General features: G+C 53.2%; 7 protein-coding genes, 1 long non-coding RNA gene and 1 pseudogene across 21 annotated transcripts in view; 4 read left to right on the top strand and 5 right to left on the bottom strand.

The window, feature by feature from the left end:
* Positions 1–12,755: 12,755 nt before the first annotated feature.
* On the top strand, positions 12,756–30,996 carry STX1B (syntaxin 1B). Its single transcript, XM_058286044.2, has 10 exons — positions 12,756–13,051; positions 20,829–20,903; positions 21,097–21,196; positions 21,294–21,368; positions 23,698–23,771; positions 24,189–24,297; positions 24,450–24,523; positions 27,168–27,305; positions 27,420–27,530; positions 27,786–30,996. The coding sequence occupies exons 1-10, from the start codon at positions 13,022–13,024 to the stop codon at positions 27,864–27,866; spliced, it is 867 nt and encodes a 288-aa protein (XP_058142027.1). The 5' UTR covers positions 12,756–13,021; the 3' UTR covers positions 27,867–30,996.
* A 101-nt stretch (positions 30,997–31,097) lies between these two features.
* On the bottom strand, positions 31,098–34,121 carry HSD3B7 (hydroxy-delta-5-steroid dehydrogenase, 3 beta- and steroid delta-isomerase 7). Of its 2 annotated transcripts, none has more exons than XM_058286041.2 (7): positions 34,004–34,121; positions 33,488–33,659; positions 33,089–33,244; positions 32,717–32,825; positions 32,545–32,644; positions 32,237–32,399; positions 31,098–31,792 (listed from the first exon to the last, which is right to left on the bottom strand). In XM_058286041.2, exons 2-7 carry the CDS (start codon positions 33,651–33,653, stop codon positions 31,377–31,379), a joined length of 1,110 nt encoding a protein of 369 aa, XP_058142024.1. In that variant the 5' UTR covers positions 33,654–33,659; positions 34,004–34,121; the 3' UTR covers positions 31,098–31,376. The 2 variants fall into 2 exon arrangements, with proteins under 2 accessions (XP_058142024.1, XP_058142026.1); XM_058286043.2 differs by having other exon boundaries at positions 33,994–34,097.
* A 531-nt stretch (positions 34,122–34,652) lies between these two features.
* On the bottom strand, positions 34,653–57,398 carry SETD1A (SET domain containing 1A, histone lysine methyltransferase). Of its 6 annotated transcripts, none has more exons than XM_058286036.1 (19): positions 56,748–57,398; positions 55,789–55,953; positions 55,472–55,567; positions 53,469–53,739; positions 52,226–52,347; positions 51,761–51,990; positions 50,614–51,463; positions 49,682–50,467; positions 49,037–49,213; positions 48,843–48,930; positions 47,950–48,107; positions 47,709–47,796; positions 44,604–44,951; positions 38,069–39,103; positions 37,641–37,813; positions 37,447–37,557; positions 37,114–37,233; positions 35,567–35,704; positions 34,653–35,490 (listed from the first exon to the last, which is right to left on the bottom strand). In XM_058286036.1, exons 2-19 carry the CDS (start codon positions 55,936–55,938, stop codon positions 35,317–35,319), a joined length of 5,115 nt encoding a protein of 1,704 aa, XP_058142019.1. In that variant the 5' UTR covers positions 55,939–55,953; positions 56,748–57,398; the 3' UTR covers positions 34,653–35,316. The 6 variants fall into 6 exon arrangements, with proteins under 6 accessions (XP_058142019.1, XP_058142018.1, XP_058142020.1 ...); XM_058286035.2 differs by having other exon boundaries at positions 56,709–57,378; XM_058286037.2 differs by lacking the exon at positions 56,748–57,398 and adding an exon at positions 56,540–56,703.
* A 2,793-nt stretch (positions 57,399–60,191) lies between these two features.
* Positions 60,192–85,242, bottom strand: FBXL19 (F-box and leucine rich repeat protein 19). Of its 5 annotated transcripts, none has more exons than XM_058286045.2 (12): positions 84,921–85,242; positions 83,463–83,663; positions 82,017–82,160; positions 81,808–81,894; positions 81,497–81,715; positions 80,962–80,994; positions 78,678–79,189; positions 71,384–71,547; positions 71,140–71,301; positions 66,101–66,319; positions 64,460–65,996; positions 60,192–60,294 (listed from the first exon to the last, which is right to left on the bottom strand). In XM_058286045.2, the coding sequence occupies exons 2-11, from the start codon at positions 83,637–83,639 to the stop codon at positions 65,818–65,820; spliced, it is 1,896 nt and encodes a 631-aa protein (XP_058142028.1). In that variant the 5' UTR covers positions 83,640–83,663; positions 84,921–85,242; the 3' UTR covers positions 60,192–60,294; positions 64,460–65,817. The 5 variants fall into 5 exon arrangements, with proteins under 5 accessions (XP_058142028.1, XP_071067297.1, XP_071067296.1 ...); XM_071211196.1 differs by having other exon boundaries at positions 80,833–80,994; XM_071211194.1 differs by lacking the exon at positions 60,192–60,294 and adding an exon at positions 63,612–64,242 and having other exon boundaries at positions 80,833–80,994; positions 84,921–85,047.
* A 635-nt stretch (positions 85,243–85,877) lies between these two features.
* LOC131275496 (uncharacterized) lies at positions 85,878–97,353 on the top strand. The gene is made up of 2 exons (XR_009182965.1): positions 85,878–89,417; positions 93,601–97,353. It is a non-coding gene; the product is annotated as an uncharacterized lncRNA (long non-coding RNA).
* Positions 97,354–99,285: 1,932 nt separating this feature from the next.
* On the bottom strand, positions 99,286–100,223 carry LOC101429366 (splicing factor, proline- and glutamine-rich pseudogene; annotated as a pseudogene).
* Positions 100,224–111,239: 11,016 nt separating this feature from the next.
* On the top strand, positions 111,240–116,749 carry LOC101428909 (cardiotrophin-2-like). The gene is made up of 4 exons (XM_004479457.3): positions 111,240–111,371; positions 112,043–112,073; positions 114,665–114,801; positions 116,291–116,749. The coding sequence occupies exons 1-4, from the start codon at positions 111,240–111,242 to the stop codon at positions 116,747–116,749; spliced, it is 759 nt and encodes a 252-aa protein (XP_004479514.3).
* Positions 116,750–117,511: 762 nt separating this feature from the next.
* CTF1 (cardiotrophin 1) lies at positions 117,512–121,038 on the bottom strand. 2 transcript variants are annotated; one of them, XM_004479399.2, is made up of 3 exons: positions 120,974–121,038; positions 120,045–120,160; positions 117,512–118,623 (listed from the first exon to the last, which is right to left on the bottom strand). In XM_004479399.2, exons 1-3 carry the CDS (start codon positions 120,996–120,998, stop codon positions 118,171–118,173), a joined length of 594 nt encoding a protein of 197 aa, XP_004479456.1. In that variant the 5' UTR covers positions 120,999–121,038; the 3' UTR covers positions 117,512–118,170. The 2 variants fall into 2 exon arrangements, with proteins under 2 accessions (XP_004479456.1, XP_004479455.1); XM_004479398.2 differs by having other exon boundaries at positions 120,045–120,163; positions 120,974–121,026.
* Positions 121,039–123,503: 2,465 nt separating this feature from the next.
* Positions 123,504–137,614, top strand: part of BCL7C (BAF chromatin remodeling complex subunit BCL7C) — a 52,187-nt gene continuing 38,076 nt past the window's right edge. For 2 of the 3 annotated variants that reach the window (XR_009182966.2, XM_058286047.2), the window contains exons 1-5: positions 123,504–123,753; positions 124,254–124,332; positions 124,680–124,788; positions 124,883–125,044; positions 126,443–126,528. Coding sequence is in view for 2 of the 3 variants with exons in the window: in XM_058286047.2 (XP_058142030.1) it covers positions 123,662–123,753; positions 124,254–124,332; positions 124,680–124,788; positions 124,883–125,044; positions 126,443–126,528 (528 nt within the window). In the remaining variant the exon portion in view is untranslated. Of the gene's footprint in view, positions 123,754–124,253; positions 124,333–124,679; positions 124,789–124,882; positions 125,045–126,442; positions 126,529–127,060; positions 127,257–137,614 lie in introns of those variants that run through there. The other variant, XM_058286048.2, reaches the window with a different exon arrangement.

Raw genomic sequence — 137,614 nt, forward strand, 5'->3', positions numbered from 1 at the left:
GAACACTGCAGTCCCGCGGCACTCACCACCTTCTGAGCAGCTGAGGCCTTTTCGGGGCAGCTCAGGCTAAGAAAAGCATCTGCGTTACCTTGAACCATCTGCTTCCCTGCCCCTTCCACCCCACCCCCCACCTTGTTCTCGGTTCTGCCCTCTGGAGCCCACCGAAAACTGCCCATTATCGCCATTACAATAGGCTGTGAGCTCTTGAGGTCGGATAATCACTGTCTTGTTCTTGACTGAATCCCCAGAACCTGGTTTAGTCCCTACACAAAATGAGTCCTCAATAAATACTTGTTGATAGAATTTTAGCCTTTCACGTATCTGATGATATATAGATTATGGTTCTCTGGTTTCCTCTTTTGGGCTTCAGACTCTTTCACAGTGACACTTCCCTCACCTTCTGGACATTCATTTGCATAACAAATATTTATTGGGCACATACTATATGCCAGGCACTACTCTTGGGACTGAGAATACATCAGGAACCAATAGACAAAATTCTATGCCACCAAGAAATGTACATTTCTATAGGACGAGTGCCTAAAGCCACTCAGTGAGTTTCAGCACAGCTGGGAGAGGATCTCGGGTCTCTTGGATCCCAGGGCTCTTCCCAGGGAGCTTACTTATATGAAGGTTGGAGCAAGGGAAGGAGTGGCCCTTCTCCAGTATGCCCCCATCAAGGACCTATATTTCTGTCACCAAGTTGCTATGGACTTCTGGCAAGTCACTTTTTGTCTCCAGGTCTTGATCCCCTACCTATACAGTGGGTTAGCAGTAAGGAAGATATCTCTGTGGGTATTCCCTGCTCTAAAGTTCAGTGATCACGAACTTGGAAACTATCAAATGCTATTGTGAGGGGCTTTGATCTTTCTCTAACCCCTAAAACCCAGCTCGTGTGGGTTTGGGAATGAGGAAGTGAGTATGGCACTGACCTAATTCACTCACAGAGATTAATTAGGTTTGGAGGGCCTGGAGATCATCAAGAATTTCTCTGCTCTTGGGTCTTCCAGATAAGACCCTGCTGCTTCAGTTGACTGCCACGTGCCTGTTGCCTCCGTGTATCGATCTACGCCCCCACCTGTCTCTATTTCTCTCTCTCATACTCTGTCTCTGAGTGGTCAGTGGAAGGGCTCCTGGACACCCAACTCCCAATCCTATGTGTGATCTTAAAGAATTCATTGTTCCTCTCTGGGACTCAATTTCCCCTTTTGACAACTTGGACTGATCATTTCTGCCTTACCTAAGGTAAGAATTGGGAAAAATAAATGAGGGGTTAGGAGGGATGAGAAACTGTTGAGGAATGCCCTCCTCTATGGGCTACTGCTGTGGGTTCCAGCCATCTCGGGGCCCACCAGTCCCCTCTGTCTCTCTCTGTTTCTCAGCCTCTTGATGACTTGTCTTCTTGGTCGCCAGCTGCGATCTGGAGTTGGTGGTGCCTCTGTTAAACTTCCCAGGATTATGAGAGTCGTGATTTAATTTCTGGTCTCTGGGCGGCATGGTGACATAAGGATGCAGGAGACTGGGCTCAAGGCCTCATAGGGTGGTGTGTGGAGGTGACAGGGGAGCAGAGGCCATCTGGGGAGGCTCCCCTTACATCCCTGTTGCTCTGGGGGTGGTGCTTTTCAGAGCTGAGGCCTGGTATTTATTTCATGGCCTTTGTTACGTCTCAAGGCCCTCTGAGCTGCCTTGAAGCTGGATATATGTTAAGTATATTGAGTCTGGGATGTGTAGGTATTGGGGGAGTATGTATGCTTCTTCCAGCCTGAATAAAGGTCCGGCCTTACCTGGTCATGAGGCTTGGTAACCAGTCCTGTCCCCTCCACCTTCAGGTCCAGTGCTCCAAACACGGGAGCCAGGTGACCCAGGTTCAAATCACAGATTATCCCTACTGACTCTATGGCCTTGCTGGGCAAGTTACTTGACCTCTCCATGCCTCAGTTTCCTCATATGGAAAATGAGCTGAACAATAGTACCTGCATCCTAGGGTTGTTGTAAGGACTGAGTGAGACCATGTATATGAAGTGGTTAGAACAGTGCCTCCTACAGAATGAATGCTATATAAATGTTGGCCGCTACTATGTCATGGTGATGAAAATAATCGTTACTCAGAGTTTCAGCAGCTCCAGGGTCTCCACTGGGGATTCTACTCTGCTGCTTGTCCAGTGTCTTTCCATCTCCCGAGTCCCACTCCACACCAGGTCAGAGGCTAGAGGCCTTGCCAGCTCCTGCACATTTCTCATTTCTCATACACCATGTATTTTGCCAATTATTTTTTTTTCTTCTTTAAAACAAATCTATTTTATTGATACATATTAATAAAGCATAAAATTACTCTAAAGTGTACAATCAATGGTATTTGATATAATCATAGTTGTGCATTCATCACTTCAATCATGAGAGCATTTTCAGATTTCAGTAATAATAAGTAATTCATGTTTTAAAGATTTATTATTCATTTATTCCTCCCCCCCCACCCGCCATTGTTTGTGCTTGCTGTCTGCTCTCTTGGGTCTTGTTCCCTGTGTGCTTGTCTTCCTTTTTTTTATTTTAAGATTTATTTTTATATATTTCTCTTTCCTCCCCCGCCCAGTTGTCTGTTCTCTGTGTCCATTTGCTGCATATTCTTTTTTGTCTGCTTCTGTTGTTGTCAGCGGCACGGGAATCTGTGTTTCTTTTGGTTGCGCCATCTTGTTGTGTGTGTGTGGGTGGCGCCATTCCTGGGCAGGCTGCACTTTCTTTCGTGCTGGGCAGCTCTCCTTATGGGGCACACTCCTTGTGCGTGGGGCTCCCCTACGCGGGGGACACCCCTGCCGTGGCAGGGCACTCCTTGTGCGCATCAGCACTGCGCATGGGCCAGCTCCACACGGGTCAAGGAGGCCCGGGGTATGAACCGTGGACCTCCCATGTGGTAGACGGACGCCCTAACCACTGGGCCAAGTCCACCTCCTGTCATCTTTTTTTTTAGGAGGCACCAGGAACCAAACCCAGGACCTCCCTTGTGGGAAGGAAATACCCAATAGTTTGAGCCACCTCTGCTCCTGCTTGTTTTGTCTTTCATTGTGTTGCCTTGTTGTGTCTTGTAGCAGTTTGATATGGTTATAAATTCCAAAAATAAATATTAAATTATGTTTGTAATCTGATCTGTATCTGGGCATGATTGACTTATGATTAGGGCGTGGCAAAAAACAGAGTTGGGGGCTTTTAATGTTGAAGTTTTGATGCTGGAGTTTGATGCTGAAGCTGGAGCACCAGGGAGAGAGACAGAGCCATTCACCTGATAGTCTACAGCTGACCCTGTGGAGAAAACATAGGCGCTGAGCGCAGAGGAACCCAGGAAGCCTAAACCCTGGCAGACATCAGTAGACATCTTGGTCTAACACATGAAAATGGTCTTTGGTGTGGAAGTTAACTTATGCTTTATGGCCTGGTATCTGTAAGCTCCTACCCCAAATCAATACCCTTTATAAAAACCAACCGATTTCTGGTATTTTGCATCAGCACCCCTTTGGCTGACTAATACATGTCCCTTCATTAAGTCATCTCGTTGCGTCATCTTGCCATACCAGCCTGTCACATCAGCTCACTGTCTTGCTCATCTTCTTTAGGAGGCACTGGGAACCAAGCCCGGGACCTCCCATGTGGTAGGCAGGCACCCAACTGCTTGAGTCACATCCACTCCCCCTAATTAATTCATTTTTTATATGGTCTGTCTTCACCGTCCCTCTTCCCACCAGAGCTAGAATGTCTAGAATGTAAATTTTCAGCTGCCATATTCACTGCTGTGTCCCCAGGACCTGCAATAGTACCTGACACAATAAATGTCCATGAATGAATGGAATTACTTCTTTTTTAATTTAATATTTGCTTATTATGTTCCAGGCACCAATAAAAGTACTTTATAGATATGAGCTCATTTCATCCTTATGGCAACTCTATGAGATAGGTACTAGAATTATCCTCATTTTACAGAGAGGAAATTGAGAAAAAGAGAGGTTAACTGACTTGCCCAAGGTTACACAGCTAGTAAATGACAGAACTAGGATTTGAACCCAGATAGTTGAGCTCTAATGTCTGTGCTGTGAACCACTGCATTATGAGCCAGGGGTAGCTTCCCATGCTCCACCCACCCCTGGGGTCCTGATGTCAGCGGCTAAAGCCCCACTTTGAATAAAAGTGGGAGGAGGTGGACTTTGCCTGCCAAACTGAGCCTTCTCCTGGCCTCTGTCACAGAATCTCTCTTCTGCATCTGCTGGGCTGGGCTAACTTCCCGGGAGGTTGTTTGTCCTCCTTTCCCTCCTGTTTGCCATGTCCCAGGAGCCAAAGGCATCCACTCAGGTCTCACCTAAAGGGATTCCGTTCACCCTGCAAGTATCTCCTGGGGCTGTTTCTGTGCCAGTCTCCAAGGGCCAAAAAGATGAAGCCCCTGTAGCTCTCATGAGCATGTTTCAGGCCTAACGGACTATTTAGAGCGCCATAGGAGGAACTCTCCCTTTTAAACTCTATACACATTCCTGTGGCTTTAACAAGCCATGCGCTGCCTCCCAAGTCCATGTCTCCAACCCAGATTTTGCTCCTAAGCTCCATAACTCTGAATCCACCCATCTCTCAGACATCGCACTTGGAAATCCCACAGGCATCTTGAACTCAACATGTCTCAAATGAGATGCACCGTCTCCATTGAGCATCTCCTAAACTAGCTTTTCCTACTTCTGTTTCCACCCCAGGTGGGTGACATTGGGTCATGCATGCCATACATTTGGCCTTGAATTTCTTTCAAAAGATGATAATTACACAATTTATCAGCATAAAGTCCATAAAAAAATTGGATGAAAATAGGGACAAAATCATTTATAATTTTTGGGGTAAGAAACGCCTTTCCAACTCCGACTCAAATTTCAGAAGCTATCAAAGAAGAAGTTTGATACATTTGTCTACACAGAAAAAAAATCTGCCGGGCAAAAAGACATCAAATCAAAAGACAAACAAATTGGGGAAAAATATTTGCAATTCTTATCATTTACAAAGGGCTAATCTTCCTACTATTTAAAGAGCTCCTATTGATAAGAAAAACCAACACCTCAAGAGAAAAACAGGCAAAGAACACAACATGCTGTTCACAGGAAAAGATATACATAAAAAGCTTAAACATACATACAGACATTTAACAAATGCTCACAAAATAAGAAAAAGGAAAATTAAGACAATACCTTAAATACCATTTGTATTGCATCAGCAAAAATCCATATGTCTGAAAAAGCACTCTTTTGGCAAGACCATGAGAAACAGGTACTCTCACCCATTTGCTGGTGGGAATGAAAAATTATATATTCCAGACAACATTTATCACAATTATAAATTCATATACTCATTGACCCAACAATCCCACTTTTGGAAATCTAGCTGAAATACATTCCTGCTCTATCAGTTAGATACTGCTGCAGAACAAATCACCCCAATATTACTGGCGTGAAGGGACAATTTTTTCTTTCTCCAGACTCTAAGGATGGCTGGGTGGTTTTTCTATTGATAATAGTTGGGTAGTCAACTCAGATCAGCTGGCAACTCTGCTGGGGCTGGAAGGCCCAAGATGGCTTTGCTCATACTTGCATGCCTAGGACCTCAACTGTGATGGCCATGTTGGCTGATATGTTGGCTGGGATGGTTGAGCCTCTCGCCCTGGGTTTTTTCACAGTATGGTGACCTGAGGGTTACAAGAGGGTGAGAGTGGATGCTGCAAGGCCTCTTGAGGCCCTACTCAGAAATTGTACAACATCATTTCTGTCATATTCCTTTGATCAAAGCAAATCAAAAGTCCATACCAAGGGAGCGAATATAGCTCAAGTGGTTGAGCACCTGCTTCCCATGTACAAAGTACCAGATTCAATCTCTGGTACCTTCTAAAGAAAAAAAAACATCCACACCAGCTTCAAAGCATGAGGGAATTGACATCACTTCTTGGTCAGAAGAGGTGCAAAAAATGTGTGACTATTTTTAATCCACTATATCTGTACACATATGACATGACACAGGCATCCAATGTTGTTCACTGAACATTGTTTGCAATAGCTCAGAAGCTTGTCCATCAGCAGGTATGCAGCTGTAAAAAAGGATGAGGAAACTTATTACATATGCATATGAAAGAGCTTCAAGATACATTGTTAGTTAACAATATCAAGGTGCAGAATGAGTATATTACGTTGTTGTATTAGAAAGGAAGTACATGTATGTGTATGTGTATACACATATGTATTTGCTTGTATCTTCACAAAGAAGTGCTGGAACGTTATATAAGACACCAATGAAAGTGGCTCCATGAGGGTGGTTGCTGGAAACAAAGTGGGTGAGTATAGTCGTGAGAGTAAGAATTTTCACTGTGAACTTTTTAATGTCATTTAGATTCATGAACTGTGTGAGAGTATTACCTATTCAAAACAATTCATATCAAAGAAAGAATGGTAAAAGAGCACCTTGGAATAACTTTAAGCAAAGGAATAACATGATCAAGCTTTCATCCTTATAAAGACCGTGTTGCACGCTGCCTCTGCCGCCACACCTAAGGGGCACCTTTCCCACTGCAGGCGTTGTACATGCGAATATGTATTATAACTATGATCTGTCAGGTGGAGATAGAGTGTTGTGAGGAAGAGACACCTTTTTCTAAATCGCACAAAGGTACAGTGAGGGTCGGCAGCAGCCCCGACTATGTGAAGGTTGATTGGAAGATCAGTTGGAATCACTCCAGACCCAAAGGAGTGAGGCCACAGAGGTGGGGACAGGACCTCCGTTGAAGAGGTGGAATCTGCCAGGCATGGTGGCAGTTGGGAATGGGTGGTGCAAGAGTAGGAAGGTCCTGGATCACTCCTGAGGCAGAATATGGAAGCAAGTTTGCTGGAATAAGAGAAATATCTTAAAATCAATTGCTTTTATATATCACAGCAAAAAATAAATAAAAACCATTAACAGAAATACCTAGTGCCTAAGAATAAATCTATAACAAATGTATTTATGCCCTTTGTGGGAGAAAAAATTAAAATGCTACTGAAGGACACTAAAAAAGTCTTAAATTAATGAGATAGATATACCATGTAAATGGATAGGGAGACAATATTCTAAGGAGGCCAGTTCTTTCAAAATGCATCTACGAAGGCTTGGAGCACCATGATCAGGTCTCTGCTTCCTGAAGTTGATTATGATTTTGGTGTAGAGAAGGGTTGGAATGAGCCTCCCAGGAGGCAAAGACCAGTGACCAGAAGAATATTTTGATAGTCAGGGATTTCTGCCTGGATTAAATCCCAGTTCCAGCCTTAATTAATTTACTTCAAGTCTTTGTGCTTCAGTTTCCTAATCTGTAAATGGAGATAATAAAAGCAGTAACCTTGGATGGTTGTGATGATCAAATGACTTAATACATATAAAACACTTGAAACAGACCTTGGAACATATAAGATCAGCTATTACTATCATTATCATTACTAAAGCTACAGCAATTCAATTTGGAAAACGAGGCACAGGGAAGTTAGGTAACTGGTTTCGTGACGACAGGGTTGATGCTTGTTTTGCACACCACTGTCTGTCTAACACCAGAGCGTAGTCCTGGCACACAGGGTGGGGCCTCAATAATTACTTCCCGGTAAACGGGATGGTTGGGTCTACTGGGTATTCGTTCTTTTGTTCTTGAGTACAGCAGGTGTGAAAGGCCCCATGGAAGTGCTTGAATTAGAAGGGGTCCTTGAACATAAGGAACTCAGACCCCAACAGGCTGATAAGCTATGTATAAATTTCCCCACCTGAAGCACTGAGATTTCCTTGAAGGACAGGTGCTCTTGGAAGTAACTCAAACCTACTGCAAAATAAACTTTTGTTGGGAAGCAGATGTGGCTCAAGCAGTTGGGCACCCGCCTACCACATGAGAGGTCCTGGGATTGGTCCCTGGTGCCTTCTAAAGAAGACGAGCAAGACAGCAAGCTGACACAACAGGCTGGCACAGTGAGCTGACAAAACAAGATGATGCAAAGAGGAAACACAATGAGAGACACAACAAGCAGGCAGCAGATGTGGCTCAAGCAATTGGGCATCTCCCTCCCACATGTGAAGTCCCAGGTTCAGTTCCCAGTGCCTCCTAAAAAGAAGATGAGCACACAATAAACAGATACAGAGAGCAGACAGCAAGCACAAACAACAGTGGTGGGAGGGGGGAGAAATGAATAAATAAAATAAATCCTAAAAAAAAAACACCTTTTTGTGTTAAATCACTGAGAATTTGGGAATGTTTGTTATGCAGCATAACCTAGCCTAGGCTACCAAAGATACTGTGGTTCCCAAACTTGACTGGGCAGAGGTAATTGCTAAAAGCTCAGATTCCTGGGCCCCAACCCAGAGCTACAGAATCAGAATTTCCAGGGGAGAGGCCTGGTAATCTGAATACTTAACAGACTTTCCATCCAACTGCAGGCGGGTCAAGAAAGACTAATCTTTGAAGGAAGTGTAAAATTTGGGATTGGGGATACGAAAGAGGAAGGTTTTTTTAAGGGGCAGGAACAACTTGAAGGCATGAAGGTGGGACAATGCAGGGAGGAATTGGGACTGGAATCAGAGGGGGCCTAAGGGAAGGTGGCAGGAGCTCAAGTGGAAAACCACCTTAGAAGTTTGGGCTGTAACCCGCGAGTGATGGGGAACCAGGGAAGGCTTTTGAGCAGAGGCTGGCCTGGTCGTATTTATGCTATAGAGAGACCATTCAGGCAAGGAGAGTGCTTAGGAGGCTGGCATGTGGCCCAGGGGACTCACCTTCTGGGGTTAGGACTTGAAGTGGGTGCAAGGAGCCCTCGTGGAAATATGTTCTTTGTCTTTATGCCTTGGTAAACGTACATGCCATTCATTCCGGTTTCGAGTGTACATCCACATTGTGCCTGGCCTCGTGTTGGTTCTGGGGAGAAGCAGACATGAGTAGGACGCAGTCTGGTCTTGTGGTCAAGCAGATGTGACTCACAGCTACTGGGAAGGCTGGAACTGGGCCTTGACAGGTGAGAAGAAGTTTGAATAGCAAAGAAAGGATACTCCAGGCAGAGGAAACCATGCAGTTGAAAGGTTCAGAGGCGTTTGGAGTCCCTCAACGGTTGGGGTGGATTCTTTGGTGTAGGAGGGGAGGGAGAGAAATGGTAGGAGAGATGAGGTGACAGTGTTGGGACTGAAATGTCAGAGCAGGCTTTTGAATGTAATCTGGGAGGCCAGCCGTGGCAGGGGAGGGTGGATGTTTGGGTGCAGGGGTTTGACATAATCAGATTTGTCTGGGGGCCATTATGACGGTGGGTGGAGAGGAAGGTGGAGATGAAGGAGAGAGGCCGCAGGTGGGAAGACCAGGGAGGAGGCTGTTCTAATGGAAGAGGCTGAAAGATATGATGAGAGCCTAGGCTAACGCAAGGTAGCGGGGATGGAGAGGACCCAGGAGGCAGCTCTGCCTTTGGAAGCTGAGGCAGCAGCTATAGCATTGTGGTTCCAAGAATGAGCTTTGCAATCCAGAGGTGAAAGTAGGAGCCCCAGCCCTTTCCATGACTACCCTTGCAATCGCTGATACATTATTTAACCATTCTAAGCCTCAGTTTCCTCAAATGCTCTTGGGATAAGAGCAGTGCAGCCCCAGGGAACTGTGAACGCAGAGAACATGGTGGCATTATTTTGATGAGAGAGGGAATCAAGGACAGCTTTCTGTCTCTGATGGAGCACATAGGAAGGAGTGCTTCGGGGGAGGTTGTGGCCACCCCTCATCGAGGTTCCATCTCAGCCTATTGTTGTTGTTTTTTTAAAGATTTATTTTTTATTTATTTCTCTCCCCTTCCCCCTCCTGCCCCCAGGAATGGTGCCGCACACACGGAGAGCTGACGCAGCAAGATGACGCAACAAAACGCGACACAGATTCTGGGTGCCGCTGAACAAGAATACACACCGACACAGAACACGCAGTGAATGGGCACAGAGAGCAGACAACTGGGGGGAAGCCCATTCCTGGGCAGGCTGTGCTTTTTTCGCGCAGGGCAGCTCTCCTTACAGGGTGTACTCCTTGCGCGTGGGGCTCCCCTACGCAGGGGACACCTGTGCGTGGCAGGGCACTCCTTGCGCGCATCAGCGCTGCGCATGGCCAGCTCCACATGGTCAAGGAGGCCCGGGGTTTGAACCACGGACCTCCCATGTGGTAGGTGAATGCCCTATCCATTGGGTCAAATCCGCTTCCCATCAGCCTATTGTTATAAAGAGCTATAGATCACTGGGTAATAGTTTCAGATCTACTCATGTCTCTGATAGCATCTTCTGCTTCTGCATGCTTGGTGCCAGTTCAGTGTGAAGGCACACTGTAGGTGCTGCCTTGGAGGAGAGCAGTCTGGCTTGCAGGTACAGATGTGGGCACGTAGAGGCAGCTGCACTCAGGTTGGTGAGAGGGTAAAGAAAGAACAGAAGATAGAATCTCAGGGAATCCTGACAATGAGGGGTTGTGGGAGGAAGAGGCCTGGAAGGAGACAGGGAAACAGCATCTGGAGGCTGAGTGGGGGAAGGCAGCTTTCAGGAGGGAAAGCCAAGGAGAGGAGGGTTACAGAAGAGAGAGATCATCATGTCAGATGCCACTGAAAGGTCATGGAGAATGAGGCCTGAAGTTCATGTCAAGTTTGACATTGAGGAGGTCACTGGGTGCTCGGTAAAAGCAGGATCAATATTTGCACCCCAGGGAAACGGACTTTGGCCCAGTGGTTAGGGCGTCCGTCTACCATATGGGAGGTCCGTGGTTCAAACCCCGGGCCTCCTTGACCCGTGTGGAGCTGGCCATGCGCAGTGCTGAGGCGCGCAAGGAGTGCCATGCCACGCAAGGGTGTCCCCCGCGTGGGGGAGCCCCACGCACAAGGAGTGCGCCCGTGAGGAAAGCCGCCCAGCGTGAAAAGAAAGAGCAGCCTGCCCAGGAATGGCGCCGCCCACACTTCCCGTGCCGCTGACGACAACAGAAGCGGACAAAGAAACAAGACGCAGCAAATAGACACCAAGAAAAGACAACCAGGGGAGGGGGGGAAATTAAATAAATAAATCTTTAAAAAAAAAAAAATATTTGCACCCCAGGGAAGCGGTCTTGGCTCAATGGATAGAGCATCCGTCTACCACATGGGAGGTCTAGGGTTCAAACCCCGGGCCTCCTTGACCCATGTGGAGCTGGCCCATGCGCAGTGCTGATGCGCACAAGGAGTGCCCTGCCACGCACGGGTGTCCCCCATGTAGAGGAGCCCCACGCGCAAGGATTGTGCCCCGTAAGGAGAGTCGCCCAGCGCGAAATGAAGTGCAGTCTGCCCAGGAGTGGTGCCGCACACACGGAGAGCTGATGCAGCAAGATGACGCAACAAAAAGACACAGATTCCCGTGCTGCTGACAAGAATAGAAGCGGACACAGAAGAACACACAGAGACACAGAGAACAGACACCTGGGGGGGGGAGAAATAAAAAAATAAATATTTGCACCCCAATGTTCACAGTGGCTTTATTCACCATTGAAAAGGTGGAAGCCCCCCCAGTGTCCGTCAGCAATGAATGGGAAAACACAATGGGGCATATCCATTCAATGGAATACTATTTGGTGGAAAAGAGGAATGGCGTTCTGATACAGGCCACAGAATGGATGAACCTTGAAGATATCACGTTGAGTGAAATAAACCAGGCACAAAAAGACAAATATTGTATGATCCCACTGATATGAAATCCTTAGAAAATGCAAATTCATAAAGCCAGAAATCAGAATACAGATTGGGGAGGGGGAATGGGAAGTTAATGCTTTAATGGACATAGAGTTTCTTGTTGGAGGTGATGGCATAGCTTCGGTAATGGGTGGTGGTGGGAGCCCAACACTGTGAACTAACACCACACAATCGTATACTCGAAAGTGGTTAAAAGGTGAAAGATGCTGTATATATGTACCACAACATTTTTTTTTCAAAAAGCAGGGTTAAGGCTCATTGTGGGCCAAACTCCATTGCAGGGATGGAAGAGGTGATACCATGCTCAGATGCCACGAAGGGGAGAAGAAGAGTGGGCAGGAAGTAGAGGGAAAGCAAGGTAATGTGGACCCACAGGGACCCCGGGTGCCCCTCTCAATAAGGACAAGTTCCTTTTTTAACAGTCAGAGCCATCATCTAAAGATGGGCCAGGAGGTCTTGAGAGGTAGTGAGCACCACGTCTCTGGAGGTAGACAAGCAGAGGTCTGAGACCCACCACTGCACGGGAACGGTCACCCTGGAGTGGGGAAGGCTGCGCCAAACCAACCCCCAGTCCTCGGCGGGCGCTCGGCTGTTTCTTTGCATCACGAAAGCCACAAGGGCCGGTCTTGCCATTTCTAGGGTCCAAAGAGCCTTCTGCACACACACACGCAGAGGCGGTCGCGCGCAGGCTCACGCGGGCACACACGGACACTAAACATCTCTCTCCATCTCCCCGTGCAAAGGGATCCAATCACCTCGCGCCGGGTTCCTGCCTTCATTCATTTCCTCACCCCCTCCTTCTGCCCTTCCCCTCTCCCCGCCCCCAGCATCTGTGTCTCCCTCCGCATCTCCCCGGTCCCGCATCTCCCTGCGTCTGCGGCTCTGCCCTGCCCACCCCCCTCCCCGCCTGTCCAGTCCCCCTCCCCGAGCGTCCCCCTCCCCCGGACTACAACCCCCAGGCGCCCCCAGCCCCGGGCGCTGCGCATGCCCCCTGCTCCCCGCCCCCTCCCGGTTCCCCCCTCCTTCCCTTCCTCCTTACCTCCCTCCGCCCCCCTCCCCCGCGCCTCGGCTCCCGCATCCCTCCATCCAACCCTGTGCCGCAGCCGCATCGACACCGCAGCCCCGGCAGAGCCCGGCCCGGCCCAGGCCCCTGGCCCTGCCCGGCTCCCCGCCCGCCGCCCCCGGCCCCGCCCCCGCCCGCCGGCCACCCCCTGCGGCTCCGGTGCCCCCCGGCGCCCCCAGACCCGGGCCCCCAGCACCCAGGCAGGAGGACGAGGAGGAGGAGGAGCCGTCGCAGGATGAAGGATCGGACCCAGGAGCTGCGGAGTGTGAGCTTGGGGGTGGGGAGAAATGGGGGGCGGGACCCCAATATTTGGGGAGCGCGTGGGGGTGGAGTGGGGGAGGCGCTGGGACGTGGGGGCGAATGACGAGACTGGAGGTTGGTGGCCGGGTGCCCCAATATCTCGAGGCACCTGATGTCTCCCGTGAAGCTGCATTTCGGGGAGAGTGGCTGGAAGGGCCATTAACAGCCAGGGGGGCAGGAGAGGCAGGGACCCCTGACACCCCACATTCCTGGAGGTCCTGGGGTCTAACCTGGGAATGGGGGGAGAGTGTCAGGAGAGGATTGGAAAGAACTGTCAGCCCCTGGGCAGATTTGCCGAATTAGAAGGCTGGGGGGCAGTTGCCCGGCCAGGCTGAGCTTAGCAGGACCCAGATTTGGGGATTGCTGGGGGGTAGGACCCAGGCTGCATCTGAGATGCCGACACCTGGCAGGGGATGGAGTGTGTGTGTGTCTGTGCACGCGGACGTGTGCTGCTCCCTGTGGGGAGGGGGCACCTCTCCGAGACAGGCAGGGAAGAAGTGGCCTCAGGAGGCAGCTGGAGGGCCAGCGCCAGGGAGGGGGTGACCCTATAGGCGGGAGATGGGGGTGCAGAGGAGACGGGGAAGAGGTGCCACGCGCAGGGCCACAGAATCGGGTTGTGTGACACGGTCTGTGTTCGTCTGGTAGAACTGGGGCATCCTGGACAGTCAGGGGGAGGCTGACACGGGCCCCGGGTTTGCAGGCCCAAGGAGGCCTGGCTCCCAGAGCCCGTCAGGGCAGTTTGCTGTGTGGGGTGACCGGGAGGAGGGTGGCACTGTATGTGCAGTGGAGACTGTGATTTGCAGGGGCTGGGGCCCGGGGGCTGGATGAGAGTGGTTTCTGAAGCAGGCAGGGGGTGGGGGGATTTGGAGAGACGCCCCGGGCCTCAGGAGACAGGCTGGCACGTGCCAGTGGCCAGGGGGGTTTGAGCTAATAGGAGTAGCTGCCCCGGCCAGTGTGCCGGGCTGCACGGGCTGGTTGTCACCCCAGGGCTTATCCCCCCATTGACAGATGGGGAAACCAAGGTTCAGAGATGGGAAGGGATTTGCCCAAGGTCGCCAAGCAAGTGGGTGGGGGTGGGGGTCCGAGTGGAATCTGGATTTGCCCACGGGACAAGTCAGCACGTGTCTCTGCTTTTCTGGCCTTCTAACCAGAGGTCCTGACACTGGGGGCGAAGAGCTCTGTCCCTGGAGAGCCCCCAGGATTTGGGGGTAGGGCACAGGTACAGAGAGAAGAAGGGAAGGCTAGGGGACAAGGGACTGCTGTCTTTGGGGAGAGACAGGTTGGCAAGTAGGAAGAAATGAGTTGGAGATCAAGAGGGAATTTTGAAGGTTGATTTTTTTTTTTAATTAAGTTTTACTGAATATCCTGTCAGGTGTCAGGAAAATGACGACAACAAGGGACACTCATGTACCAGACACTCTTCTAAGTGTTTTACACATATTAGCTCAGTTTGATTCTCACAGCAACCCTTTGAGTATATCCTAGAATATCCCTGCTCACTACGTCAGGAGACTGAGGGCCAGAGAGGTTAAGTAATTTAACCAAGGTCACAGAGCTAGTAAGAAAACAGGATTCAAACCCACGCTGGCTGGTTCCAGGATCGGTGCTTTTAATGCCCCTTTTCTCAAGGTGGGTTTCAAAGCAGGCCTCCATCCATAATCGCCTGGTGAGGTAGGTAGGGCTGAGAGACGACCTCATTTAAGAGCTGGGGAAACTGAGGCCCAGGGCTGCCTGTTAAAGAACTGTTAAAGAACTGCTAGTTTGGCCCAAGGTCACAAACTAGCAGGTGAGGAATCCAGACTTGCACCCAGAGCCCCTGCTGCCAAGACTATGCCATGACTCCCAAAAAACAAACAGACAAGGAAATGGGAAGTGAGCTGGGGTGAGGTGAAGGTGGAATGGCTGTTCTAATTAGAGGGAGAGGGAGGGAGGGGGCCGAGGCCGGGGTGGAGGGGAAGGCAGGGGTGGGGAGCCTGAGGGGGGCCAGGGAGCCTGCTGGCTGGAGGCTGCTGGGGGCGGCCAGGTCGGGAGGTGGAGGTGCTGCGGGGGGAGCAGGGGGCCGGGCGAATGCTGAGGGTTTGGCGTTAGTCACCACTAGCTGGATCGGCTCAGCTCGGCTCAGGGAGACTGGAGATTTGGGAGGGGGCGGGCGGGGCGGGAAGAAGCTGCCAGATGCCAGGAGTGCTGCCCGGGGTCTCCCCACCGGAGCAGAAAGCAGGGAGGCTTGGAAGCTGCGAGACTGGGTAGGGCGAGGGGGGCTTGGAGAGGGGCTCTGGGTGGTACCAGGAAGGCCAGTAGTGAGAGGGGGACCAGCCCAGGAGCCAAGGGCCTGCCCGTCTTTCCACCAGGACTTAGAGCCCCCAAGGGCTTCTCAGGTCTGTTTACTGCAAAGCTCTTGAGGGCACAGACTTGGGAGCCCGACTGCCTGGGTTCAAGTCCCTTTGATCCTTTCCGTGTGACCTTAGGCAAGTTGCTGAATCTCTCTGGTCCTCAGTGTCTTCATCTGTGAATTGGGAGGATTAAAATGAGTTCCTGTGTGGGAAGCGCCTAGAAGGGGGCCTGGCGCACGGCGACCTGCTGTGAGTTATGCCACAGACCGTGTGTTTATTTGTCAGCAGCCCCTGAGGTGGGCAGGACGTGACCCGGAGTAAATTGGGGGCCTGAGAGGTAAATCGACTTGCGTAGCTGTTTGTGGCAGAGGTGGCGGCGGCACTGAGAACTGAGCCGGGGCTTTGTCTCACCAGTTCACCAGGCAGCACCTCTGGCTGGGAACTGGGAGGTGCTGGACTAGATGTGGAAGCTGCGATGGGGAAGTTAAGCAGCTGAATGGGGGCCCCAGGGTGCAAGAGGAGAAGAGGGAGGGCAAATGAGGGAGGCAGGAAGACGAGGAGGGGGTCGTGCCATGTGCTGGAGGCTGGGGAGGTGGGAAGGCAAGTGAAGTGGGGACAGGGAGACTGGGAAGAGGGGAGAGGAGAAGTTGAAGTGGAGGCGAGCCGAGGCCCAGAGCGAGGGGGCTTTAGATTCGAGGCTTCTTCCTGCCATTGAAAACCACCGAGTTCCTCCCTGCTTCAGGGCCTTCACACTGGCCATCCCCTCTCCCCAGAATGCTGATCCCTCGGCCCTGGAACACTGTTCCTTCCCGGAAACCACCGTGCCCTCGGCCTGGAGCACCTCCCTCTCCCTGGAACTGCAGCTCCTGCTTGCCAGCCTTGTTCCCCCTGTATTCCCAGCACCCAGAAGAGAGCTTGGCCCAAAGTGTACATATTTGTTAGATGAATGAATGACTCAGTGGGGCCGATGCAGGATGAGGAGGGGGGAGGTGGGGGAAGGCAAGGAGGTGGAGACAGGTCAGGGCGGAAGGAGGAGGAGCCCAGCCAGGGAGACAGATGGACAGAAGGGAGGTGGGGGCAGGTTGCTGCCTCTGGACCAAAGGACACTTGCGCCCCTGCGTAGCACGTGTGAGCGCGTGCGCGCTAGTGTTTACACGTGCACGCGCGCACCTGCTGTGACTTTTCTGATGCCTAATTCCGGTTTCGTTCTGCCTCTGATTTGGTCACCGTCTCTGTGGTTTTGAAACCATCTCGCCATCTGGCTCTTCGGTCACTGACTGGCTGGCTCCACTGTCGCTCTCCTCCTTCCATCTCCGTGTCTGACACCCACGTGTGGCCCTCGAAGCCTCTGATCTGGAAGGCCTGGACTTTAGGGGGCCCTGAGAAGGCTAGACTGAAGCTGGAGCTTTGGATTCAATGTCCCCTCATTCCCATGGAGGCTCCAAAAGGTGCCCAGAGGCTTTGCACCGTCTCGTTCTATCCTCTCCAGTGTGTGAAAAATCAGCGGTGAAGAAAGGGCTTGAGTTCAAATCCAGACATCGTCACCCATCAGCTGTGTGATCTTGGGCAGATTACTGAATCTCTCTGTGCCTCAGTTTCCTCATCTGTCAAAGGGAAGAAAAATAGGACCTACTGCATGGGATGGTTGTGAGGATTACATGAGAAATGCCAAACCCAGGGCAATGAAATAGTGTTAGAGGTCTGTAAATTTTTATTTTATTTTATTTTAGTTTAGTTTGCAGGTGCCGGGGCCAGGGACTGAACCCTGAACCTCATAGGTGGGAAGCCAGTGCTCAATCACTGAGCTCCGTCAGCTCCCCTTGTAAATTATTAGTCTTTTTTTGGCACACGAGGAAAGTGAAGCTTGAATTGTCCACCTGTAACCTGAGGGCACCACAAAGTGGGCGAGGGCACATTTGATTATCGCTCCTGGGTCATCTTATTTGCCCACAGCCTGCTTTGTTTTAGGCTGGGCCTGACTTCGTCCAGAAATGGAAACTCTACTCATTACCACTCACGCACACCTCAGGGCCAGGAGGGCCCTTGGAGCACACATATACCAGCCCACCAATTCACAGGTGAAGGGACCGGGCCCAGAGAGGACTGAGATTTGCTTCAGGTCACACAGCAGGTCAAGAGGAGGCTGGAGCCCCTGGCTTCTGTGTGGGCTCTTTCGGCTGCCCTGGGGCAGATGCACATGGCACCTCTTACTGAGCTGCTGTCCTGGCCATAGGAGTTTGGCAGCGCTGAGGACACATCAGAGTGGGCTTGTGGGGGTCAGGTGGGAAACGAGGGACTATCACTTGTCAGGACGGAGGGGAAAGAACCTGTGCTCATGCACGATGGCCCTGGGTTCAAGGGCCACCTCCAGCCTGATTTGCCATGAAGCCTCAAGCAGGTCAACCTCTCTGAGCCGTTTCCTCATCTGTAATATGGGGATGGTGGGCAGGGGTGAGAGCGCTCCTTCTCTCCTAGGCAGCAATACGCCCTCTTCCTGCCTCGCCTCATTGCCTCTTCCTGACCACCGTTTGGAGTAGAAGCGTTATTGTTGCTCTGCCAACGCAGAGGCTGCGACTCAATGCAGTCGCCTGGCCTCCTTAGCTGCTGACCTGGGGCAGCTTGTCTAGCCTCTCTATGCCTCAGTTTCCCCATCTAGAAAAGGGGGTTTCTAATAATACCTCCCTCACGGGGTTGTTATCAAATGAAATGGGTGAAATCGAGGCAGAGCCCATGGGCTAATGTCCGACATGCTGAGAAGCGCCACGGCTGTTTGCCCTCACTGGAATCGCGTTGGCCAGTGGTCCTTACGGAGTTCTAATGGGGAGGAATGAAATAACAAGACTGTGAGATCTGGGCAAAAAGTGCGATCAAATGAGAACATTCTGTGAGGTTTTCAGGGCCCAGAGCCTCGCCCAGCTTGGGCCTTAGCAGAGGCAGGTCAGGGAGGGAGAATAACTGGTGGCAGCATCACTGCGGGAGAGTGACCTGGTCCCACCCTTAGAAGGGACTGGGGTGGGTTCTCTGGCCCTGGTTGGCCTGTTTGCCCTTGGGTAAGTCACTTTCTTTTCTCCCCTCTGACCTCCTGTCCCCTCATCTGCAAGATGGGGGACACTGATATTTGCTCAGCCCTCCTGGCAGGACTCTGGTGGTGAGAGCTCAAAAGGGATTATGGATGTAAAAGGGCTTTGTAAACTGTAAAGGATTATTTGTAATTATTATACCAGATAAATCACAGTTGGTCCTGTCTCACCCTTCCTCTCTCAGGGCCAAGTAAACAGACAGTCCAGGATGTCCCAAGGCAGAAACTAAGGGAGGGAACTGGCTCTGGGAATAGCAGGAGAGATAGAAATTAGACTTTAGGAAGGACTTCCTAAGCACAGGAAATGGAAAGAGAAAACAGGAAACTTCCCAGGCGCCTGCCGGCTGGGCTGAGGATGGGCTGGGCGCTTGGCGGCAGAGAAGGGCCCGAGGAACGGCTCTTGGCTCTAGGGAGAGGAGACCTCACTGGGCAGCTGGCCGGTGAGGACAGAGGAGGAGAACCTCCTGGGAGGCCGATGTCCTCCGAGATGAGCTCAGCACCCCACAGCCTCTCAGGGGGAAGCTCTGTCTGCGGTGGTCCCAGGTCAGGGGGAGGCTTAGAAGCCAGAACCCCTCCAAGGGTCTCCAGCTCCCCCCTGGTGCGCCCCCTTTCTCCTGACGGCAGCTGTGGGCAGATGGAGGAACTTCCTTTCCAGGCAGATGTTTGGGGGGTGCCTGGAGAAGAAGCGCCAGCGCTGAACACGTTTTCTGACATGGAGCGGGGCGCATCGTCTGCGGGGAGATTCCCCGGAGTTCCTGTTCCCGCTGGGATGGAGCGGGGCGCTGGGGCGCTTTCGGGGGAGCCTCGTTGGGGGTCCTGGGCGGGCTCCTCTGCTGGGGCTGGCTTCCCTGGGCTGCCTGTGTGCCGTCTGGGTCCCATCTGGCCCGTCTAGGCTCGAGCAGGCTGGGGCTGCCTGGATCCGCCGCCACGCGGTCTGGTTGTGTCTGAGGACTGGGCTGCCCGCTTCTGTCCGGGCCTGGCTGCGCTCTGCTGGAGCTGTCCAGGTCCCGGGACAGCGCCTCTCTATCCTGGCCGGGTAGACTGAGTCCTGTCTTGATCTCATTCCGGCTCTGGGAGTTAGACGGCTTCCGAGTTCTGCTAGGTTCTTTCCAGAAATCAGGGTGAGCACTTTAACTTTCTATCGGGGCTGAGTAGGGCTTCAAGCTTGGGGGGCTCAGACCTCGGTCCCGAGCAGAGAAGAGCCTGGAACTCAGAAGCCCTCCCTGCCTCCCTGCTTTGCCCAGCTCCGAAGGAGTGCGCAGGCCTGGGGTTTGGAGAGGCTGGGAGGACAGGTCCAGGGGCCCCTGGAGGTCCCTGGGGTGTGGCCGAACATCGTGCGGCCACACGTGCCAGCGCGTGGCTCAGCCATGGGTCTGTGTGCGGGTGAACAGCAGCGTGTCAGCGTACCTCCGCGTGGGTGCCAGGGGACCTATTTCGGTGTGCCTGCGCGTCAGCCCTTCTGTCTGTGCCACTGGTCTGTCTGGCGGTGGCGGTGGCGGTGTGGGTGGGTAAATCCCTTTGTGTCTCTGAGCCCCGGGGGTGGAGCGCTGAGCAGCTGCAGGTTGCAACTGGGAAATCCAAGCAAGTGAGAGTAGGTGGGTGTAAAGCTGGAAGGAGCTGGGAGAAGGGGGGTGAAGGCAAGGGGAAGGGTGGGAGAGGGGCAGAGAGGCTGAGAGGGGGCAAGAGGGCGCGGGGTGGGGGGGGGGAGCGAGGTGCCGGCAGTGAGGGAGGTCTCTCACCCAGCCCTCGCTGGGCCTGACTGTGCTTGCTCAACCTGGCGCCCGCCGCCACTGCCAGCCGTGACCTTGCCTAGGGGACGTGGCTGCTCTGGTCCGGTGGAGGCTGGAGGGGAGGAGCAGAAGAATGAGGCAGGGCCCAGGAGGGAGCAGCCAGGGGGATGGAGTGCGAGTGGTCCAGCCCCTGGGATTCCAACACTGACCCCTTCTCCAGGCCCAGAGCCAATGGCACAGTGCAGGCTGACACTTGGCTGGTTTTTAAAAGCAGTGAAATACTTCCGGGCTGGTTGCTCAGTAGCCCCTCCGAGGGTGACTGCAACGCCAGGGCCACATGCACCCCACAGACGCGCCTTTTGCGGGTTCCTTCCAAAGAGCACGCGGGGCTCTCAGCTACCCTGGCCTCCAGGACCCTCCACGAGGGAGCTGTGTTCCTGCGGACCGGTCGGGGCCCTTGCCATCACCCTGCCCAGGACCCCACCCGGGACCCCTTCTCTGAGCCTAGAGCCGGGAGCATATGTGCGTGTGTATGTGTGGAGGGGCGACGGCCTTGGGGGCCAGGGGCGCTGCCCACGGACTCGGCCTTTCTCTGCCTCCCAGGCGAAAGACAGTGACGATGAGGAGGAGGTGGTCCACGTGGATCGGGACCACTTCATGGATGAGTTTTTCGAACAGGTAACTGGGCCTCCCAAGGCCTCCAGACCTAGCACCTGGCCCCCCTGCCAACACCTTCCACCTTCCTAGCCCCCCACTCCTGCACCCTCCCCGGCCTTTCATCAACCTCTCTGGGCCAGGCCCATTTCCCTGACCCCCCGCCCCCACTGGCACCTGAGGGCTTGGCTGGACCTAGCTGGGTTTTCTGCCTCAGGTAGAGGAGATCCGGGGCTGCATTGAGAAGCTGTCAGAGGATGTGGAACAGGTGAAAAAACAGCACAGTGCCATCCTGGCCGCCCCCAACCCAGACGAGAGTGAGTGCCTGCTGCCGGCGGGCCGGGGGCAGGGGGAGAAGGGGCCTGGGGGCCCACCCGCGCTTCTCATCTGCCTGCCCCTCCACTCCTCCCCCAGAGACCAAACAGGAGCTGGAGGACCTCACCGCAGACATCAAGAAGACGGCTAACAAGGTTCGGTCCAAGTTGAAAGGTGAGGAATGCAGTACCCGGACTCAGGGGAGAGAGAACTGTGCCCTCCCTCGGACCAGAAAGTCCACCTCCTAAGGAAACATTGACAAACCGCCACAAGCCGGATTCCTCAAGAGTGAGAAAGCACAAAACTCTTTGTCCCAGATTCTTTGGAGAAAGATACATGGCAGGGAAAGGAGGGAGAGGAATGTGTCTGGCCAAAGGGGATCTGAGCCCTGCTTGGTTCCACGAACTTGAAGGCTCACCAGGAAAACCCGGTGTCTTCCAGAGTAGCTCTGGTCTCATTAAATCCTCGCTTCCCCAGAACAGTGGCCGGCATGGCGCTAAGCTCCCAGTAGGTGGACCCGGCAATTGTGTGTGCGTTGGTGTCCTTGGCTCAGGACAGATTGGCCTGTGTGGCTGACATCAGGGGCTGGCCAGCTTTCAGGAGGGCCTGGCCAACTCCTCATGCACTCACTCTAATTTAAGGACTTGGGGGCTGCTAATAACCACCCTCCCCCAAAGCTTTATGGGCTGAGAACCTCCTTGTCTGCTGGTGCCAGGGAAACAGACGTGTCCCTGGGATGCTAACTGGTATGCTCCCGGTGCTGCAGCATCAGGACCCATGTCCCCAGCACCCGCCATCTCCCAGGTCCTGGGAAGAGGGCCTCTGTCAGGCCTGGCCCAGCGTGATGGGGAGAAGGGCTCCACGCCCTCAGGGACTCAAAGGGAGCCTCGGGGTGGGCCCAGGTGCTGATGTGAAAAACAAAAGCCCTGGGCACTCAGGAGAGTGGCTGGAATGGGCATGCCTTCAGCTGGGAGCACACAGAGGGAGTTCAGCTTCCATCTCTGCTGTCACCCCATCCTGGATAAGTCCCCTTCCCTCTGCTTTCTCACCTGGACAGTAAGAAAAATGGAAGCCCTCTCAAAGCTGGGTTTGTGTGTGTGTTTTGGGGAGCAAAATCTTGTTTCAAATGGAATCTAAAAAGAACCCAATGTGTAAAATAGGTAAAAGTCAGGCTGCTTCAGCTGGCACCCGGCCCTCTCTCCCTGCCTTCCTCATTCCTTGCAGCAGCCTCTGAGGCTCCTTCTCAGTGAGCTCTTTGGGCCCCCCTAGCTCTGACCTTGAACCCTCTCTCTAAGACCTCAAGGAGGACTCTGTTTCTTAAGGGTTCAGGAAGAGTGGAGAAAGTAGCTGGGCCAAGTGACAGTGGCTTCGAGAAGCTGACCCTCTGGACCTCCAGAGGAGAGAGGAGTCTCCTCTCCATCTTCCTCTATCCTGTGGATGGAATGCTGTTAGGCATTGAGCATGACCTTGAGGGAGTTCTTTCACCCAGATGAACCCCAGTTTCTAGTCTGAAACATGGGCTGTTCCCACTGAATTCCCAGAATTGTTGTAAAAAGTCTGTGAGGTCACAGAAAAGACCTCTCCTTCTGGGGTTTGGTTCCAGCCCATCTGGCAGCAGCACCCCAGTCTTGGCCAGCCCATTCCCATATGCCGGGGCATGCGTTCCCATGCTTTCCCCCCCCACAGTGGCTGGGCCAGGCTATTGCCCAGTCACCAGGTCCACCATTGCTGGCAGGGGAGCCTCTGGGTGGCATCCTGCCCCGTGCCGCCCCCGCTGCCAGAACAGAGAAGTGATGTTCTCAAGGATGGCCCCGAGGCCGTGAGGTCTGAGAGGACCTGGTGATTCATCTCGGCTGCGTTTTCTGAGCACATTTCTCGAAAATCTGAATGGTAGTGTCAGCGGTGCGTAATCCAGAAGCTGGCATCTCAGTTCATCTGTGCGCTTCTCCAGAACATCCTTTAGAAGTGGGAATTCCCTGGGCAGGAGTCACCTTGCTGGGCGGGGGAAGAGCTTTTTTCTCCAGTGGGACATCCATCGGCTCGCGCTAGAATTTCCCAGAGCAAGAGGAGCAGTCCTGAGAACCGGAGCCTGGGGCAAGTGCCCGCCTTCCACCAGGGAGACCCCAGCGTGGACTGCTGCCCCTAGCTCGGAGGCTCTAGGAAGCTGGAGGGCCCCCGGCGTACAGCGGACCCTCCCGTGGACTGGGCCCACACCCCTCCATGGGATTGGAGTCCTTGATACAATTCCTAAAACTCAATCCTTTCGCCAGAATTAAATTATTCGTGACCAACCGACCCTCGATCTCTCCCTTCCTACTTGCCCTTCCGACCCCCTCAAACGTCTGTCCCTTTATTCGCTGGCCCCCCGGCCCCTGGATCCTCTCCTGCCCACCCTCGCCACGGGTGTGACATCTCTTCACCGACCAGGGCCTGCCTTGGGGTGTCGACCCCCGTCCCACATGCCCCGAGTCTCCCGCCAGTCACTGAGCTCTCTCTCCCGCAGCGATCGAGCAAAGCATCGAACAAGAGGAGGGGCTGAACCGTTCCTCCGCGGACCTGCGTATCCGCAAGACCCAGGTAGGAGGTGGCGTCCTGGCCAGGGGCGGGCCCGGGAAGGGGGCGGCGCTAGGGAGGAGCCACCGGGGTGTGGGCGTGGCCAGGGAGGAGCCCGGCGGGCGGGGGCGGGGCCGGGGAGGAGCCCGGGCTGGTGGGCGTGGCCAGGGGGCTCGGCCGGGGCGGATCCTAGGAGCAAGGGGAGTGGCCCAGGTTTAGTGCCCTAGCTGGGTGGCCAGCTGGTGTGGGCGTCCCGGGGGGAAAGGGGATGGGGGCGGTAAGTGGGGGGTGGGGGTGGGCGTGGGGTCGCGGCTGAACTGAAAGAGGCGCGGGAAGCTCAGTCCCTCCTCCCGCACTCGGGCCCTCTCCTGCCTCCTCACCCCCCTCGGTTCCCTGCTCCCTGACTCCCTGATGTGTCTGTGTCCCCCACCCCACCTCCAGCACTCCACACTCTCCCGGAAGTTCGTGGAGGTAATGACCGAATATAACGCCACCCAGTCCAAGTACCGGGACCGCTGCAAGGACCGGATCCAGCGGCAACTGGAGATCAGTGCGTGTGCTGGCCCAGCCCCCACCCCCACTTCCCCAGGCCAGCCCAAGTCCCCTTCCAGGTCCCCAGCCCTCCCTCTCTGCGGCATCTATCCGGCCACCTTGGGCCCTCAGACTGGACCAACCCTGAGCAGGAGTCCTTTCTCCCTGCAGCTGGAAGGACCACGACCAACGAAGAGCTGGAAGACATGCTGGAGAGCGGGAAGCTGGCCATCTTCACTGATGACGTGAGCAGGCCACGCGGGGCTGGGTCTCATGACGGAAAGCGCTGGCCTCTCCCAAGCTCAGCTCAACCTCCAGGCCCTAAGTTCCACTGCGGGGTGACAAGCAGAGGGAAGCCCGGACAGGGACCTGGGGCGGTTTCCTGGCCGGGAAGGCACCTCCAGGGAAAAGGCAAACCGACCCTGCGTGCCAAGCATTGTTCTAAGCGCTTTTCCTATGAACTCATTTCATCCTCCCCACAGCCCCACGAGGGAGCCCCATTTTACCAGACGGGGAGACATTCTGGGCTTGCCATGGGCCACTTCCAGCAGCACCTGTGTAGGCACAAAGATGTATCACATGCGCCCCTCCTGGGACAGCTGATGTGAAGATGTGAAAGCAAAACAAAACACCAAGCTGGAGTTTTGCTGCTGCTTTGCCCATGACCCTGCGTTGTCACTTTCTATCTGCCTGTGTGGGCTTTCCCTCACTGCAATTCATAGTCCTCTTTCTCTTTCGTTGACTTTTGTCCAGGCCTGTATCTGTTCTGTTTCTGGTGAAGGACTCTAGACTAGGTTTATTTATTTATTTTTTTAGAAAGAATTCATTTTATTTATTTATTTATTTTTTAAAATTTCTCTCCCCTTCCCCCCCCCAGTTGTCTGCTTTCTGTGTCCATTCGCTGTGTGTACTTCTGTAACCGCTTCTATTCTTGTCAGCGGCACGGGAATCTGTGTCTCTTTTTGTTGTGTCATCTTGCTGTGTCAGCTCTCTGTGTGTGCAGTGCCACCCTGGGCAGGCTGCACTTTCTTTGCACTGGGTGGCTCTCCTTCCAGGGTGCACTCCTTGTGCGTGGGGCTCCTCTATGCGGGGGACATCAGGCGTGGCAGAGCACTCCTTGTGTGCATCAGCACTGAGCATGGGCCAGCTCCACATGGGTCAGGAGGCATCAGCACTGAGCATGGGCCAGCTCATTACACAGGTCAGGAGGCCCTGGGTTTGAACCTTTGACCTCCCATGTGGTAGGTGGACGCTCTATCCATTAAGCCAAATCCGCTTCCCTCTAGACCAGGTTTAAAGTCTGCAGTGATTGCCCAACAGTTTTCAGCCAATTCTTACTTTGTTGACCTTGGAGCAAATTGAACCTGGAGGCCCTCCCCTCCCCCAACAGTTCTGCCCAGGCCATCTGTCTGAGGATGGAGGGCAGTCTAGGAGGCCGGTCCAGAATGGGCACTCGGATCCACAGGAGCTGACAGGAGGCTCAAGGCAAATTGGTCCACCATCCCCGGCAACAGAGGGGGCTCGGGCCTTGGCCCAGGGCTGTGCCAGCTGCATACGGAGTCCTGAGGGGTGGTGGAAGGGGTTGTTTTCATCGGTCTTGGCTGCAAAGCAAACACTATGCAATGGGGTGGCTTAAACAAGGGGAATTTATTGCTTCATGGTTTTGAGGCCAGAAGTCCCAAATCAAGGCATCCTCAGGGCCGAGCTTTCTTCTGAAGACTGGCATTTTGGGGCTGGCTGCTGGCGATCCTTGGTCCTTGGCTCCTCTCTCAACATAGCAAGGCACATGGCAGCCTCCCCAGGCTTCTCCCTCCTCTTCTGGGCTCCCTTGACTTTTGGCTTCTGGCTGCTCCTTCTGGCTTTCTCCCTCTGTCTGAATTTCATTCTAATAAAGGACTCCTGTGGCAGGATTAAGACACAGCCTGAGCGGCTCGGGCCCCCCCCTACCTCAACTGACGTAACCTCATCGGAAGGCGTGACTTCCAATGGGTGCACACCCACAGGGATGGCTAAGTTTAAGAACTTGTTTTTCTGGGGTACATAGCTCCGAGCCACCATAGTCACTAAAGTTAGAGTTAGGGAAGGCTTCCTGGGAGAGGTGTCACTGAACTGCACCTTGAAGGAAGAGGATTAATTTGGGCATGGGAACTCGGGGTGAAGGACACTTGAGGCAAAGGGAATGGACTGGTTAGAGACAGGGAGAGGGGACCACTCTCCAAACAGCCATCGGATGGTTGGGTCTCTTGTAGGATGTGTGCGAGAGGAGGCAGGAAAGGCAAACTGAGGTCAGATGATAAAAGGCCTAGACTTCTAAAGTGAGGGGGTTGCCTATGTGCAGTGGGGAGCCCTGGAGGGCTTTGGAGCAGGGGAGTGACCTGCCATGTCTGAACAGTGACTGGTTTGCACAGAGGAGGTGTGTCTGACTGTGGGTTGGAGCCTCTCCCCCACTGGATCCCGAGGGCCACCATGCATTTATTTGTCATTTGTGTCACATGGGGCTCCAGGTGGCTGGCTGGTGGGCCTGCCACCTTCTCCTCCGGGGGTCCATCGCTGCCTGCCATGCTCTTGTCTGCAGTGACCTGTTCCACCTCCATCTCCCTTCTCTACTATGCTGACCGAGCTCTCACATGCACGTATTAGCTCAGCTCTCACAGCAACCCCGTGAGGCGGGGGCTATCCCCATCCCAGCTTTCTTGGTGGGGAAACTGAGGCCTGGACCCGGAGAGGTGAAATAACTTGCCCAAGGTGACAGCTAGAAAATGACAAGCCAGATTTGAACTCAGACTCTAGGGCTACTGAGCCCCAGCTCTCGTGGAGGCACAGGAGAGTCTGTGGCTCTGTCACACACACACCGCCTACCCCCCCCCCCCCCGCCACTCTCCCCTCCAGATCAAAATGGACTCGCAGATGACGAAGCAGGCGCTGAACGAGATTGAGACGCGGCACAACGAGATCATCAAACTGGAAACCAGCATCCGCGAGCTGCATGACATGTTTGTGGACATGGCCATGCTCGTGGAGAGCCAGGTACTGGCCGTGCCACCCCGGGGGCCTCGTCGTGCACCTGCAGCTTCCCGGGGGGCCTGTCTCCAGGCCCAGCTCCCCTCCCTCCCCCTCCATGCTCATCTCCTCTGGCTGTAGGGTGAGATGATCGATCGCATCGAGTATAACGTGGAACATTCTGTGGACTACGTGGAGCGAGCTGTGTCAGACACCAAGAAAGCTGTGAAATATCAGAGCAAGGCCCGGAGGGTGAGCCTGGGGTCGGGGGGCGGCGGGGTGCCGGGTGGAGGGTGGCAGTGCCAGGAGCAGGGCTGGAGGGCGGGGCCCAGGCCAGGGCAGAGGTGAGTGAGGAAATTGGGGGGAGAGGCCTTATCTCTGGCTCTGACCTCTTCCTACTTCTGTTTTCTCTCCTTCTTCCTCACACCCTCCTCCCCTGTCTGTCTGTCTCTCCATCTTTCCTTCTCTCTCTGGCACTCTCCTTCCTGACCCCCTTCCTGCCCACAGAAGAAAATCATGATCATCATTTGCTGTGTGGTGCTGGGGGTGGTCTTGGCGTCGTCCATCGGGGGGACGCTGGGCTTGTAGGCCCCCCACTCCATCTCTCCCAGACCCCTCCCCACCACATCGGGAGCAATACCCCCCACCACCCCTCTCACTCCATCCCCTGCTCCAGGCTCAGCCCCGAGACAGCCCGCCCCGCCACCAGCCCCTGGCGTCCCCGGTCCGCACCCTGCCACGGACCGCCCCGCCCCTCGCCCGCACGTAGATAGCAGCAGGCGTGATTACACACGCACACCGACATGCATGCCGCCGGCACATGCTCGAGACGTGTGGACACCCCAGCGTGTGCGTGGATGTGCGTGGATGAGTGCAGGTGCACCGAGCCGCCCCTCCCGCCCTCCCCCCCACCCAGTCTGTGTGTGGCCCAAGGCTCCCCGCTTCACCCCGGTTGTTGCACAGACTGTGGCCGAGTATAACACAGCAGCCCACCAAGCCCTGCTCTGTCTTCTGTGACTGGGTGTGTGTGCGCGTGTGTCCCCATGGGTCCGCGGACACGCAGCGTGTGTGCCTGGGGTTTTGTGCTTGACTGTCTGAAGCTAATGGAACAGCAGTTCCTCCACCGACACCCCCACCCCCCCACCCCGCGTCCGCTACGAGGGGGGCAGGTTGGGTGTGGACGGATGTTCACACGCACCTTCTGAGAGGGGCTGGGCCGGTCCAGATGCACACCGCCCGTGGCGGACACCCACGCGGGCTGTGGCGCAGACCCGCCTGGCCCGGTCACCCCGGGGGCTGTTACCTGTCCTGGGGAGGGGATGTGTGTGTGCGCCGTGAGCCCAGGGGATTCAGCCAAGGCGGGTGGAAGCAAATGCATGAAAATGACCTAGCTGGGCCTGTGTAGACACGTGCGGGGTGAGGGACACGGGCATGTGTGTACGCGTGTGCGTCTCAAGGGTGTCCCTGAAGTGCTGACGGTTCCTCCCCCCCTAGAGCCCTCCACGTTGTGTGGATGCCTGTTTGGGTACCAAAATCTGTATTTCTGTGCTTTCTGGAGGATGTCTGCCTGGCCGGGGGATGGGGGCAGCTTTCTGCGTAGGGTGTCCCTGCCCCATGTCTTACACCGCCCCCCAGGTGTTTGTCTGGAAGGCTGTGATACTCCCCATCCCGCTTTGTGTTTCCATGGTTATCTGCCCCTCCCCGCTCCTCCCCCGCTGCCCGCCCGTCTGTGGCCAAGGCACGCGCTGTGATCCGTCAACATTGTGCAACCCCGGCCTCCTGTCCCTCCAGGCCGCAGGGCCTCTGGGCACACAGGCCCTGATCTTTATCTCCTCTGTCTCTGCCTGCGAGAGGCCAGCGTCCACAAAAGCTGGTGGGCTTCACACAGCGCCCACAGTCACCTCCCAGAGGGGCTTTTTGGGGGAGCCCATCCTGAGGCCGCGCCACGAGGGTTGTCCCCGATGGCACAGGAACTGGTCCTTCCTGCTTGCACAGCCCCCCTCCCCCCCTTGGAACTGAGGCGGCCAGCGTTGGTCTCCATGCTCCAGACTGACCCCGTGGGCTGCCCCTCAGGCAGCTTGGGCTTGGGCAGGTATACAGGGGTGGCCCTTGTGAGAGCAGAGCGGCCACCCAGGGCAGACAGTGGCTGGAGCCCTATCCCCTGGACAGCTCTCCTCCTGAAACGTCGGCAGAGGACGCTCCCCCGGCCGGGGTGCGACTGAGGGCCTGGCTTCCTGATGGTGCGGAAGGGGCTAGCTCGTGCCGTTCTGTGCAGCCCCAACGTGCACCCCTCACGTCCTCGCGGGCCTGCCGGGGGGCGTGGGCTTCATGGCACGTAGGTGGCGTGTGGGGTAGAGGACAACGGCGGAAGCCTCCACTCCCCCAGCCCAGGAGCTTGGGCTCACACGTGGGGACCTGAAAGTGCCCCGCCGGGGGTGGGATGTGTGTGCATGACGTGAAGGATTCGGGCTCATGTGTACAGGCCTCGTGTGTGTGTTTGTGACAATGCCGACGTGACCTTCCAGAACGCGACGTCCCTCCCACGCCTGTCCCAGCTCAGAGAGCCAGCCTCTTCCCCATCGTGGCCCGTGTGTGCGTCAGCGTGTCCCCGTGCTCCTGACCCCCGAGGTCGGCTGCCCTGAGGAGGGGAGCCTGCCAGTTCATTTCCGGAATGCCTCTCTGCTAGACTGGAAGTTTGCCCTGGTGTCTCTCGGCCAGCCCTCCTGGGGACATCAGAGGGGCCGTGTCGTCCCCCACCCTCTTCCTTCTTGCTGCCCGGCCGGGACCCCCCTTCAGCCCCACAGCCTTGGGGCCATGAGGGGCGGCCATGGCCCGTGTGAGGCTGCCGCCTCCTCGAGCCACGTCAGGCCCGTGGCTGCGCGTCTCTGGGCCTCGCTTGGGCTGGGAGGCCCTGAGGCCTGCTGCGCCCTCACTTGCTAGGAGTCCCACAGACCCCACCGTGTGTTTGCGTGTTGGCTGCTGCGTGTCTGGACGTGTGTCCTGGAGTGGTGTTTGGGGGGCTGGTGTCTTTGCATGTTCTCGGACAAGTGTGCGCTTCCCACCCTCCACGCACCTACAGCCGTTGAGCCCACGTGTGCCCCGAGGGTGGACCCGGGCCTGGCCAGGACTCACTGCCCTCCCCTCCCCCTTCTTCCTAGCCCTGCCTCTCATGAAGCACACTGCGTGTCCATCCCATGTGCCCGTGGGTCGATGCACGCTCCTGCCACGCCTCGAGCGTGTACACATGATGTGTTCTATGCATTCACCCTGCCCCCCCCAGCCCGCCCCGCAGAGGACAAGATGGGTGGCCCCCGGCTCCCTTCTCCCTGCTCCCCTGCCCGCTGTGCAGCCGTGTGCGTTGGCGTGTGTTTCCGTGTCGCTGGCGTGTCACGTGATGTAGCCGTGTTTGCTGACATGAGCCCCCTGCCCACTTCTCCGTTTCTCTGTTGGTTTCTAGAGCTCTCTTCCCCCTCACCTCCACGGAGGGGACAGGACTCCTGGGGCCTGGCTGGGGGTCCAGGGCCCGGCCACCCTCTCCTGTTAGCCCTCAGGGCCCCATTTCTCTCTTTTGGTAACCAAGTTGCAAATGGATAAAAACACAGGAAAATTCTGCCCCGCCCCCAGCCCTGCATGTCCTGTCCTCCGAGCCCCCCACCCCTGCTCTGGGCCGGGTTGGGCCCCGTGGGACGGGAGAAATAGCAACCAATTCAACAGCGGGCTTGCTGTGTGCTCACATCCTTCTGTCCCCACATGGGACGGGGCGCCGTGGACCGGGATGGTGCTGGGTAGGGGGAGCTGGACAGGCAGATGGACAAAGGCTTGGACAAGGTGTTTTAATCCAGGGCTCGGCCAAGTATAGCAGGAGTGGGGGCTTCTCCAGGCAGAGATCCAACAAAATCACAGCAGCTGCATTTGGGGGCTTGAGGGGGTGGGAGGTGAAATGCCTTGATTTCCTCAGCTTTCATGGAGGGGAATTAAAAGAGAAATGTCTAAAGGTGATACATTTTTTTTAAATAATAGGAATCTGAGTCCCTTAGGAGGGACAGAGGTGGAGGGAGGGGCCAGAGAGGCGCACCGTTTGGACCCCAGGCCTGAAGGTCACCGGGCTGTCCCCTCCACGGCCTGCACCCAGTGAATGGTGCGAGTCCGGCTCTCCTCCCACGAGAACAGGGGCTCGTAGCCAAAATGACGCCGGGCCTTGTCGGTGCTGACGGTGAACGTGGTGTTGGCCATGGCCAGCGTGTAGGGGTTGAGCAGGGGCGCGTAGGCCAGCAGCGGCCGCAGCAGCCACTGCAGCAGGACGTTGAAGGCCGCCAGGAGCACCAGCAGCCAGTAGGGCAGCAGCGGGCGGCTGCCCACCAGCCGCAGGCCGCAGGGGCCCAGGAACTCCATGTTGAAGTCCTCGTAGCTCTTGTAGGGGGACTCGTCATAGCAGAAGTACACCTGGCCGCCCATCAGTGCCGCCCGCTGCTCCAGCTCCCGGGCCACCAGCACGTGCATCCAGGCCACGTTGCCTGCCAGGAGGGCGGGGGGCAGGGTGGGAGTCATGCCCCTGAATGCCCTGGGGACCGTATAGATGCTGCTCTCTAAGGGGCCCACCCGTATACATGCCACCCATTCTTCAGGCCATGCTGCCCATGCAGTGACGAGCCCTAGTGAAAGCTGCCTCTTCCCTGACCCTGTCGCCACTTGCTCTCCTGGACCAACCCGTCACCTCCGGGCGAGATGCTGCTCCCTTAGCTGCCACCCTCTCCTCAGCCTATGATGCACATTGGCCTGCCCACCTGGCTTGGAAACTGTCCTCTGTAGCCTGTGTAGACAGGGCCCCTCGTCATCCTGGCCTCGGCTCTGGCCCTGCTAGAGACCATCCTTGCTAGCCACGGCCCCTCCCAGCACCACTTCTGGAATAAGCCTCCTGCCCTGTTTGTGGCCTCCCCCCAGCCTAGCCCAGGCCTCACCCACATAGACCCGGCCGTGTTCCACGGATGCCGGGATGGCCCGGAAGAGCCGCCCCCCCAGACGCAGGCCCTGGCGGTAGAAGTCCCTCATGATCTGGTGGCCTTCGCCGTAGATGCCCGTGGGGCGCAGGGCACATGTCACCAGTGGCAGCCCCCCGCGGACCTGGTGGTGAGAGGCAGGCACAGCTAAGGCCTGGGAGGGGCCTGGGGCAGGAGCAGGAAGTGTGGCCAGCTCCTGGCTCAGCCGCGGCTCGACATCAGATAGCCCCTTGTCCCCCATCTCTGTGCCCCGTTTCCTCTGGTCTCACCTCTCTCCCATTGGCCCCCAGGACCAGCTGCTCAGCTAGGGCCTTGCTGCGAGGGTAGGGGTGCGTGTGCACTTCCTCGTAGGGGGTGTCTTCATTACCCCTAGTGGGGGAGGAGGAAGTTCTTAGTGCCCCGGGGAGATGGTACCTGAAAGTTTCAGGGACCTCTGCTCACCTGTAGAAGGGGTGGCCTTTGACATTGGGCCCCACAACTTCCATGCTGCTGGTGTAGACCAGGAAGCGTGTTCCAGTCTGCACACAGGCCTCAATCACGTTCCGGGTGCCTGGAGGGAGGGGAGTGCCTATCTGCGCTTTGGCTCTGTCCATCCCTGTTCCACACCAGGGAGGGGGATCGTGCCTTCCCACCCCAGGTCCGTGGAAACCACAGCAGGTCACATGGGGGCAGGGCCCACCATGACAGGGTCAGGGCTAGATTTGGGATGGATTGCCACAGAGGTCAAGGTTGAAGAGGAGGTGGAGAAGAGCAGGCCCTGTACCAGGGAGTGTGAAGGACACTGGAACAGGCGGGGAGGGGCCCGGCCCTCACCCTGCACGTTGACATCGTGGATGGTCTGGGGACTGGCCCTTCCAAACACGTCCACCAGCCCAGCCGTGTGGATGACCACATGGGCTCCGGCCACGGCTGCTGCCACCTCGTGGGCCTGGGTTACATCCCCCTGGATGGTGGTCACTTGCACAGGCCCTGGTGGGGAATTGGTGAGGCCAGAGGTGCTGTCAGAGCTGGGACACCAGACAACTGCCGGGCTCAGCCTACACCCTTGGGAGCCACGTGTTCCCAGTGTGACTCACTCATACCATCCATGTGTGCTGGGGAATGAAAACAGGCATCATCTTTTCCGCCACAGGGCCCAGCTAAGAGGCGGGGATGGGGAAGGGAGCCGTCTACACAACCCCCACCCCCCACCCCCGCCACTGCCGTCATCACCTGTCTTCAGCTCCTCCAGCCAAGGGTCCAAGTGCAGGTCAAAGATGCGCAGCTCCCGGAGCCGGGGCTCCCGCTGCAGCAGCATCCGCACCACATGCCCCCCCAGGAAGCCACAGCCACCTGTGACCAGGTACACCAGCTCCTGGGCTTGCGCAGGGCCTGCCATGCTGAGCTGCGGAAGAGGCCCTGGTTCACCTGGGTTGTCTGCTACCTGTCCTGGAAGGGGACCTGCTAGCCCAGTGGGCTCAGTGCCAGGACCAGAGCCATTCCTGGAGGTCACTGCTGGGCTGTAGAGCCACCTTCCTTCTGACCCTGGCGACTGCAGTTATGAGATGGGAGGGGTAAGGGCTTGGGGTGCAGGAAGGCCAGGGTTTGGGGAAGACAGAGTGAGGAGACTGAGAACAAGGCAGGTGGGAAAGCAGGGGCTTGTGGGAGGCGGAGAGGGAGGGCTTAGGAAGGTAGGCCGGCTGGGACAAGGAGACGCGACCCCAGGCCCCTGGCCTCACCTCCGCCTACCTGCAGTCACTGTCCCAGATCTGGCGCCCAAACTGGCTACCAGAAGGGCTGTCTTCTGTCCCGCCCGCCCGGGGCCAACCAGCCAGGGACACACCTTCCCCCTTCCGTTTGCTCCTCCTCCCTCCTAGCCCATTCCAGGAACAGAGCCCAGCCCAGCCTCCAATCCTCTCATAATTGCCCCAGGGCGTCCCCTGGTGGCCCCTGGGCCATCCTGCACCCACCCCGCCAGATTCTAGTTCCAGCAGAGACCCCGGGGGAGCCAGAACCTGCTGGGAGAGTGCAGTGGGGTTTGGGGGCTGCAGGACAGAGCAGCAGGGTGACCTCATTCCCATGGCATCACCTCAGCCCTTCCTTCTTGTTGGATTTCCCAGGAGGCCAGAGGCCAGCAGCAGCTGTGGTTCTGGGAGGGGAAAGGAGGCCTGGCCTTGGCTCTGGCTGGCCTCGGCAGGGGATTTCTGGCCTGGCTGGCACAGCCCAGCAGGTGGCTGTGGCCCACAGCTGCTGGGTCTGCATGTCTGGGCTCAGGCCCAGAAGCTCCTCTACCTACCCCACACTTCAGACCACACATTTTTCCCTCTTCAGCATGGCCCCCGGCCAGGGTCCTCAATCCCTATCCCACCCCACTCTCCCCAAAGATACTGCTGAAACATTTTTGTACAATAAAGTTTAATCACAATTATAAAAATGTGGTGTTGGGTTTGCGCTATTAACATATGTACAATCTAGCCCGACAGGAAGGGTCTTCCCCCCACCCACCTGGCCTGGCTGTGCCGGGGCTCCAGACACCAGGGTGGGAGGGCGACCCACAGGGTCTGTCAGGAACAGATGAGGCAGGGTTCCAGGCACGGAGTCCCCAGGACCTGGGGGCACAGGGCCCCCCCCAGGGGGAGAACATGGCCACTGCCCCTAGAGAGCCCCAAACTGGGGAGGGGTGCACGCAGGGCACAAAGAGGAAGTCCCCAATAACACAAAGCAAGGGGGCTATGTAGCCCCCAAAGAACAGGATCTGTACAAGCCGGCACCCCAGGTTTCCACAGGAAACAGCTGCTGGCAGCTACAAAACATTTACAGCTTCTTCTCCGCAAGGAAAAAAATCAGGGTGGGTGGGTAGGGGCGATGGGGGAGGCAGAAGCTGCCTCAAGGAACTGAGGCTCCCTCGCTGGGCTCGGGGCCCCCTAACTCCATGCTTGGAGCTGGGGGTGGGTGGGCCCTGCTGAACCCACTAAGGCTGGGGGGGTCGGGTGGGTGGGTACAGGGAGCTCAGGGCACCAAAGGGGAATAAATAGGGGTGGGGGCACCAGCCATGCCCCACCTCAGTTGAGGGAGCCGCGACAGCTCTCAGTGCCGCACAGACACGGGATCTTGTTGTCCTCCAGTGGGAACTTATAGTCGTAGGTGATCTCCTCGTCCACGCCAATGGGCTGCTTGGAGTAGATCACAATCTTCTTCTGGGACTCGATGGTAATCACCTTGGCATAGCAGTTGGGCTGCAGGAGGGTAGGGGGAGTGAGCTGCGCCCGGCCCCCCTGGGTCCCTCAGGCCCCCCGCCTGGCTCCCACGCACCGTGCAGCAGTGGTTGATAAACCTGGCCAGGTTGCCACACTTGGTGGCGTCGATGATGGTATCGTGGTCCACCCGGAACAGGTAGCTGCTGCCAATGCCCTCCTGCACGTAGCGCTTCTCCCGCATGTCAGCCACCATCTGGGAGGACGGGATGTGACGGTCCAGGCAAGTCCTGCTGCTTCCCCTTGACGGGGGTCTGGAGAGCCCATCACCCAGGGTCCATCCCCACCTGTCCTCACCCTGCTCTTCCTCTGGCTCCTCCCTCCACAGCCACCTACCCTGTACCTTCGGCTGCCAGTCTGACAGGACCCCAGGGATCACAGTGCAGTGGGAAAGCAGCAGCCACTGGCCCCTCCTGGAGGTCCGGCTCTTCTTCCAGACCCTCTCAGGAAGAGGCACCTCTTGACTGCTTCTGACCAGTGCAGATGATGAGCCATTTGTATTAGGGTCTACCCTCATGTGAGAGGGAGCAACAGATTTCCCAGACAGCGGGATGATAGGCCCTCTGCTCTAGGGTGATCTCACCCCCTTCCAGGGCTCTGTTAACTCAGCGTTGGGGACTCCTCCCAAACTGCCCTCTCCAGCCAACACCCACTCAGTGGAGCTGCTGGGCGTTGTCCCTGGGATGGCCCCCAGCACCTCAAGCTCACATGTCCAGAGTGGAACGCATCTTGCCCATGCACGTACCCCTCCTTACCCCCCACCTCACTGGCAGCCCTCCACGTCCCTAGATGCTAAGGGAAGCACCCTGACAGTTTTGACCGCTGCCTTGCCCTCGCTCTCCACAGCCACTCACTGCCTGCTCCTGCCAACCCCTGTGGCCCCAGAGACTCCTCACCATCACTTCTGTTGTCACTGCCTCGGCTGGGCCACCCACGCCTCTGGCCTGGGTCTCCACAACAGTCCCACCCGGGTTCAGTCTCTAGTTCTCTCTCCATGCCACTGCCAGAGGGAGCCTACTAACCCCCTGAAGAAGCTCTCTCCCGCTCAATACCACCCAGCGACTGTCCTCCTCTCACTGCAAGCTCGAATATATTAATGCAGCTCCAGGTCCACGGGACCCAACTCTGCCTGCCCTACAGCCTCATGTCACTGCCAAGGCCCCACCCGCACCTTTTCCCATCTAGTCATGCTGATCTGCTTACACTCACAGACGATCCCACCCCAGGCCCTTTGCACATGCTGTTCTTGCAGCCTAGAGAACCCCTCCCCTCATGTGAACTAGGAAATCCCCAATCTTTCGGCTGTTGGTTGAAACATCACTGCCTCAAGGAGGTCTTAGGCCCTCTTGGTTTGTGCTCCTGCCACCCCCTTCCCCAAACTTCCCCTTTAACAACGGTATTGTTTACTGTGGTACTTGGTCAATGCCTGTCTTCCCACTAGACTATCCACTCCTTAAAGTACGAGATAAGGTCAGTCCTGTTTCTGCTGTAATCACTAACCCCTGTTTACTAGTACCTATTATCAATTATTGGATGAAGGAAGGAAAGGAAAAAAGAAGAGGTTTCCCTGCCTAAGTCCGGGAACCGGGGCAGCTAGGGACTCACCTGGCGGATGTTCTGACCCACGTATTCAATGACCATCTCGTCGGCTGCAATGGGTTCCATGGCAAACAGACCCCACTCGTGGATCCGGCTCCGGCCAAATCGGAGCTTCTTCTTCCGGAACTGGGGAGCAGAGGGCAGACTGCTGCTGGTTGCCTCCCGCAGCCCAGCCCAGCTCCTTGCCTTCCCTGTAGCCCTCCAAGACAGGGAGATGGTTTGGCCACTAGCCAGCACCTGCCTCCCCAACCAGGGGACCACATACTTCTGACCGTTGCCAGGGCCAGTCCCCTTGGTTTCACCTCGTTACAGAGCCTCCTCTCCTCCCCCATGCCTTACCTTGAGCTGGTTCAGCTTCAGCAGATCACTATCCATGATGGCTGGGGTGCCGATGGCACTCAGCAGCCGCCGCTGCTCAGACCGGCGCTCTGATAGCACGCGGTTAGTTCCCTGTGAGGAGGGCAGGAGGAGGTAAGTGGCAGAAATAACGGGAAGAGAATGTGGATGGGCCAGGGACTGGGCCAGGGCCTGACCTGAGTGTCCACTCCTTCCAGCTGCCGGGCCGAGACAGGGCACACGTCCAGGTACTTGTCCTTTTCCTTCTTGCTGATGGGGTAGTAGCCTTCACTGCGGGCCGAGCCTGTCTGGTGCTCACGGGGCCCATCCTGGGGCCGACGCTTACGTTTTGGAGTGCTCAGGTTGGTGAGTGCGAGGGGTTAAGGAAGAAACTTCCTCGCTGGCTGGCTCCCCGGGGCCCCAGCCCCCTCTGCTCACCCCAGCCCCAGTGCAGGGAAAGGGCATCTGACCTCAGCTGGTGGCCCCAAGCAGAGTCAGGGTAAGGGAGATGGAAAGGCCAAGAGAAACACCCAGGCTGAAAGGAGCAAAGAGAAATGCAGGGACAAGAAAGGGAGCGATGCAGACATGGGGGTGCCGTGAGGTCACGCCTCCACGGGCAGGATATTGGTGTGATGGACCCAGTGGGTGTCGTTGAGCCAGTCAGCCCCGCTAGTCTGCTGCAGCAGCCGCTCGTAGGTGAGCCGCAGGTAGCCCATGTCCTCCAAGTCCAGGCCCGAGTTCCAAATGTCATACAGGATGGTCATCTGCTCAAACTCGCTGCGGGGCTCGAAGGAGGGGGGCGGAGGTGGGGGTGGGGGCGGCCGGCGCCGCCGGGTGTGGGAGCGGAGGCTCCGCCGCCGGAGTGCCCCCTCCCCGTCGCTGCTGCTGCTGCTGCTGCTCTCGGATGACTCTGACTCCTCTTCCTCCTCCTCCTCCTCCTCAGCCTCCTCTTGCTGCTGCTGCTGCTTTGGCTCCTCTGCCTCAGCCACCACCACCTCAGGGGCCTCTAGCACCTCATCAGCCGGAGAGCTGAAGAGGGCTGCAGGGGCAGGGATGGGCTCCAGGGGCCGAGGGGCCAGCGTGGAGGGGGTGGGCTTGATGGCAAGGGCGTAGTTGTGCTCCAGGAGGATGTGGCTGAGCGGGGGCCCTGGGCGGTCTGCCTCGTCTGATGTCTCTGTGGCCTCAGAGTCGTCACCAGTAGGCATGGCGGCCAGCCCGCGTCGGGCTGGAGTTAGGGCCAGGTCAGCCAGTACCGCCAGGTCCACCTCTGTCCCTGGCTCCGCCTCTTCTTCCTCAGTGGAGCGGCCTCGGCCTCCAGCCCGGCTCCGACCTCCTCGAGGCACCTCCTCAGGCCAGCTCTTGACTAGAGAAGCATGGTCCAGGGGCAGGTTGCGAATGGTCCGCTCCACGCCCCGGGGGACTTTGCGAGAGACTGGGCCAGGAGACTTGACTTGCGGTGGAGCAGCTGGGGGTGGCTCTGGGGTTGGCACCTCCTCCACGGCAGAGAAGGAGACAGTTTTCCGGCGTTTCTTGGGTGGGGGCAGGAGGGGTATAGGAGAGGAGGGGCGCTCGTTGGGGCGTGGAGCAGGGGCTGCTGGGGGCGTGGCTGGGGGCTCCAGGGGCAACTGGGGCACACTGGGAGGCGGTTCCTCAGAGGAGTCTGGGGAAGGAAGCAGACAGGAGAGGGAGAAGGTTCGGACCCAACATCTTTGGACTGAGATCCGTCGGGCAGGAGGCTTGGGGCTCAGCTGGGGTTCCCTCACCAGGCAATCTATACACCAGCTCTTTTCATAGGCTGCACTCAATCTTCTCAGATTCCACTCAAGAAAGGCAGACAGACGCACAGATACTCTTGCTTGCTTGGGGAACTGCCTGCCTCTCACACTCACAACACCCCGTTTCCCCAGTCCTTGGCACTAGGGGCTTCCTTGATGGGACGGATCTTGCACCTGCTCACTCACACAGTCAGCAAATACTAACTGAGCACCAACCCCATGCCAGGACTGGGGTGACAAAGTAAGCAGACAGATAGATAGATAACAGCGCTTGCTGAGCCTCCAGTCTAATGGGGAGACAATCATTCAAAACAAATGGACAACCAGCACTGGCAGGATGGGGAATGGGGAGGGCACTGCCACCCAACAACCAGGCCTACAGACCAACACATTCTTTGCCAGCTGCGTTTTATAAGAACACAATAAGCCAGATTTGAAGTAAAACATCCATTACTTCAACTACAAGCAATATTCTCAGTTTAATGAAAGGAAAAGGATACAATCTAAGAAGTTGAATCTTTGTATAAAATATTTTACAAAATTTGCCTTTCCTTTTCACATAGAGCGTGATCTGCCCTAGTGCAGAGGGGATGGGGCAGCCTTCCCCTAAAGAAGCTGTTTAAGCTGAGATCCAAAGGAAAGCCATGGGGGTGGGGACACTGGGTCTTTAGGACAGTCCCATGGGTTTTCACAGGCGTGCTGCCTCTCCCCAGCAAAACCCCTCAGGGCAGGGAGCATTCCTCTCCGCTGGGCCCAAGTCAGGGGTGCGCTGGGGTCTGAACACCACTTGGGACAGGTACAGCCCTCTCCCCTGGAATAGACCCTGTTTCCTGCAGACCTGACCCACCAGATGACCTGAGCTGGGCCTCGGCCTCATCCTCTCACCCTAGGGTTTGCCACCAAATGCGCCCCGGCCCTTTGCTTCCACAGTTGCCTTAGTCTGGAATGTCTCTCGCCCCCGAGTCCAAGGGCCTCTCCCTTTGTGAAGCCTTTCCCAGCTTCCTCGGATGGTGTGAACACCTTCCTCTCGGTGCCAGGGGGTTGGCAGTGGGGGCCTCCCCTGCTAGTCTTCAGGTGGGTTGCATCAGATTAATAGCTACTTTTTTGTGCCAAGAGCCAATTCGAGTCTTTACACATGTTATTAACCCATCTTACAGATGAAAAAATAGAGTCACAGGGTGGTTAAAACCTGCCCAAGATCACACAGCTAGCCAATGACAGAAGAAGACTGTCAAGTCTGTACTCTTGGCTGCTCCCCCGTGCTGCTCTGGGAGTCCTGCAGTGGGAATTGGTGGTTTCACATCTGGTTCTACCACTCTTGGAGCTAAAGGGCAGGAAGCAATCAACATGTGTCCAAGGCCTGGACAAATGCTCCCCAGTTTGGTCCCCTGCCCTGCCCCTGCACCATCTGAGCCAGGGCTAACCCATACTCAGGAGCTGGTGCAGCCCTGGGGCTCAGCCCAGGCCTCTGCTCACTGAGTCATCTCACTCCTCCTCCTCCCCCACCCCCAGCCTAGCCCACTGTGCCCTCTGGAACTCTGGCTCCTAAGCAGAAGAAATTCCCTCCCCAGCTCAGCTTCTTCACACAAATTTTCCTCTTCTCTCTGCTCTAAAAGAAACCTGGCTGTTGCTTTCATTTAGGAGACAACTTTTGGGGTACCCACTGAGTCAACACAATTCCCACATTTCCCCAGAAACAGCTCTCCCGATACCCCCAGATCCACAGGAAGGAGGCCCCAGAAGCTACTGTTTCTACTGTATGACCAGCCTCCCCTCCCAGGGCCATGGCTCTCTGGATGGCCTAACCCAAGCCAGCCTACCTAGACACTTCCCTGAGAAAATCTGCTGAGAGGGGGTAGGTCTGTCCTCAGCCAGTTGGGGGTGTGGGGGGCAGACATCCTCTGGTAGAATGGAGAAGCAGACGGAGACCATTTGCAGGAGGAAAGAATGAGGCAGCCAGAAGACAGAAGACAGCCTATTCCTAAGGGCAGTCATGTCCCTGTCTTTGGTTTGCACCAGACAGGCCATATCCTAGAAACCAATGCCATTTTTCACTCTACTGCCTGGAATTGGTTCCTTTTATTAGAAATCCAATCAGCCTTCACTAAGGCTCCCTCTCACCAGGAGCCAGTCCTACCCTCCCTGGTTCCTGTCCTCTGTGCAGCCTTGTCCTTTGTAACTCTGATCCCAGTTGGGTCCCATCATTCTCTAAAAACCAAGGGACCTGACTGACTCTTCCTCTCGTCTCCTCACCCTGCTATCTACCGAGGGGCCCTCAGCCTATCTGCTCACCTCAATTCTCACATTTCCAGTGACCTTCCCTCACCCTCAGCAACCCTCCACCAGTTGCCTGCCCAGATTCTTGTCTCCTCCAACAGGGACCCCACTCTGGATTCCCACCCTGATCCCTCCCCCTCTGACAATTCTGTCACCCTCCTGGGTGACAATTCTGACACCCTACTACACCTTGTCCATCCCCCACCAGTCTCCCTCCAGCCCATCATCTTCCTCGTAAGAAACTTCTTGCTTTAATCTGCTCAGACCCTTGGGGCCCTCACTTCATTCTTCGCATTCACAGCACCTGACATCCTCAAGTCTTCATCCTTCTACCACCTCGCCCTGGATACCTCCAACCCCAAATCTCCTCACCCACCTGCCTGCACTCCTCCTTCAACCTGATTCCAGCCACAGCAGACTTCTGTGTTGTCAGCAAGCTTAGCTGACTTCTCTGCAGGGGCCATTCCAAATCTTCCCCATACTCTCCAGAGCCCCTACTCCACCCAAGCCCCTCATTCTCAGAAAATATCCTACATTCCTCCTGCACAGAGGGCAAGAGGCCACCAGGCATGGAATCCCACCTCACCTTGCCTCTCCACTTGCCAGGGTCTATATGCCTCTGATCCAGAGCCCTGCCCCTTCTTCCCCCCTCTCGGGCTTGTCGTTCCCATGAGTCTTCTCTCTCCTAGTCCATCTACCAGCTCCCCTGGTCTCTTCAGCATATGAACATGTTCAAGTCTCACCTATTTTGAAAAGCTAACCCTTCCATGACCCTATATTCTCCTTTCTATCTTCCCAGGCCCTCGAACCAGCCAAGGGCTATCTCTCAGATCCCAACTTTTGACTTCCCAGGTGTAAAACCAGGGGCTTTTTCCTACACCTTGCTAAGCCTCGAATTCCTCTCCTGTAAAATGGGAGTGATAATAGGGATGCTGTGAGAACGAACCGAGGCAATGAATTTGCAGTGTGCTAGTCCTACAGCCTGGCACACAGGAAGTCCTCGGGAACTGTTGGCTAGCATAGACGCTGCCCCTTACCTCTTCTTTCACAGCAGAGATGCCCACCCTCCCTGAAGACTGGCTACCTCTACTCTATCACCTCCTATCATCCCTAAACACCCGAATTGGGCTTCAGTCCGCAGCACTCAACCGAAATTGATAAGGTCACCAGTGACCTAACTGCCAGAGACAACAGACACTTTCCTATCTTACTTCTCTGCAGCCGAGGATACAGACCACTCCCTCCCTCATAGAACTCTAGCTTCCCTTGGCTTCCCGCCCACTCCTCTGACCATTCCTGTTCAACCTCCTCTGGCTCCCCTTTGACCACCAACGTCCTACAGGACCTGAGGGCTCTGGCCCTGTATTGTCTTGTTCCACACACCCTCTCAGGGTACAGGAGTGGATGCGCTCCCACACCTTCAGTACTCCCAAATGTCGACCTCACTTTTAGCCTACTTTTCTTTCCACAGCTTCAGATCTGTTAATCCAAACGTCTGTTGAATGCTTCTACCCAGGAGTGACAGCGGCTCCTCAAACTTTACCTCAACTGAATTAATTCATAAGCACTCTTCCTGATCCTGGTTCTCCTCCTGCCCACCAGTGCTTTGGTTCATGCTCCTGCCTCACCAACATCCCTTCAAGCTTTCTATCAGTTGCCCTCCTGCCTCCTGCCCGTCTCACCCTTTCCAATTCTTCCTCTGCCTTACTGCCAAACGGCCTTTCTGAAATGGAAATCTGACACATGCCTATCCTCCTTCCTGCCCCACTGAGAAAGCGGTCCTCCGATGTGCCTGTGACCCTGGAAGTCCTTCTCCTACCCCCTGGGCTCAGGAGGGGCTGGGGAACAGGACTGGACTCCTCCTCTTCTGGGTCTGGGTCAGAGCAGGGTGCACCAGCGCTAGAGGGGTCGCTCCATCTGGTCACTGCCCAGCCTGGACCAAAGGTCTCAATAACACTCAATAACATTCAAGTGGGAGGACCTTGGGGGGCTGGGGGGGTGGGGCAGAAAAGCCTGCAAACTCCAATATATGATTCCATCATAGAAACACTAGCCCCAGCTACCACTGGCGCTCCTGGACTACTCACTGCAAAAGCCTCCTCACAGTCTTCCTGCATCTACTCTGGCCCCTCTCCAAGCTCTCTCTGCACTGCATCTTTCCAAAACACGAACCTGCTCAAGCCATGCCTCTGATGGCATTCTCCCGCTCTCAAGGTACAGACCAGATTCCTAATGTTGCCTACTCATTTTGCACAGTCCAGCCCTTGCTTACTTCTCATCTTCAGCCACCCTGTGCTTTCCTCACTTCCAAACCCCCTAGAAGGCTGGCCTTCTTTCAGGTCTTCCAACATGCTGTTTCCCCTGCTCAGGGCCTCTGTACCTGACTGTTCCCCGTACTTGCCTGCTTTGCCTAGATTTCAGCCCAGCAATGCTTCAGCAGGGAAAACTTTCCCATCCCCGTAGATGAACTCGGTTCCAAGTACCCTGTACTTTCCCTTCATGTGGTTTACCAGGTTGTAAACATCGATTTCCTTAGAAATTACTTGACTAAACTGTAACTCCTTCTAGACTTCAAGTTCCATGAAGGTGAGAACAGTGCCCACTGTATATACCATCCATCCTAGCACCTAGTGCTTAGGTATAGGATGTGCTCAATAGATATCTACTCCCTCAACCAAATGTTCTCCAACAGGAAGATCAACTGCATGTATGCAGTATAAAAGAATGGAAAATGCACAAATCTAGAGAGAAAAGCAAAGAGATAACTAAGTCCTGAGTTAACACTGTTAATATTTGTTTTCCATTTGTCCATTGACCCACCTGCATACATACCCTACACATTAAGGAATGAGTTTTAAAAGTTAACAGGAAAAAAAGTGAATTAGGAAGAGATTACTTTTTTTTTTTTTCAGCCAAATACCCTGGTCTGGCTCTATAAACAATGACAGCAGTACAGTTTGACTATGTTAGGTGATATATGTCTCCAAAGGGAGAGTGATTTTTATCCATCTCTATCATTTAAAAGTCACACCCTAAGTTGCAATTAACAAATGCTCTCACAGACACTCATGTATGTAAAGAACAAATCAACAGCCCCACACCACCTACCTGCAGGTTTTGCTGGCACCTTCTCCTGTTCAGGGACAGGGGTGACTGGGGAGCCTGTCACCCTCTCAGGCTTAGGCTCCTCCACAGGTACTAATGGGGGCGCCGGGGCTTCTCTGGGAGGTGGTGAGGCTGAGGGGATGGTTGCTGGCGGCTCTTCTTCCTCCTCTTCTTCACAGGAGGACTCGGAGGAGGATGAGGAAGAGGACTCGGAGGCCGAAGAGGAGGAAGAAGAGGAAGATGAGGAGCTGGATGAGCTGCTGCTCCCAGAGCCCGAGGTGCTATCGCTTTCACCATCTGAGTCAGCATACAGAGAACATCTGGAGGACGAATCACTTTCCTCGTCCTCACCTGAAAATCCAGAAAGGGTGATCAGGCGAGGTGGGACGACCCCTCGCTTGGTGAGCTGTGAGTTCATTTGCTGCCTCACTATCCTAGATATGTCAGGCTGTGGGAGGTGCTGGGAAGCCCAAAAAGTATGAGGTGGAAGTCCTACCCTCATGGAGCTGGATAAGGAGACAATCTGCTCACAGTATGATAAACATCTGCATCAAAGGACAGAGGGGCATGGAGAAGAGAAGCCCTGGACTCTGCCTAGAGGGTCAAGTCAGGGGAGGAATTCCTTTAAGAGATGATGAAAGTAAGGACAAGAGGGAGTCACCACACAGATCTAGGGGCTAAGCAGGGAGGTCAAAGGCAAACAGGTGAGAAAAGAAACGATGGTGGGAAACGGACTTTGGCCCAGTGGTTAGGGCGTCCGTCTACCACATGGGAGGTCCGCGGTTCAAACCCCGGGCCTCCTTGACCCGTGTGGAGCTGGCCATGCGCAGTGCTGATGCGCGCAAGGAGTGCCGCGCCTCGCAAGGGTGTCCCCCGCGTGGGGGAGCCCCACGCGCAAGGAGTGCGCCCGTGAGGAGAGACGCCCAGCGTGAAAAGAAAGTGCAGCCTGCCCAGGAATGGCGCCGCCCACACTTCCCGTGCCGCTGACGACAACAGAAGCGGACAAAGAAACAAGACGCAGCAAATGGACACCAATAACAGACAACCAGGGGAGGGGGGGAAATAAAATAAATAAATAAATCTTTAAAAAAAAAAAAAAAAAAAAAAGAAACGATGGTGTGTTTGGAGATGATCAAGCCATCTGCTCTAACCACAGACGCTTTTCCCAAGGTGGGTCTTTCGGACACTGTCTGGACAATGGACTCTATGCAGATGGATTCCAGTGTGAGATAAGCTTACAAAATGTTACACACTATATGCCACTTAGAGACTGATAATACTGAGCTGAGACGTCCTGCAATAAAATCTGGTTTCACCGTAACTCAGCATTTTCCAAACTTGTTTCATCAAGGGATTTTGCAGACTTTGAGGAATATAAATTTGGCTAAGCTGGAATAGAAAGTGGTGGTGGCCAGGGAGGGGACTGGAGAATGGCAAAATGGAGCTAAACAGATAAGCCGGTAACTATGAATGGCCTCCAGCGCCAGGCTGAGGAGTCTGTGCTTTATCTTGTCAACAACAGGGAGTTAAGAAAAGATTCTAAGGCTGAAAGCGAAAAGGTCAGATGTGCATCCTAAGAAAGGTAATTCTATCAGCAGGTTGGAGAATGGGTTAAATGGAGGAGAAAGGATGGAAACAGAAACAGGGAGATCACTCAAGACTGCTGAAGACTCTAAGTGAGGAATGATGAAGGCCTGAATTAAGTAGGAACAAGGAGGTGAAAAATTCAAGAAATACTCAGGAAATAATGGGAATTGGTGATCAGTGGATATGGAGGGGTCTCAAACCCTCATTCTATTCTCTACCTCCTCTGCACGACCTTGTGAAAGGAGAGATCCATGGTCTACCACTTCATCATTCTGGCCTCTGTTAAAAATAGCACCTTTCAGAGGCCTTCCTTGACCGTATTATAAAAAACTGGTAAACCTTTCCCCAGATTCCCCTGTTCTATCACTCTCTCCCCCACAAACCTATTTCACTTTCTTCAATGCATTGTCTTGTTCCACTGCCTGAAACAGTATCATTCTCACTCTGAAACAGTATAATTTGTTCACTTGCTTGTCATGTCCCCAACACCTCCAAGTGATCACAAGCTCTACAAAAGCAGGAATATCTGTCTCGGTCACTGATACGTCTCTGTATCTACAATAGCACCTGGCACAGAGTGGGAGCTTGATACATTTGTGAACAAATCAATGAAGAAGCAGGCTGAACCAGTTGCCCAAGACCTCAAGACCTCGATGAATGTGGAAGAACAAAGGTGTCCAAAAGAAGGACAGGGAAGCAGACTTGGCCCAGTGGTTAGGGCGTCCGTCTACCACATGGAAGGTCTGCGGTTCAAACCCCGGGCCTCCCTGACCCGTGTGGAGCTGGCCCATGTGCAGTGCTGATGCACACAAGGAGTGCCCTGCCATGCAAGGGTGATCCCCCGTGTACAGGAGCCCCACGTGCAAGGAGTGTACCCCTTAAGGAGAACCTCCCAGCACGAAACAAAGTGCACCCTGCCCAGGAATGGTGCCACATACACAGAGAGCTGACGCAACAAGATGATGCAACAAAAAGAAATACAGATTCCTGTGCCGCTGACAACAACAGAAGTAGACAAAGAAAAACATGCAGCAAATAGACACAGAGAACAGACAATTGGGGTGGGGTGGGGGGAAGAGGGGAGAAATAAATAAGTAAATAATAATAAAAAAAGGACAGGATGACAATGGCAGCCATGGGATGAGAAGAGAGAGGCACAACTTGGTGGCATGGGCCCTAAAGGAACAGTAGTGCCCAAAGGTGCAAGAGTATGGTCTGGGAGCATTAAGGGGCAGCAGAAGTCAGGACCACTGCCTCTAAGGTTTGGGAAAATAAACAGCCTCTGCTGGGTTTCCTCAGGAAGAGCCATGTTTCAGGAGAAGAGGTAAACAGGAAGCAGTATTTTGGGTATTGGGGTTACTGTTCACGATGGGCCAAATGTTCCAAAGGATGTGGCTAAAAGATAGTTGCTCTTGGGGAAGGCAAAAGTGGCCAATAAATCCAGGAGGAAAGTTACGTGGGCTCAGGCTGAATCCTTACTTCCTCTCCACACCAGAGTTCTATGCCCCTGCCTGTGCTTACCATCTGATGCTCCTGTCTCCTTCTTAGTGGTATCCATAGCTTCGTCCCGCTCTTCATCTTCCTCCTCGTCCTCCTCTTCCTCCTCCTCCTTAAAAAAAGGAATAAATGGGAACTAACAGGAAAAGGGGAAGTGGTCCTCTAGGAGGTGCAGCTGCCTGGGCTCCACCTTAAAGAGAAGCTGGCTATGGGGACAGGGTGTCAGGAAGGTTTCTGGCAGACGTGGGGTGCCCTGGCCCCTCACCTTCTCGGAAGATGACTCCTGGGATGCCTCCTCCCCTTCACTGTCCAGAGCAAAGGCCTTCCGGTGCTTGCCCTGGGTCTTGCCTCGCTCTTCATCGCGCTTTGGGGGCTTGATCCCTGGACGTCCTGACTCTCCAGCCTCCTTCTCTCGCTCAGGGTCTGGGCCAGGTGAGTGAGTGGTGGTTAGGGCAAGTTTTTACCACCAAAAGGGACAGTTACTGTTTCCCTACCCCACGCAAGGAGCTTGACATACATTACTGCTGATCTTCCCTATGGCCCTACAAGACAGAACTCACTTCACAGACAAGAAGGTGAAGCTCACTGAGAACACAAAACCCTCATAGCTGCCTAACATTTTTTATGACTTTAAACACATCCCACCCATTTTCTCTTTCACCCTTTTCTGGATTGGGTGGAAGAGAGGAGTGATTTATGCTGGGCCCAAGAAAATAGTACTAAGGTCCATGGAGCTCCAGGGGCAGATCTAACTCAGTAAGGATGTTATCCAGCCGTGTAAGCTGTCGACCAACAGCTCAGACCTCGACAAACTGGTAGGAAGGCTGCAGCAGAGTTTAAGCATCAGATGGCAAACTCAGGCAGATGACCTGTTTAACCTTGAAATTCTGAAATTCTGTAAGGTGCCTTCATTATTCCTATTGCATAGGTGGGAAAACTGAGATGCAGAGGACTTAAGTCAGCATACCAGAGTAAGAATCACAACTAAAATTCAGAGATAACCCTATGTGTTGCTTCTCAGAACTCTCCATTTTACCCTGTACCAAAATCTCCACTTGACTCCTTGCTCTCAAGACACCCGGACCCCTTGTCCCTGCCTCCTGCTTTCCTATCAATCTAAGTAATGCAGCCTTTTCTCCTGCCTGACCTCCCACTCACCATCGTCATCTTCCTCAGCTGGGGTGGAAGGCCGAGGCCTCTTCTCCTCACTTGCCTCTGAAATTTCCGAAGGCTCTTTCCGCTTTACCTAAGGGGAAGGGGAAAAGACGGGAACTTATTTAGAAACCAATTACCCCTACTCTAAGAAAGGGTCCCCCTTCTCCCTCCTCACTCAGAAGGTCAGTTCTGGGTACCTTGAAAGAAGGCAGCCGGAGAGCTCCTCGTAGCCCTGACCCAAACGCAAAGGCCTCGATGCCTGTGGTACCTCCACTCTTGGCCCAGTCAACAAGGGACAGCAGACCTGGCTCCTTGAGTTTTGTCTTCTCTTTATCCTCTTCCTTGGCTTGCTGTTTGGCAGCGTTCTGGAATGGCTATAGGCAGAAGGACTGAGCCCCAGAACTCAGGTGCCCGCACCTGCCTGAGAGCTCCTTCCAAGAGCCAAGGACACAGAAACACACCCACAACCTCCTCCATTTGTAACTACACCACACTGTAACTACACCACACTTCGTATTGCTCAAGTCTGCTTATTTAGCCCATCAACCTCACGGAGCAGCCATAACTACTCCCACTCCCACTTTACAAGTAGAGAAACTGAGACTTAAGGGCCTCATCCACAGAAACTGAGCAATGGAGGCAGGAGAAAGCTCTTCTGACTCAAGGCCTTAGAACCCCCTACTGCTCCATGCTCCTGCCCTGCCTGAGTGCCCACGGCCTCACTCTTGACTCGCCTCAATCATCTCTCACTTCTATTTTGAATTGGACAGACCAGGAAAGCCAGAGGTCTATTTCTGTCAATGGAGTCCCCGGATTCCCCAGTCCCAGGCTCTGGCCCTTACCTTGGCCTTTTCTTCCTTGCTCTCCCACCACTGGTCAAAGGCTCCAAAGGCCACGTTCTCCACCATCTTGCGGTTGAGGTCCCGCTGCATGATGCTCTTCATCTCTTGGACTAAGGTGGCCAGCACGCGGCCCACAGTGCCCGCTGACGGCAGAGTCTTGCCCTCTGCCAGTTCTGCTTCCTCCCTGGGAGGCAGCCGGGCCTCTTCTCCTGAGATTGAGGAAGAGGGCAAGGGCTCGGCTGCCATGGGCAAAGGCAGGTGGTAGGCATCCCGGGAGTATGCCCCTCGGCCTTCTTGCCCTTGTGTATACAAAGCATAGGGCAAGCCATAGGCTGCCTCTTGAGGGGGCGGGAATGGGAGGAAGGCCTCCCCAAAGGCCCCACCAGGGGGACCAGCCGAGGCAGCAGTCAATCCCTTGCCCTGTCGCAGCTGGTGGAGCCGGGTCAACATCTGGGTCTGCATCTGGAAGGACATGGGCATCCCTCCCCATTGAGCCCCAAGTCGATCCATCAGCTCCAGGGAGTTCACAAAGTCATAGATGTGCGGGGGCGGTGGAGGAGGTGGTGGGTACTCAGAGGGTAGAGGCCCATCAGGTCGGGGTGGGAGGAGGTAGGCAGGTTGGTGGGGAGGATAACCAAGGGGAAGGGAAGCCAGATATGGAGGGGGAGGAGGGGGAGGAGGGGGTGGGGGAGGAGGCTGTTGGGGGGGTGTTGGGGCCGGAGGGGGTGAGCCGCCCCTGTCGTCATCGGAGATCTCCATGTCCTCTCCGGAAGAGCATGGAGAAGCCTGGGGGGTGAAGAGGAGGGTCACAGAAAGCCTCTGCCTGTGCCTGAACTTTTCACCAAACCCCTGGGTTCTTGTTGAGTTCCCTTGCCCTTGCCCTGCCTCCCAGATCCCAGGCACCTCCGCTGGCTGACCCCAACCTCACCTACCTGGCTCTGTCCGTTGGCCTTGGGAGACTCCCTCGTGGCCCCTGGTTCCCCAGTGCCTGTAGGAGCCACATCCTCAAAATTAGCAGGAGCTGGAGGGGGTGTGCAGGGCCCGTGACCTGACCCAGAAGGCACCTCACTCCCTGCGTCTCTAGCCCCAGGGCCCGCGCTGTTATTCTCTTCCTCCTCCTCCGTGTCAGAGGCCAGGAAAGAAAACTTGGAGCGCTGTTCCTTCAGCAACATTTCGATGCGAGAATCCAGGCTGCTATGTTGAGCGAAGGGCACACTCTCGTTGGTGGTCTCTGGCGCTGGGGAGCCGGAACGGGCAGGTGAGGCTGGGCGGGGGGAGGTCCGGGCTTCTTCTCTCTCAGGGCTGGGGCCCCCACCACCCCCGCCTCCACCAGGTTCTGGAGGCTCCGGGGGTGGAGCCTCCGAGGCAGGAGGCCGGTAGTCCTGGTCAGCAGGCCGGCTGGGTTCAGGGGGCAAGTAGGAGGTGTAGGCAGGTGGGAAGCGCTCAGCTGTGTTTTCAGCAAAAGGGGCCCCAGAGGGCTCCTCTCGAGTTGCCCGGCGGGGTGGGTAGGAAGCATGGCGCTGGTAGCGATTCCAGCTTTCATAATATGCTGGGTAGTTTGAGTCAGAACCACGAAAATGAGAAGATGAGGAAGAAGAGGACGATGAGGAGGATGAGGACAACGAGGAGGAAGAGGAGGAGGATGCGGCGGTGGCTGCAGTGGTGGCTGAGATGGCCGCAGAGGTGGTTGTGGGGGCGGAGGAAGCAGAGAAATGGCGGCGTGAAAAGGAATCTTGGTAGCTGTTCTCTGACCGCCGAGGCTTGAAGGAGGTTGAAGTAGTGCTGGAGAAGAAGTTGGGGAGTTAGCTGGACTCGTCTCTAGGTGACTAAACTCTAGTGTCCCGATTCTCAGGTTCACCCAAAACCCCTCTACACTGCTCCCAAAGGAAGATCTCAAAACTACTGGATTCCTGAGCTAGAAAATGAGTTGGCTGAGGATACAGATTTGTTGGCTGAATCCACAGAGACTAGGACAAATTATCTCCAACTCCCTTTTGGAGAGACTCGGGGTTCCTTCTTCCCAGTTGGCACCTCCCAGAACCTGATGGTTGGGGGCCCTGGAGGGCATCTGCTCTGCACCTGCTGGAATAGGCAGAATCCTGAGAGTAGGGGGTGCTGCCCCGAGACGTGTAGGGGGTTCCTTGGGAGGACTGAGGGGTGAACTGGCCGAAGGAAGATGGGGTGTCTTGCCGGCTGCTGGAAAAGCTTGTGTCCTGGGAGCAGGGGGTGCCATTGCCGGGAGTGCCCACCACAGCACTGCCTGCTGGGTAGGCAGCTGTGTCAGAGGAGGAACGGCGGCGGGATTCCGTCTGGAGGGTGGGAGTGGGGCAGGGAGAAAGGAAAACAAATCAAGTACCATTAGAGAACCCTCCTTCCCCAAACCAAGAATTCCAGTTCCTTATCTTTTGAAAGCATCCAGGCACCTTTCCTAGCTCTTCCTGCACTTAACAGGGCAGCTGAGAACCTCCCAACAGCTGCTCCTGCTCCTGGCACCCAGGTGCCATGCCCACATGGCTAGGGCTGTAGCAGCCCCAAACTCCTCACCGTCTCAGTGGCTGCACTAGAGCCCTGGAACTTCTCGCTCAGGGCCTTGCCCCCGGTGGGCACTGTCTGAGGGGTGTAGGAGCCATTGACAATCAGTTCATAGTACTTCATTCGCTGTTGTCCTGGAAGGAGAGAAACAGGAACCAACAGGGTCAAACAGAGAACATAAATCCTTCCTAATTTCCTATTACTGTTTCCCTCTCAGACCTCGAGTTTCTTACGATTTCTTGGAAGCTTAAATTTAGGAATTTCAGTTTTTGTTTTATCTCTATTTTTGGGGTCTTATGACCTGTTCCTAGTTACTACTATGAACATATTCTATGACATTTCAGCTTAAAAAACAACTTTACTTGGGTTATTTTATTGAATGACCACCAGGAATGAAAAGCACTGGAACTCCTATTTTAGAGGAATAAAGAAAAGCAACCTGCGCAAAGTCACAAAGCTGGCTAGTAGGAGAACTAAGATTCAAACCTAGGCTTTCTGATGCTAAATCCCAACATGCTCTTTATGCCAAAAATTAAAGGACGTACTAAGGCAGCCTAAGGGCTACATCCAGTCCACAACTGTGTTTTATTTGACCTATACAATTATTTAAAATATATTTTTTTGAAGCCAATATTTAAAACCATGAAATTTCACACAAAAACCTACATTTCTGGCTTCTTTATTTAAAATTAGGTTATCTGACATCATTAGTTTTCATTCCCACTTGAAAATAATCACCTACTGCCAACTAACAGCTGCCTTCTTTAGATGGGGCTAGATCTACATTTGACCACATTCCCCACTTCTCCCTACTGCTCTTTACCACAGAAGCCCAGGCTGCTTCACTTATCGGTACTGGTCCCGAATTCTGTATCCACAGTTCAAAACCTGAAAACCTGAAAACCTGGTATATTTTTTGGCATCTGGTTTCAAAACCTGACCTGTTATAAAGCTATTTACTAAAGTCTTTATTTCTCCTACTTAGTATGACCCTTTACTCATTTTATTAGAGATACAATCAGGTGCCCGACCACGGGACGCTGCCCCAGACCCTGCTGGAAAAAACAGGAAAAAGACCATGTACATACCATAACCCTTACCAAAACTTGAAAGACTCTTATTTCAGAAAGACACCTGGCCTCAAGCGTTACTGATGAGAAACTCAGAACCTTATCACTTGCCTGGTCCCCAAAGGCCTCATGTGTACAACCTCTCCTGGAGACCAACTTTGGGCAGTGGGCAGGGGAGTCATTACCTTTAATGTCGAGCTGGGCATGGATGATATTGCCCATGACGGAGGTCAGGTGGAGGTTTTTGACCGTCTCCTTTGCTCCCCGAGTGCTGGTGAAGAGCACACGGGCCAGGCCGAGATGCTTGCGAGTACGGGGGTGAAGAAGGATCTCTACCTCTTCCACCTCACCGTACTTTCGGCACATATCCTTCAGGAATGTCTCCCGCACATTATCATTCAGCCTTGCAAAGGTCACTTCCTTCAGTGGGATCTGTCCAATATAGAACTCGTCCAGCTGTGGAGAGGATGGGAGTTGGCCTGGGATTTCAATACTTGTCACTGTTCCTTTGTCCTACAGAGGAACTTTAAATCCATAAAGTCAAGAGAGATGGGACAGAGAAACTGAGGAGCCAGGGAGAAATATCAGGAAGACAGCCACAACTAGAGGATACACCAATCTTGGCCCCTTTCTTCCCTGAATTCTTCCTAATACAGCATCACAGCAAAAACCAGGAAAAGAAATGTAAAACCAAGAAATAAACATATGTAGAAGAAGCAAGTCACGGGAAGGAATTCACTAGGAACGGGGCACTAGAAACACTAAGATGGAGGGAAAAAACAGTGATTTCTGTTCAGAGTAGACAAGACAGATGCACATGACCACAGTGTGACACAACAAGTGTCTGCAGAGGTGTGGATGGGGTGTCTGGGAGCCTAGAGAAGGAAACCTTTGTTCAGAGTGGAGTCTGGAAGGATTTATAAAATGGTGTTCATTTGTACTGGGTTTTTCAGATAAAGAGGAGCTCATCAGGATGACAAGGACTTCTAGAGTATGGAACCATAGAACAACTTGGCATTTTCTGAAAACTGTAAAGTGTCTGGTATAGATGGAAGCCAGGTGTATGGTGTTAAGGCAGGAGATACGTTAGACCCAGATCAATAAATACAGATGCCAATACTCAAAAATGTGGACTGGGCCAACAGAGGTAATGTCAGAGAACAGGAAAATCAAAGATAAGGGACAGCACTGTGGAGTATAGATTGGAGGCAAGGAAACCAGGTGAAGTGAATACAAGGCTCTGTATTGAGGAAACATCAACAGGAATAGAGAGATGAACAAGAGATGTATTTAGGCAGAGTAAGCAGGACCTGGTGACAGATTTGTGAGAGGATGCCCTTTACAGGACAGAAGAATCATAGAATGACTCCTTGCTTCTAGTTTCTGCAGCTGAGTGGGTGCTGTGGTCAGAGAGAAAATGGAAGGACAGGATTGAGGTGGTAAAGATAATGTTTTAAACCTCTTGAATTTGAGGTGCCTGTGGGGTTGTCCCTGTAACAGGCATACAGGTTTAGAGTTCAAGAGAGTGATCTTAGCTGGAAACAGATTTTAAGGTCACCAATATTTAGTTAATAGTCAAAGTTGTATGTATGAAAGAGATTGTCCAGGGCAAGAGTACAAAGTGGGGGGAAGGAGGGAAGAGGAGGGAGCCCCGGGAGGAATTTATTTAAGAAAGAAAAAGAAAGAACTAGTGAAGAAAACTAAAGAACCAGTTTCCTAGGCTCACTCCAAAACCTGAAGAGTATCCTGATAGATGGGGAAATGGAAGTCCTCTGAAAAAAGACAACAGAGGATCATGTGATCAAAGGAGAGGTAAAGAACACAGGATTCCAGGGAAGCAAGGGCCCTGTCACCTCCTTAGGTGCTGAGGAACTTGGACACCCCACTGGGGTATTGCTGTGCTATATGCACTGTCTAGCAACAAGTATGGAAGTTAAGCCTGTCTTTACCTCATCCTTCAAGAAGTGAACATCGCTGCCACGAAGAACACACATGGGATGCTTCACCCCTATCTTTCAGAAGATAAGCATCCTCCTGACCAAAACAACTCAGTCTCATAGCCTCAGAAGTTGTTATTGCTGATTGTGCCCCTTTGATCAGAAAACCCTCTATCATTAGGCTAGACTGTCAGGATGGACCCTCCACATCCTCCAAGGACTACCACACCAGAAGACTAGCAGACACATACCTTAAATTTAGGTACGGGAAGGGAAAAGTCTCTGTTTTTGGACCTGACATGGCAACGGGGGTCTTGGAGGTCTTCAACTGGTATATACTTTGAGTCCTGGGAAGGAAAGTGGGAACAAAAAGACAGCTTAAGGTGTAACCAAGCTGTTGAGCTCTAGGAAGCCCAGCTGAAACCCGTATGCAAAAGAGCTGCATTCAGCCAGCCCAGTTTTTAGAAGGCAAGCTATGCTCCAGGAGTTCTAGGTGCTGGACAGAGGTAATGGAGGGCTGCCGGGGCCTGGAGTTCCCTAGATGGCAAGGAAAGGCCTAGGCACTCACGTTGACACTGAAGTGGACTCCATCATAGCGGTACACCTTTTGAGAAGGCCTGCGCAAGGCAGGGTCCAAGGCAGGATCGACGATGAGCTTGTAGTTTCGCCACTGGAAGCTCGGGGCCTTTTGCCCATCTCCCCCACCTTCCTGATCCATCTTTGCTCATTTACACTGTTAGGAAACAGGGATAAGGAAGGGGGTTCAGGACTCAGGCCTGACTGTCCTACTGCCCCTCACCGACTAGTTCAGGCTCCAGGTTCTCATTACCCCGGTTTCCACACCTCACCAAAACTAACAGCTCTCCCAGATTTTCCCTCGGGTACCCTCTGTTTCACCACGACACCCCATTCTCTCTCCACTTCCCAACTCTCCTCTTGGGCCCCCAGGGCCATCTCGCGCCCCCTTACCTTCCCGCTCTCCCCAGCGCGCGCCCCACTTGGCCTCTGAGCAAGACCCCTCCCCCGCCCCCTTTCAGGCCCCGCCCCCTCCCGCCTCCTCACCGGCCAGCGGCCCGGACCAAGCCCGGGTCCCGCTCCCACACACCCGCTCTGGTCCCCGCGCCCCGATCCTCTGGCGGAGAGGTGGCACCTCTTCGGGGCGTTGGAAACACCGCGAGACCGAGCCCGAGACCCGGCTTCGGCCCCGAATCCGGGCAGGGGGGTGGGGGAGCGCGCGCCGCTGCCCTCTCCTCCCGCCCCGGCGCGCTCGGCCCCCCCCACCCCCGGACTCCGCGCACGCGCGCCGCGGCCCCACTCACCCGCTCGTGGCGAGCGGCTCCCCCTCCCCCCACCCCGCGCGGCACCTCAGCGGCGCGAGGCGGCGGCGGCGGCGGCGGAGGCAGCGCGAGACCCGGCCCCGCAGCGGTGGCGGCGGCGGCGCCCCCCCACCACCACCTCCCCGGCGCGCGCACCAAACACCACCGCCACCTGCGCAAGGCCCAGCGGGCACAGGGTCTGCATTCGCACTTTCGCCACGGGTGCCGCCAGGAGACCCTCGGGGCCGAGGGTAGCGGCCTCGCCTCGGCCGGCGCCCTGTAAGGCTCGGGAGTTGCGGCCCAGGGAGCGTGGAGATCGGCCGCATCCCCCGGAGAGTGGGCTTCACCACCGCTATCCAGCTGCTCCGGCCTGAGTTCCTTGACGAATCGGCGGCGACGAAAGCTGCGACTAGTCCCTGAGGAAAAGGGGGCGGGGCAGAAGGGGAGGAGGCCAGCCAGCGCTGGGGAGCTTTGAGTGGCGCGTTGGCCAAACGCAGATTCGCCAGGCGGGCGGGGCGCAGGATGCGCGCTCCTTTGCTCCTCTTCCCTGCCCCTTTCTCGCGCGGCCAGAGGTCTAAGGGGCCGCAGATTCGCCACGGGTCCTGGCTTCAGTCGTCACCTCCCTTCGCCCTCCTTGGCGGAGTCAAGAAAATAGCGCCGGTTAGCCAAGCCCTGTTGGCAGGGTCTGCCACTTTTTCTGGATCTTTCTTACTAGGACAACTCAGAGGCCAGCCCAATTCCGACCCAGGAGGAAAGGGCTACTGCCCCAGAGCTCCTCTCGGAGTCCGAAGAGAATTCTCAGCCGAGCAGACAGGGCCCGAGTAAAGCTGAAGAGCGGACTTGGCGAATCTGCGGCTCCTGCTTGTGGGCGGAGCCAAGGCGCTGCGCGCGGAGGGGCGTGGTCAGAGCTTGCAGAGCCCGGCGCTTCAGGGGCGCTTCCTGTAGGACCCACCAAAACCGGGGCGGGCTGGGAGGGGCGCCCGGGAGGTGGAAAAATACAACCATGCAGCGGTGACTCAGGCCGTTTGCCCGGCGTCGCACAGGATGCAGGGAGCGTTTTTCTCCCGTTATCCCTCTTGGGCCTCTAGCTGTCTGAGATCCCCATTTGACAGATAGGGGAGACTGAGGTCTGCACTGGCACCGCATATTGCTCGGGCTCAGCCCACTGTTAGTGGTCGAATACGGGGCTGTCTCAAGGATCTCTGAAAAGGCTTGTGGGGCCTGAGGACGTTTTCATAAATATTGAAGTGGGGCCTGAGGGAGCTGGGGTAGGCCAGTCGCTTCTCCAGACATCATAGTCCCGCTGCCTGCCTCTTCAGTTGCGGCCTCCGCTCCTCACGCGGTCCTGTCTCTCGAGGGCAAGACAAGCTCAGGCCTACACCCTGGGAAGCTGGGTCTGGGGTTGCCCGGCGGCCGGGTCTCCGTTTTCTCCGGCTTGGATGCAGGCACTTTGGTGTCAGGACCGGCACTCCCGCGAAGCCCCTCTGCCTGAGATAAGGTCGCCCCGGGCTCCAGGCATCTCTACAGCACTCCCTGGCCGTATGACCTTGAGCAAGTCATTGACCTCTCTAAGCTTCAGTCTTCTTAAAGTGAATGTTCATTCCTGTAACATAGGACGAGGGTAGGCATCGGAACACTGCTGGAAAGGCCTTGGAGCCCGTTTGATGCAAACTCACCATTTTAAGACAAGGGGATTTGTCCAAGAAGAGAGGGTGAGGCCCTGGTAATATTTGGAGGAAAATACAGCTGAAAAAATATTTTAATGGAGGTACAGGTGATGAGCTGAGATTCCTTTTTTCTGTCCCAGTTGAAAGAGACTGGCTGCTTTTTTCAAATCAAAGAGATTCCCCAGAGGGATGGCAAAGGTGATGCAAGTTAGTTTCACTCACTGCCTAGCTGTAAGGCCTTGGGCAAGCTCCTGAGCCTTCCTGGGGCTCACCTCCCTTATCTCTGAAATGGAAATGATACACACTTGCTTCTTGAGGTAACCTCACAACAAGGGTTAAGTGAGGTAGCCTATGAAAATCCCCTACCTTGAAGTAGTCATTCAGAAACTTACCTAAATCCGCAGTGGCAGAAGTAGACACCTTGGGCTTATAGGAACAAGAGTCCTACATCCTTTGGAATGACTCAGTCTCCCCATTCAGAAGCTGCTGGCCCCTGGCACCAGATGGAATGCAAACTCCCCCCCCCCCCCCCCCCCGAGATCCTGGTTCTGAGGAAGAAGTTACCAGATCCCAACAGGTTTCCCCTTCACCCCATTCACAGCTACAGGGACATCTGTGAAACACAATTTATTATACAAAACAAGGTGCATCAAAAATTCAGTGTCAACAGTTTTGCATTCCAAGGACTAGGGACTCAACCTTTTCCCGTAAAATCCGACTTCCTTTTTCCTCACCCCATTCCTCACTAGGGAGTCAGGCCAGGCCCCCAGACCTGACCCAGGAGAGTGAGAACCAGATGTAGAAGCACAAGGGTGTTCATCACAAGTGCAGGTCTAGGGGAGTGGGGTGGGCACTGCCCCTTCTGCGTGGGAGGTGGGCTTGGACCTCCAATATCAGGGAGGTTCCTCCGGGGAAAGGCTGGATCTATGCCTGGGGTAGAAACTCCCAAATCCCTCTCTACAGCAACTAAAGAGCGTGGAACCCATCAAAATGTGGGGGTGGGGAAAAGTTTCCCCCGAAATGCCAACCATAAAGTAGATTCTACAAGAACAAAGCAAGAGTTGCCTGCCTTCTGAGACAGCCAGGGGGGTATGTAACCTTCTGACCTCCCCCCTGTACAGGGGCAAGTAGCTGAGGGTCAGCACCAAGAGTCTGACCAGGGTCTGCCTGCCTCCCCACTACCTACTGCATGAGCCTGACTGAGACCCTTCCACTTTCTCCCGTGACCCTCCCAACCTAGGTGTCGAGTACAGCCTACGGAACCCATGGGACAGACTCACAGGGTAAATCTCCAGGAATGTGGAGATTTTCCCCAAGGACTCCGAAGGCAGGAATCTGGTCTCTACCTGAGAATGGCCACAGGAAGTGGCTCGGGCCAGGGACAGGGAATGAGGGAGGCAGTGCTTGCAGCAGTGCTCCACACCAGCCTCACACGGCCTGTAGCTCCCCCTGCAGGCGGCTCAGCTCATCTAGCTCCTGCTTGTGGCGGTCTGTCTTGTGTGCTACCAAGGAGCGGTAGAAATGCAGGGCAAAGGCCACAAACACCAGCCCCACGGGTACCATGATGGCTGTGGAGGCCATGGCTGCTTGCCAGCCTGGCCCATGGGCCCCACCAGCACCACAAGCTTGCCGGGGTGGGCAGGCCTCAGGTGGCCCAACCTGTGATGGGACTATAGAAGGGGATGGCGGGAGTTTGGAAGCTGGGCTCAGGGAGGTGGCCACAGGTGGCAGAGTCCCAGGCACCTGGGAGGCAGGCAGCACAGGGGCTGCTGTGCTCACAGGGGCCCCAATAGGAACAAACTTGACCCAGCCGACCAGGACAACTTCAGCGAGGAAGAGGAAGGTGCCCAAGGCAGTGGAGAAGCCCCAGGCCAGCTCCACATAGCGGTGGAGTCGCTGGTGCGGTGACTGGTGGACAGAGTTGAGGTTGTGGATGTTGCTGACAGCCTCGATGTGCGGCAGGAGACACGTGGAGACCATGAGTGCAAAGAGGTGGACGGCCACCAGCACGGTGGTACAGGCGCTGAAGGCTACTAGCAGGCCTGGCGGGTATTCGTGGTCGCTTTCCAGCTGTACCTCTACCATGGCCACCTGTGGGGACAAGAGGAGAGGGATTGAGTGCTCATAACCTCCCCCATGGGAGAGGCTTTTGGGGTCTGTTTAGTGCACTGATGTGTCCCTGTGACCTAGAGAAGATACCCAAAGAAAGTACCTAATCTTTGCTGAGTGAATGGGCAGCCTTGGCAAGGTCCTGTCTTGTCCTGGGCTTGGTTTCCCCCCCGGGTATTGAGAGGGCTAGACGATGTTTCTAACTTGGTGTAACTTCGAGGTTAAAGAGCACAGATTCTGGAGCTGCCCTGCCTGGTTTCCAATATCAATTCTACAGCAATGTGATCTTGGGAAAGTGACTTAGTTCTCTCTGTGACTCAATTTCATCATCTGGAAAATGGGGATTAAGAATAGCACCTACCAGGAAGCGGACTTGGCCCAATGGATAGGGCGTTCGCCTACCACATGGGAGGTCTGTGGTTCAAACTGCGGGCCTCCTTGACCCATGTGGAGCTGGCCCATGTGCAGTGCTGATGTGCTTAAGAAATGCCGTGCCACGCAGGGGGGTCCCCTGCATAGGGGAGCCCCACGTGCAAGGAGTGTACCCTGTAAGGAGAGCCGCCGAGCGTGAAAGAAAGTGCCCAGGAATGGCGCCGCACACACGGAGAGCTGACACAGCAAGATGACGCAACAAAAAGAAACACAGATTCCCAGTGCCGCTGATAAGGATAGAAGCGGTCACAGAAGAACACACAGCAAATGGACACAGAGAGCAGACAACTGGGGGGGAGGGAAGGGGAGAGGAAAAAAAAATCTTAAAAAAAAAAAATAGCACCTACCTGCCTCATCGGGTTGTTGGAAAAACTAAGGCAGACAATACACAATGCTCAGAACAGACTGAGGCATACAGTAGGCACTCTGTATTTGCTCTTACTATCAAAGCTAACACTAAAGTCCTTGGTCTAGCTAGCAAACTGGCACTCTGTGAGCCAAAGCCCAATTGCAGATATGTTTTGCTTGGCTCACACAGTATGCTTGCCTTTTTTTTTTTTTTTAAAGAATTCAATCAGTTGCCAACTTTTAAAACTCAGGAGATTGCATGTAAATATCCCAATTTCTAGAACCTCTTGAAAACGTGGAAGATCTGGCCTTACCAGTCCACATCCCTACAAGGCAACTACAGGCTGAAGCACAGTCATGGCTGTTCCCTTTGGACAAGTAATGGGGCCCCTGGCTGGCCAAAGACCTCTCCCCAGCCAACATGACATTGGAACTGATGACCCTATTCTGGGCTTTTATCAGTTTGGACTTCCTGGGGGACCTTGGGCAGATGTATATCTTAACATCTCTGATGATCAGTTTTCTCATCTGCAAAATGCCCCAGTCGTGTGCCTCCTTCACAATGTACATAAAAGCCCTGCACCCAGTGCCTGGCACTTAGTAAGAATTCAACCCAAATTGTATAATGTTCTCATCCTAACTCAGGGTAACTGGATTCCAGAATCTGGGTCTTTCCCCAACCCTGGTTCTTGTTGGGCTCATGAGCATGTTCTGGGGCTGGGGGAATGTGTGGTAAGAAGACAGGGCTGAGTATTTTGGGAAATTGGGCTGTGGCGGGTGTTAGCAGATATTTTCCACAGATGGTATCTGGGCCAGGTTTAGTCCTGGTTTCTCCAGGGCCTGGCCTAGCCTTGCTCTCCCCTACCAGACCTGGGGCCAGTCCTGCTCCAGAACCTACACATCTGGCTTCTTGATCCTGCAGAGAAGGCTCCAGCCCTTAAGCTGTTGCCCCAGCAACCTGCTAGTCCAGCAGCAGGCGGGACTGTCCCCTTGGGAACGGGCTGGACCGTGGAGCTGGTGGGGGTGGGGGGGCTTCCCCAGCTAGGTCTGTGGGTGGCGAGGTGGAGGGGCGCCAACTCTGTCCCCAGGTAAAACCCCCTTCAGGAAGGGTGGGCTGGCTGGTGGATCTTGGGCTACTTTACTGAAAACCATGGACTGGGGACGACTTTTCAGCAAACAGACTTCCTCTGTTACTGTTCAAATACAGAAGCACAGAGAGGAAGGGACAAACCCAAATCACTGAGTGCCAGGACCCCCACCTCAGCTGCCTCTACCCCATCTCCATACCTCTCCTCCCTGGAGCACTCTCCTGAGAGGACACTCCTCCACCTCACTTCTCCTCCTGTCATGATGGGGAGCTGGGGAGCGGGGGGGGGACACTCCTGTGTCCTCGTTCCCACTCTGTGGTCCTTCATCTGCTAGTGCCCTTGGCAGAGCCCTTGCCCCACTTTTGGCCTGTCCAATGAATGGAGGTTATTTCTGAGCCATCTCTGGCATGTGTCCCGCTCTGCCGTGCTCAGATCGAGGACTCCTGATAACAAGAACCGCGGTTCATCCCTGGGCGGGTACTAGGCAGCCTACCGTGGCCGCACCCACCATGATCTCACCAGATTTCCCGCTGGTGTCTGAGGGAGTGGAGGCTCATCCAGGTCACACAGCTGTCCACAGGAAGGGAGAAGGCAGGGAGAAGGCAGGGCCCATGGTCCCCAGTTCCTCACCCTGGGACTTCCCTCTGCCCTACTTCCTTTGGGTTCAGGCTGGGACGGTTAGGCATCAGCATCCTCCCACACCTGCAGTTTATCAGCTTCCTTCCCCAGCAGCTTCCTCCTGGCACATCTCTTCTCAAAGCCTCCCTCATTTGCACTCAGCACCCTTTGTGTCTTCTGGATAGTAGCCGGCAGTCCAGGAATTGGCCCACCTTCTGTGGGTGACCCCTTCATTCAGTTTATCCTCCCCTATCCCCCAGCCCAGTGTATGGCCCCAGCTGCCGGCAGGCTCCTCGCTGACCTCTTTGCCCTCCTGTTGCCCGTTCATCCCCCTTGGTGACCTCTTTTTCCTAACCTTGCCCTGTTAATGCTTCTGGGGGCCTGCTGACACACACACCCCTACCTAAGAGAGACTTGTAGTCCCCTGGGACCTGGTTTGTTCCACTACCACTACCCCCCTAACCGCTGTAAAGCCTGCCTTGCCTCTCCCCCGCCCTGTCTCCTAAGAGGACCTGATGACCTCACCCACGACCCTGTGCCCCCCACCATGTGCTTCACCTCCACCCTGGGCGCCCCCTTCCGCCCCTCACCATGGCGAAGCCCGAGAGCAGGGCAGACGTGCGGCTGGAGGCTTTGAGCTTGGCCCGGCTGAGGTAGAGGCGGCGCCAGCTGAGCGCCCGCAGCGAGTGCTGACTGGCGCCCATGAGGTCCAGGTAGCCGCGGTGCACGAACTCTCGGTACGTGGCCGAGCCCGCGGGGCTCTCGGCCTCGGGGTTCAGCGGGGCCTGTTCGCCCGCGTCCCCCTCGCTGCCCTTCATCCTGGGGACGGCAGCACCCGGTGGGCCCGGCGGTCACGGCGGGGGCGAGGCTCCTCGGGGGCCCCCGGAGGGCCGGTCCAAGCCGGGGGGAGGCCCCATCCCCGGGCGGGGCGAGCGGGGACGCAGGCGGCGGGCGCCCAGGAAGAGGCGGCGTCGGCGGGGAGTCCCAGGGGCCGGAGCAGGACAGCAGAGGCCGAAACAGGAACTGGGGCGGAGGCGGAGCCGCGGCGGCCACATGATGGGGTGGAGCCAGTCCCGGGCCCGCCAGTCGATACCCCGAGGGTCCCCGGTACCCCAGTCCACCTAGAGCATCACCCAGACGCCCGAGCCCATCGAGGCAAAGGCCCGGCCTCAGCCTCTCAGGGCCGGGAGCTTCCGAGCCCCGTCGCCCCCGCCCCCTCCGAGGCACACCTGGACAGCCCCAGGTGTCCAGACTCCCGTAGAGAACTCGAGGAATGTCAGCTCAGGGGCCTCCAACCCAGCGTCCTCGTTCCAGGGAGTCTAGGAGGTCACAGACCTCAAACCCATCCAAAGAGGCCCTCCTCCAGGAGTCTGCGCGCGAGCATGCCGGCCACCGCCGCCCTACCCCGACGTCGCGGACAGATACACGAACTCGGCGACCCCGGCTGGAAGATTTTGAGTTTTATAGCAAACCGTATTGTACAGACTGGGGCCCAGGGGGCCCAGCCCGGCTGGGTCCCCCACCTGCCCACCCCTGCCGGGCTGCTTCCACCCCTCCCCCAAGCGGCCCCAACCTCAAGCCTTTCGCGACCCCCAGGCCCCACTCTCCTCCGGCCTTTGGTCCGCCCAGTCCCTCCCCCCACCCGCGCACCTCCCTGTTACCTGAGGTATGTGGATAGATCCCCCCTCCCCTACATGGTACGATCCGGCTCCCCACGGAGGCCAGCGTTGAGGGGCGGTGCCTAAGCCCGCCCCCGCCACCAGAAGCCCCGCCCCCGCGCTGGAGGAAGGGAGGGCCAAGAGTCTGTTACTAAGTTCCCATGGCAACTTAGAGGGGCCATTTCCAGCTTAGCACTGGCATCGGGAGGTGTCCATTGGCTGCTATTTCCATGGCAACCAGGAGTGGCAGTTCCCTGGGCAAATGGGATACAAGTTTCAACGACGGTGAAAGGGTGGGAAGAGCCAAGCTGGAGGAGTCCCATCTTCCCCATCATGGGCTCAGGCATTCCCCCTCTCAGGGCAGGAGGGGTGGAGCTGCTCAATACAATAAAGCGAGAGAGAGCCTGGGTGTGGGGCCCTCCAAACCAGGTGCCCACCAGTCCAGTCTCAGTCCAAGCTGGTCCAGTCCCATCTCACTCCAGCTCCCCCAGGTCCGAGGTTCCCCCGGTTCAAGTAACACTTCAGTACAGATGAATGTTCAAGTATTGTGTGGGGAGGCAGGCAGGGGGCTGGGGCACCCCTTGCCACTCCCCGGGGCCGCCGTGCTGAACAGCGGGTAGGCCCGCGGCACCCCCTCCTCGCAATAGCTGCCATTGTCAGTGACGTTCAAGGAGTCAGGGATGGGGAAAAGGAACTGACATCCGGGGGGTGGGGAAGGAGAGGGGTGACCCCCCTGAGGGGGTACTACTGCCCCCACACCTGCTCTTGCCCCCTAACCCCCACTCAGCTCTGACTTTTCCCTGCTCCCAGAGCCCCCCAATCTCTGACACCCGGATCCCCAATCACTCCTCTGGTTCCCCTTTTTGGCCCCACCCCCACCCCCCAACTCCAAGTATCTGCTCTTTGTTCCCTGAATCCTTGGTGGTCTGCTGTCTGCCCCTTCTGCCCCCCTCCCCCCAGCCCAACTTCCACCTCCCCCAGCCCCCTGGCTCCCAGTATCTTGTATACAGATACCCTTTCCCCATTCTCCCTCCCCCCTTAAACTTGCACCTTAGCCCACCCTCCCACCATCCCTTTGGCTCAGCACCCCCCAGTACCTCTGACCCACTCCCCCCCAGGGGATGGACAATGAAGTAGGTGGAAGGGGGAGGGAACGGGAAGGAGAGACCCCCAGAGATATCAGTGCAGGGGGAAGGAAGGGAGCAGGGAGGCTGGCTCGAGTCCCTGGGCAGGAATCCCAAGTCAAAACTCAGGAGTCTCAAATCGTGAGGTGGGTGACCTGGCCTCCTGGCGGGGGGTGAAATGAAAGCCCGAGGTCCAGGCTCCTGTATGAGTCCTGGGGGAGGGTGGGGGGCACCCAACTAGCTGTCCTTGAGAAGGAGCTTCTCCTCTGGGCAGCGGAAGGGGCCTGGGGGCCCAGCGGCCGCTAGCCGGGCACAAGCTTCGGGTGAGAGCTGGCGGCAGGAGCGCAGGTCTAGGCGGCGGAGGCGTGGGCAGCGGCGGAAGAGCGGGAGGCAGTGGTCCGTGAGGCGGTGGCAACCTGGGAATGGGGCAGTGGCAGCTGAGACTAGGTATGTGCACAAGGGACAGGTCTGGGCCAGGGGGCCCGACAGGCCTGTAGGACAGACAAAAGGCAATGCTTACCAGCGAGATTGAGGTGCACGAGGGTCTCGCGGAGAGGGGAGGTGGGGGCCGTGAGGAGGTGGACGCTGGGGTCCCCAACGTGGGCGCAATGGCTCAGGTCCAGGGCGCTGAGCTGGGGGGCGTGGCGCAGCAGGAGCCGCAGGGAGGCATCGGTCAGCTCCAGGCCTGCCAGGCGCAGCTCGGCCACCCCCTGCAGCCGCCCACGGCTCTCTGTTTGGCCTGGGTGGACAGACGAGAGGTCAGCACTCCCAGCCACTCCTGGCCAGGTGCCAGGGCAGGTGGACCAGCTGTGTTTCCACACCCATATTCCTTCCTGCCCCCCACACCTGCTCTGGCCATAAGGGAGCCTCAGACCTGCTGTGCTCTCTGTCTTGCACTGGGACCCGATGACCCTACCCCTCAGCCCACTGCCTTGCCTGACCTGGCCTCTGCCCCTAGCACCTCCCCTGTAAGGCCTTCCAGGATGGCTCTATCTGAGCCTATGGCATTCCACACACTCCTACCTACCCCTTCCCTGCATTATTTTTCTCCCTTTTGCACCCTCTGAGATAATATTTATTTTTTCTCCTAGAATATAAACTCCACCCATGAAGGCAGAAATTTTTGCTATCCCCAGCATTAGAGACAGAATAGGTGGCCAATAAATATTCCTTCATTGGAAGTGGACTTGGCCCAGTGGTTAGGGCGTCCGTCTACCACATGGGTGGTCCGCAGTTCAAACCCCCGGCCTCCTTGACCCGTGTGGAGCTGGCCCATGCACACTGCTGATGCGTGCAAGGAGTGCCCTGCCATGCAGGGGTATCCCCCGCGTAGGGGAGCCCCATGCGCAAGGAGTGCACCCTGTAAGGAGAGCTGCCCAGCACGAAAGAAAAGTGCAGCCTGCCCAGGAATGGCGCCGTCCACACAGAGAGCTGACACAGCAAGATGATGCAACAAAAAGAGACACAGATTCCCGAGCCCTGACAACAACAGAAGCGGACAAAGAAAAACACGCAGCAAATAGACTCAAAGAATAGACAACTGGGGTGGCGGGAAGGAGAGATAAAAAAAAAATTCCTTCATTATCTAGCAAATGGCATCCCTAAAGGACGACCTTCTCAGGCTCTTCTTGGAGGCTTGCATTGCTCCTGGCCACTGCTCTGGGTCAGCACCATTCTCTGCTGCATGCCTGCCCCAGCCTCCTCCCTTGTTTCTCCGCTTCTTCCCAGCACCCAAAGAGTTCTCAAACACAAACCGGACAACATCCTCCTCTGCTAAAAACGCCCTGAGAGCAACTTAAAGAAGCCCAATTACCTTGATAGAACATTCCAGTTTCTACAAGGCCTAGTCCCTCACTTAGCTCCTAACTGCTCTCCCTCACCCCAAACACTTGGGCCAAGGCCCACATGTGGTCCTGCCCTGCAACCATGCCTATGCCCCGAGCTCCCAGGCCAGAGCTCAGAGACCTGCTTGCCCCCACATTTCTGGGGTAGAAGTGCTCTAAGGTCTCACTTGTGGCCTCAAAGCACACGGTCTACATTTCTTTTACTGCATCTGCCGCATTCATGCATTAAAAACATTTAACTAAGAGCCTGTAGGTGCAGGAGCTGCCATCTATTGAACCCTTACTGTGGGCCAGGCTGCAGGCGAAGTGCCCGCCACCCCCTAAGCCAGTGGCTCTCCACTGGAGGGCTGCAGCCCCACTGGAGGGTTGGTCCCACCCCCAGAGTTTACTTTTCTCACAAGTCCTCCAGTGATGTCCAAGCTGCTGGTTTGGGGGCTACACTTTAAGTACCACAGCCTTGGGAGACAAGATCTCTGATCACCATTCCTGTTTTACAGACAAGAAAATTGAGGTTTGAACCACTAAGCAATCTGGCCAAGAGCACATGACTATGACGTCACAGAGCCAAGGAAACCCAGGCCTGATGACTCCAAGTCGAAACTCTTCCTACAGTGCTCTCAGCCTCCCAGGCTTAACTAGATCAGGTGTCACAAACTCATGACTCCAGCCTACAAAAGTGGCTGCTGGAGTCTGCTTAGAGACAAATGGAGAACAAAAAGAAAAGGAGGGAAACGGACTTTGGCCCAGTGGTTAGGGCGTCTGTCTACCACATGGGAGGCCCACGGTTCAAGCCCCGGGCCTCCTTGACCCGTGTGGAGCTGGCCCATGCGCAGTGCTGATGTGCACAAGGAGTGCCGTGCCACACAGGGGTGTCCCCCGCGTAGGGGAGCCCCACGCGCAAGGAGTGCACCCATAAGGAGAGCCGCCCAGCACGAAGGAGGGAGCAGCCTGCCGCCCACACTTCCCGTGCCGCACAGAAGCAGACAAACAAGACACAGCAAAAAGACACAGAAAACAGACAACTGGGGGAGGGGAGGGGAATTAAATAAATAAAAAAATAAATCTTAAAAAAAAAAAAAAAGGAAAAAAAAAGTTTTTTTGTAATAGAGAAATTCAGATGTTGAGCTTTTCCTTGAATAAATCCCAAGATCTGGCATCACTGGGCCACCCCTCCACCTGACAATGACTGGCTGGAGCTGGGGTGCTTAGGGCTACTCCCTAATGTCCTCCGCCAAACCTGTCACTTCTGTTACCTGCCTGGCCACCTCTGTGGAACCTTGACTTTATTAGCCCTGAATCCCACCCAGCCCTGTCTTTGAGGAGCTGAGAACCTGGAGGCAGATACAGCGACACACATGATCAACCTTGGGCTGCCAGAGCACAGCAGAGGAAGGCGAGGTCATGTCTGGTGTGGGCAGGGGAAAGAGAACGAGGACCTGTCTGAGCAGGTGGCCTTCAAGGACTGTAACACGTAGGGAGGTGGGAGAAGAGAAAACCAGGCTGAAAATAGCAGGGGCCAAAGCCAGGAAGTAGAAAGATGGGTGGCTCAGAGTGGGGAGCCAAGATGGAAAGGTGTTGGGCCATGCACTACAGGCTTTGGGGTCTGGAGGCCTCATCTCTGCGAGTTCCTGGCACGGGCCTGAACTGAGATGAATCCGACAGGAGGAGGTGGGGCTGCCGCCCAGCTTTCCCACCTCATGGAACGCACCATTCCCCAGGCCCACCCCACTGCTTGCCCAAATCTTCTTGGCTCCGCCCAGTTCCAATAAGAGTGGGTAGTGGCCAAACACCCAGCCAGGCTTGGCCAGTTGCGGTCTGCAGCAGTCACTCAGGCCCTCTGGGTCTTTTCTCTGGTGCCTTGTCTAGAAAACAGAAGAATCCTACTCATTCTCAGGGCTGCTGCGAAAGGAGCAGGGTGGGGAGGAGCCATGGCTGTGAGAGAACTTGGAAAAGGAATTCTTTGACTCCCTTCTTTCAGGCCCTTGAAGAAATCTTCTTTCTTCAAAAGAGATCTCTCCCTCCTGTTCCTACTCCTGGCTTGCTTATGCCATTTATTCATGCAACAGGTGTTTACTGAGCACACCACTGAGCAAGGTGCTGGGAGGCAGTGGGCAGACACAGTCCTTGCCCTTCCAGAGGCTAAGGCCCTAGGGGCAGGAAACAGATCTAATCGAATCATTTCCAACTGTCCAGTAAGGTGGAGGGGCAAGCTGGGAGGGGGCCTGGGTGGGCTGAGAGGGACTCTGATCTCTATAGGGTGGAGGGCTTTCAGAAGGAAGTGGCATTTAAGCTGAGACCTAAAAGATGATTAGGTGTTAATCAAGTGAAGGAATAGAGCATTCCAGACAAATGGAGGGAACAAAGGCACTGAGGCTGGGGGGAACTTAGCAAGCAGGGAAGGTGGCTGAAATGCAGGGCCAGCACAAGAGAGATGAGGCCAGGGTGATCATGGGAGCCAGACTCTGCTGGTCTTAGTGGCTGCAGTAAAATGTTAATCTTTATCCAAAGAGCACTGAGGAGCAATAGGAGTTTAGAGCACAGAGTGACATGACAGATTTGCCCTTCTGGATGATTTCCCTGGTGCCAGTGTGGCGGACAGGCTGGTGGGGGCCAGAGGCAATGCTGAGCCAGCCCTCTCCTGGCTACACCAGGAGCTCTCAGGCTTCAGTGCGCCCATCCCATCCCAGGGAGCCCAGGTCTCCGCAGTCAGCTTTCACAAGATTCCCAAGGTGGCCAAACTCAGCTCCCAGAACATCCCTTACACCCAAAAGGAGCTTCCTGCCTGCCCTACCAAACTGCTGGACATTTGCAGTCTCCTCTGCCCTCTGGAGACTCAGCTTGAACAGCATCTCCTCAAAGAGAGCTTCTCTCACTGCCCCTCCTCCCTGCCTTATCACCTCACACTGTGACCTTCTGTTTCTGGGTCTCTATTCTGCACAACTGGGGTCCCACCAGGGTAGCAACTAGGGCTAATTCAGTTTGAGGTCTCCAGAGCCTTCCCCAGGCCGAGGCCCAGAGCGTGCACTAAGGAATACAAGCTGACTTTCCCTGACGGGGTCTCTGGGTGTGTCCTGGCGAGAAGAGGTGGCTTTCTGAGCTGGGAGATGACACTACCACCCTCACGTGAGCCTGCAAGTCAACTGGCAGCCCTTCTGCTGTATTCCTTCAGGAAAATTCTTATTCTTTCACTGAAGGGCAGCGGGGTATGGGGGCTAAATGTATTTTGACTAGGCCTACATGTAAATTTTTAAAGAATTTGGATTAATTACCATCATTTCAAACCTGAGAGACTACATAGAAAAACCCAGGTTTCTGACTCCTTTAAAAAAATGGAACAGCCTGGCCACATCAGGTTTGCATTCCTCCACGGCCAACCCTGCTGCCTCTCTACACGAGGCTGGCTAACAGCCCTGTCTGGCCCCTGGCTGCTCCCAGGATTCTCAGTCCATCCCCGTCTCATGCTGTGGTTTACTATGTAATTATCTCCCCTTCCAGAGGGCAGAAGCTGTGTCCTTGTCTCCATTCCCCCGGCTCCTATCAGGGCCCAGCAACAGCAGGTGAGTGAGTGAATGACCAACCACCCAGCAGGGCCCCCTAGTCATGTTCACAATTCCTTTCCCTTCTTCAAATACTTTAACACACAGCATGAGTCAGAAAAGACTCATACCTCCACCTTGCCCAACCCATTCTACAGCTGAGCAAACCGGGGCTACACCTGGTTTGGTGTCGGGTGGAGGCAGCAGCAGCTCTCGGAGTTGGGAGTCTTTAACATCCTCGATCCAGCGGAGGTCCAGGAGCCGCAAGGCCGGCAGCGGGGCTGAGCCCAGGGCAGAGACAGAGAGCCAGGAGCAGCCAGAGAGCACCAGCTCCTGTAGGCCTGCGGGGGTGTGGGTCAGGGAGGGCTCTGCCCCTGGCCGGCTCCCTCCCCACCCCAGCCCCACCTCGCCCCCCACCCCTACCTTGCAGTCGGTTGAGAAGCCACATGAGCTGCTTCTTAGAGACACCTGTCCAGCTGAGGTCCAGGGCACGGGGTTGGCGCCGAACCACACCGCTCAGCATGGGCGGGGTCAGTGACTTCCGCCTGCTCAGGTCCATTCGCGGCCACAGACGCTTGTCGTAGCACCTATGGACCACAAGGAGGAGACAGAGACCTCAGTCCTTGGCTTTCAGGGTGTCCACAAACCTGCGTACTCCAGTAACTCACAGCAGCCTCTCCTGGCCCAGAGACAGGGCCAGGGGCAAGAAGCTCCTGGGTTTGGAGCCCAACTCCATCACTAACTGGATGCAAGCCCCTGGGCAAGTCCATTCCTCTCTCTGAGCCTCAGAGTTCTCCTTCATAAAATGCAGATAATGGTCCAGACTCTGCCTGCCCCACAGGGCGGCTGTAAGATCAAATGAGGTTACTTTGCCCTTAGAAAGCATTTTGCCAAATGCGTACACAAACACCCTATACTATTTGCTCTAAGGCCAGAGGGATCCTTCAGGAGCAGCCCCACCCCCACCGCTGGCCACCTTTGGGTTTCTAGTTTCCTCCCTTGCTAAATTATCGTAGCTCACCAGCACTGCTGATCTCTACTGCTCTCTGCCCTTCATCCACATCTGCCTCAACTTGGTAGTCACTTGCCCAAGGCTTGACTTAGAGCCCTGATATTTTCTCTTTATTGGATTGCTGTGTCTGCCCCACTAGATAGAATGTAAGCTCCACAAGGACAGATTTCTTTTTTCCCTTCTGTATCCCAGCAGGTAATTTGTTGTACGAGTGATGAACAAGTGACTGAATGAATGGTGCCAAGCCCCTGTGAACTACATGACACTTCCACTGAGCTCCCTCCTCCCACCTCCTTTATAGCTCTACACTGATGTTCACCGGAACGATGTTTACAGAAGGCCTGGTAGGTCCCAGGGACTAAAGCTACAAAGACAAATGAGGCCTGAATAAAGTCAAGCAGGTTTCCTGACAGCAACATGTACCAGAGCCTAGAATATCCATATGTGCACAGTGAACTAGAGAGGTATTTCACTAATTTATTTCACCAGGGAACCTTTCCACTCCTGATCCCTCCCAGGGTGATCCAGTAACACTTTGTGGAGAAACTCTTCTAATGCAGTAGTTCTCAGGGGCAAGTCAGGAGATTCCCAATGGACTGGATGACAATGTCAGAAGCAACGGGTGGAGCCCAGGGAGCTGTATCCATGCCCCCTTCTTGGAGTCAACAAGCTAAGCCAGAACAGTGATTCCCTACCTCCAGCCATTTGCTGTCCACTAATCTACAGAATATGCATTTATCTTTAAATAGATCTCTTCTGCACTTTTAAAATCAGTATTGTTTACATAAACAGAAATTAACCCTAAAAAGTAAATGCAGATGGGAAGTGGATGTGGCCCAAGTAACTGGGCATCCACCTACCACATGGGAGGTCCTGGGTTTGTTTCCTGATACCTCCTAAAGATGAGCAAGACAAGCTGGGAAGTGGATTTGGCTCAATGGATAGAGCATCTGCCTACCACATGGGAGGTCCAAGGTTCAAACCCAGGGCCTCCTGACCTGTGTGGTGAAGCTGGCCCATGTGCAGTGCTGATGCACACAAGGAGTGCTGTGTCAATACAGGGGTGTCCCCCGCATAGGGGAGCCCAATGCGCAAGGAGTGCTCCCCGTAAGGAGAGCCGCCCCATGCAAAAAAAAGTGCAGCCTGCCCAGGAGTGGTGCTGCACACGTGGGGAGCTGACACAGCTAGATGACGTAACAAAATGAGACAGATTTCCGGTGCCTCTGACAAGAATACAAGCGGACACAGAAGAACACACTGTGAATGGACACAGAGAGCAGACAACTGGGGGCGGGGGAAGGGGAGAGAAATAAAAAACAAAACAAAACGGTGAGCTGATGCAACAAGAGACACAAGGAAGAAACACAACTGCAGACACAACAAGCAGGGAGCAGATGCGGCTCAAGCAATTAGGCACCTCTCTCCCACATGGGAGGTCTCAGGTTCAGTTCCTGGTGCCTAAAAAGAAGATGAGCATACAATAAACAGACACAGAGAGCAGATAGAGAGCACAAACGACGAGGGGAGAGGAATAAATAAATACATATTTTTTTAAAAAAAAGTAAATGCAGGACAGCAGATGTGGTTCAACTAGGTGAGCACCTCCTTCCAACATAGGACGTCCTGGATTTAGTCCCTAGTGCCTCCTAAAAACAACAACAACAAAAAACCAACAAGCAAACAAATGAAAAACCAATGCAGGGGCGCCAATGTGGCTCAGGAGTTGAGCGATGGCTTCCTATACACAAGGTCCCAGGTTCAATCCCCGGCCCCAGTACCTCAAAAAAAAAAGAAAAGAAAATGCAATCCTTATTCAATTCTAGCCAGGTGTTGCTGTAGATTTAGACAAGTGCCTTAAGACTATTTTTGTTAGAGAGAGATACATGAGCATTGGACAGGTGCTAAAGATACACTAATACCCAATGGAAGACTTTTCAAAAGTAAAGGAAGGTTTAAGGTGTGTTTTTGTGCCACCTACAACCTCAGGCACACTACAGAGGCCAGGTACACGATCTGAGGGCATGCTGGTGGCACAGACACTGAAGCTGCCATCCCTCTAGCTCTCCCCCTTGAACCCTCTTTTAGCATTCCTGCCTCTTCCCCTGCTGGTGCCAGCCAATCAACATAAGCGAGCCTCTCAGAGGCTAAGAAAGATAAAGGCAAAACATACTACACTAATGATAGAAGTTGTCCATGCAGAAAGAGTGCGGGGTGTGGGGAGTGGGGTATATGGGAATCTCTTATATTCTTTAATGTAACATTTTGTGATCTATGTATCTTTAAAGAAAAAAGGCAAAACACAAACCAGAAAACCACCTACCCTTAACCCAGCTTCCACCTCTAGGTCTTGCCCCTTCTCTCCTTCCACGTGGTGAAATCCTGCCCTATCCAAAACTTCTCCCTGCCCACTACAAGCCAGCCTTGAGCCTCAACTCAACAGCCACCACCTCCTTGAAGCCGTTACGGATCCTCCCCGGCTGGAAGGGAACTCCTCCCCACAGGCCCCAATTTGTGCTTCTGGACAATACTCCATGAGACCGGGCCAAACCACCCGCCCTCCTGCAGACATTTCATCCTGGCACACAGTGAGGCTCTGCTGGGAATGGCAACCCATCCAATCCTACAAGGCCCAGTACTGATGCTTCTTCCCTGACGTCTCCTCTGACCTTTGCTTGCTGAAAGCTAATCAATCCCTGTGCCTTCATGTGCCCAAGACACTAGGATTATACCTTATGGTGCAACCAACAGTCACCAGGGCCCTCCTGGCACCAGGAGCGCTGGCCCCCAGTCATGGAGCAGGAAGAGACAACAGGGCCCTGGCCAGACAGTCCAGGGTGACACAGACAGACATCCTGTGGCAACTGAGACGATACAGGTCACGCCTAAGAGTCACTGCGAGGACTGTGGGAGCCCAGGACGGGAGATGGGACAGGGGAGTCTCCTGGAGGGACAGTGGCTCACTAAGATTTTGAGGAAAGCAGGAGTTAGCCAGGCAAGGGGAAGGGAGGAAGAAGAGGCTGTGTGTTCCCGATGGCGAGGAACCTGTGTCCAGCCCCAGTGGGGAGAGAGCACACCAAGACCTCTGGGGACCTCAAGCAGCAGGAACAAGGAATGAGAATACTGGTGATGATGACCCCAGCACCATAACTAATATTCACCGAGCATTTATTATGTGCCAGATACTCTTCTATGCATTAAGTATTTAACCTCGCAACAGCCCCAGGACCTAAGTATTATTATTATCATCATCCCTTTTCATAGTTCAGGAAAATGAAGCCCAGAGAAGTCAAGGAATTTGTTCATGGTCCCACAGCGACTAAGTGGTGGCAGAACCAGGGCTTACACGAAGTGTTTATGACTTGAGAGCCCGACCTCCAAGCGGTAGGGGGCTCATGTAGAGGCTGGAATGCAGGCCACAGAGCCCAGAGGTGAGGTGGGTGAGCTGTGGGGGTCTGCATCCCAGCTCAGCCACCTTCGCACTGTGGGTGCCCTTAGGAAAGTCACTTGCGCTCTCTGGGCCTCCATTACCCAAACTGAATGTCTAACAGGACAGTGTGGGGTTCACTGTGAGGGCAACAGGGGTCCTGCCCAGGTAGCTTTTTAGCTGAGGAACGTGACCCTGAGGCAAGAGGCTGGGAGAATACCTGGGAGGCCCAGACAGCATCCCGGGGAGGTGGGGCTTGAGGCCCAGGGCAGAGCCCCCATTCTCTAACCCATTCACCTTCCCTTTGACTCCAGCCGCTCCTCTGACCGAGGCATGGGCCTACTAAGCTCACCTCCAGAATCCTCAACTCTAGTCCAAAACTTCCCTCTTGCAGAGGCCCTCTGGGACGCAGAGACAGAGGAGCCCCAAGGGCTGCTTGAAAGGAGCTCACAGCCTCCTCGGCTGGCCACAGCCAGTTCTTGCCTCCCGGAGCTCTCTGGGCAATCTGATGCTACTACTGCCCCCCAACCTGTCTCCCTCCAGGCCTTGCACCCAGCCCCAGGGGCCCTGAACCTATGTTCCACTCCCACCCTTGCTACCCTCTCTGCCCACACCCTTCTTCCCTGCAACTCAACAGCACCTCCTCACCTGCCTGGACCCCACCCACCCTCCCTCCTCTTACTCTCGGTGGGCCACTGTACCTCCAGGTTCCAAGGGAAGATGGAAGCCACCAGACAGGAAAGCCTGCAATTTCCCACCCACAGACTCTTCTCTAGCTCCACCCTCTGCTACCTCTTTCCCACACTCCCTCCTGATTTCCTCACCTTCACTCATTCATTCATTCAACAAATATGTTTTTGGTATCTACTATATACCAGGCATCATCTTAGAAACTAGGGTTACAGCAGCAAACAGAGAAAGTCCCTGCCTGGTTGCTGACATTCTGGAGTTATTCCTTCCTCAATCCACTGCAGTCCGGCTTTGTAGCATCCCACCCCACCCCCACCCAACATAACACAGCCAAGGATACAATGACCTCCCTGGAGCGAAAGCCAATTCTTGGTCTTGATCCCCTCTGACTCTTGCCAATAACAGTGCCTATCACTCGCTCCTTCCTCAGTTGCCCTCCTCTGTAGGTCACCCCTCTACTCTGGACCCCCTCCAATGCTCTGGCTGCTCTTTCTCTAACTCAGAAGTACTGACATTCTGTCCTCTGCCCTCTTATTCAAAGCTGCTACGGGGAGAAAGAAAACTGCCAGATCAGTCTCTTTCTCTTGAGCCTCAGAGCTGCAGATCCACCTGCTCTCCTGCTAGCACCACCTGACTGGTCCACAGGCCTTCCAGACCAGACATGTCAACATCTGAGCTCTTTGCTTTCCCCACCAGAATTCCTGAGCTCAGGGAATGGAGTTGTTCAGGCTCCTCAGCCAGAAACCAGCAGCCAGAGCCACTTAGTCACCAAATTCAAGCCATTCTGCTTCTTACAAAGTTCTCAATCTGAGTCCCTCCTCTCCATCCCCACGGCTCCCTGCTCTGCCCTCCACAGCCTTCTCAAGGCCCACCATTCCACTGAGTGTTTAGTCCCCTTCCAGCACCCTGCTAAGTGCTGTGGAGTAGCTGTCTCATTTCTCCCCATAGTCTGAGTATTAATATGAACCCTGACTCCAGGTGAGAAAATCGGGGCCTTGAGAAGGGCTCTCCACCTCACGGCCACACAGCTGGGAAGGGCAGGAGTCCCCACAGATGAGACCCCTGTTCCCAGCCTCCAGGCCCCCGCTGGCAGCCACCACACAATCCAGCCCCTCTGCACTCCCACTTGCGTTCACAGGTCTCCTTGAGGCAGAAATTAGATCCTCTTCAGGTGTGGATCTCACAGGCCCTGAAGGGGCCTCAGCACACATTTCCTCAACTAATACCTGAGGCTGGGGCCGCTGCTGTAGTGCTCTGCTTCTATGTGGCAGGCTGGCAGGAGCGCGTCAGGGGCACAGACAGTCTGTGCTTTCAGTCTATATTTGTAACTGAGTGGATAATAATTACAGCTGAGGCATTAAGCAGTGTCTATTTCCCAGGTCCTGTCCTCGGTTCTTCACGTCTATGAACTCACAAAAACCCTGCTGAGCAGAGACTGCAGTTATCCTGGTTTGAGGGATGAAGACACTGAGCTGCGGGGAAGGTAAGAAACGGGCCCAGCGGCACACTGCTCAGCAGCAGCAGATGTGACCCCAGGCAACTTGCCTCCTGAGCCCCTGCAGCAGGCCCGAAGGCATGAACCAGCGCCCCCGGCCTTGCTCCAAAGGAAGAGGCCTGGAGTTGGGCCCAGGCACTAACTTAACCGCGGCTTGGGGTGTTCTCCTTCTCTATTGGCTCAACAGGGACATCAGCCTCCCTCACAGGGCTGCTACGGAGAGGAAAACATCATTTGTAGAGTGCCTGGGAAAGAGCTTCAGTGAACTCAGTCCAACATTTCTTGAGCACCTTGCCACATGCCAGGGACAGAAAGATAAGACAACACAGAATCTGTCCCCATCCCCAGCAACTGAGAATAGGAAAATGAAGTGAGGACGGCTCATCGACATGCAGGAGGCCTCTGTGCTCCCGTGGGGGAACATGGTGCCGGGGGGCTCAAGAAGGGCGATGGGATCCTGTCAGGGTGAAGGCAGGGAGGAGCAAGTGGCTGGGCAGGGTGATGGCATTTCTGAACAAACAAGCTTCCAGGAGGCAGCAGTGGTACCAGGACACCTGTCCTGTAGCAGGACAGGATGAAAAGAAGGTGCTGGAAGTGGATCCATGGAAGGAAGATGCTATAAGCTGAGGCAGGAGGCTGAAGCATGGCTGCCTCCCAGCAAGGAGCTCTCTCCAGAGTAATAGGGAATGACAAGACTGTGCTTGGAAGACAGAGAGTGAAAAGGAAATGAGGTCAGCCCTCAGCACAATCCATGCACATACTAAGCGCTCAATAAATGACAGCTATCAGAGGGAGAGTTCAAATTTCTGGTTCTATGACTCCCTCTCAATCTGACTTGGGGCCTCAGCTTCACCTGAAAAGGGTGGCGTGAGGGTGAAATGAGCTCATAAATGGAAAGCAGCCTGCATATGGGAAACATGGAAGAGTTACACTATGTACATCCACACATCCACACACACACTACCGAAGTGTGTGTGTTCCTTATTATCATCCACACAGGAGCAACAAGGCCCAGAGAGGGTCGGAGACCTGCTGTAGGTCATACAGTAAGTAAGGAGTGCCGGCAATGGAACTCTGGCCTGTCCAGGCCACTCACCAGCGGCTCCAAGTCCGGCAGACTCGCATGCAGACACACAGCTCACGGGGCCCGAGGTGCTGGAAGACACGAAGCCAGGCGGCCCGGGGCAGGGGATGGTCGGATCCAGCAGCCAAAGGCAGCGTGTCAGGCTCAGGGCTTCGAGGTGGGGGCCGTACCACATGCCGCTCCAGCTGTGGGGGCCGGGGTGGTGGGGCAGGGCCCAGGGGCCAGCTGAGCAGGGGCCCCCCGCCACCAGGGCGCACAGCCCGGCGTCCCCCACGGTTCTCCTTCTCGCCCGAGCTGCCCCGGGCTGGCCGTCGCCCATTCCGGGCCTCGCCAGGGGCTTCATCCTCACTCAGCGACGTCCCTGATGAGTCGGAGTCAGAGTCGGAGTCTGAGGAGGACGAGGAGGTGTCGGGTACCCGCTCCAGAAGCTGGCACATCCGCTTGAAGCGCTCCAGCTTCTCCCTCTGTGGCGATGGGGATGGCACCGCAGGGCCCTCGGTAGAAGCCAAAGACGGCTTTGGTTTCTGCAGGGAAACAGGGTGAAGCTGTTCTTGGGCTTGGTACTCACTCTCCCACCCCCCTTCCCCAAGGAGTCACCAGGGAGTGAGCAGCCCAAGGGACAGTCCTGCATTCCAGCCCTAGTTCTGCTCTAATCACTGTGAGACCTTGGCCACACCACTGTCCCTCACTGGACCTCAGTTTCCTTATCTGTAACATGATGGTGCTGATTCATACAATTATTAATCATTGTATGAATTAACATAGAATTATGGGGGAGTGGATGTAGCTCTGTGGCTAAGCGCCTGCGTCCCAAACACAAGGTTCTAGATTCAATCCCTGGTACCGCCTGAAAAAATTAAAAAATTAAAAATTTTAAAAAAGACTTCAATGGCTTATAAATTTCTGAAAGCAATGAGGTACAGAGAACAGTTAAGAGACCTAGTTTTGGGAATCGGATTTGGCCCAACGGATAGGGCGTCCACCTACCACATGGGCAGTCCAGGTTCAAACCCCTTACTCGTGTGATGAGCTGGCCCACGCGCAGTGCTGATGTGTGCAAGGACACTCGTGCCACGCAGGGGTGTCCTCGCGTAGGGGAGCCCCACGTGCAAGGAGTGTACCCCATAAGGAGAGCCGCCCAATGTGAAAAAAGTGCAGCCTGCCCAGGAATGGTGCCGTACACATGGGGAGCTGATGTAGCAAGACGATGCAACAAAAAGAGATACAGATTCCGGGTGTCGCTGACAAGAATACAAGTGGTCACAGAAGAACACACAGTGAATGGACACAGAGAGCGGACAACTGGGGGGGGGGGGGAGGGAAGAAAAAAAAAGACCTAGTTTTGAATATTAGTTTGGCTTTCAACTCTGCGTGTGTCCTCGGGAAGCCCCTGCTACACTGTCAATAATACAAAGAGGCTGGATAAAACAATTTTGAGCAACAATATCAAAATACCATCAATCTCCCACAAGGAGAGCCCCACGCTCGCAGACTCATGACTGCCTCAGAGTGTCTTCACATAGTGAGAAGCTTCACTACCCTTTTTTAGCCAAGAGGAAACTGAGGCATAGAGAGGTTGACCTGGCCAAGGTTACAAAATTGCCAAACAGCGGAGGCAGAACTTGAACACAACCAGAGACCCTTGCGTTTACTGTGTCAGTGCAAAATAATGTCTGAATCCTGACTCTTCTGTGTGACCCCTCGAAGTCTCTTAAGCCTCTCTGGGTCTCATTTTCTTCAAATCTAGGTAGAATTTTAATTAGAGTTCACTGACTTTCTCTATCTCATTGGACCAGTTGGTAAAATAGATAACATCATCCCCATTTCATAGATGAGGACACTTGAGGCTCAGAGGCACTGGTGAGTTTCCAAAACCACACAGGGAACTGGCAGTTGGATAGGGATTTGAACTCAGTTCTTTCCCCTTTAAGGCTTGGAAAGATGAGGCAAATGTACCAGACGAGAAGCTGTGGCTCCTATGGCCTGGCCCCAACCCACTCTCCCCCTCCATCCCTTCCTTAAGGTTTAGACACCCATCATGGCCAGGTGGAACTAGGGCAGGACAAGGTGAGCAGGAAAGGACAGGTCTCTTCTCCAGGGTGGAGGGTGGAGCAAGGAAAGGGAGAAGAGGGAGGGAGAAGGGGGAGGGAGGAGGTCCCCGGCACACCTCCCAGTTCTCGGGAGGGAGCCCAGGGTGGCAAGACGAGAAAGCCTGGCTCGGATTCAGAACCCTGGGGGGCAGAAGGCCGGGGCCGCCTGGGTCCGATCCTCGGAGGAGGCAGGCATCTCCACCCACCTTCTTCAGGTGCCTCTCCCGGCCTCCTTTCACCTACCAAGGCAAGAGGAAGATGTAGGGGAAGCGAGAGACCCCATTAGCACCTCGCTGCCCAGGAAACTAAGGTCCATGCCCTTCTCTTAGACTACAAATCCCAGAAGCCCCCCTCCCAGGGAGAACTGAGCATGCTCACCTTGCAACCAGTGTCTTGGCTCACGGAGCATGCTCCCATCTCATCTTTCTTCCCCCTCAGGCGTCTTCCAGCCCCTCCCTCCTCCTCTGTAGCAGCTAATTTGAGCATGCTCTCTCTCCCTCCTCCCTAAAGCACCCAGGGTTCCCAGAGCTCCCCTGCCTGGTGTCAGTTCTCCTTACCTGTACCTCTCCTCCACATTGAGCATGTTCTCCCCTTCCCCCAATAGCTCCAGAACTACATCTCCCAACAACCCCTGGGGAACCCATAGAACACTGCCTCCCAGCCCACTACCCTCAAATGTTCCAGGACTACACCTCCCAGCATCCCATGGGCCTGACCTAGTGAGCATGCTCCCTGGCTCACCTTTTTCCTTGGGGTGGGGGGCTCATTCCCTGCCTCCCTCTCCTTTCGTTTGGGAGGCCCTGGTACATCCTCCGGGGGAGGGCCAGCAGGTAGGGGGCCCTTGCGCCTAGGTGGGGGCGGTGGAAGCGGCGGCTCCTCCGTCAGCTTCCATCCACTCCCCAGGCTGGCGCCCTCCTCGCCATTGTCAGCCCTGCGGCGGCCTGGCCCCTCTCCTGAATCCTGGGAAGATGGGGACTGGGGGTGAGGTCGTGCACAGCTCCCTGATGCACCACCTCCCCTAGGCCAGCCCCTAGCCCAGCCCCTGCCCCTACCTTGCTGGTCCGGCCTTCCTGGGTACAACGAGGGCACTCCCAGCAGTTGGGGATCTCCGCATTGATGACACCCTCAGCCTTCCCCATCTGTAGGCAAGAGGGCAGAGAGGGGATGTAGGGTACCAGTGAGCCCACAGCCAGTGCTCCCCACTCTCTTGCTCCCTGACAATCTGCCCCACCCCAGATTCCAGGGCCCCCAGGGTTCTCACCTTCAGGCAGCCAGGGTGGACGATCTCGTTGCAGATTGTACACTCCATGAGGCTCAAACCAAATTTCTCTTCCTCTCCCTCTACCGTGTCCTCCTTCCCAGCCTCCCCACACAAGAGGCACACAGCTGTGTGTGGGAGCACAGGCTGTGGGGGAAGAGGGGATATCAGGGACCCCAAAAGCAAGTTAACAGAGGAGAGACCCTTCCTTCTGGGAAACCTTTGCCAGCCGCTGGGGAAGGAGTTCAGATCCCATGGGCCAAGCTGGGTCAAATCCTGACTTTGCTCCTTTTGGGCTCTATGACCTTGAGGAAATGGTTTAACCTCCTTAAGCCTCTGTTTCTGCATCTGTCAAATGGAACTGAGAATTTCCCCCTTGTAGGCCTGCTGTAAGAATGAGATAACATGAGAGGCATTCGATACATAGTTATCAGTGGTGACTGCTGCTGCTGGATCCAGGGCCTGCATGACCCTGAAACTGTAGCTGGCTTTGGGGAAGACCATGGCCAAATATGACAAAAGACCCAGAGAAGGCTGGAGAGGGCACAGCAGCAGCTTGCAGTGATTCTGAAGTTGGGCAATAGGCAGAGGGAGCCCAAGGGTTGCCTGTTGAGTGAGACCCCTGGAGAGCACTGAAGACAGCTGGCTGGTCCAGGGGAAAAAAGAAACAACCTTCGGACACTGACATTAAGGAAGACAGTGTAATACCGTCTCCTACCCAGGATGCTGAAGCTTGGGAGACAGGCTCAAAGAAGGAGCAGATAGGAGACAGGAAAGGGGGACAAGGGGCTATGGGGAGACCAGCCAGGAAAGTGTCTGGGAGAAGGAGGGAGGTGGCAGTGAGGGGAGGGGGTACAGGATGTAGCTGGTTCTGTACAGCCCATGGGGAGCGACTGCTCTCAGGATGAGGGAGGCAGGGAGGAAACCCATGTTTCCCTGACACCTACTGTGTGCCAGGCCTTGCAGGAGGCATGTTATATCAGGCTGTTGCTTCATTTTGACACCTCAGCAAAGGGAACATTTTACAGAGAAGGTACCTGAAGCTCAAAGCGATCTGCTCAAGGTCACATGAAGGGTGAGCCTAGCCTCACTCAAATCTAGGCCCGCCCTGAGCAGTGAGGAAAGAGGCCAGGGAAGGGCAGGACCTGTTCACAGCAGCCAGCTCTGAGGCTTGGCCTCCTTGTGCACAGACACCTCTAGGGAGGAGCAGCATAGAGGCGGAACTTTCTATGGGTCCTTGTCCCTGGAAGGTGGGAAAGGTGTGAAGGTAAGGACTGGGACAGATTCTTTTGTGCACTGTAGCCCTGTAGACAAAGGTGGCTGGGGGTGGATTTTAAAACAAACCAGTGAAGGAAGTAAAGAAATAAATGAGTGAACACTCAGCAACTCTGCAAAGAAAACACCAGGCACCCCAGAAGGGCGCTCGGGCCAGGTGGGGACAGAACTCACGGCAGTGCACTGCCGGAGCAGGCACGATTGCTTCATGCGCCCGGGCCCCCCAAACTTCTTCATGTCTCGGCAGAAGTGGCAGTCCCCGCACTCAGTTCGCACACAGGCCCGGCAGCGGCGGCAGCGGGTTCGGCGTCGGCGCGCTCCGGCCCCCGGCCCCCGGCTGCTCGACGACATTGGGGGCGTCAGCAACGCCGAGGGCTGTGGGTTGATGGTGATAGGGTCAGATGGGCCTGCTGGGGCCCCTGACCTGAGAGACTCCTGGCAGCTTCCCCCCACCCTAGACAGACAGAGCTGGCCCTCCAAGGAGATCACTCCTCCTGTGGGGGCAGGGTGGGGGGCACGCCCTCTACTCAAGGTCTTTCTCTCCACAGCACACCCAACCCCCAGGAGCCAGAAGTGGCTTCCTGACCACGCTCTGCTAACACTTCCTTAGTGCCTTCTTCCTTAGAGGGAAGGAAGGGGCACTGGGTCCTCTCCTCTGACATCCCCACAGGCAAGTTCCTTGGGAAGGCAACGGGCTGGTCTGTGGAGTTCCTTAGAGAGATTCCCACTCTTCCCCCCTTATCCAACTGCAGTCCACCCCAGGCTTCCCCAACCTGAAATTCCCCAGATTTCCCTTTAAGATGCACACAGATAGCTGGGTGGAAGCTTCAGGCTTCTCTCCTCTCTCTCTCCCATGCCCAGAGGAATCACCTTACCCCCAACACTACCCCCACCCAATCTCTTTTCTCCCCAAACTTAAGATATCCTCACCCGATCTAATGGGCTAATGGGATCCTCCCCCTTTCCCCTCACCCCTAACTATCCATTCTCTACCCCTTTTCCCACAGCTCTGAGACTCCACTGAGATGCTCCTTCAGAGCCCCCCCCCCAAGCGCAGGACTGAGCCCCCCTAAGCTTCTTCTGCTCCACGACATTCTCCCCTGAGTCCCTCAGGTCAACCTGGGCAATCTCCCAGATCCCCTGGGGTTCTAGAATCCAGCCTGACATCTCCACACAGCTGAGGAGGGGCTCGGCTCTGGGTCCCCCAGCTTCCCAGGCTGCTGTCCATCCCTAATGGTCTAGAAGCCCGCGGCTCCCCTTCCCACGGCTCCTCCAGGATCTCACACGGACTCAGCAGGCCTGGAGGGTCTCTTCCCCGCCAGAGTCTTACCCCGGTTTCCCCCTTTAATAGGGACTTCCAGACCCATCCATTGGGGGGGACGGGGCCCTCCAGCGCTCCAGGGGAGGGGTCTGGGGGGCGGCGACTGCAGGCGAGGGTGGGGGCTGCAAATGGAAGGGGGTCTAGGAAGGAAGGCCAGGTCCCTGGGGCTGAGTGGCAAGAGGGTTGGAGAGGAGGAGTTGGGAGCAGAGGGTGAGGCTGGGGGCGGGGAAGGCAGCTAGCGGCCCGGCTGAGGATGAATGGGAGTGGGAGCTGCCCGGGGCTGGGGGTGAGGAGGAGCCGCACGAACCCACCTCACACGTGTCCCGGGAGCCATCTCTCCCTTCTCGGCAGCTCCCGGCGGGTCGGCGGCCATCGGCGGCGGGGGGGCCGGGCGGCGCGGGGCGCGGAACGCTCAGAACGCCGGGGTCCACGGCCCCCCGAGGGCGCTCGGCCCCTCCCTCCGGCGGAGGCCGGGACGGCGGCGAGTGGAGATGGGGGGCGCCGGGGGCGAGGCCCTCCCACGGGCTGCGGCGCGGCCCTTCCAGGGGGAGGTCCTGCTCCGGGGGGCTCAGTCCCTCAGCCCCCCCAGGCCAACGGGGGCTCCGCGGGCGCAGGGTGCTCAGCTTCTGCCTGGGCCCCTCTCAGTCCGGGGTCCCCGTCCCAGCTCCCCTCCCCCTCTCCGCCTCTTTCCCCGGCACCCCCGGCCCTTTAACTGGCCCCTTCCCGGCCCCCACTGCCCAGGGGTCCAGGGCCAGGCCTGGCCCCCCCACCGTTTCCGGGGTTCAAGCCCCGCCCACCGCCGGTTCCCGGGGAGGGGGGGGTCCTGGTAACCTGCCCCCCTCCCCTGGGCCCGCCCCTGGACTGCGGCCCCCGGCCCTACGGCTACGGGGCGAGGGGAGGGGGTGAAGGAAGCTGCTCCGGCCCCGCCCCCCAACCCGCGCGCGCCCCCGCCCTCTCCCCTCCTCCCCCCAGCGCGCGACCCCCGGGAGATAGGGATTTAAATAAAATTTGAATAAATGTCCCCCCCTCAAGCGGGACGGTGGTCGGAAGGGATGGAGGGGGACAGGCGTGGGGGGAGGGGGCAGTTGGGGTGTCTCAGCCCCCCTGGTCCCCCGACCCCGCGCTGCTTCGGCCCGGGGCCCTGGCCGCCTCTCTCATCCCTCCTCAGCTCCTTCCTCCTTCCTCCTCTCTTCCCCCTCCCCTCCCTCCTCCTTCCCTCCTCCTCCTCCTCTTTACTCCCTCCTTCTCCCAGAGGAACCCCGCCCCCTGCCCCCTCCTGCCCGCACCTCCTCCGCTTTCCAGGACGAACTCGCGCAGGGCACGACGGAAGTCGTAGTCCCGCGGACACCTGTGCTACCGTGGGAACAACCGGCCGCTGGGGTGGGCGGGGACTACAAACAAGATGGCGGAGGGAGCGCCAGCCCGGGCGCGGAGGCTGCCGGGAGTTAGAGTCCGGTTGCCGGGAGGCTCCCCGTTGCGGAACATAGAGAAGGAGCGGGAACGGTGACTACAAACAAGATGGCCTTCTCCCCCGACCCGACCTCCTGCCCAGGCACTCACACGCCCTCTTGTCCACAACCCTCCGCGTGTGTGGTACCTGACGGGAGTCGCAGTCCATCTGCTGCCTTCCCGCTGCCATTTCTACTCGTCAGGAACAATGGAAAGGTGAAAAGGAACGAGGACTACAAGCAAGATGGCGGAAGAGGGGCGTACACCTGTCTGGTAGTCGATCTTATGAGGTGCGATGGGAATAGTAGTTTTCTAGCCTTCTTTTGTTCCTATAGAATAGCGGAACCAGGAGGATAAGGAGACTACCATAAAGATGGCAGGCCACCTAGCCTCTCCTGGTCGCCTCATTCCATCACCTTGGGCAACCTCGCTCGCCCTTAAGATCAAATTCCCCCACCCCAGCGCAGAGCACGACGGGACTTGCAGTCTTCCCGGCGCCCGGCTATTATCTTCGGCCGAGACAATGGGAAGGAAATGGGGCGGGGACTTCCAACGAAGATGGCGACCGAAAGGGAAGGGGAGACGGCCACATGGAACTTGTAGTCCACATGCTAAGGCGACTCCCTGCGGAAATAGGGGGAAGGACTACAGCGAAGATGGCGGCCGAATCGCTCGCCCTCAGCGCCAGTGCCTGCTGGGGCTCGTAGTCCCTTCCTTAGCTCTTCAGAGAAAGGACGTTGGCCGTTGAAATGTGCATCACCGCGATCACACCAAATTGTGAGCCGACGGAAACGGAAATTCTCATTTCCCCTCTCCCCGCCACCCCATTCTGTATAACCTACCGGGAAATGTAGTCCCCAGCCATCACTCCCTAGCCGACGGGGAGAATTTATGTCACCAGTGGGGAACAGTGCCGGCGGAGGAGAATGACGGCTGGACGATCCAGGAGTACATCATGTCCGCCTCCCGGACTTCACAGTTCTCGAGAAAGCTCTTAGTTAAAGGAAAGCAACAGCATTCGGTACTTTCGCGACAAGGGAGGCGTGGTTCCTTCCTGAAAGTACCGCCACGCTGTTGTCCCTTGTAAAGCGTGGGCCCTTCACGCGGTGCTTGATCCTAAGCCTCAGGGGACTAATGTCCAAGTCGTGAGGGCTCCGGGGAACATGCTCAAACAAATTCCTTTCCTTGGGAAGTCACCAAACCTCGGTTTTTCTCGTTTGAAAAATGGGGATAATGATACCTAGCTCGAAGCAAGGTTAGAGTTAAGCAAGACGATGTTCAGGAAAGTGCCCCGCTCAGGTTCCTTAACAATGGTGCCTTCCAACCCAGCCGATTGGAGAGCCCAGGGATCCATGCTGCCCAAAAGAGTTAGCTTCTGTGAGAAGAAAACTGTGGCGGGCAGGCTATCCCCATCTTGAGTACCCATTCCCGACCCCACCCCATCCTCGTGTGTCCTCTAGCGTTCACTACCGAGCTCTGCTTCCAGAGGGCGCCCACTCTCTATTTGACTGAGGTCCTACATAATGACCGAATTCCTCATCTTGGAGTTGTAGGCGCTACATCTTGTCCAGTCTCATCCCTTGCCGGCTCTCCAGCCAGCCTTAGAGGTATCCCTCTGGACACGTCTGCTAAAGTAAATGGGGCTGCTTCCTACCTCTCCACCTCTGTGCCTTCTTACCTGCTTTCTTAATCCTCCTCTGTCTGGAAAACCACTTAGTTCTCTCAGGCAGCCTGCTCTGACCCGAGGGCAGTCAGTCCCCTATGCTTCTCTCCCTCTTCCGTGATTGGGAGGAGAGGGTTTGAGGACCTGCAGGAGAATCGGTTGGTGTGGTTTTTCTGGTAAGGAAGTTAACCAGAGGCCAGTGTGGTATGAAGTCCCAAATTTGCAAGAACTGGCCTCAGACTGAACTGAGGTTCCTTCCAGCTCAAACTTTTACCAGTCATAAAATCCTGGACTCCCTGGCCTGTCTCCTTTTGCCTGATGATTGCTTTAGGGCTATTCCCTCTGCATGTATATATACCCTTTCCTGTCTACTCTCCCACTTCTCCACCCAGTTAACTACTCAACCCTCTGGTTTCTCTGTTTAAATGCCACTGTCCCAGGGAAGGCTTCCTCTTATTTCCAGGTGAGCTTTGTTTATTGTCTCTTTCACTAGATTGTAAGCTTTAGAAGGAGCTCACCTCATATGTTAAGTGCTTTCAGTATCTCCACTGACCTCACAAGACTCCTATGAGATAGATCCCCTTTTATGGGTGAGGAGGGGGGGGGGGGTGGAGGCGCGGCTAAAAAAAAAATGACATTCACAATGGCCCAGAAAGAATAAGTGGTAGAGCCAGGATTCAAACCCAAAACTCTAGAGTCCATGATCAGAACTACTACAACAGCCATAGAATGATCAAGTCCAGCCTATGCGTGGGTTTAGTTTGGGCCACATGATATATTTATTAAAACAGCAGCAACAACAAATTCCAGGCACAAAATTGGATTTCAAAATTTCTCTTGAAAAATCTTGAAATCTAGCAACTCTGGGTCTGCAGTCCTTGAACAAGAAACAGCTGGAGCTGAGCAGCGCTGTCCCATTTGGACAAGACATATATTTACCAGTTCCCCAGCCAGTTCACTTCTGTCCTAATGTAAGCATTATTGGCCTCACGCCATCAATCCAGACAACCAGAACAAGCCTGTTGAGGGTCAAAAACATTTCTTAAAAGTTGTGTGATCGGAGTGCCAGTTGCTATGCCTGCATCCACAGCTGGGTGGATGAGTGGATATCAGAGACTGCTCATAAAGACTTTTACTTTTCACTTTATAACCTCCTCTGTAGTTTGAAAGTTTTACCATGAGCAGATATTGTTGGTATTCTTAAAACATGCGCTGGCAAAGCTATAACCCAGCTAGTGCTGGGTTTAATGGGTGGACATTAAAATGCAAAGATGCCAGCCAGACCTTGTGGGAAATTGGCTTTCCTATTTGTTGCTTTCGGTTATTGTACAAAATGTTCTAAGTTGCTTCCTGTTATTGTAAATTACCTTATTGTAGATGTTGCAAGTTGCTTCCTGTAGCCCACAACTGCTCATTAAGTTTTCAAATAAATAGGATGGGAAAACTAGGGTTGAGGCTCTCAGCTTCAAAAGCTGTGAATTCCCCTGGTCCCATCTTTGTTTCCTCTCTTGTGTCTTTCTTTCTGTCCTTTTATTTCTTCAGTTCTGCATCACCTTCCCTTTGTGCAGACCTATTGCTGAGCTGGTCTCAGCAACAGGAGCCTGAACAGGAACCCGAAGGGAAGAACAGCTTCAAGCTAAAAGGTGTTATCATGGCGCAGAGCCCCAAGTGGTTTAGAAGACCTTCCAAGTCCTCGGTGAGTAAGGGCACTCTCGGGTATTCTAGCAGGATTATGATGGGGAATGGAGACAGTTATGTCTGTCTCCTCAAACAACTCCTCAAGGCAGGAGGAGCCGAAGCCAACAAGTCTCATATTTTAGAACCCTTAGAGATTATAGAAAAATATTGCTCATAGTCTCCAGCAATAGGAAGTTTAGAATTAGGAGATTAGGAAAGAGTAGGAAAAAGAGTTAAAAATTTTACATGTACAAGGTGTTTTGCTCCCTGGTACTATTTGGCCCACTTGGATTATTACTAAATCTGTTTTGACACCAAGTCTAAAGTTGTTTTGCCTTCAACTCCTTCATTAACTGACTTTAGAATGTCATTTCCTCCCTGCCAACATTTTCCCCTCCTATGCCTGGAGATGCTCAGCCAACGCTGTCAGTTTTACAGAAGGGCATCTTGCAGACCAGAACGGAGGGAAATCATGTTGAGCCACTTGAGCAAGAAAAGGTTAACTCACAAATAAAATGTCCTGTATGGGCAAAAGTGCTAAATAAGGCCCTTGTTAGTGAAATCATGCTTGTGAGAAAACTCTCTGTTAAAGTGTTGACTATGGCAAGAAAAATATTCTGACAGCAACTGTGCAAACCCCTTGCTGCTTTTGTGGCTGTGGGCTAGCAGGGGGCTAACAGGATTAAACTTCTGGAAGAGGAGGAAAACATAGCAACACTGGTGATCTGTTTTGTTTCCATGCTGATTCTGATTGGGCCTCTTTAACCAAATTAATAAAATTAGTATAAAATTTTTATTAAGATGTTAAATTTTCAGTGTTGATAGCTTACTCCTGAACTTCAAGTCTCAATGTAGTCTTAAAAAGTAGGAATCCAAAAAAATGTGTATTGTCTGTCTAAACTGCTAAATAAGAGCTTAACTGCATTTAGGCTGTTCAAGTTATCCTAACTGGTTTCTCATTACTAATAAAAGTGTTTCTAAGAACAAGCTTGCATGTGTATAGGCAACATAGGTTCCAGAAGAGATTTTTTTTTTTAAGATTTTTTATTTTTATAAATTTATCTCCCTTCCACCCTCCCCCATTGTCTGCTCTGTGTCCATTTGCTGCATGTTCTTATGTGTCCACTTGTATTCTTGTCAGCGGCACTGGGAATCTGTGTCTCTTTTTATTGCATCATCTTGCTGCATCAGCTCTCCGTGTGTGTGGTGCCACTCCTGAGGAAGCTGGACTTTCTTTTGCATGGGATGGCTCTCCTTTTGGGGCACACTCCTTGTGCATGGGACTCCCCTACATGGGGGACACCCCTGCATGGCAGGACACTCCTTGCATGCATCAGCACTGCATGTAGGCCAGCTCACCACAAGTGTCAGGAGGCCCTGGGTTTGAACCCTGGACCTCCCATGTGGTAGGCGGACACTCTATCCATTGAGCCAAGTCCACTTCCTCCAGAAGAGATCTTAAAAGCAGTAAAATCTAAGATGTGAAATGATGGAGGGCTTGGAAACAGCTATATGAAACGGGTAAGAATTATGGGTCAAATTAATAAGCTTTATGTTTCTGTTGATGTGTTGTAATTGTTTTGTATTTATCTGTTTGTTCAATGTCAGTGTGTGTGGTAATTATTTCAGTGTGTGTTGTATTTTTGTGATTGTTCATTGTCAGTATATATTTTGATACCTCTGGATGGTGATATAAATTAATAAAGAAAAATTTCTAAAAGAGCTCTATTCAAATGGCCAAAAATTAAATAAGTGCTTATATTAATACATACTTTTAAATGTTAATAAGGCCTCTATTGTGAAGTGGACTTGGCCCAATGGATAAGGCATCTGCCTACCACATTGGAGGTCTGTGGTTCAAACCCTGGGCCTCCGTGACCAGTGTGGAGTTGGCCCCATGTGCAGTGCTGATATGCGCAAGGAGTGCCTTGCCACACAGGGGTGTCCCCTGCATAGGGGAGCCCCACGCACAAGGAGTGCGCCCATAAGGAGAGCCGCCCCACACAAAAGAAAGTGTAGCCTGCCCAAGAATGGCGCCACGCACACGGAGAGCTGACCCAACAAGATGACACAACAAAAAGAGACACAGATTCCTGGTGCTGCTGATAAGGATAGAAGTGGTCACAGAAGAACATGCAGTGAATGGACGCAGAGAGCAGACAAATGGGGCGGGCGGGGGTGGGGGAGGAAGGGGAGAGAAATAAAAAATAAAAAAACTTTAAAAATAAAAGACCTCTACAATGATAAAAAATTATAAGTCTTGATTAACAAAATTACTATATTAATACATAATTTTAAATGTTAATAAGATCTCTACAATAATAAAAATTTTAAGCCTGATTAACAAAATTACTATAAGTCTATAAGTCTCTTCATAAAAAATAGTTCTTGCTCAAATTGAAATGAATAGTTTAGGGAAGTGGACTTGGCCTAATGGATAGGGCATCCGCCTACCATATGGGAGGTCCATGGTTCAAACCCCAGGCCTCCTTGACCCATGCGTAGTGCTGATGCATGCAAGGAGTGCCCTGCCACACAGGGGTATCCCCCACGTAAGGGAGCCCCATGCTCAAGGAGTGCACCCCATAAGGAGAGCCACCCAGTGTGAAAGAAAGTGCAGCCTGCCTAAGAATGGCGCCACACACACAGAGAGCTGACACAACAAGATGATGTAACAAAAAGACAGATTCCTGGTGCCACTGATGCAGATAGAAACAGTCACAGAAGAACACAAAGCAAATGGACACAGAGAGCAGACAACTGGGGAGGGAGGGGAGAGAAATAAATAAAAAATAAATCTTTAAAATAAATGAATAGTTTATTTTTTCCTCACAGGATAAAATGAAGGCTGTAAAATTTAAACAATTATTTAAAAAGGTAAAAAGTTTGTGGGAGTGCCAACTGAAATTTGGTAAGTCTGTTAAAAAAAAAAAAAAGTAAAAGTATGTTTTGTCCTAAAAGAAGATGGCTAGTTTTCATAAAATCAAAATGGAAATATGCAGGACAAAACTTGAATGCATGTGGCAAGTTGTAAAAGGTATTGTGGTAACTTTAAGTAAGGGAGTGTGTTCTGTAAAGGTGAAATTCATCTTAAAATAATATAATTATAGTCTATATGGTTATAAATAATTATAAGAAGTTTGTGGAAGCATTGCTTGAATTGAGATGTTTAAATGGCTAATTCCAGGAAGTCATTATTGAATAAAAACTGAATTGATAATAATAATGAAAGGTAATTTTATAACAGAAAAACTTGTTGGCAGTCAACCTCCCCTGCCAACTTGCTTCTAAAAGACTTTCTAATATTGCATGCTACTACGTATTTGAAATAAAGAAAAGTTATATTTGCATATAACCAAACTGAATTATTATTTTAAGTTTGTTTAGTGTTAATGATAATTGTATGTTGTAAGAGGTTTGATTGAAACCATTTTGGTAATTTATGTATGTAGGATGTATAGAGTGTGTTTTTATTATTAAAGAAATGGAAAATAATTTTGTCCTAAAATAGAATGATTGGTTATTAAGAAAGAGTAGGGAGGGAAACGGACTTTGGCCCAGTGGTTAGGGCGTCCGTCTACCACATGGGAGGCCCGCGGTTCAAGCCCCGGGCCTCCTTGACCCGTGTGGAGCTGGCCCATGTGCAGTGCTGATGCGCGCAAGGAGTGCCGTGCCACGCAGGGTGTCCCCCGCGTAGGGGAGCCCCACGCGCAAGGAGTGCACCCATAAGGAGAGCCGCCCAGCGCGAAGGAGGGAGCAGCCTGCCCAGGAATGGTGCCGCCCACACTTCCCGTGCCGCTGACGACAACAGAAGCGGACAAAGAAACAACAAGACGCAGCAAAAAGACACAGAAAACAGACAACCGGGGGAGGGGAGGGGAATTAAATTAAAAAAAATAAAATAAAAAAATTAAAAAAAAAAAAAGAAAGAGTAGGGAGTAGGACAAAACCTGAATGAATACAAAAAGTGCAGAAGGTTTGTGGAAAAGGAATTTTTTGTGGTTAAAGTTAGTAAGATTTGATGGGTCTATCTATTAAGTTTTAAAAGCTTTAATATTAAATAGCATGTGGCACAGAAATGACCTCTTATTATAAGTTAAAGTGAAAGCATCGTAGTATGCAGCAGTGCCAGATATTGCTGGTTTGTTATAAGAAATGAATACCCAATTGTGTCACTATCACTTTGTTTTGAAACTTGCTAGGCCTTTTTCTTTGGTGTTTCCTTGGGCAAGTCAAGCCAGCCTGCATTCTCCTACCTATAGAAAAGTCAACAATGGACTTTTACAGTGCTTCTCCAAGGCTGTGTGCATAGCCCAACCATCTGCCCTGGCCTGGTGGCAAAGAATCTGACTGCAGAAAAGAAACCTGTGGCAGTGACTCTACAAAAAAACATCAGAGACAATGGTATTTTAGGGGTCTGGAATAGGCAAACAGTTGGGACAGACTGCAAAGTCCCTGCTGCTCTATCAAATTCTTAAATGTTATTTGATTGGGTAAGACAAAGCTATACCCTCTGCTGTAATTGATGAAGTACAATGTTTTTCCATGTTAATAGAATTTGTAATATTGTTGTAATACTAAAAATCTTTTACCCTTCACTGAGATGTGTTAATTAGGAAGGTCCTTCATGGGAGTAGGAGGACCCTCCAGGAGGCTGCTTTAAAAATAATAAAAAGGGGGAGAAGGTGGATCTTGACTTAGCCTGTGAATGGGATGTGGCCATCAACAATATTGGCTTTAGGTGGGGTTTGTGGCAAAGGCAACATGCTAATTGAGTACCCCTCTGGCTTCAGTTACAATTGTGGGAAAAGGCAATAAGTACAATATAAAAAAGCAATTGTGTGCAGCATAGGAAGCCCTGCTAGGAGTAAAAAGCTTAACCCAATAGTGTCTGGTTACTCTGAAGACTGCCCTCCCTATCCAGGGGAGGATTGCAAATACTAAAAGCAAGGCAAAAATGATGATCTGTTGTGAATCACCCTTTCTGGGGGAGAAATCTGTGGAAGAACATCTGGGACACCTGCCAGCAGTGACAGGTAACTGCCTGTCATGTCTCTGCCCACTCCTCTAACATCCTTCTCAGGACTGTTGAGGCAGATGCCTCATGAAGATCCAGAACCACACAATTGAGACCTGAGAAGAAACAGAGTGCCTCCACTGGAAAGGCGAATGTCATGAGTACCAGACCTTGTGATGCCTAGCACAGCGGTTCCAGCTGCCTGTTGTTCACCAGCAGTTTGTGGACATCACCCATGGGTGTCCTTCATGCTCACTTCAATGACTGTGGCATCAGTCCCCTCCTGCTCTTGGGAAGGGCAGGATGTGCTTTCACTGCTATGGACACTACAGCAGGACTCTTACAACAAGCCAGCTATTGTTTTCTGCCTGGAAAATGAGTCCTCACAAAGATGGACTAAGCTAATTCGACACTGAGTTGTGGCCTCAGGTCCAGTGAAGATGCTAAGAGCAGGACCAATGAAGGCATTGAAATTATGTGATAAACTTCCGGCTGCCCTACAGCCCAAAATGGGGAAGTAACAATAATTTGTCATTGCCTGTGCCTCAAACTATACAAATTTGGGAAAATGAGGTCATTTTTGATCAAGTACTGGCCTATATAGCCTTGCTGGTAAGAAATCTTAAGCCCAGGAGAGATAAATCATCTGTTAGTTGGAAGTTTGTATAAATGTGCTGTAGTTATAGATTATGTATAAAATGCTGTTTTCTGATTTGACATTGTTACTTAAATGATAAGCACACAATGAGCCCTTCTGGGTATGAGGCAGTAAGAAACCACCTAATCTGTATTCGTTTGCTTTATGAAAATAAAAAGGGGGATATGCTGTGGGAAATTGGCTTGCCGATTTGTTGCTTCCTGTTACTGCACAAAATGATTTAAGTTGCTTCCTGTTATTGTAAATTACCTTATTGTAGATGTTGCAAGTTTCTTCCTGTTATTGTACAAGATGTTCTATGTTGCTTCCTGTTATTGTAAATTACCTTATTGTAGATGATACAAGTTGCTTCCTGTAGCCCACAGCTGCTTGTTAAGCTTTCAAATAAATACAGTCGGGAAACTAGGGTTGAGGCTGTCAGCTTCAAAAGCTGTGAAGTCGCCTGTTCCCATCTTTGTTTCCTCTCTTGTGTCTTTCTTTCTGTCATTTTATTTCTTCAGTTCTGCATCACCTTCCCTTCATGCAGACCTGTTGCTGAGCTGGTCTCAGCAAGACCTCAAGCATGAGTGACCTTAGGGAATATAGCACCCAAGAACCCTTTTTCACTTGTGTAAAAATGAGCTTTCTTTTCTGCCAACCTTATTTATGCATTCTGTTTAACAACTGTTGGAAGGAAGGCTTGAGATCACTCAGTGCTGGTTTCCTATGTTGGAGACCAGTTTCGGAAATGCGTCAGGCCATTCAGTCTTCAGTGGGAAGCTGCCAAAAAGGTATGGAGGGCACCTGTCTGCTTTCAGAACTGTCTGCCACCTTGTAATGAGCGCATGAATTCAGGAGCTGGAGCAGTCCATTCAACCTGAGGTTCTTCAGCAGTGGCTGTTCTTCCTTCTCAGAATGTTTATTTTTTATTTTTTTAAATTTATTTTAAAAATTTCTCTCCCCTTCCCCCCCACCCCAGTTGTCTATTCTCTATCTCTATTTGCTGCGAGTTCTTCTTTGTCCGCTTCTGTTGTTGTCAGCGACACGGGAACCTGTGTCTCTTTTTGTTGCATCATCTTGTGTCAGCTCTCTGTGTGGGCGGGAGCATTCCTGGGCAGGCTGAACTTTCAAACTGGGCGGCTCTCCTTACGGGGCGCACTCCTTGCGCGTGGGGCTCCCCTATGCGGGGACACCCCTGCGTGGCAGGGCACTCCCTGTGCGTAGCAGCACTGCGCATGGGCCAGCTCCAAATGGGTCAAGGAGGCCCAGGGTTTGAACCGCAGGCCTCCCATTTGGTAGATGGATGCCCTAACCACTGGGCCAAGTCCGCTTCCCTGTTCTTCCTTCTCAATCTCTTCCACAGCTCTGTGGAAGCTCATAGCCTCTAAAGCAGCCAGGGCAGGCTACCAAACAATGCCCAAAAGTTGACGGCTTGTAAGAGCAAAGGTCTGTTTCTCATTCCTGCTGAAGGTCCAGCATGGGATGGCAGGCCCCATCTCCATATGTGCTTTCATGATCCAAATCACAGGTGGAAGAGCCCTTGGGGAAACATGGCTTTTAGAGCTTCTGCCCAGAAGTGACACTTGTCAGTTCTGCTCACATTTTATTGACCAGTCACACAGCCATACCTAACTTCAAAGGAGGCAGAGAAGGGAACTCTTTTCACATGCCAGAAAGAAGAGCTGGAATATTTGTGAGTAGCACTGACAAGCACATCTTCCATTGGGTCTAGGGGGAGCTCATGCTCCAAGACACCCATTGAGTGAGCTTCTTTGTTATCACATGGGATGGCAACATCCCCATAAAGCAGAGAGGAGTTTGATTTGCACAGAATTGTGGTGGGCAAATGAACAAGAGTCCTTCTGTGAGAGGCTGATGGTCAGCTACCTGGCCCAGGTTAGTGAAGCTCTCAGAAGTTAAAGCTCAGTGATGGGTGTGGCTTCCAGAGGCAGCAGAACAACTCCGCTGTGCTCCTTGACCAGGGACCCTGGAAAGTCTGATTCCAATAGTAGCTAGGTTTCTACTGGCAGCTTATGTTGCCAGCAGAAACTTCTCCTTTAACTGCTTCGAATTTATGATGTAGATGCTGTCACGTTTCTTTTTGTAGATGCGCCCTTCCATTTGGGGGCTAGGATTCCATCCTCTAGTGGGTTCTGACAGTAAAGGTTCTGGACAGTGTGAACGTTTCCCATGAAGTTACTACAGGACTAGGGACACACTAGCTGTGTGGAAAGGGCATGCTCCCTTCTTGAAAACGCTGTTTAATGTTATCTAGCCAACAAAGAGATGAGTCAAAAGAAAGAGCCCTGGAATAAGTAAGTCATAGCAAGGAGAAAAAAAAAAGACTTAGTTGCCATTGAGAATAATAAAATATCAAATGAAGATGAAACAATTAAGAATAATCAGACTTTCAGAATTGAATGTATAGTAAATGTCACATATATTAGTGAACAAAAATATATAACCAACAAAAATCTGAATGTAGGGAGAAAGGGGTAAGAGTTAAATGAGGAAGATTAATATAGCAGGCAATGCAGGTGTTAGAAGAAATGAAGTTGTAAAGCATATGACAACATGGATGAACCTGGAGGACATTATGTGGAGCGAAGCAAGCCAGACAGAAAAGGACAAATACTGTATAGTTGCGTTACTATGAACCAAATATATTGTGTAACATATTGTATGATTCAAAAAAAATTTTTGTATGTATTCTGTACACTTAATTGAAAAATGGATGTCTTTATTCAACTATGTTTTCTTTTCCTTTTTGTTTATATTTTCAATTATTAAATGCACAAAGTAAAGTTAAAAAAATACATGACATATATCCCCTTCCCCTGGAAAAAAAAATATAGCAGGGAATCAACTAGCAGGGTCTACTTTTTTTTTAACTTCACATTTTGAATTACTTTCAAACTTACAGGACAGTTACTAAAATATAGAGAGCTCCAATATATCCCTACTTCCCACACAAGACACTCAGATCCACCAATTTTAACATTTTAATATTTTGCTACATTTGCCATAACATTCTATCAGATGGATATCTGTCCATCTATCCATCAATCATCAATTCATTTTCTGAACACAAAAATGTAGGTTGCATACATCATTCTTGAAGAGTTAACACGCAGTGACTACTTTTAAACATGATTTAAAGAATGATGTGGGGAGGAAGCAGCTGTGGCTCAATCAGTTGGGCTCCCGTCTACCATATGGGAGGCCCTGGGTTCCTGTCCTGGGGCCTCCTTGTGAAGGCAGGCTGGCCCACACGCTGCAGAGCGCCATCTCAGCAAGGTGATGCAACAAAAAGGGAGAGAAGAACACAGAAGAGTATGCAGCGAACGGACACAGAGAGCAGACAGCAAGCAAGCCACAAGGTGGGGGGGATAAAAAAAAATAATGTGGGGGAACGGATGTAACTCCGCGGCTAAATGCCTGCCTTGAATGTACAAGGTCCTGGGTTCAATCCCCAGTACCTACTAAAAATAATAAGAATAATGTGGCCCTCTCCCTGTTTTTCAAAATCTTTTTTCTTAATCTTATAGGAAGGAACTTTAATCTTTTTTTGTAACTATTTTTCTGTTTATTTGAAGCAGTAAAAAAATTCGTGTACTTTGGGAATTGAGTGGCATAAGGTACACTGCCATAACTTGAGGGATATTATGCACTTAAAAAAAAAGAAAATTTTTCTCCTGTTTCAAACATTCCGTTACATCATTTTACCTGCCCAAACAGACCATTTACAAATATTAGGTCAATAAACTGCTAACATCCATAAAAAAGTATTAGCTTTCTTACTAAAATGCAAGAATAGCAAAGGTTGGTATCTAAACAAGAAAAGACAAAGCAAACTGGAATGAAAGCTAGATATTACATCTAAAATGAGGGTTTTTTTGTTTTTTTGTTTGTGATTCATATTTTTCTCTCCCTCTACCATATCTTCCTCGAGTTCCAGGCCTCATTCCACTAGGACCCTATCTGCCCGCACCTCCCTGCCCAAAGCGCTCAGTATGCATGTCGCTTCCCATCACGGAACTGCTCATGGCTGCTGGTGGAACTCTGGGATTGGTTTCATAACTTACGCCACCACCACCACCTAGAGGTGGAAATTTCTGACCTCCTGAACCATAGGATGTCCCATGTTTATTGCTCCTTCACCATCCATTCTCATGTCTCTTTCTCTTGGATCCATGTGGCCCATCCGGCTGTAGTTTTCCTCTCTTTAGCGTCTCATTTGTTCACATGGCGTTCATCATGAATGAGATGTTTGTCACATTGATAAATCATCATCTCTTCCTCCCTTCTATGATGTTCCTCCTCTTGCCTTAATTGCATTTCTTTGCATTTCTGCATTTCGTCTTAATTCTTTCTGGAGTCTCATCAGGTTGGTGCAAAAGATTTGCCTGATGCTCATGAGAGGCATCTTCCATCTCTTTCCAATTTGTCCTTTGCATCTTTCACGTTTTTGTGTTTTTTCCCAACTTGCTCCCTCTGCTGTTTTTCCATTTCATCCAAGGACTTCCATCACTGAGAATATTTATACTCAAGTGTACCATGTACTGGGCAAAATGAGGAGGGATTTCTCTCTCCTTTTGATACATTGGATTCTTCTGTGCAAGTTTTTTGGGAAGGTCATCTTCATCATCTAATGGTTCAAGTGGTTCCACAATAACTGGACGAGGAGTTGTCAGTAAGAAAATGCCTTCATTGAATCATTCAAATGCTTTTCTTGGTTCTGGTTTTGAAACAAACTCGACCATGCCTTTTCCTGAAGATATTCCATGATCATCCACAATGACAATAGCCCTTTCAATAGGACCAAACCGGCTAAGGCTTCATCCAGAAGTCCATTGGAAACATAAGGAGAATGATTTAAATGAAAGGGCAGCAGCATGTGTGGCAAGGTGGACCCAAAGCTGTCTACCTCTCATGGGTGTATCATCAAGTTCAACTTTGGCAATTTCTGCCAAGGCTCTAGATTCAAGTTTAATAAGTCCCAAACCTTTGCCTTTGTTGATAAAAAAAATTTCTCCTGGTTCTCCATATTTAGCAAACAGTCTTTTGAATTCATTCTCTGTGATACCAGCCAGTAGATTACCAAGGAACAACCGAGAGTACTGTGTGTAAGTTTTCTCTCCAAGTCTCTTCAAGAGAGACGAGTTGACTTTAAATCACTTGGAACTGAGAATCTTCTCTTCACTGTGGTTGTGTGGTCCACCGGATGGGGGGCCCTGGTGGTGCTGCGGGCCCCCTCAGGTCTCCCCGCTGCCTTGATTCTAATCTTAATCTTATAGGAAATAATGTCATTTGTAGCGAAGAACTATTTAAAGTTCAACAGTCCTTTCAGTTTTACTTCTGTTAAATTCAGGTAAAATAAATGCAGTGTTTTTGTTTTAAAATAGGGTATACTGTATGATCACATTGTTAAAATTCTTTTCCTATCTCTTTATTTACCTAATGGGATGTCTGGAATTATGTTCACCAAATGTTAATGTGGTTATGATTATTTCTGGATGGTGAAATATCTTTGTTCTTTTCTTCTTACTTGCTTGAATTTTTATAATGAAAAAGTATCATTTGAATAAAAATGACAGTCATTAATCTTTGAAATATATATATATTTTAAAATATAATTGCAATAAGTTCTGTAGTTTAGTATGGATTTAGAGAATATGGACTTAAAGGAATGAATTATACAATGAACCTAGAATATAACCTGGAATTTTAAAAAAATAACATATTTCAGCCACTTTTTTGTCAAACTAAAAAATATATATATAATTGTGATTGTGCATGGAATGATCTTAGAGCAACGTTGTTATGTGAAAAAAAAGCAAGATGCAAACCAGTGTGTGTGGTTTGCTATAATTTGTTTTAAAAAGGTAAAAAAAGAAACATGTATTTGATCACATATAAAATATCCCTATTTTGTGTGATCTATTTATCTTTTTAAAAAAAAGATAATTGAAAAAAAAAAGATAGACAATATTCCTGAACCCAAAAAATAAAAATAAAAAATAAAATATCCCTGAAGTATCCAGAAGAAACCAGCAAACCCGGTAGCCTTCAAGGAGGGGAATTGCAGAGCTGAGGAACAGAGTGGGGAGAAAACCCTTTCACTGATGATATCCTCACAAGGTCTCCTTTTGGCCCTTTTAAATATTGAACTATATAAATGAATCACCTGTCCCCAAATGACTGCATTACATTTGTGAAAAATCGTATGCACACAACACACACACAATTATAAGAATCAAATTACATTAAAGCGCTTTCTGGGAAATTCTAATGTGCACATCTGGTTGGCTAAGGACCGCCGTAACTGAACTGAACAGCAGGTATTAATCACCTCTGGAATACCAAGGCCCAGGCTGGGAAGCTATGAGGCAAAATCCTTGGTCTAATCCAGAATGGGGAGAATGCCTCAGGCCTCGATCTAGAGAGGAGGGTTTGGGATTAATTCTCCTCAAAATCTAGGATCCGTGAGTATGGATGTGACCTCCTGCACAGTACTGCATCGTCCCCAAACTCCTCCTTCCCGGAGAAGCCTGAGCCCCCGTGGGGGACCTCCATCAGTCCCCTCCTGGGCTCCCACCTCCATCTCTTTTTTGAAATGGGTTCAGCTTCCTGATCCCTCTAGGCCCAGGAAAACCTCAGAACTCCAGCTGAAGGTTTGGATTTGCTGCTGCCCAAAGCCCGTGCTCCACTAGGATGACCTGAATAAATCCCTCTTTGCTTTGTGCTCTTATGTGAGCACACTCCAATAATCACCAGCAACATTTGGGTGCACTTAGAGTAAAAAATAATAATAAAGGTACAGTTAAATTTTTCAGCCTTCGACTCAGATTGGTCAACCTTTTATTTTTACTTTATGGGTACTGTGTTTTGTGACTTGCTAAAAGACTTTTCTTTAGCCCCAGCTTGTAAAATATTCTATATTTTTGCTTAAGGATTTTATAATTTTTTTCACATTTAGATCTTTAATCCGTCTACATTTAAATTTAAAAAAAATTTTTTTAAAAAGCTTTAGATTATGTAAATGTTATGTCAAAAATATGAGAGGGGGGTACTCTTCGGTTTGTTGGACTTACCCAGGTCAGCTAACAGGGAGGTAAGGATGGTCAACCACCACACCAGGGAACCGAGAGAGTCTACAGCAGCAAGCAGAATTCCATCCATCAGCCATGTGGGATCTAAGCTTCCTCTTGAATTAGAGGTGGAGTGGACATTGCCATCTCAGTGTCTTCAGGATGGAGGAATAAAATATGGATTAGAGTGGATTTACTGGTATTCTACTATTGAAATATTGTGACTCTAGCAATGGAAGAAATTATATCATTGATGTGGAGATAGGGGCCACAGGAGTTGCTGAAGGCAGGAGAGGGAAAAAGAGATGTGATATTAGGGCATTTTTGGGACTTGGAGTTGTCCTCAATGATATTGCAGGGACAGATGCAGGACATTATATATCCCGCCATAACTCAATGAATGGACTGGGAGAGAGTGTTAACTACAACATAAGCTATAATCTATGCTGTGGAGCAGTACTCAAAATGTACTCATCAAACGCAATGAATGTACCACACTAATGAAAGAAGTTGTCTATGTGGGAGGAGTAGGGGGTGTGGGGAGTGGGGTATATGGGAACCTCTTATTTTTTTAATGTATCATTTTGTGTGATCCATGTATCTTTTTAAAAAAGATAATAAAATTTTTTTTAAATATATAAGGGAGGAAGTGGATGTGGATCAAGCGATTGAGCTCCTGCCTATCACATAGGAGGGGTTTCCGGGACCTCCTGGAGAAGGTGAGATGGGGCAAGGGGCAGGTGCGGCAAGCTGACACAGCAAGATGGCAAAGAGACACAAAGAGGAAAGACAATGAGAGACACAACAAACCAGGGAGCTGAGGTGACTCAAGCGATTGAGTGCCTCTCTCCCACATGGGAGGTTCCTGGTGCCTCCTAAAAAGAAGATGAGGCACAAACACACACACAAAAGTGGTAGAGACCAAGAAACTCCAAGAGGCTGGAAATAGCGGAGCACAGAGGCATGGAAAGAGGTCCTGGAGAAGCTGAAAAAGATAACTCCTGGAGGAGAGGGGAGAGGTGAGCCACAGGGCTGATCGCATACAGCTGAGCTCCAGAGACCAGCAGAGCCATCATTATCCCCTGCCATGTGTTTGATTGCCCAGAGCCAAGACTGGGGAGAGAGTGAGCCTGGAGGAGAAGACAGAGACCTCGACAGCGACCATCCGCCACAGGAGTCCAGGGTCGCCAGCAGCTGACCTTTGGTGAAACAGCATCTCTGACCTACCAGTCATTGAACCAAGAATCCATGAATTTCTTCAAAACTGAGTTTCCTACCAATGTCCTTTCTGGAAAATAAAAATGGTGAGGAGGGACAAAAAAGGTTCCCTTGAGTCTCTTGAGGGACAAAAAAGATTCCCAAAAGCTCAGGTACTTTTGGTCTGACAAGCAGATGGCCACACAACAGTTTGCAAATACTGGCTGCAGGATGATGCAGAAGGAGTTAACCAGAAGGTAGACCACAGAAACCCAAGTAATACTGTCTAAATTTTTTATCATTAAATTTGGTAGAAAATTATAATGATGTTATAAATTGCTGAAATATAAATCTTTAAATTTATGCTTTTGAATTGGGAGGCAAATTAAAGAAAATAATGTTGCTAAAAAAAGAAGACAAGCAGACACAGAGAGCAGACAGAGAGTGCAAACAATGGAGGGGAGGGAATAAAGAAATAAAATATATCTTTAAAAAAAACCCTATATTAAAAAAAAATACATATATAAGGGATTCCGGAGAGAGGATGTGACTCAAGCAGTTGAGCTCCTGCCTCCCACATGGGAGGTTCCTGTGTCTCCTGAAAAACAAAAACAAACAATAAGCAAAACAAATAATGGGAAGAGGATTTGGCTTAACTGATAGGGCATCCACCTACCACATGGGAGGTCCAGGGTTCAAGCCTCCTGACCTGTGTGGTGAGCCGGCCCACATGCAGTGCTGATGTGCGCAAGGAGTGCCCTGCCACGCAAGGGTGTCCCTCGCGTAGGGGAGCCCCACGCGCAAGGAGTGCGCCCTGCAAGGAGAGCCACCCCGCACGAAAAAAGTGCAGCCTGCCCAGAAGTGGCACTGCACACGTGGAGAGCTGATGCAGCAAGAAGACACAACAAAAAAAAGAGACACAGAAGACAACTGGGGGGTGGGGAAGGGGAGAGAAATAAATAAAAAATAATTTTTAAAAAAATGAAAAAAACAACTCAGAGAAGCTGATGTGGCTCAGTGGTTGAGCGCTGGTTTCCCACATAAAAGGTCCTGGGTTCAATTCCCGGTCCCTGGAACTTCAAAAAAAAAATATATATATATATATATATGTATAAGGGATTTCCATATACCCTCCCCCCTCTCTCTTCCACACTTTCCCATATTAACAACATCTTTTTTTAGTGTGGTACATTTGTTACAATGGATGAAAATATATTGAAGCATTGTATTAACCAAGGACTATCGTTTACATTATAGTTTACACTCTGCCCTGCACAATTTTATAAATTTGACAACATGTATAATGGCCTGTATCCATTATTGCAATGTCATATAGGGCAATTCCAATATCCAAAAAATGCCCCCATGTTGCCTCTATTCTTCCCTCTCCCTCCCCTCAGAACCTCTGGTGGCCACGGCTTTTACATCAATAATACAAGTTCTTCCATTGCTAGAATAATAATGTCTACTTTAGTCCATAGTTGCTTTCCCCCCTTATCTTTGTTCTTTCCTCAATCTTGAGGATTTGGGGATGGTGACGGCCACCCTGCCTCCAATTGAGAAGGGGCTTAGATCCCACGGGACAGAAGGCTAGAACTGTATTACTTGCAGTTGCAGACACTCTGCTTCCTGGGATGGGTGTTGCCCATCATCATCCTTCTGTTAGTTGTCCTGGGTGAGTCCAGTGAACTGGACATCCATCTACATTTTATTTTTCAAAATGGTGTGAGGAGGGAGCAGATGCAGCTCAAGTGGTTGAGTGCCTGCTTCCATGTATGAGGTCCTGGGTTCAATCCCTGGTAACTCCTTTAAAAAAATGGTGTGAGGAAGGGATCTGCCTTAGGGAAGTTTCCCTAGAAGCAGAGCTTGAGCTTAGGATTCTTGACCAAGGGACTGTTCTCAGGAGAAGGGGGAAAGTTGAGCAGGAAGGTGGTCTCAGCTGGGTTTGAGCCCAGAGGAAGCTCTTGAGCACAGACTGTACCACGGAGGGAGTCCTACCTTCAGGCTTGTGCCAGTCATTGGCCAGGGTCTGCCGTGGGGAGGGGAGCGAGGCAGCTCTCCTGAGATGGGGCTGAGGGGATCTGGGTGGGGCACCCTCAGCATGCACTGCACAGTTCACCCTTGCACTGCTCAGATCCACTTGCTTCTCCCATCACCTTCACTCCACTGAGTTTCCAGGACTTGGACTGGGTGATCTGAGAAGAGGAGAGTGAGTTCTGGAGCTTTAATTGATATTCATGGTCTCCCTCGCCCACTACCCACCCAGGCTAGGGCCTCTCACCCGCCTCAGGTAGCATTTCTGCCTATCTAGGCAGCTTGCCAGGAGCATGGGGCCATGGCCTTATCTGACTTTATCAGGCCGTGGCTGTAGGACTTGCCCATTTACAAATAAAACTCAGTGTAGGAGATCTGGACAAGCCTCCGTGGCTCTCCCGAGTCCTAAATGTGTTCCTCCTGCCCTTGATGGTGTAGCAGCAGTCATCCAGCCTCCCCCAGCCCAGGTCTGTTACCCTGCAGGATGGCACACGAGGAGGAAAAAGTGACCAGGAAGTGGCTGTAGCTCAAAAGTCAGTGGAGAAAACAAAACACATAAACAAACAAACAAATAAATAATTTTTAAAAGAAGAACCCAGAGGTAGCTCTTATGCACAATTCAACAGGATCTTATTGACAGCCAAAGTAGATGCTACCCCAAACAGCAATGCTCCTCGGGGATATAGAGACATCAAGACACCATAGTCAGGCAGAGAGTGCGGGACTTTGGCCCCTTGTCGGTGGGCCCTAGCCTGGCGTTTGTGCTCCCCAGTGTGACAGAGTTAGACTCAGCCGTGGTTTCCCTATGCATGACTCTTCTGTCCTTCTGTTTGAACCTATAGTTAGTACTAGAGTTGGTAAGTGTACATCCAAGAGACTTAAATATTTGGGCTGTCCATGTGCCAGCTGGGCCCTGAATCTCCTACTCCTACTCTCCAGTTCAATGGACTCACCCAGGACAGCTAACGGGGAGGAGATGATGGACGAACAACAAACCAAGGAACTAAGAGTGCCTACAACTGCGAGCAAGAAAGTCCCATCCATCGGATGTAGGGGAGCGAAGTCCCCCTCAATTAATGGTGGAGTGGGAACCACCGTTCCAGGTCCTCAGGATTGGAAAATGAACTATGGACTAAAGTAAACTTACTGGTGTTCTACTATAGACTTCTTGTGATTCTAGCTATGCAAGAAATACCATTGTTGTGGAGGCAGCGACCCATGGATGGATAGGGAGAGGGAAGAACAGGTGTAATAGGGGGGCATTTTGGGGACTTGGGAATCATCCTGAATGACATTCAATGACAGATACAGGCCATTATATATCTGTCCGTAACCTACAGCGTCCAATGGGAGGGAGTGTAAACTACAATGTAAACTACAATCCATGCTTAGTGGCAATGCTCCAAAATGTGTTCATCAATTGCAATGAATGTGCCACACTGATGAGGGATATCGCTTATGTGGGAAAATGTGGGAGGTGTGGGGAACAGGACACATGAGAATACCCTATATATTCTCTGTAACATTTATGTAATTGAAATATCTAAATTTTTTTTTTAAAGTGTAGGGAAAAAAAAGAAGAAGAAAAAGGAAAAGATAGTGAAACCCTTGGCTGGGGCCAGGGCACTGCTGAGTCTCTGGTGACAGATGATGGGGACAGATGATGGGATGGATATTGTGATAGCAAAGAAGCTACATCTCAGGATGGTAGTGAACAGCCCGGATATTGGAGCCAGCCCTGAGTTCAAGGCCTCTGCTGCTCATTTGTTGAGTGATCATGGCAAGTTGCTGAACCTCTCTGAACCTTATCTGTAAAAGTGGGTTATCAGGAAGTGGATGCAGCTCAAGCAGTTGGGCACCTGCCTACCACACGAGGGGTTTCCTAGGTACGGTTCTTGGTGCCTCCTAAAGAAGAAGAGCAAGACAGTGAGCTGACGCGACGGGCTGGTGTGGCAAGCTGACACAACAAGATGACACAGAGAGGTGGTGCAACGAAGAGACACAACTTGGAAACAATGAGAGTCACAGAAAGAGGGAGTGGAGTTGGCTCAAGCCATTGGGCACCTCCCTCCCACAGGGGAGGTCCTGGGTTTGGTTCCCGGTGTCTCCTAAAAAGAAGAGCACACAACAAACAGTCACAGAGAGCAGACAGTGAGCACAAATAACTGGGGAGGTGCGGAATAAAAAAAAAAACTTAAAAAAAAAAGTGGGTTACTTGGGACAACCAATAAGAACAGCAAAAGCTGGGGCCCAGGCCCAAACATTACGAAGGGGCAGGAGGAAGGACGTTCAGAAGCCTGGCCCGGGGCCCCGCACGCACAGCTCACCCTGCAGCACACCCGCGGTCCATGCCTTGGTCTGTGTACTTTTCTCATTTTTTTGGTTTCTTAATAAATTCTTTACTCCTTGCCAGGAAAAAAAGAAAAAAGCAGTTTGTTACAAGGATTGAATGGGAGAAAATCTCTGTATAAAGGGACTGGTGAAAAAAAAAAAAAAGAAATATAAAAACAAAGAATGACACAAAAAAAGAAAAAGGAAAAGAAATAAAGGGACTAGTAGCATAATAGGGGATAAAATATGTAATTTTGTTCTTTCCCTTCTACCTCATTTGTGAAAGGGAGATGACAGTCCTTTGGCCAATGGCCCTGAAGGGGACCCAGGCAACTAGGGCAGTGGAAAGGGCTCACGAGCTGGAAAGTGTCCAGGCCCAGAGAGTAGACCTGGTGACAATGGCCAGGGCCCCAGCTCTATGCCTCATCACCGAGCTCAACCCTGCTAGCTGCGTGGCCTTGAGCTGATCACTCATGCTTGCTGTGCTTTAGTTTCCTCATCTGTAAAATGGGATAACAGGGAAGTGGATTTGGCTCAACTGATAAGAGCATCCGCCTACCATACAGGAGGTCCAGGGTTCAAACCCAGGGCCTCCTGACCCGTGTGATGAGCTGGTCCACGCGCAGTGCTGACGCACACAAGGAGTGCCGTGCCACACAGGGGTGTCCCCCGCGTAGGGGAGCCCCACGCTCAAGGAGTGCACCCCACTAGGAGAGCTGCCCCATGTGAATAAAGCGCAGCCTGCCCAGGGATGGCACCACACACATGGAGAGCTGACGCAGCAAGATGATGCAACCGAAAGAAACACAGATTCCAGGTGCTGCTAACAAGAATAGTGGTGGACACAGAAGAACACACAGCAAATGGACACAGAGAGCAGACAATGAGGGGAGGGGGAGAGAAATAAATAAAAATAAATAAAAAATCTTTAGAAAATAAAATATAATAGGATAAGAGTGTCATGCACTCTGAGGGGGATTCTGCAAAGAGAAAATGAGTTAATACCCTGAAAGAGCTTAGAACAGGGCCAGGCCACTTGTAAGTGCTCAGTGGACACTGCTGCTGCAGACTGAGCTGCAAGGCTGTGCATGCCAGGGAGCAGGGACCCTGGCAGTCTCGTTTACCCCCATCTCTTGGCATCTGGACCGGGGCTGTAAGCTTCCCAGCATCCTTCAGTGGAGAGCGCTGTGCACCTCACCTGGACTGTCTCTGCCTTCGGGGCCTCTCTCCATCCACCCTGTACTAGCTGCCCCCTTGCCTGCCACCTCCTCAAAGGGGAGGTGCTGACAGAGGCATCCTGGGGCCGGGCGACCTGCTCGGCAGGTCAGCCTCCTTGGCTTGGCCTTGCAGAGCTCCAAATGGGCTCTATGCCGCTCCTGTCTTCATTCCTTGTGGCCGGCCTGGCGCTGGGGACATGCAGGTGACCACATCCCTGCTTCCCTGTCTCAGGCGAGAGAGACTTGGAGACTGAGACTGACCATGTGGGGGTCATCAGTATGTGGATGGGGGAACACAGGGGCCGTGAGTGCCTGGCGGAGCCCTTGAACCCAGCTGGGGTCAGAGGAGACAAGGAAGGCTTCCTAAAGGAGGGGGCACCAACTGGAGGGTTAAAAGATGAGCAGGACTGGGAAATGGATGTGGCTCAAGCAGTTGGGCACCCACTTAGCACATTGGAGGTCCCAGGTTTGGTTCCCGGTGCCTCCTAAAGAAGACCAGCAAGCTGACGCAACAAAGAGACACAACAAGGAAACCATGAGAGACACAACAAACAGGGGGAAGAGATGGCTCAAGCCATTGGGCACCTCCCTCCCACATGGGAGGTCTTGGGTTCGCTTCCTGGTGCCTCCTAAAAAGAAGATGAACATACGTGAACAGAGAGAGAGCAGACAGCAAACACAAACAAGTGAGGGGGGCGGGGAATAAACAAATCTTAAAAAAAAAGAATGAGCAGGACGGTGTGGGGTCAAGAAGGAGCCAGTGGGCATGCGACGCAGGGAGACCCACGTGAGCAAAGGCCCGGTGTTCCGCAGAAACTCTAAGCGGGTTGTGTCCTCGAGGCTGGGGTGGAGACTGGTGACTGAAGGCCTTGAAGGCCAAGTGAAGGACGCCCAGGAAGGGTGTGCGGTGGCAAGAGGGGACCGGGCGGGTCTCACCACGCCCCACTCTCTTTACCCTCTCTGCTTGGCCTTGCTTGCTCGCCCTTTGCCTGGAACAGAAAGGGCAAGGATTAGCATTGGGGTCGGGGTTACTGTTGGAATCAGACTGAGGATCCGGTTTGGGGTTTACTGTTTGTTTTCGCTCTCACTGGGACTCATTCCACGGTGAGCTGGGTGAATTTGGGGTCGTACTTGAGTGCACTAGGGGATGAATGGGAACCAGAGCTCTCGGGAGCCCACGTACAGTTGCGTGGGGACTGGGCCCCCAGGATGGGCTTGTGCAGGCACTAAGCCTCTTACTGTTGGTTGGAGCATTATATAGCATTGGGCCTCATGGCAGAAGCCAAGGTCAGGCTTCCCATCAGCCAGGGCACATAGTGGGTGGGGCCACTGAACACCTATGAGGGGGGAATTATTATCCCAGTTTCCAGAGGAGGCAACCAACTGAGGTTCAGAGAAGTTAAGCAACTTGCCCAAGATCACCCAGCTAGTGATGGGCAGAGGCAGGACTTGAACTCACACCTACCGACTCCTAAATTGTGGGTGTTCCCAAGGTATCAACTTCTGGTGAGACCAAAACAGAAACAGACAGGTGGGCCTCCAGGGTGGGGGAACTAATTACCTGGGTCAAGACAGACACCCTGGACAAATGCATCTGGGCCCGGGATGGGTGCTCGTTCCTCCGAGGGACTTCAGAGGGAGAAACTGAGGCCCCCGAGAGCAGCAGGCAGTGGTGGGGCTGGCGAGGGTTGGGCTGCTCCTGAGCGAGACCTGGCCCCACAGCCACCCCCACGAATAGCACCAGATCAAGTATCTACCCCCTCCTCCGCCCGTCCCCTCCTTCCCCTCCGCCTCCGCCGCCTCCTCCACAACCAGGCCTGGCCCATGCCTCACTGCACCCGCTCAATGGGCCTGCCCTAATCCCCTGACATCACCACCTGCCCGGCAGCCCCTGTTCAGGGCCCCACCCCAGAACTCATCTTTTGCCTAGAATCTGCCCCGGCCTGGCTGTGTAACTCCGGGTAAGTAGCTGCCCCCCTCTGGGCCTCCAGCTCCTTCTCCAAGTCTCCCCAGATCCCTAGCTAATCACATCAACCTGTTTTGGTTTCTTTCTTCTCAGCAACTTGTCACTTTAGGAAATCTTTCGCCATCAGTTCACAAGTTTACTGTGGGGACTGTGAGCGCTGGAAGGCAGGGACCTTGGCTGCTTCATTCACCCTCATGCCCTGCACATAGTAGGTGCTGAATTACATCTGTCGCTTGACTGTAGAGACAAATGATGAATGAGTGAACAGATGATCTCTGCCTCCAGCAGGATGAGCCTTCTGCCTCCAATGCCAAGGGTGTAGAGTGGAGCAGGGTCCCAGCCCCCTGCAGGATGGAATCAGGGCAGGAGTCTGACCACGAGCCCTCACCCCATTACCGAGAGGCTGGGAAAGCTCTGGAAAGCGACCAGGAGCAGCATCTGTCTCCGGCCACCCCCACGTCTTCCCAGGGCTGGGGGCCTCGGGTGGGCGTGGCTGCACATGTGGTGTCTGGGTGGGGGGAAGCCACGGCTCCCAGGTCGCCATGTCAGTCAGAGGCCGAGATGTGGCCGGATCCCAGGAGTGGGCCCCCAGCTGCACGTGTGTCTCGGTGCCCACGCGTGGGCATGGAGGGAGCCCGCCCCTCGTGTGGGCATGCCCGCTTCCGTGTGTGGGCTTGTGTGGCCGCAATATGTGTTCCCAGGCCTGGGACTCGGGCATGTAGCGTGTGCAGGCAGGGCCGGGTGTGCAGGATCCGACACGTACGTGGGCATGGCGAGAGGAGCAGGGCCACCAGGGCAGGGCTTTGTGCGTCTTGGCCCATTCCATGCCCAGCACCCCACCGCGGAATGAATGACTGACGCAGGAAGGCGTGTGCCCAGGGCTGGTGTGTGGCCCGTGCCAACACGTGTGCAGACGTGTGCGTGCTCCTGTGTCTTGGGGTGCACCTGGGGCTGGGTGATGCCGCTCACACACCACTCCTCCTGTCCCTTTTCCAAACTCCTGCGAGCCGGGGTGAACCCGGGTCCCTGTGGGGCGGAGCAGGGGGCCGCCTCCTGAGAAGAAACTGGATCCCAGGACGTGCGGAGTGGCAGGGAGCGGGGCGGCCCCTTTGTCCCCCGATAATCCCTCTCTGCCCTTGCCCCCTCCCTTGCAGCCACCAGGGCCTGAGGTCGAGTTTGGGGGCTGTAGGTGGCTAGGGTGCCACCTTAGTGTCCCCCGGCCCGCCTGTTTCCTGGGCCTGGAGCTCCTGCACCCCGAGCCCTGCCTCTCCACGTGGACTATATACATTCTCCTGGCCCCTCCCAAGCCTCTCTCTGCTGTCCCGTGGCTGGGTCTGCCTCTCATTCTTTGCCAGGACCCTGCCTGCTGCCCAGGGCCCCCCTCCCAGGGCGTGGCTCCTTCCTTCCCTTCCCCGGGCGGCCCCCGGGCTCAGCCCCAGGTATAAAGCTGCCTGAGGGACAGGAGGACAGGTGCCTGGGAAAGACCCAGAGATGGCAGAGAGAGGAAGGCGCCAAGGAGAGAGCGGCCCGCTGGGTGAGTGAGGCGGGGGCAGGGGCCCCAGGGCCCAGAGGCTGGGAGGGGAGGGGGCACTGCCCAGCCCCTCTAGCCTATCTGCCCCGTCCGCCTGGCTGTCTTTGGATCTCCTGGGAACCACCAAATCCTTACACATAGAAGGCTTCATTCATCATTCAGCCGTGCATGCAACAGATAGGTACTGAGTGCCCGCTATGTTAGGTGCTGTTCCGAGCATCCAGGGCTACAGCAGCGAGCAAAGACAAAAATCCCTGGCCTCATGGAGATTGCGTTCTGCAGGCAGGCGATTCGTGGAATGAGTAAGTTATAACGAGACTATGATAGATGGAGAGTGCCACCATCCAAGGTTGTGGAATGAATGAATGAATGAGTGAAAGGGCCTTCCCCTTTGGTTTTCCCTGAATGGGATCTGACCTTCTGGGAACTCAGGACCGTAGAAAGGGGAAAGAAGGAAGCCAGTCCAGATCGACCTCTCACCCCCATTGCTTCCCAGCTGGTGACCTGAGATCATTCTCATCCTCCCAGTCTCCTCCTCCGCGAGCCACGCGCTGTTGGTGGGAACCTGAGTGGACCAGGCCTTTGAGAGGACAATGCGGCAACATCTACTCAAATTAAAAGGAGCATAGCCTCCGATGCAGATAGTGCCACCTCCCAAAGTGCCCAGAGAGCCTGGGATAAGGATATTCATGGTAGCCTTCACTCATTCATTCATTCACTCAACAAATGTTTACTGAGCTCCGTGCTAGGTGCTGGAGAGCCAGCAGCCCAGGAACAAGGCGAAGCCTCCTCTTTCCTGGAGCTGACATTCGAGTGGCAGAGAAAGGAACAAGCACATAAACAAATAAATAAATGAGGTCACTTCAGAGAGCACAAGACGGAGGGCCTTTGGCTATGGTGGTCAGGACAGCTCATCCAAGCTGAGGCCTGAGAAACGACGAGGGGCCACCTTGGGGCGATTTGGCGTGGGTCCCGGCAGGGCACAGCAAGAGCCTAGAGTGTTAGCAGAAAAGGAAGAAAGCCAGTGCAGGCAGAGCGTGGGGGTGGGCCCGGAGGGGCAACAAGGGTTCCACTGACGGTGCACCCGCTTGGTGATCCACTCGGCTCAGTGATCCATTCAGAGGATCTTTTGCTAAGGTAGCCAGAGGAAAGTTTGGGGCAGAGAAATGATAAGGTCAGATTTACATATCAAAAGGCTCCCTCTGGCTGCTGGGGAGGAGGGGCCCCAGGGAGAGGCTGCCCGCAAGGACCGGCATGGGTGGCACACTGCCCAGCAACAGTTTAAAGAGTGTTTGATGCACCCATACTATGAAATACAATGCAGAATAAAAATAGAGAGAGAGGAAAGCAAGGAGGCCAGTGTGGACGAGGCGGATTAAGCTAGAGCCCACTAGCAGAGGAGGTCAGAGAGGAAACGGGCCTTGGTAGGCTTGTAGGGTACACTGAGGACTTTGGCTTTGATTCTGAATGAGGCGGGAACTGTGGGAGAGTTTGAGCAGAGGAGGCACGTGACTGACTTTAGTTGTGTGGCGTGGAGGTGGGGGTGAGGATGGGAGATGCAAGGGTAAAAGCAGGGAGACCAGGGAGGAGGCTACTGCACCAGTCCTGGCGAGGGATGATGGTGGCTGGGACCAAGGTGCCAGCAGTGGAAGGATGGGGAGAAGTGGTTCGACTCTGGATAGATCTTTAAAATCTTAGTGAAAGTGACAGATATTCAGTAGATTCCCCAAGTCATAAGGGAGCAGCTCAATGCATTTTCACAAAGTGAACACATCCTTGTAACAAGTACTCAGATCAAGAAACCAAAACCTGGACGGGCTACCTTTTGGGGGCTGGATGTGGAAAATAAGAGAAAAGGAGGCATCCAAATGGCCTTCCTGGTATTGGCCTGGTTTTGGAATTGCTCTTTGCTGAATGGGGAAGATGGGAAAGGAGTGGGTCAAAAATGGGGAAATGCAGCGCTGAGTACAGGTGATGTCTTGAGTTGGAGCCTGGAGACGCTTCTTAATAAATCAAGTGAAAATGTCAAGTTGGAAGGTGAATACATGCACCTGGAGTTCGGGGGTGTGTTCTGGGCTGGAAATAATCTACCTGCAGGGTGATTCTGCCCTGACTTGGAAAGACAAGGTCAATCGAGGCTACAAGGCTATGAAGAGAGATAGACGACGTGAGGAGTTGTCATGATGATGAATCAGCAGGCAGGAAGGAGCAGGGCCTCAGTGCTGACTCTGATTTCCTCTGCCAGCCTCTCTTTGCCTGCTGACCCTGCTGCTGCCACCCCTCGGCCGTGCAGCCCCCATCTCCCCAGCAGAGCTCATCAGTCAAGCCTACAGCCTGGCCCTCTACATGCAAAAGAACACGTCCACGCTGCTGCAGACTTACGTTAGTGGCGCCGGGCGTGCTCAGGGGAGGAGGGGAGAGGGGCCTGCCCTCCTGGCCCAGCCCTGGGTAGGGGAAGCAGAACCAGCCCAGGAGAAGGAGCTCCCCATGGGGGGGAGGGGGTGGTCCAAGGGGACAGGGGCTCAGTTAACTAGAGACACATCCATGGGAATGCCTGTCACCGAAGGCTGAGTGACCTTGGGTGAGTCATTGCTCCCTTGGACTCAGCTTCCTCATCTGTAAAATGGGAAAGTCATCCCACTGACCTCACAGGACTGTTGCAGGGTCACAGGAAAGTACACAGAGGGAAGGGCTTTCCAGAGTCACGGTGATTATTTCCGCCACCGTCTCGTGCCGTGTGTTTACTGGAGCCCCATGCCAGGCTGGGCACTCTATCCACTATCTTAGTGACTCGACTCCTCAAACAGTTCTGAAAGGTGGCATTAGAGTCGCATTTTAGATGAAGAAACCGAGTCGTAGAGAGGGTGAATCCTTTGCTTAAGGCCATATGGCTAACGACTGGCAGAATCAGCATTCGAAACCAGGTATGTGGAACTCCATGCCATTCCTTGGACCCCATCCATTTAGAAGTTAGAACTGGCACCCCGCTGGCTGTGTCTGACCCCACAGATGGCTTTTGTTTGGCCCATGTGGTGCTTGTTCAAACTTTGACTGTGGATGCTAGTCTGAAACAGGTATGGGGATCCTGCTGGCCAAAGCTCTCCCCTTCCATCTCTGTCCTGCTAGTTACATGACTTGCCTGGCCCCTGGAGGTACTGGACTTGGTGGCTCTTCCACTGTACTCTATTTCAAGTTCACATGAAGTTATTCCATCTAGGTTCTAGTCCCAGGTCTAGTTCCTGGTGGCCTTGGGTAAGGCATGGTCCTTCTCTGAGCCTCAGTTTCCCCACCTGTAAAATGGAGGTGTGGGACTAAGCAGGTCTATCAGGGAAGGAGTCTATCAGTCTGTAATAAATTCTATGGATCTAGGTCTGTGGAGATGAGTACTTTGATGGAGAAGGCTCTCAACTAAATTTAATAATATTAAAATTTATTGATGATCATAATAAAACAATTAAATGCTGTACATAAAAATACATATATATTGCTGTAACCATATTGTCAGTAATACATCCGGATTGAAAACAGCATCAAAAATAATATAATCATAGGGTTAGTTGATAGTAACATAAACATATTATTAATAACTAACGATATATTATTTTTTAGCCTCTTCACAATAAGATTGCCATTTGGGAATTGTTAAGAAGCTGGTGATTCAAGGTTGCACGGCTAGTACGTGAGGCAGGCAGGATAGAACCTAATTCTCCTGGGCTGCAGAGCCCCAGCTCTTTGTTAGGATGTCCCACCAAGTCCCCGAGGGGTGGTGAAAAGTGACTGCCCCTGAGAAGATGACAGTCTCGTGTAAGGCAGATGTGAAGTCGGAGCCCTGGGCGACCCTCACCCCTGCCTGTTTCTGTCCCTCACGCAGCTCCTGCACCAAGGCAGTCCCTTCAGTGACCCTGGCTTCTCAGCCCCTGAGCTCCAGCTGAGCAGTCTGCCCCCTGCAGCCGTCTCCTTCAAGATTTGGCACGCCCTGGAAGATGGCGAACGGCTAGGCCGTGCCCAGGGAGCCTTCCTGGCCTTGACCCAGCACCTTCAGCTCGTGGGGGATGACCAGATGGACCTGAATCCTGGCAGTCCCATCCTGCTGGCCCAGCTCGGGGATGCGAGGCTCAGGGCCCAGGGCCTGCTGGGCAATATGGCTGCCATCATGACTGCCCTGGGGCTGCCCATCCCCCCAGAAGAGGACACCCTCGGACTCGTCCCCTTTGGGGCCTCGGCCTTCGAGAGGAAGTGTCGAGGCTACATAGTGACCCGGGAATACGGCCACTGGACGGACCGTGCCGTGAGGGACTTGGCTCTGCTCAAAGCCAAATACCCAGTATAGAGGCGGTGTGACTTCCTGTCAGAGGCTTTTCCTTTCACAAGGAACTCTTGCTGTCTTGCTTGTTGGCTAAAGAAGGAGGCACCTCTTGTCTAGGGGGCAGGGCTTCTGTGCCATGTCTTTGGGAATAGCCCCTGAAAGCCAGGCCTCAGTTTCCTATTGCCTGGGCCTTACTGCCCAGGTCCTAAGGCTTCCCTTCCAGATCTGGGTGCTTCTCAGTGGGTACCATTTCCTGGATTATAAATCCAGTGGTACTGGCTGCTCACTTCCTGGGTGGAAAGAAGTACCCCTCTGAAGAGGCCTCACTTCCCACTCTACAGGGAGATGACAGTTGGCCTCCTTCCTGGGCTTTCCCTGAGAACTTTCCCATGCAGGGGCTGCCTTCCTGTCTCCATCTACCTCACTTTCTGTAGGAAGACTTGGCTTTTCAAAACAGCTAGGCCTCCCTTCTTCCTGCTGGAGTTCACTTCCTCCCCTAGTCTACCTCTCTGTTCATGGTCACAGCTCCAACTTCCTGTCTCAAGGGCTTCACTCCCTGATCAATAGAAGTCCAATTCAAAACCAGAGGACTTCATATCCCATCTGTATCCTGCTGGGGACACATCCACTTCCTGCTCTGGATTGGCCGGATGGCAGCGCAGATCCCGGGGGCTCTCATGAATCACCTGTTTACACTGTGCCTTTATGTCTGGGGGACCAGCTGAGCCCTAAGGCTCCTCCTCTCCTCAAAGCTGTCTTCCCATTTTCAACAACTGTATACATAGGTAATTTTAGTTTTCCTTTTATTTTTAAACATTTTATTTACAAAAAAAAAATTAATTTATTTTCAGAAATAAAATTCTTTTAAGGTGTAGCTTTTTTCTTTCCAGAGACCCGGCTGGGGGGGTCGGTGCAGGGATGGGGCAGAGGGAAAGGAAGGGGGCGGGAATCAAAGGGAAGGCCAGAGGGGAAGGCCTGATGGGATGGGGGGAGGGTCCGGCAGCAGCTGGGTGGTCTTGGGGGTAGGTGGCCAAAATTAGTGTAGAGTAGCCCTCCCACCTCAGGGCCACTTTCCTGGCCAGGAGAGGACAGACAGAGGACCAGAGAGGACAGCTGCCTCCTTGAGATGAGGCTGAGATGTACACAGGCTCTAGGAGGCCAGAGGGAGTGAGAGATGGGGAAGAGGGACACAGAAAGGGCCTCAGAGACGGACACGGACCCAAGCCACGGACAGAAAAAGGAGGAAAGGGAGAAAGTGTTAGACACAGAGGAAGTCACCTACTGAGACAAGGAGGCCCAGAGAGAGAAAAGGAGCAGGGCGAGGCCACACGAAGCAGAGAGAGCCAGAGAAGGACAGACGGAGGGAGGGAGAGCGGGAGGCGCTCAGATCCCGCAGAGACAGCAGAAGCCCGAGAGGAGGCGACAGCGCGCGGTGCGCCCCGCGCTCAGGCCGGGCCCCCGGGCACCAGCTGGCCCAGGTCGCTCTCCGTGCGGCTCACCCACTCGCGGTAAAGGCCGCACACGAGGAAGCCCAGCAGCTTGGCCGCGAAGGCGCCCGCGGCGGCGGCGGCGGCGGCGGGGGGCTCGGGCCGGGGCCCGCGGGCCGAGGCGCCCAGCGCGGCCAGCACGGTCTCCACGGCGGCGCCCAGCGCCCGGGCCTGGCGAGCCGCGTCCTCCAGGCGCCGCAGCAGGCGGGGCGCGCGCGGGTTCAGCTCGGCCTGGTGGCGGCGCACGGCGTCCAGCAGCGGGGGCAGCGCGGCCAGCGCCGCCGCGTCCAGCCGCAGCCGCTCGGGCGCCGGCAGCCCCGCGTGGCTCGGCGCCGGGGCGCTCAGGCCGGCCACCGGCTGCCGCGGCGGCGAGAAGCCGGGCAGCCCGAAGGGGTCTCCCTGGTGCTGCACCTACGGAGACACGGCCGGTCAGCGGGGCGCCCGGGCAGCGCGGGGCGCGGGGCGGGGGACCTCAGTTTCCTCATTTTGCAAGTGAACTATCCTTCCTCCAGGGGCTTTTGGGGTTCGAGATAATACAAAGAAACCAAAACGAAGATGGGCCTTCCATCAGGGCCTGTGCTCATCTCTAAGATGGAGATAATAGTGTCACCTCCAGAAGGTAGCTGGGAGCATGTAAAGTGCTTAAGTCCAGCTGTTGCCCAGGGGGAAGCTAAATACCTGTTAGCTCTTTAATTAATATTATCTTCCAGCCCAGGTTGAAATCGTCTCACATTGGGCAAAATCATTTCCCTTCTCTGAGCCTCCCTTGTCTCATCTGTAAAATGGATGAACAGCTCCTTGTCCTGTCTGCTTACCAGGGGTCCCATGAGAATCACAGGAGCTAGTGCTCAGAAGCTATTTCACTCCCCTCCATTTCTTGTGTCCTGTCCCTCCCTGGTGGCCTGCACATTGCTCAATGAATAACTGCCATTCAAATGAATAAATGGAAAATAAAGGCGAAAGTGATTTGTAATTTGTAAAATGTCCTAAGAATAATCTTTATCCTTTACTAACCTCTTGCCTTTGGTTCAGGCATTGTAATTACCGCTTTAAACACATAATTTCTAAACTTCCCAATAAAGGGTGTGATGATGATTTTGTAAAGGAGAAAAGGGGGCTAAAGAGGTACAGTGACTTGTCCTGGGTCATCCATCTAAGCAGCAGCAGAGCTGGAATTTGAACCAATGTTGATTGGACTACAAAGCTAGTTCAATCTCTCAGCATCAGCTGTCAAAATTGCTACATGGATTTTTTTTAGTGTTATATTACTGCCTAATGTCAGTTAGCAAGTTGATAGGCCTGGGTCTGTCTAATTCCAAACTAAACCCTCCCTCCATGACACCAGGCTATATCTGCCAAAACATCTACCCAAAGAGGTTAGAAGATCCCCATTCTCTGGAAAGGTCCCCTCTTGAGATGGAATTTTTGCCCCAGATTGAAGCCCCTTCTTGGCCTCTCTGAATATCCCAGAAATAAGAGTTCCCAGCTTCTCTTGTTCAGTCACCTTCTTTTACAGTTGGGAAGACCAAGGCTTAAGGATGCGAGCTGATGAGATCATACAGTCTGAGAACCCGTGCTTCCAGAGTTCTCTTCATTCTCCCATGAATTCTGCCTCTGACTTAAAGAACGGAGGAGGGAGCCTCCAAGCTAAGGAGGATGGAGGGGCATTTGGGGCACAGCTAGGGGTCTCCTCAATAGTTGTGCTATTGTCCTTCTCAGGACCCTGATTCCACAACTGAGAAATAAGGCTGAGAAAACGGGTGGCCAGTGATCTCTGTGGCCTGTGCTTCCAGGCGCTTCCCCAGCACACCCCCACCCCCACCCCCACTCACATATTCCTGGAGCAGCTGCTCAGCATATCTGGTGAGGAGGCAGGCAAGGCTGTGTGTCTGACGGATCTTGGCCTCCAGGTGAGGAAGGGATGCGATTGAGGAGTCAGCCTGGGGGTCTTCTGGTGGGAAAGGCAGGGACGAATGAGGGGAGCTCCTTCCTGAGAGCGCTCCGCTCTGAATTCCACTTGGGGGAAAGTGGTCTCAGCGACGGTTGGTGGGAGTTAACATCTTTGAAGCACAGAACTTCAAATCACAGTGGGTCGTTAGAAAACAACAAGCCCTTCATTTTACAGATCGGGAGAGTTTACAGATCGGGAGAACTAAGTCCTCTTCGCCCCTTCTTATGGGTACCGGGCGACTCTCCCGGACACAAGCCAAGCCAGAGGGTGACGCTCCAGGAGAGGGAGGACTTCATTTCCCGAGATGCCCAGCGCACCCAGAGGCATGCTGGGGGATGTAGTCCTAGCCCGGCACCTCCCGCCCCGCCCCCGCCTGCGTTTCCCACAGCCGGTACTGATCGATCCTCAGCAGCTTCGACTTTCGTCCTGTTGTCACTGTCTCCTGTGGCCCAAAGACCTTCCCTTCTAACTCTGGCCCTCTCTCCTATCCGCCCCCCCCTCCCCATTCTGATTCTTTCCAAGCGTTTATTCCCTAGTCAGTATCCCAGTCCTCCCCAGGGTGGACTCGAACCGGTGGTCTGGCCGCTAAGCCCAAATCCCTGAAAGGGCAGTCCCCGGTTCCTGAGAACTCTGGCGCCTGCTTCCTTTCCGCAACTTACCCGCTCGTTACCTGACACCGGAGCCCTGTGCTCCTCCTCCCAGGTCCCTGCCCTCCCAGCCTCGGGGGTGGCGGGGACCCTGACCTCGGCTCTAGCCCTTCTGACCCCTGCTCCCGTCGGGAACCCGGCGTCCGGCCTCTCAGCCCCTTACCCAGACTTCCCTCCCTCCGGCTCATGCTGTCCCCAGGGTGATCCCGGTTCCCTCCACGCCCCCCTTCCGAGGGGGGAGAAGGGGTAAAAGGGTAGGGGCGTGGCCCAGGCTCAGCCAATCAGGGCCCAGACCCCAAACCTTCCCCCACCCCCCCTCTTCCAGGCAAGATTCCTTGGCCCTGAGCTCAGATCCCAGACTTTCCGGGAAGGGGCTCGAGGGGGGAGCGTACTTCTTGGCACGGTGGGTTTAGGGACCTGGGGCTGGGGGTGCCGAGACCTGAGAAGCAGCCCTGCGCCCCGCTGGGAGGGGGAAGGTTCGGGCGCCGACCTGGGCTGGGGCTGGGGCTGCTTTTGGGGGAATGCTGGAGGGGAAGGAGAGGGAGGCGGCGAGGCTGGCAGGACAGGAATGTGCAGGCCCTCCCTCATGGGGCGAAGAGGGGGGAGGTGATGTGAGGAGACCGGGCTGTGCGAGGTAGGCCGCCGGTGGGGACTTTCGGGCTTGGGACACACCTGCCCAGATGCACACCTCCAGACCTATCTTAAATGCGTTCCTCCCAGTCTGCACTGCCCTACTGTTGTCCTGATATCTAGACTCTCCCTCAAGCAGATGCTGGTTGTCACACCTGCCCCAAGGGAGATGAAACCCCACCTTCCCTCTCTTCACTAAGTCCAGGGACAGACACGCACACACGGGCATCTACTGGAGGGTTAATGCATACAGCCACTTATTCTCACACAGGGAGCAAGCTTCAGAGACAGGTATGGAAGGTGTGACCTGGTGCAGACAATCCCTGAAAGGTCAGCACACACCTTATGCCCACGATAGTTCTCGAGCACCTCCTGTGTTCTGGGCCCTGGGACACAGGTGATCCATCAAGGGCCTCTGCCCCGTGAAGGGCTCACTGTCTGGTGGGGAGACCATAGACAGTGACGACAGCAGGCAATGGGGTTCATGAGCAAGGGGACTGGAAAAGAGGCCTGCATGTCTGTGAGGATGTTGACATAATGGGACAATGGCCAGAATGAAGGCATGCAGAAAGGAATTACCTGGCACAGCAGGTGCAACTGAGGTCGACTCAGTAGCAGCCAAAGGCACACTTATTGGCAGCTAATGTTTATTGAGTGTTTACTAAGTGCAGAACTCTGTTTTAAGAGCTATACATGTATTTACTTACTGACAGCTCAGAACAATCTCAAAAGTGGGCAATATTTTCACCCCCATCCTATAAATGAGGAAATAGAGATACATGACTTTGTCCAAGGTCATGCAGCTGGGTGTGGCAGAGCTGGAATTTCAGCTCAGCAATCTTTCTCCAGGACTGCTCTCCTAACAACCTTGCTACACCTTAACCATTCTGGACATGGCAACAGACAACTCATGCCCTTGAACTACATACACACACACCACAAATTTAGACATGGGCATATGAATACAGCCTCAAATCAAACCAAGACACACTCATTTCCTTTAAGTAAACTTTTCAAGGAAGTATTACAGAAAAGTGTACACACCACGAGTGTACAGTTCAGTGGATTTTCGCAGAGTAAATATGTCCAGGGTACCAGCAGCAGATGAGAAACCCAGGACGACCAGCTCCCAGAGGCTCCCCCAGCCCCTTGCAGTCAGCACATCCCCCAATTCTCCTGACTTCTCACCCCTCTGATTCGTTTTGCCAGTTTCTGCACACCATGTAAATGGAATCACACAGGGTGGACTCAGTTGTCTGGCTCTTTCACCCAAGACTTTCCTCATGAGACGTGATCCCATTATTGAGTGTAGTGGGCCATCAGGCACTCTCGCTACTGTGTCGGTGTGAACAGGCCACAACTCCTTTTCCATTCTCCCGTTGGTGGGTATTTGGGTTGTTTCCAGTTTGGGGCTCTTATGAATGCTCTAGTACACGGCTCTGGGTGTGCACACCTAGGCATTTCCCTTGGGTGCTGACCACCCAGGGAGTGGAACCCCGGGATCATAGACAGGGTTGGCCTCTGTTCAGCTTCACTAGTAAAGTACTAGTTTCTAGGCGGCTCTACCAACTTACACACCCCCAGAAATACTGGCGAGTTCCAGTTGCTCTGCTTCCTCCCCTGCATTTGGTGTGGTCTGTCATTTTCAGGTTAGTGATTCCGGCGGGTGGAGACGCGCTCACAGTGACGGGGCCTGGCCTGTAGTTGGCACTCGGTAGGACGGGCAGCCAGCGTAGAGCCCTCCAGGCTGGCCGCATACCCGCGGCGTGACCGGGACGCCACGCGCAGCGGACGCACACCGCACACAGCCCTCGCGCGCACCCCGGCGCCCACGTGGCCTGAACGCACCGCCAGGGCCCAGCCACGCGCGTCCAGGCGCCGAGCGGCCCCCAACTCTCCCTGTCGGCGGCCGGCAGGGGGCGCTGCGCGTCCCGGCGCCCGAGGGGGCGGGCTCGGGGCGGGGCGGGGCCGGCCGGGCTTCCAGGCCTGGGCTGTGGCCGCCCTCCCCGCAAGGCCGCTCCGGGGCCGGGCCGGGGCGGGGCGAGGCGGCAGGAAGCGGGGCGGGGACTCGCGGAGGCGTTGGGGAGCGAGGGCGGGCGCGGCCAACTCCCGCAGGGACGGCAGGCCGAGAGAGCGGCGCCCGAGCCTGGCGCCGAGCCTGAGCCCGCCGGACGGGAGGCGGCCCCGCCGCGGGCCCGGCCCCGGCCCCAGCCCCGCCAGCATGGCCGGCCGGACCGTGCGGGCCGAGACCCGGAGCCGGGCCAAGGATGACATCAAGAAGGTGATGGCGACCATCGAGAAGGTCCGGAGATGGTGAGCGCTGCGGCGGGGCCGAGGCCGGGACCTGGCGGGGCCACCGCCCCCAGATGCGTCTACCCTCGCCTCGCCAGCTGTGGCCCCCAGGTGGTGGGCGTGTCCCCCAGCCGTGCCCGATCGATAGGGCACTGTGGCTTTCCCTGGTAGTCTCCAGCCGTGCCCTCCCCGAGCGAGCCCCCATTGTGCTCCGCCCCCTACAACTGTGACAGCCCCCAGTATCTTCACTGCCGTGGTCCTCAGCCAGCCCATAGCTGTGCCCCCCACTTATGACCCAGGAGTCCGCAGGACCGTGGCCCCAAGCCATACCCTCACTGTCATCTCTCTCTATGCCTTCGGGCCTGCAGGGCTCTCTTTCTCCCCCTAACTACGCCCCCTTAGCAAAGCTCACCCTTCCCTCGTGCCCCTCCCCCACCTCTCCAGGTACCCCCGATGTGCCCAGCTCTGGGGGGCGGACCTCCCCCCAAGCCTCTCTAACCCAGCCACACCCCACCCCACAGGGAGAAGCGCTGGGTGACTGTGGGCGACACTTCCCTTCGTATCTTCAAGTGGGTGCCAGTGGTGGACCCCCAGGAGGAGGTGAGCAAGCCAAGCCCCACCCCCCAGGCCCTGGATCTGTGCAACCTCACCCGGGCACCTCCCCGCCCCCACCTCCACCTCCAGTCCCCACTCTGAGACCTCAGGTGCAGCAGCCCAGCAGATGTTAGTGACTCTTGGCCATTCCCCAGCCCCTCTACTCCCTTTCTCCTGCTCTAGACCCCCAAGTTTGGGACCTAAGCCCGCATACACAACCGTTCACCTCAGGCAGGGCCTGTTGCTTCTCTGGGCCGGTTTCCCTATTTGTACAGTGGGGGCGGGGTTGCAGAAGCTAACATAGAAGCCTTGGGGCTCTGAAACCCTTACCCCTCTATCCCCCCTCATCCCAGGAGCGACGCCGGGCAGGTGGCGGGGCGGAGAGATCCCGAGGCAGGGAGCGGCGGGGAAGGGGTGCCAGTCCCCGAGGGGGAGGCCCTCTCATTCTGCTCGATCTCAATGGTATGTGGGGATCCTGGGACTTGGGGGGCTGTGGGGATTGGGTGAAGGGCCTGGGCGCCTTGGGCCCAACCCTCCTGGCTTCTTGCTCTCACAGATGAGAACAGCAACCAGAGTTTCCATTCAGAAGGCTCCCTGCAAAAGGGCACCGAGCCAAGCCCTGGCGGCACCCCGCAGCCCAGCCGCCCAGCGTCGCCTGCCGGACCCCCGGAAGGGGTCCCTGAAGAGGTTCAGCCCCCACGGCTGGGCCAAGAGAGAGGTAGGACCAGGTGCCTCCCAGGAGCCCCTCTGGGTTCTCCTCTCCCAAACCGGACTCACCGGCTCCCTGCAGGCTTGCTCCCTCTCCCGCTTCCCCTCAGAAGGCCTTCCCTGCCTCCTGTGGAAAGTCGCCACCCTACCTCTCACCTCTAGCTACTGTCTGTTATAGTCCCCTCGCTTCCTAGGGCCTGTAGACCCCTTTCTGCCATGTGAACTTTTCATGGAAATTTACTTTTTTCCTACTTCAAAGACTTTCTCCCCCACTTTCCCTCACATCAGTATCATGAAGCTCAGGCCCGTATTGATGTTGTTCCAACACCCAGCAGATGCTTGAGAAATATTTGCTGAGTGAATAATAGTTTTAATCATAAGCATGATTAATAATGATGGTAATAACAGCTAATATTTACTGAGCTCCTGCTGTGTGCCAGGCACCATTCTCAGCACTTCGCCACAGCCCCATGTCATAGGTATGAGGAAACCGAGGCCCAGAGAAGTCAAGTAAGTTGCCAGGGCTCACCCAGCCAGGGGGCCAGGGTCTTGGGCATGGGTCCTCCCCAGCCCCTCCCTGCTGGGAGTACCCTGTCTGGTCAGTACCCCTCCCAAATGTCCTGCTGCCCTCTGCTCTGCAGGCCCTCCCTGGCCTTCCCATCTCTCTCTCGTACCTGGCACTTGCCTCCCCGCTGGCCTCCAGTCCCCTCTACATGGCTGCCACAGCAACTTTTTCTAAGCCACAAGTTTGTCGCAGTGGTTTCCCTGTTGCCAAGCCTTCTCTGGCTCCCTGTGGCCTCTGACGCCTCAGGTGGGCATTCCGGGCCCCTTGTGAACTGGCTCCTGCTGACCTCATCATCTCCCTCCAGCAACCCTGTGCCCTGGCCCTGCGGGCTGTGTCTGCAGAGCCTGCCGTGGGGTGCTATGCCTTTACTAGTGTAAAAACAATACCTGACTTTGCCTGAGCACTTCGCTGCCCCGAGAGCTCTATCTCTATGATCTCATTTAATCCCCACAACCTCATGGAGTAACTTTTGCTGTGGTCCCCATTTTTCCGGATGGGAAAACTGAGCCCTGGAGAAATTAAGTAGCTTGTCCCAGGTCAGGATTTGAACGCAGGCAGTCCGGCCTCAGAGTCTGTGCTCGCTAAAGGATGTGTTTGTTCCCTCTACCTAAAACACCCCCACCTCCCTGCTGGCCTGATAAAATCCAACTTGCCCTTAAGATCCCCCATAAATGTTCCTTCCTTTGTGCTGCCTCTTGGGCCCCAGGCTCAGGCTCCTTCCTCAGTGCTCTGTGGCCTTCCGGCTCATGTGATTGGCGCCTGTTAGTGTTTGCTCCCCGCAGCTGGCCTGTCCTCCTGGCACAAAGTAGCTGATCAGGGAATGCCTGTTACTTGACTTTCTAGATCCTGGGGCCATAACTGCGGGTGGCACTGACGAACCCCCAATGCTGACCAAGGAGGAGCCTGTTCCAGAATTGCTGGAGGCTGAGGTGAGAGAGGCCAGAAGGCATGAGGGAATGGGGGCTCTGGGGCAGCCAGAGGCTGGGGGGCTGCAGTCCTGAGGTCCAGGATGGAAATGTAGACTGGACTTAGCTAAAGGCTTAGAAGCTGGATTCTTGGGACCAAAAAGGAAAGAGGGTTTTAAAAACAGCCAGTCTCCTGAGGGCTGGATCAGGGCTGATTTAAGACCATTAAAAGCTCATGGTGCTCCTTCCCTCCTCCGGTATTATTTTTTTTAATCCTAAACTGTTAGATTAGCCGAAAAAAGTCCCCGACAAAGTTCTGATTTTTCCCACTAGGATTACTGATGCATTCTTAAGAAATACCAGCCTTTTCCCCCAAACAGTGCTGTTGGTTTTGTTGTTTCCGGCGCCCTATTTAAGCTGCATCTGGGGTCCCTGGCCCTGGGCTTAACTCCTGGCCGGGAGGGGAGTGGAGCAGAGGCTTTGGAGAAGGCAGAGGCTAGGAGGCTGGACTCCTGGGTTTGGGTGGAGCTCATGCCTGTCCGCCCTTCCTCTCCAGGCCCCTGAAGCTTACCCCGTCTTTGAGCCAGTGCCACCTGTCCCCGAGGCAGCCCAGGGTGACACAGAGGACTCGGAGGGCGCCCCCCCACTCAAGCGCATCTGCCCAAATGCCCCTGACCCCTGAGAAGCCGGTCTGCCTGCCCTGCTACCCCAGGGGCCCCTTTGGTTTTTTACAAATAAAGACCCTTTTGTAATTTTGTGTCATGTTGTTTCCCCGTCAGGGCTGGGGAGGGTCTTTGGAGACAGTTTTTACCCGTGCTCCATTTCTCAGATGAGTTCACTGAGGCTCTGAGAGGACTTTCCTGTAATCACACCATGAGCCAGACATGGCAATGGGCGCTTGAGCCAGGACCTTCCTTCCTGACATTCCCCCCACCCCTGCCCTATATCCCCCTTACCTCTGATGCTCCTTGACCTTCAGCCTGCCTCCTCCGGAAATCCCAGGTCCCTCCTTTTCCCCCTCAGCCTTCCCCTGGGCCCAGCAATCATCAAAGCTCTGGGTGGCTGGGTCCAGGATTCCAATTCATGCACAGAACCACGGAGGCTCAGAGGACAGCACCAGGGACTTTGGGGCCTGGGGTGACACAACCCGTTCATTATCGAGTGTACTTTGTCCAGACGTTTGGCAAATAAGATGTAGAAGCCCAGTCCCTGTCCTCGGGAAGCCTAGAGCGTCATGCCTCCCTGCCTTTGCTTAGCTGTTCCTCCATCTGGAACTCCTGCCCCATGCTTCCATTTGAGTCCTATCAGCCCCCAGCTCAATCACCACGTCTTCCAGGAAGCCTTCCCTGACCCCAGGTTCGGTCACTTTCCCCTCTTTGGGCTCCCACAACCCCCTGTGCTTCCCTCCCTTTGTCTCCGCATTTATCGAGCTGGATTGGGATCACTGGTTTGTGTGCCTGTCTTGTCCACTAGTCTGTGGGCTCCTGAGGGCAAAACTAGGTCTCCAGCCTTGCCCACCAAAGCACTGGGCTCAGAGATGTCGCAGCAACTGTTTGATGTATGAAGAATTGAATGGGCCAGGTGTGGCTGGGAAGGCTTCTCTGAGGAGATGGCCTGTGAGCTGGGACCTGAGCCATGATCTGAAGTCAGAAGGCCCGGCCCTGTTACTCACCACTATGTAGCTCTAAGCAGGCCATTTCCCTTCTCTGAGCCTTAGTTTGTTCATCTGACCAATGGAGATAAGAACAAGGTCTCATCTGCCCCAGTGGTTTATGGGAAACTTCATATAGCATAAGGCCCCCCAGTCTGGGTCTGCGAGAGAGACAGGGTCAGGCAGATTACCCCTATTTTTATTTTTACCAAAGGAAGAGACTGAGGTTCAGAGAAGACCAAATTGGAACTTTAAAGTACTGTTCAAAAAATGTAGGTATGTTTCCTGATAGTAGCAGCAGTTGCAATAGCTAAACCAGGGCTGGCCCGGGGAGCCAGGTGTGCAGTGATGTAGTGTTTTCTATTGCTGCTGTAACAAATGACCACAAACTTAGTGGCAACACAGATTTATTCTTTTACAGATTTGGAGGTCAGAAGTCCAAAATCATTCTCTTTGGGTAAAGTCAAGATGTCAGCAGGGCTGGTTCCTTCTGGAGGCTCTCGGGTAGAATCCACTTCCTTACCTAGCTCAGCTTCCACGGGGCTTCTGCATTCCTTGGCTTGTTGACCCTTCCTCCATCTTCAAAGCCTGTAACACAGCATCACCTAATCCCTCTCTCTCTGCTTCTGTCATCATGTCACCATTTCTGTCTTTGGCATTCCTGCCTCCCTCTTATAAGGAGCCTTGTGATTACTCCGGGGTCACCCAGATGAGCTAGAATAGTCTATCTCAAGATCCTTAATTTAATCACATCTGCAAAGTCCTGTTTGCCATGTACAGAAGCATATTCATAGGTTCTGAGAATTAGGATGTGGACATAGTGGAGGGCCCTTATTCAGCCTGCCACATGAGGTAGCCCTTCCCTGGCTATGTGAGCCATCTCATTACTCCCCTCTGCCTCCCCTTTAAGTGAGGACGGTGCTCTGTAAAGTGCCCTTAATGGGTAATCGTACAGTGTTTAGGCCCAAATTCAGGCCTGAGTTTGAATCTCAGGATCCCTATTCACTGTGTGACTTTGAGCAAGTGATTTTACCTCTCTGTGCCTCAGTGTTCTCATTTGTAAAATGGGGATAAATAGCCTTAGCCTGGTGAAACTACTGGAGGATTTTAAATGAGGCAGTGAATTTAAAGGGCTTTTGGCTTGGCACATAGTGAGGGCACAGTAAGTGGCAACTATCTTTCCTATTATCCCATTTCATAGAGGAGGATACCAGAAGGTGGGGCTAATGGCCAGAGATGCAGCTGTCTGTTGGGCTAGGGAGGGGGATGTGGCCGTGGGTGGAGCATCCATTTCTGAGCAGCCTTTAGAAACTGAAGTTCGAGTCTTCCATTCCGGTCCCTCTCCTGGCTGCAGGCCTCAGGCATCTGTTCCTGAACCCAGGCGCGCCTCCACTCTCTCTGCAGCCCACTCTGTGTCCTGGTTTAAAAGTCACCTCTTCCACTGGCATACTCTGGACCCATCATCTTGCCATGGCGCCCCCTCCAGTGTCCACACCACCCTCTCACTGGATGTTCCTCCAGCCCTGGCCCTCGGGCCCTGACCTCCAGGACCCCCATCTTTCTTCTCTCTCTGCTCCATCTATCCTTGGCTACTCTCTCCTTTTCCTGATCCCTTAAATGTTCCCTGACTTGGCCCAGCTCTTCTCTTCACTACACCCTCCCTGCTGGGTCTCACCGACCCCTTGAGGTCATGGTTCCCAAGTCTCTGTTTTAAGTTTCCCAGCTGCTAAAACAAATACCATACAATGGGTTGAGCTGGCAATATGAACTTACTGGCTCACGGTTTCAGAGGCCAGAAGGCTTCTTGCTTCCTCCTGCAGTCACTATCTTCTGGCTGGCTGGCAGTCTTTGGGGTTCCTTGGTTTTTTTGTCACATGGCAATACACATGGTGGCATCTTCTTTCTCTTCTGGGTTCCACTGACTCCCCATTTTTTAAAGGACTCCAGTCATCCAGATTAAAGCCCAACCTGGTTCCGTGGGGCCACACCTTAACTGAAGTCACATCAGGAAGAGATCTTATTTACTATGGGTCCACACCTACCAGAATGCAGACCAAGAACGGGTCCAAACTGGGGTACACAATTCAAACCACCACAGTCTCCAAGTTCTTCTCCCAGCCTCCAGACTGCTTGACATCTCCACCAAGATGTCCCACAGACTTGCAGCCTCATCTTCTCTACAGCCCGTTCCTACCTTCCCTGTACTTGCAGAGGGCATCACAATCCTGGAGTTGGCCAAGATGAGAACACCCAAGTCTGGGTTGACTGCTCCTGCTTCATCCCACCAGGTCCCTTGAGCCACAATGTCCTGCTGAGGCTGGCTCCCAAATGATTGTCCAGTTTGCCTCTTTCTCCAGTGCCCTCTGCTTTATTGGGTACCAACAGAACTGTTTTCACAGCCTCCTCATAGGTCTCCCTGCTTCATTTTTTTTTTTAAAGGTTTTATTTATTTCTCCCTACTCTCTCATTGTTTGCACTTGCTGTGTCTGTTCGTCTTCCTTGTTTCTTTAGGAGGCACCAGAAACCAAACTCAGGACCTCAGATATGGGAGAGAGGTACCTAATTGCTTGAGCAGCATCTTGTTGGGTCATCTTGCTGCACCTGCCTATCACACCAGCTCACTGTCTTGCTCATCCTCTTTAGGAGGCACTGGGAACCTCCGCTCCCTGCTTTGTTGTGTCTCTCATTATATTTTTCCTTTTATGTCTCTTGTTGCATCAGCTTGCCACACCTGTCTGTCATACCAGCTAACTGGCTTCTTTAGGAGGCACCAGGAACCGAACCAGGGACCTTCCATGTGGTAGGTGGGAACTCAATCACTTGAGCCACATCTGCTTCCCATCCCTGTTTCACTCTTGCCCACCCCCAATCCATTCTCTACCAGCAGCTGGACCGTCTTTTAGAAATGCACTCTGTCCCTGCCCCTGCCCCTGGCTGAAACCTGCAGCTTTTCCTCATTAGCTGCAGGGTGGCAATGGCCCTCTCCACTTCCACCTTACCCCTGGCTCAGCTACCCTCTGAACTGCTTATGGTAACTGCCAACACATGCTGCTCTTTCTCCCCTCTGGGACTTTGTTTATGCTGTTTGCTGTGCCAGGATGTCCCTTCTCATCGTTCACCTGAATGTCCTCAAACCTCAGCTTCCCTGTAGTGTCTTCTCTCCTTTCCCTCCTGCCCCAACCCATCCTCTGCCATTTCTTGCTCACTTAGTGCTGTTTTTTTGTGGTCCGTCTGCTTTGGTCACCCAAACCAGGCTGGGAGCTCTATGAGGGCATATGCTTATAGCAACATGTGTTTATTGGACATCTACTGTGTGCTGGGCACCATTCTAGTCCCTGGGTATACAGCATGAACAAAAGAGGAAAGAAATTCCTGCCCTCCCAGAGCTCTCCTGGAAAGTTATAAGTACTTTGGAAAAATAAAGCAGAGGAAGGAGTTGTGGAAAGAGCAGGCTGCAATTGTAAGCAAGGAGGTCAGGGACGGCCTTACTGAGGAGACATGAAGAAAAGCCTGCAGGAGATGAGGGAGAGTCATGTGGGTACCTGGGGGAAGAGCATTCCTTGAGGAAAGAAGAGTCAGTGCAAAGGCCCTGAGGAAGAGCTTGCCCCGCAATGAGCTCAGTGTGGTTGGTGCAGGAGAAGGAGGGAGAGGGTGGTGGGAGAGGAGGTCAGGTCAGCTAGGGCCTCACAGTTTGGGCAAGCACACTTGTTATTCAAACTGGGAGAGTATGGAGACTACAGGAGGGTACTATTGACAATTATGCCAAGATTAGGTAGAAACTTGAACATCTGGGATGTATGGTCATCCTGCTTGGAGGCCCCTGGCAGGACTGTGGCCCTTATTCTGGGTAAGATGAGCTCTCGAAGGAGTCAAGACAGAGGAGCGACATCAGCCTTAGTTTTCCCTCACATTTTATTATGAAGAGTTCTAAATGTTCAGCAAAGTTGAAAGAACTGTCCACGAACACCCACATACCCACCACCTAGATTACATAACTCATATTTTGTTATATTTGTTTTTACCAGATATTTTATCCTGTCCATCCATCAAACCACTTTTTTTTTTTTTTTTTTGATACATTTAAAAATAAGTTGCAGACATTGGTATATTTCTCTCTAAACTCTTTGGCATGTACATCCTCAGCTCAAGTCCATTATTTATTTACAGGTTGTTTTTATTCCCGCGAGGTAAAATATCCATCCAGTGAAATGCACAGATTTTATCTGTCCAATTCAGCGAGTTTTATACATCTGCACGATGAAAATTCCTATCAAAATATAGAACTAACTTCCCGTAGGCAACCACTGTTCTGACTTTTTAAAAAAACACAGACTAGGTTAGCCTATTCTAGAATTCATATAAATACCAGCATGCAGTGTGCTCCTTTGTGTCTAAGCTTGCTCAGTGCACCGTTTCTGGGAGCCATCCATGCTGTGTGTGTCAGCAGTCTGTTCTTTTGATTGCTGAGTTGTATTCCATAGACCTGGGTTTGAACAGGACCATTCTGCAGGGGTGGAGAAGAGACAGGTCCAAGTCCTCTCCCCATTCTAGCTCCCTGCACAAGCCTGTCATGCCTGGGGCTCAGAGCTCTGGGTGAACCTATCCCAAGGAGATGAATAATCTTTTCCCAGGGTCTCTCTAGAATGGGGACGTCTGTGGCATCAGTTCCCCAGAAATCTAGGGAGACAGCACTGTATCAGGGGCAGGATCTGGGGCAGGGGTTCTTTAACCTTTTTTGTTCCACAGACACCTTTGCCAGTCAGGCAAAAACCACAGACTCCTTACCAAGTCCACACTATACTGTGTATTATTTAATAAATATATCACACCCACACCCACAAGTCCCCACAAGAGTAATGTTTTTTTTAAATTTTCAGCTCAAGCTCATGGACCCCTTATTAAGAATCCCTGCTCTAGGGTGCCTGAGCGCCCCAGTTTGCCCAAGATTTTCCTGGTTTTAGTCCTGAAAGTTCTGGCTGATCACCTTAGCAGGATCCCTATGTTGCCCTGGGGTTCCACACCCCGCCCTACTTCAGACCACACTCCCTTCCTTAAACTCCAAACTGGCCTACTCCTTCTCCAGCGTCTTACTTCCTCTTCTCTGTAGGAGCACTTGCCTGCTGGCAGGCTAACATCCAAGCTCCTCAGCCAGGAATGTGAGGCCTTTCAGGCTCTGGGCCCTGTTCCACTCCTCACTTAATTTTCCAGTTAAGACCCATCTGCCCTGTAGCCTGTGCCCTTTCACACCTTCCTTTGCTTGGCAGTTCCATACCTCAGCAGACCATCCCTGCTCAATGCGCCCACCTCTCTTGGCCCTCTTCACCATATTCGCTGCCATCTGACACACACAACTCTCAGTTCCTGAAGCTGGTCAGGCTTTTTCCCACCTTAGTGCTTGCTGCTCCCTGTACCTGGCAAGCTCTTTCCTTCCTTTCTTTTCCTGGCCAAGACCTACTTATCTTCAGGCCTTGGCTTAGATCTCATCTCCAGGAAAGTTCAAAGGAGGTCAGGTCTCTGGCTAGTCACTGTACTTCCCCTTTCGTTTGACATCTCATTTCCCTGGCTGGAACAAAGTCTCATCTGTCTGGTTCATCTCTGTCCTCCTAGGGCCTGGTAAACAGTAGGTGCTCACTAATGATAAATGAATGAAAGAACAAAGGCAAGCACATCTGCCCTTCTCCATGAGCAAAATCCTACTCCTTTTGCTGGTTACATTTCTACTATACCATTCTCTGTCTCTTTTCTCCCGGGACTCAAGATTGTTGTTGAGATCAGGTGATCAGTGGAATTTTAGCTTAGGTCCATCTCACTGTGGGCTCAGGGGTCCTGAACCTATCCTGTAGTTTCCTTCCTCAGTTTTGGAATGCATCATTGGTATTGACATAACAACTGGCAGAGTGTCCACATGGGTTGGCTGGAACTGTCAGCACTGCTGTCAGGGGACCCCAGGGCCCCACACAGGACTGGCACGAGGGCAGGGCACAGTGACTATCTGCCCTTCTCTTACATTTGCCTACTGATTTCAGTCTATAATGGGTTTTGTGTCCATCTCCTCCTTTCTTCATCAGCTCTGGTAGGCAGTTGTGGGGAAGTGAAGGGACAGGAATAGAGGCATCCAGGATTCAAACTGATTTGTACTAATTGATTTTGGACAAATCACTTCCCCCATCTAGACTTCAGTTGCCCTATCTGAAAGATGGAGCCAATTATCTTTTCCTCATCCTTGAGGTCCCCCAATCACATGATGAACAATGTAACCAAGTGCAGAGCATGCACCTGCGAAGCTGTATGTAAACAAGTTTTGTTAAGTGAATATTTTAAACTTTAAATTTTTAGAATCACAGTAGTATTGCCTGCAGTCTAGGAAATTTAGGAAATGTAGTGTCAAAAAGAAAGCAAAACTCTATGGTAATATGAAATAAGCCCAGAAGAAACATTAATGTATGTATTTTAAGATCTGAGGGAGCCTAAGAGAAACGGCTGGGGTAAATGAATCCTGTCCAAAATGGGGCGCCTGGGTTCTGGCTCAGCTGCTGTGTGACCTCAGTCTCCCGGTCTGTAGACTGGGACCCACAAGGCCCTGCCTCCTTCCCAGCCTTTTTCGAGGCTCAGAGAAAACAAAAGAGGGGTAACAGGCTCCGCAGCGGCCCAGGCCGGGGAGTGGTAGCGGCAGTGGAAAGAGTTAAGGCCACCGAGCGTAGCTCTCTGGCGTCCTAGAGAGGCCGAGGGCGGACTTCCGGCGCAGGCGGACTGAAGCCGGTGCACAAGATTCGTGCACGGCCGCAGGGCAAGGAAGTACGGGTTCCTGAGCGGTTTCACTTGTGCGCCGGTTGGAATGCGCTTGGGACTCTACTGCGTGCCTCTGTTCCCTCTTATGTGCAGCTGGGCATGTGTGGGCAGAAGACCGCGTCACCAAATCTCTTCCCGCGCTGCCGTGGGACATGTCTTACCCGCGCGTCCCCCGCCCCCGAGTTCCAGCCCAGCTATTTTGATCATGGGCAGCATCTTAGCCCTTTCTGGGCCGTGGTTTCCCAGCCTATAAAATGAGTGTGAGGATCCCGGGGCTGGCCAAGGGCAGTCGGCTTCTTCACATCACACCTTGAAATCCGCTGTATCCCCACTATACTGTCAAGCACCCTGAAAGAGGAAGTTACTTTGGAATAGCCAAGTCATGCTTTCCCTCTTGCTTCATCTACTTAGTGCCACAGTGCCATGTCCCTTGATTTCTTGAGCTGCTTCCCCAAGAGTTTAAGGACATTTCCACTATTGAGAGGTTAATTACTGTGTGTCAGCCACGTTATGTACAGTGTTTCGGCCTATCCTCGATGTACCAGGGAGCCAGGTGCTATTATCTCTATTTTACAGAAAATTGAGGCTCACGGGGATTTCTCCAGAGTTAAAAGTTAGGTTAATGGCTGAGTAGGGAGGGCTTTAAACCCAGGTCTATCTGAGCCAGACAGGGCTCTTAACTTAACTGGCAAATCTATTTTTCTGAATACTAGCTAACACTAGGAGCTTACTATTGAATCTTTTTACAAAGGGTCCAGGTCCTTGCCCCTGGGAGAAAGAATTGGATTTAATACCTCTCATTCAAATACAACCACACCCACACACATATAAAATTTGCTTGAGTATAATTCATATACCAATGAAAAGTGTACAAGTCAATGGTTTTTAGTATATTTACAAAGTTGAGCCCCCACTACCTCAATTAATTCTAGAACATTTTCATGATCCCCAAAAAGAAACTGTACTCATTAGCAGTTACTCCTAACCCCCACCTCTTTCCCCAGCCTTAGACAACAATTTTTTTCTGTGGGAAGCGGACTTGGCCCAGTGGTTAGGGCATCTTTCTACCACATGGGAGGTCCGCGGTTCAAACCCCGGGCCTCCTTGATCCATGTGGAGCTGGCTCATGCGCAGTGCTGATGCGCACAAGGAGTGCCCTGCCACGCAGGGGTGTCCCCTGAGTAGGGGAGCCCCACGTGCAAGGAGTGCACCCCGTAAGGAGAGCCGCCCAGCGTGAAAGAAAGTGCAGCCTGCCCAGGAATGGCGCCACACACATGGAGGGCTGACACACAAGATGACACAACAGAAAGAGACACAGATTCCCGTGCCGCTGACAACAACAGAAGCGGACAAAAAAGAACATGCAGCAAATGGACACAGAGAACAGACAACTGAGAGGGGTGGGGAAGAGGAGAGAAATAAAAATAAATCTTTAAAAAAAAAATTTTTTTTTTCTGTATCTATAGATTTGCCGATTCTGGACATTTCATATAAGGCCATATGTGACCTTTTGTGACTGGGGTAATCTCCTTTTTAAAAAGCTCTGGCCGTGAGCTCAGAACTTTGGCCTGTAACTACAGCCAACTAAATTAAATAACATTGTTTTGATTTTGTTGTATTTATTTTAATCATTTTTTTATTATTCTCCCCTTGCAGCTTTTTTTAACTGCTGTCTGCTCTCTGTGTCCATTAGCTTTGCATTCTTCTGTGTCCGTATTTATTTTTTTATTTCCCCTCCCTACCTTGCGACTTGCTTGCTGTCTGCTTTCTGTGTCCGTTTGCTGTGCACTCTTCTGTGTTTTTGCTGGTCTCCCTTTTTTTGTTGCATCACCTTGCTGAATCAGCTCTCCATGGCACTTGCCAGCCTGCGGCTCTCCACAGCATGTGGGCAAGCCTGCCTTCACAAGGAGGCCCTGGGACGCGAACCCAGGGCCTCCCATATGGTAGACGGGAGCCCCAACTGATTGAGCCACAGCTGCTTCCCTGTTGTATTTATTTTTTATCACTCTATGATAAGGGACAGGCATTTCTGGTTTACAGCAGTGATATAAAGTTTTCTGTTTGAATAAATTCACTTCCATAAAAAAGCAAGTTGACATTTTTAAAGGAAAAGACTAAATAAACAATAGTATAGGTAATACACAAATATGTCAAAGGTTGGGATGGCGGGATGTGAATGAAACTTGGAAAACACCAGATTGTCTGACTTAAGGTTCTCCAGGACATGGTTTGAAGACCACCGTTTTATTCCTCTGACAATTCCTGTGAGAAAACTCATCATTTTACTGACTTTACTGACAAGGAAATAGGTTCAGAGAAATTAACTTGTCCAAGGTCACATGGCTAATAACAACCTAGACTTACCCTAAGTTCTATCTGATCCCAAGGACCACTTGTTTACCAACTCTAGAATTAAGAATGGAGGTAAGGAATGAAGCAGCAGGTCTGAGAGTACTACAGCCACTAGACTAAAACATGTGGGTGCTGGACTGGTTTTATTTTTGGTACTCCTTCAAACAAATATACAACTGTTTCTACAAAACAACCTAATTTGTGACTCTAGGCAGAAATCCCATCTCAGTCACTGTTGGGGCTTTTTTCCCTTCTCAAGAGCACACCAGTATCCAAGAAGTGTTGCCTGGAAAAACCCACGGCTGTGTGTGTTTACGT

Source organism: Dasypus novemcinctus, chromosome 23 (assembly GCF_030445035.2).
Source record: "Dasypus novemcinctus isolate mDasNov1 chromosome 23, mDasNov1.1.hap2, whole genome shotgun sequence".
NCBI classification, from domain to species: Eukaryota; Metazoa; Chordata; class Mammalia; order Cingulata; family Dasypodidae; genus Dasypus; species Dasypus novemcinctus.

Coding starts and splice junctions, on each gene's coding strand:
- FBXL19 (XM_071211196.1), bottom strand. CDS start 83,639: ATGTCGTCGAGCAGCCGGGGGCCGGGGGCCGGAGCGCGCCGACGCCGA. Junction 81,716..81,807: donor AGGAAGGCCGGACCAGCAAG/GTAGGGGCAGGG, acceptor CCATCTTCCCAG/GATTCAGGAGAGGGGCCAGG. Junction 80,995..81,496: donor CCCCCACCCCAAGGAAAAAG/GTGAGCCAGGGA, acceptor TTGCCTTGGTAG/GTGAAAGGAGGCCGGGAGAG.
- STX1B (XM_058286044.2), top strand. CDS start 13,022: ATGAAGGATCGGACCCAGGAGCTGCGGAGT. Junction 24,298..24,449: donor CCAGCGGCAACTGGAGATCA/GTGCGTGTGCTG, acceptor TTCTCCCTGCAG/CTGGAAGGACCACGACCAAC. Junction 27,306..27,419: donor CCATGCTCGTGGAGAGCCAG/GTACTGGCCGTG, acceptor CTCTGGCTGTAG/GGTGAGATGATCGATCGCAT.
- SETD1A (XM_058286036.1), bottom strand. CDS start 55,938: ATGGATCAGGAAGGTGGGGGAGATGGGCAAAAGGCCCCGAGCTTCCAG. Junction 48,931..49,036: donor TCCGGCTGCCTTCTTTCAAG/GTACCCAGAACT, acceptor CCTTCCCCTTAG/GTAAAGCGGAAAGAGCCTTC. Junction 35,491..35,566: donor TTATCAACCACTGCTGCACG/GTGCGTGGGAGC, acceptor ACCCTCCTGCAG/CCCAACTGCTATGCCAAGGT.
- LOC101428909 (XM_004479457.3), top strand. CDS start 111,240: ATGGAATCAGGGCAGGAGTCTGACCACGAGCCCTCACCCCATTACCGA. Junction 111,372..112,042: donor CCCAGGGCTGGGGGCCTCGG/GTGGGCGTGGCT, acceptor CCTCCCTTGCAG/CCACCAGGGCCTGAGGTCGA. Junction 112,074..114,664: donor TGAGGTCGAGTTTGGGGGCT/GTAGGTGGCTAG, acceptor TTCCTCTGCCAG/CCTCTCTTTGCCTGCTGACC.
- HSD3B7 (XM_058286041.2), bottom strand. CDS start 33,653: ATGGCAGGCCCTGCGCAAGCCCAGGAGCTGGTGTACCTGGTCACAGGT. Junction 33,245..33,487: donor GCTGGAGGAGCTGAAGACAG/GTGATGACGGCA, acceptor ATTCCCCACCAG/GGCCTGTGCAAGTGACCACC. Junction 32,826..33,088: donor CCACGATGTCAACGTGCAGG/GTGAGGGCCGGG, acceptor CCCTCCCTCCAG/GCACCCGGAACGTGATTGAG.
- CTF1 (XM_004479398.2), bottom strand. CDS start 120,998: ATGAGCCGGAGGGAGGGAAGTCTGG. Junction 120,164..120,973: donor CCGGAGGGAGGGAAGTCTGG/GTAAGGGGCTGA, acceptor CTTTCCCACCAG/AAGACCCCCAGGCTGACTCC. Junction 118,624..120,044: donor AGCAGCTGCTCCAGGAATAT/GTGAGTGGGGGT, acceptor GTGTCTCCGTAG/GTGCAGCACCAGGGAGACCC.